Raw genomic sequence first — 114,990 nt, forward strand, 5'->3', positions numbered from 1 at the left:
TCACTTGGGAGGAAGTCCCATGCGTATCCTTGTACATATTGCATTGGTATTTTCATTTTCATCATATTTGCATAAAAAAAAAGGGAAAGTGTTGAAGTATTGTTCAGGTGGTTCATCGCTCCGGTCAAGGCAAGGACTCGAGCATGGGAGTGAGGTTCCGCAGCGACGCCACGAGGTCGCTCGCGTTTTTTGTCACTGGGAGCAACGTGATCGGAGCGACTCGTCTAAGTCGCTCGCGTTTTCTGTCTCCGAAGCTCGAGAATCGCTCTCGGAGCGACATCTCGCAGCGATCACGTGAGGTCGCTCGCGTTTTCTGTCGCTGGGAGCGACGTGACGCAGCGACCACGTGAGGTCGCTCGTGTTTACTGCTACACGGAGCGACCCATCAGAGCGACCACTCCAGGTCGCTCCCGAGCCGGTCCAGGAAAGTCCCTCTTCGATTTTGTCTGGTTTAATTTGAGTTAACCAGCCCTAAACCTAACCGGACGACCCTAGAACTACCCATACCCACGACCCTCATCTCTTTCACTCTCCCTTCCTCTCACAAACTCTCATACTCTCTAAAACAAACCCCACACCAAATCTCCTAGTTTTTGTTTCTAAATCTAAGCTTTCGCCCCAACAGTCTGTTCCTCACCACCCATTCCCCATTTCCTTCCATCCAAAGCAAGGTATTGTGTTTTTAATTTCAAATTCGTAGGTCCATGAACCCTAGAATTTAAAAATCGAAATTTGGTCATATTCTTGCTTGATTGTAGTAAAATAGAATAGGGAAAGCTTATATATCAAGTTGGGTTGTTGAATTGATGGTGGAACTGAGCTTAATTTGAACATTGGCAAAATTAGGGTTCATGGATTTGAGGCTTTTCGAAATTGATCCTATTTGAGTGTGTTAGTGGGTGAGTTAGTATGTTAAGGTGTTGAAAGGTTTGATTAGAGAACCCTATCATTCTAGAATTACTTTGATTATTGAATTTTACTTGTCTTGTAATTTTCACATGATGAAAAGATTGAGAATTGTGGTTCTTTACGTTCCTTCTTGAAGTTTACATTTGCAAAGTCAATCGACTTATCCCTTTCCAAGTTTTGTATTTCTCAGGTACAATGGTTAAGAAAACTAAGGGAAAGTCGGATGTTGAGAGGCAGGAACCTGAAAGTCAAGAGTCTTCGCTGAGAGGAAAGGCTTTAGCCTCGGAACGAGCTGGTTCTGGGACACAAAAGACTTCTCGACAGAAAACCGTGGCTGCAAAGAAGGCAAAGGAGCAAGAGAAGAGGGCAGGAAAGAGTATAGCAGTTGCCACAGATGAGGAGAGTGGTGATGAAAGTGCAGATGAGCAGGCTCCTACAAAGAGGGCCAAGATGTCCAAAGGGAAAGAGGTTGCTGAGGATAGAGACAAGGCGAAAACGCCATCTGAGGAAGAGCTGTATCACCATTTGTTGAATGGGGTAACTTGGACTCTGGCCAGATTCGCTGACCTTGATTTGCTGAAGGAGGTGGGTCTCTATTCTGATATTGAGGCAATGCTGGGGCACCTGAAGATGCCCAAACTCCTCACCATGGCCTACCCCACCTACCGGGATGTCTCCTGTCAGTTATTGTCTTCCCTTGAGGTCACTTACCATGACGATCCGCACGTGAGGCAAGGATGGGGCAAAATAATGTTCAAGGTCAATGGGAGAGAGTACAACATGAACTTCAAAGACATTGGGAGAGTCATGGGTTTCCAAGACTTGGCAGACTACTCCCTTCCCAAGTGTGAAAACCTCCCCACTCAGCTTTGGAAGTTAATCACTGGAAACAAACACTCTACTGGGGATGACAAGAACTCACATATCCGGCACCCATCTATACGCTACCTCCATAGGATGCTCGTCCATGCATTCTACCCACGGAAGCAAGCTGGTAGTGTCACCGCGGAAGACATGCAACTATTCTGCCCGGCTATCCGCCCCTATACCCCACCTGGAACGTTGCCCCTTCCAAGCAACGATATCTATGCTTCCTTCGGGATGGTCAGTTTCTTCGTGAATCATCTCGAGCACTACAGAGACTGGGCATGGTACACAACTGATTCGCAACCAAAGGTTGGGATAGGCGGGATGATCACGCCACTGCTCCAATTTCTGAATGTTCCTTTGGGAAAGGACGCAGCAGGGCCTAAGTTCATCGATGGCACTTACTTGAAGATTGCCACCTATTTCAGTGAGATATATGGGAAGGACTACGTCTACCACTACTACTTGCAGGGCAAGCCGGTCGAAGTGGTTCTTCCAAACCAGAGACTGACGAGCTTAGAGAGACCTGGAGCTATCAGCTTCAACTTATCCCAAGAAGACTTTCTTGGAGAACACGGGTCTCTCGGTCCCATTGCTGCACCAAGGAAAAGGAGTGTTCTGACGAGACACAACTTCACAGGACCTCCTAGGGAAGAATCTGTACCCATCTATGGACCTCCACGCTACTACTTCAAGCCAAATGATGGAGTCCTCCCCCCTGGTGCGCTTCGTGATGCTCATGACCACATTAGCCGACTTCAGCGATGGAACAAGGCACAAGACAGAACAATCGAAAAGCTGAAGGACAAGTGCAAGGCGCTGAGCAAGATGGTGAAGAAGCAATCAAAGACATCAGCCAAGTTCATGAAGAAGGTGGCCGATGTCTTGACCAGAGGAGGAATAGCTGGATGTAGCTCAGCGGACTTCGCCTTCGCGAACACATCAGTCACCCAGCCCCCACCTCATCCCACTGATCTTGGTTTCCCACTCACTGATAGACAGCTCCAGCGACAACGGAGGAACCCACCCACTCAGCCTTCCGCCTCTGGAAACAAGTCTCCATCCCTAGCCTCTTCAGAAAGTGAAGCTGAGATTGAAGAAGTTCAGAGCCAACAATGGTATGGAGACCACAGCTCATGACATGGAGGTTACTACACCATGTTCCCACCGGACGACGATGATGCTGGGGTATCTGCCCCCACTTACTATCCTTGAAGGTATTTCTCTACTTTCACTTGTATATACCATTTCGTTTTTGCATATTAGTTTTCTCTTTTTGGGTATCTCCCTCTCCTTGACAACACAGAGACTGTGTCATTTCAGTTTGGAGAAGGTACCAAGTATTTGATCATGTTTGCTTTGATGTTGTTTCATGAGTCTTGCATTGCATATCTATTTGCATATAAAAAAAAAATCATTTAGTTTGCATCATTTGCATTTCTAGGTGAGTCTAGAGCATATAGGTTGCATTCACTTGCTGGGAGCAATGATTTTAAATGCCTTGTAAAGAACACTACTTTACACCTGAGTAGCTTATGCACCTCTCAAAAGGACTTGTATGCTTCGAGCCTTGAAAACTCTTCCTGAAACTTGTTGATTGCTGAAACTCAGTCTTTGAAGCCAACTACAACCTTATTTGAACTGAACGAACTTAATGCATCTTGCTCATGGTCCCTTGTGTACTGAATTATGGATATACACACTTGAGTTGTCACATCCTTTATGCCAATCTTTTTTACAACCTCTAGTGGTAGACCTCTCCCCAAAATCCCTTCCTCTGTTTAAGCCTTCAATGATTGATGAGTGAGGCCTTTTTCGGAAAGTCTTACATGCACATAATGTTGAGAGTATCGGGAACGACAATGCTTGATCTTCATTCTTGCTAGATTAGGCACATTATTGTCTAGCCATAGGATGGGGGTGAGTGTTGTGATGTTTGATTTGGGAGTATGAGAAAGTTTAAGGAAAAGAGTGAACTCTTGTGTTTAATTGACTAGTCTTTATGGGATAAGTAGAGAAACTTCTAGCTCGATTTGTGAAAAGTCTTGGCCCCCAAACAAAAAAAAAAAAAAAAAAAAAAAGAAAGAAAAAGGAAGAAAAGAATAAAAAAATAAAAAAAATAAAGAAAAAGGGGCTAGCAAAGTTGTTTAGAGCTAAGATTTGTTTAGAAGTTAAGAAAATCCTTTATAGATTTCAAAGAAAAAGAGTTTTATGTGCAAAGTGTTCTTGGGATCTTTTGGTGAGAGATGGGAGTTGGGTTTGACGTTATGAAGTGATTGTGTAACTTGTATGTTTGGGAAATGGGTAGAACAATGGAGATTGAGCATTGTATGCATGAGTTGGTCCCTTTCTTAGATATATTATATGCAATGTCAAGGCTACTTGTTTTGAGAGTAAACTACTTTAAAAGATCATGGATTTTGAACCTCTTGACCCACTTGAATAAAAGCCTTCCCTTACTCAACCAAATGATTTGGACCAATTGACCATTTGCAAGAATTCACTTGATGTTTTATGCTTAATGAATGTGAGAGTTGATTGATTTGAATGTGTGGATGCTTGATGATGAGTATAAGGGCAAAAAGAGTTGAGATAGGCCTAGAGAAGCTAGAGTGTAATAAGAGAGTGTGCTCATGTTAGATTATATGTTGAATCGAGTGCTAGTTGTGTTTCTTTTGGCTATGAGCTCCCACCTTCAAATCTCTCTCCCTATGAGTTCTAGAAAGTTCACTTGTGGACAAGTAAAAGAACAAGTTTGGGGGAGTTGATATCTTGCATATTTCCATTGTCTTATCCATTCACCCATGTGCATTTTGATCATATAGACTAGGATTTAGCCATGTTTAGGTTGCATTTTGCATACATGAGTCCTTATCAGGTATTGGAGTACCATATGGAGTTCTTGGAGACATTTGGGTGCATTTGGAGCTCAAAAAAGGTGATAAAGGTGATCATTGGACGAGCAATGCATGGGAGCGACCTCACCGGAGCGACACCGTGAAGTCGCTGTGACACCCTTTCAGAGCGACTTGACCGGAGCGACACAGCGAGGTCGCTCGCGTCTCCATCACCCGGAGCGACGTAACCGGAGCGACACAGCGAGGTCGCTCGCGTCTCCATCACCCGGAGCGACGTGACCGGAGCGACACAGCGAGGTCGCTCGCGAAGAGCGACCCAGAGCGACGTCTCGCAGCGACCCCTCCAGATCACTCCCGAAGCCTGGAGCGACCTCCCGAAGCGACTACTGGAGGTCGCTGCGTGCCTTCTGTTTGCTCGAATTCATTTCTACTCAAGGGCCTTTTGGTCATTTCATTATGCACGTTTTTACTTCTGAAAACCTATGTTTTAAGTACTTTTGGCAGCCACCAGATAGATTATCTTTTGTTCTAAGAAAAACCTTTGGAAATTTCATCTCTTGTATCATCTTTGTTCATCTAGTTATTGCAATTCTGTGTTTTCCAATTCGTTGTTGTATCCCTCTATATGATTAATCTGAAATCCAAAATGGGTTTAAAAGGAATCATGAAGAGTAGTGAGTAATCACCATTTGAATTCATGGGTTAGGAAGATTAAGAGTGATTAGGTTAGAGCTAGGATGCTTTAGACTAGATCATTCCAAAACCTTGCTAGTAGAGTATTCATAATGCATCTTCTGAGTTAGCTTCTCAAAAGTTGATCTTTAGGCATTTCTCACCCAAAAGGTGTTCGATGAAATGCCTGAAACAACTCTTCTAACTTTTTAGCATATTTTGCCAAAGACATTTGTTGTTAGAAATGCTAAGATAGCCCTAGACCTGTTAGTAATGATTGCTTCCATATTATTCAACCGAAGACATTTGTTGTTTGAAATGTGTTAGTAAATGAACATTCATCTAGACATAGAGTTTGTTTGGAATCGTGTCTAAGCTTAAGGTTGATAGTTTGATTGTTCGTTTGTCATCCTTAGTTTGAAACTTGATCACCCAAGGTCTAATTCCTATGCCCATGAGTTTTCATTTCCTTAGTTAAGAAAGTCAACGCATTTACCGTTTTTATTATTCTGAAACTGCATTAGTAATAATCATTAGTTTAGAAAACCTTTAAAATCATCGGTTGCACTTAGATTAAGTGAGTACTTGCATTCTCAGTGCTTGAAATCCCTTGGAATTGGTTCGACAATCATTTATACTACAACATTTTTCTTAGGAGCCTTGAAAACTCCTAACATCACCTATTGTAGCGATGGATGGTAGTGATTCACACGAACTGGGATAGAACCGTGGATCTCAAAATTCTGTCCAGAGAAACATACGCTTAAAGTATTAAAACAGATAGCTTGAATATTGATTAAACAAATATGGTATATAGTATTCCATAGAAAGTCAAATTGTCAATACCTTTTCCTGGGTACTATGTTCTAGGCGGAGAAAGGTGGCGGGGACAACGACCGATTAAGCAACAACAACACTGGAGGCTGACATCTTCGAATGTTGGCTAAAAGCTGCGACAGTTCAATTTAGGAGTAATTTAATAAGAGATATGAGTCTCAAGGTTTGTTTGAGGAATTACATATACTGAGACGGATCGTTTCAGAGGTGAAACGGTACCATAACTGATCGTTGGAGATATAGAGAGGTGAAGATGAAAAGTTTCAGAATTTTTTTTGATAAGCTAAAAGGGTAACGCTTCGGTTTATCGATGGAGACAAAGTACTATAAAAATCCTAGATACATACAAAAGAGATTTAGCCCACTTATAAGTTTTATTGGGGCAGAATGCGGATTTTACTAAATAAGTTTCGAAAAAGTTACACATGAGTATTGAAACATTACAGTTATGTGTGGGATCCATTATAAGAAATCCTTCATAAATATATATTAGTTTCGGTAATCAATGTACAAAGTATCCTTTAGTTTAGAGGTATAAATGTTGGTGTTTATATCACAGTAACTCGGGTTCGAGCCCACAAACTTGATATTTTCACACTTTTTAAAAGTGGAGCCTATTTTCCTGCTGACGTGTCGCATCAGGAGTGATGAAACTGGCTCATTATAATTATAATGTAGATTTAAAAGTCCATATTATCACCCAAATCATGTACTAAATTTATATTGACAGACATGCTATTGTTTGTTACTCTTTTATTATTCTAGTAAATATTGAGTAAATTTATTAATTATCTTTTTAATTACCATAATTTTGCTATTATTATTTTTATTAACATAAATGGTGGAAAAAAAAATATTAGAAGTGGGTAGTGATTGTTTTGGGACCCCCATGGTGTGCGAATTTTTATTCAAGCAATAATTATATCTAAGCAACCCAAAAATGAACAATTCTGTTGCGTCGATGTAAATACAATTCACTTCTAAATATGGAAAGTTTCCCTCTCCATATCTAGTAATTGGTTCCTCACATTATTTATTCAACATCATCATTATATGATATGTTATTCAAGGGAATGTCTACTTTTGTGTCACGCTGGACCAAACGTATGGAATGAGCATCAAACCATGATAGAGTCCACCTCCACGTATGTTGATGGAGATGATTCTACACTAGTTACGGTAATGATGCATTATCAAGAATTTCATCTAAAGATCATTTAATTTGAAGGATGCAAGACATGTTCAATGCGAGATCCACCACGCATCAGGGGCGAAGCCAGGAAATTTTTCTGTGTGTGCACTATTAATATTAAAATAAATATATTAAATAATTTTTAAAAATATTATTTAAAATTAAAATAAGATATAATATGAAAATAAATGTAATAAAATATTGATATTAATACATTATAAATTAATCATTGCTTGAAGTAAGGTATGACTTCTTAGTTTGTGATATTTTCAAGCAATTGTTTGGTAAATCAAAAAGAGATACACTTAAAATGATCTCACATTCGTTTGGATAGGGTGGTTTCCACTAATTTCATTGCATAAAAACATTTTTTCATGACTTGCACCAGTAACAGGTAAATTCAAAACCAATTTCAAAAGTTTACAAATTAAAAGATATGTAATTAAATAACTAAATTATTTTTTCTTTGTCGATAAAAAAAAAATTATCTAAAGTCAAATTAGTCATTGTTTAAAATTTTAGGACTTTTGTGTAAAATTCAAATACCATTCGAATAATTACAGATCCTAGTGGAAACAAATCAAAATATTTTTTAAAAGAAATTTTGGAAATAAAAATATATTTTTAAATTTTTTTGCATGTCACGTTAATAGTTACTAGTTACTATTAGTTAGAGATTTATGATTTTAGCAAAAGAAATTGAAAACTATAATTGAGCTTTAAAAGTTTCTTTTATTTTTTGTGAGGTAAGCTATTCTTTTTTTTGGAATTTAGTTTGTTTTGTTTTCCATTTGCCCTTAATCTAAATTCTAATGGGTGCACAATTATAAATTCTAATGGGTGCACATATAAAATTACTTAGCATTTACACTTTTTTTTAAAAAAAATATGAATGCATGTGCACCCCTTCCCTATCATGTGGCTTCGCCCCTGCAGGCCCGTCCCTTGCATAAGGCTCATCAAGCACATGCTTTAGGCCACAATCAAATAAATAGTTTTAGAGGCCACGCTTTAGTGATCTTTTAGTGTAGTGGTTTCATATTGTTTGCTAATAATACTCGTGACATACGAGAGTTCAACTCCTATCATGCACTTTTTTAAAAACACATACGTATCTTTTCACTACTTTTTCTGCCAGTTGTCATATAATATACTAGGTGTTTTCCTGAACCATGTGCAGTAAATTTTTTTTTAAATCTAACTTATATTTAAAAATAAATTTTATTAAATATTATAGATTTTACTATTTTCTTACTAATATTTAATATATATTTGATATATATTAAATCAATTTGTATAAAACTAATAAAAATAATATAACATTGTATAATTATCAAAATTTTAGCCTAAAAATATTTATAAAAATTTTAGGTATATAAAAAACTAATGATCTTACGATTAGATATTTAAATTTTTTAAAAATTGTATAAATTTTTGAAAGCTTTATTAATACAAATTGTATAATTATACAAAAATAATAATATTTTGAAATTTAAAATGTTATATATGAATATATTTATTTTATAGATGACGTATGAGCTATTACCAAATTTAAAAAAAGTTTACCAAAAAGAAATATCAATATTAAATGTAATATATGAATTATTATCATATTCTAATAAATTTGCCAAAAATATAAATCAACATTAAATGAAATTGTCCATGTCGTATTTTTCCGGAAGCCATGTCATATTTTTTTTTGTGAAATTGATTGTAGAGAAGACATTTGGCAAAATCACTTCGCAAATATAGTCTAGGGGATTTTTGAAAGCTTTAGTAATACAAATTATATAATTATACAAAATAATAATATTTCGAAATTTGAAATGTTATATATGAATATATTTATTTTATAGATGATGTATGAGCTATTACCATATTTTAAAAAAATTACCAAAAATAAATATCAATATTAAATGTAATATATGAATTATTACCATATTCTAATAAGTTTGCAAAAAATGTAAATCAACATTAAATGAAAGTGTCCATGTCATATTTTTCCGGAAGTCATGTCATCAATTTCAGTAGACATGTCATATTTGTTTTGTGAAATTGATTGTAGATAGAACATGTGGCAAAATCACTTCGCAAATATAATCTAGGGGATTGCTTAACAAAATTATTATGCTGTTGACAAAAAAAAACAGTATGACTCTCTTAGATTATTTTCATTCCTTAATAATTTTATATATCATATGTTTCATTTATTTTAAATTAAATTCTTAATCTTGTTTTATTATACTACTGCTTAAATTAGTATAGCTTTATAACTTTAACTGCCATAATTATATTTTTCCTACTATATTTAAATTAAAATATTATTATCTTGCTAAATATTGATTCATCGTTGAAAACATATTTTAAATATTACATAATATATAGCTCTAATACTATTCAGTTACAAAAAAAAAAAATCATTCTGATATATAATTATTTGATACTAATATTTCTAAGGCCACGTTATGTTAATTTGCTTTAAGACACCAAATTAATAGGGACGGCACTGCGCCCCTGCCACGCCTAAAGATTACTGAAACCACCATAGATGTATATCAGTAGTGAAGTTATACAATTTTTTTCTCTTGAGTATATAACTATCTAGTAATGTTAAGAGAATGAGCAAAAAATAAGATTTACACCATAAACAAGAGGGTCCGTTAAACATGAGTTAACCAAATCTTCCATTATACATTAACAAACTCTAGCATGTAAACAAAATTTTCAAAAGTCATGAGGTTCGGCTGACCCTCTCCTCCTTGCCTAACCCTGCCAAGGTTAGTAATACTTATAGTTTGGCTACCAACTCTTGTATTAATGATAAATTACGGGACAAATCGGAAAAACAAAACATCTCATGTATAAGATTATAAAATGGTTATCTTATAATAATTCTTTCAAGGGAGATGAGAAAAGAACTCACTGAATGAGATATGTCTTGTTCAAGAGCCACCTCTCTAACTCTCTAAGCCACAAAGTTAGGTAAGTAACTTTCTTATTTGGCAAGCATAACATATCCGAGTACTCGATAAGTGTTTGAGAGTGAGTTCCAATCTCATTCCCTTAGAACACCCCACACACCATCACGACTACCATATATGACATTTTAAAATGGTTCTGTTCTTTTTATGAACAATTTAATTTATTATATAAAGTAACTAAATTATAATGTCCAAGCAAACAATGTTTGAATAAAGAGAGAAACTAGGTCCCTAAATCGCAGCCAATTCTCTCTCAGGCACGAGTTCCAAGAAAGGTCTCCCACTTTCTGCTTATTCCTTTTACCCGCGGGCTACTTTCCTGTTTGAGTATAGATCTACTGCTAAAAGGATAATCTTTTCAAATTGTTCCCTTTTTTTGAAATAATCCATCGGTTCTTCGCACGGTCTGGTCTCTTATCCTCCGGGTTCTCCCCCGACCCGGGTCGGAGGGTCCGCCTTCACCGCTCCTTCCCGCCGGAAGCCACCGCAACAGACCATGGCGACAATCCCTGTAACTCTCTACGGTGAATGGATACAATTGCTGCTAGTGACCGTTGGATAAGTAGGAAGGTGTTCTTCGTTTTGTCTGGAGTCAGACCGCTCTGTTCTTACAACTCTCTCCTCGTGAAGGAAAATCGTTTGGCTAATCTTCTTTTAGAATGCATCGTCGACTGTCCTCATCGGAGAAAGGGAAAGCCATAGCCCTTGAGCATATCCCTGCTCCTCGAACTGGAAGAGTCCGTGTCGCTGAACCCGACGCACCAATCAACACTCAAAAGCACTCCCTCACACTAATTGGTCGTGTGACCAACCCTTCGGTCCAGAAGGTCTGGGCTCTAATTCCATTCTTTACAGATCACTGGAAAGCGGATATTCCCCCTGTTGGATCGGATTTGGGCATGGGGATGTTCCAGTTCCAGTTTGAACTTGAATCCGACCTGCTTACAGTTCTTGATAAGCGGCCTTACCACTATGCACGTTGGATGATCATTCTACAACGATGGGAACCCACAATCTCTCCTAGCTTCCCATCTATGATTCCTTTTTGGGTCAGAATTCAAGGATTCCCGATACATCTTTGGTTTGATGCGATTGCTCGAAGCATAGGAGAGGATTTGGGTACTTTTGAGACCTCAGATATTACTGATCAGGTTTTTCGCATGAGAGTTCATGTTAATGGGAGACTACCTTTGCTTAAATCCTCAGTGATTGAATACCCTAGTGGCGACAAAATTGTGGCTACTCTCCTCTATGAAAAACTGGAGAGACATTGTTTAAAATGTGGAAGACTTGACCACGAAGTCAGGGATTGTCTGGAGGCAAAACATGAAAAGAAAGCTATGGTAGCAGCGCAGGAGGACGCTCTGAGAAGCAAGGCTTCTGTTACTAACAAGGATCCCCCACCTAGAAGCATCAATAGGCCTGGAGGGCCTACTCGACATTCACCAAGAAGAGAGGCCCGATTCAACCCCTACTCTAGGAGGGCTCCAGACCACCAAACTCGGCGCTCTTACTCTAGAGATCCTCCACGCGATATGCCTCTCCACTCCCAGCACCATTCCCATTATCGCCAGGAGCAGCCTAGACGCTCCGGAACTTCTGTAGTCAACGAAGAAGAGAATTACTCTCGCCAACCTCGAGATGGTCACCTTTTGAAGCGCTACAAGTCTCCTCCTCGTAGAGATCAGAGGACTGCTAGTGGGGATTCCCAGTCAGCTTCATCAACATCACCTCGTCCTTGGAAGGATGAGAGAAGAGAATCACAGTGAAGAGTTTCCCAAAGAGAAACTATAAATAGCAGACACACTTCTCATGCTGCTGATTCTAGGGGGATTCCCCGAGATCGAGACATGTACTCCCCAGTGCGAGAGACTCTCGAGTCTACTAGGAAGGAGGTCCATGACGTTATGCTACAATATACGAACAGCACAGATCCGGCTGAGAGTGCTGCCCGGCGAGAACGGCTTAGACAAGCTGAAGCCCAGGGACGGCTCGATGCTTCTGCTGCAAGAATCCTTCAAGTGCGCCAGGAGCTTGAAGAGACGAGAACTGATCCGTCACCCACACCACCCACTAAATCGGCATCTCAGGACCGAGTTCCTCTAGCGTCCCGATTGGGCCCTCTGAACCAGAAACCCGACTCCTCATCTAGACTCCCCATTATGGACAGGCTGGGTCCACTACTAGATGAGATTACCGAACCCTCCTCGCAACCGCTTATTGAGGCAGCTCCAATCCCAAAAAGGAAGCCAGGAAGACCTCCAGGGAGCCGTAAGGCTAATGCAAGCCCGTCAGCTAAGCAGGTAGCCAGTGTGAAATTGAGGAAGTTGCACGCTAAGCCTCCAAAGTGTAAGCGGAAGTTAGGCACCAGTAATGACAAAGATGGACAGACCTCCAATGCTCCAAAGCCTCCCAGAGCTAAACGAGCCTCATCAAATCGCGGGATTCCGCAGGGGCGTGAAAACTCGAACTCGGATGATGCCCCCATCTGTAACTTGGTGTCACCAGCTATGCGGCGTAGGATGGATTTTCTAATCCAATCCAACCCCGTTCCTTAGCCATAGCCAGCTAAAACTGTCAGAAGTTGGGGAATCCCCGGACAGTTCGAAGACTCGGGGAGATATCCAAGAAGTTCGATCCGGATATTCTCTTCCTCTTGGAAACTAAAAACCTCAACGACGTTATTCTCAAGAAGCTAGATCATTTACCCTATGAGTGCAACCTTCTTGTTCCCCCTACTGGACACGGAGCCGGGGGACTCGCCTTATTTTGGAAGCAGGAGCTTAATCTCCAAGTTTTAAACTCGTCCCCAAATGTAATTGACACTGTCATTGAGTTTGAAGGAAAACGTTTTTACGCCTCGTTTATTTACGGTAATACAGACCGAACTCAGAGGAGAAATCTCTGGGACCAACTCCTCGACCTCTCGAATGCACGAGATGAAGCCTGGTTCATTACCGGGGACTTCAATGATATATTATGCAGTGACGAAAAAGATGGCGGTACTGACCGCCCTGATGGCTCCATCTCAGACTTCCGCACCTTCTTCTCTGAAGGAGATCTCTTTGATCTCCAACACACGGGGGACCCTCTTTCCTGGCGGGGAAATAGAGTCAATGGGGTAGTGAGATGCAGGTTGGCCCGGGCGGCATCAAACACGAAATGGGCAGATAACTTTCCCTTTGCTCGCTGCCAATATCTCGGATTCGAGGGTTCAGACCATAAACCTTTAATCTCCTTCTTCGATAAAGGCGGAAGACGCAAACGAGGAATGTTTCGCTATGACAGGAGATCATGCAAAAACGAAGAAGCAAAATCGATCATTACTGCGGCGCTAACTGATTGCTCTGAGGCCTCGGTCTCAGAAAAACTGGCACACACTAGAGGTGCTATTTCGCTATGGAACCGGACTAAACAGAGAAACAGCAAGCTGGGGATCGAGAAGAAGAAGCTGGAACTCAATGAGGCGCTGTCAGAGCCGATTGAGGATACTGTAAAAATCCAGGATATTAATAAACAGCTTACTGCAGCATACCTTGCTGAGGAAGACTACTGGAGACAGCGCAGCCGACTCCTCTGGCTAAAACTTGGCGACCGTAATACTGGATACTTCCATGCCATTACCAAATCCAGGAAGCGGGCCAACGCCTTCTCGGTCCTTGAAGATGCTGACGGCAAGAGGGTGGTCAAAGAGGAAGAAATCTTTGAGGTTATAGGCGCATACTTTGACAAACTCTTCACCTCCAGCCCGGGCGAAAGGGCTCAGACAGTGATGCGGGCTCTACAGCCCATTGTGACGGCTGATGGTAACTCCCTTCTAACCTGTAAGCCCACTGAACTGGAGATCAGGGAAGCAGCTCTCTCTATCCATGCCGACAAAGCACCCGGGCCGGATGGCTTCTCAGCTGGGTTCTTCCACACCCATTGGGACACACTAGGGCCTGACATCGTCAGGGAGGTTCAGGGTTTTTTTGAGGGCGCGCCCCTACCAGAAGGAATAAATCACACTCACATCCGTCTCATTCCAAAAATCTCCAACCCGCAGAAAGTCTCTGATTACCGGCCTATCGCCTTGTGCAATGTGTACTACAAAATCTACTCCAAGATCATCACGAGAAGACTCCAACCGATGATGGGGAAGCTGATTTTCGAGAATCAGTCGGCCTTTGTTCCTGGTCGTGCGATTGGGGATAACGTTCTCATTACTCATGAAGTCATCCATTATCTCAAGACATCTCAGGCGGAACAGCGAGTTGCCATGGCCGTGAAGACGGATATGAGCAAGGCGTATGATCGTCTTGAGTGGGAGTTCATCGCGCTAGTGCTTGCTCGGTTGGGATTCCACCGCAGCCTCATCAATTTGATCCTACAGTGTATCTCGTCGGTTACATACTCCTTCCTCATTAACGGCTTGCCTAGAGGGAAGGTAGTACCGAGTAGAGGAATCCATCAAGGCGATCCTCTTTCTCCCTACATATTTATTATGTATAGTGAGGTTCTCTCGGGATTATGTAATCGAGCCCAAGAAGAAGGGTTAATACAAGGTATTCAAGTCTCTCGAGGCTGTCCAAGTATTAATCATCTTCTTTTTGCGGATGATACAATGTTCTTCCTCAATGCTAACGAGGAAAACTGTGAAGCACTGGTGAACATTCTACACAGCTATGAAGAGGCATCTGGCCAAGCCATCAACAAGGAGAAATCAGCGATAACATTCTCCAAGCGAGCACCGAATGCCATCAAGAATCCTATCAAAGAGGCGCTGCAAATCCACAAGGAGGGTGGAGTGGGAAAATATCTTGGGCTCCCGGAACAATTCTGACGTAAGAAACGGGACATATTTTCCTCCATAATTGACCGCATTCATCAAAAAGCTCGCGGGTGGTCTACAAAGTTTCTATCCTCCGCTGGGAAACTTGTTATGTTACAAAGTGTCCTCTCAGCTGTTCCTTCCTACCCTATGTCCTATTTTAAGCTACTGGTTTCTCTCTGTAAACGGATTCAATCCGTTGTCACCCGATTCTGGTGGGATAGTAATAGTGAAACCAAGAAGATGGCATGGGTTTCTTTGGACCGTATGGCGAAACCCAAAGCGATAGGCGGGCTGGGTATGAAGGACTTTCAGCAGTACAATGATTCTCTTTTGGCAAAGACTGGCTGAAGACTTCTTAACAACCCCTCATGCCTCCTCGCCAAAATATTGAAAGGGAAATACTACCCTGACAGCGATTTCTTGATGGCGGGAACATCATCCTCCATCTCCCACGGCTTGAGGAGCATTCTTGCTGGACGGGAGCTTCTTATGAAAAACTTGGGCTGGATTGTGGGGGACGGCCAATCTATCAACGTCTGGGATGACCCATGGCTAAGTCTCAGCAAACAAGAGAGACCAATGGGACCACCAATGGAAGCCAGCGCCACACTTTCAGTCTCAGACTTGTTACTACCAGGGACGAGTGAGTGGGATGTTGACCGCATTCGCCTCGTTCTACCTGAGTATGAAACTAAGATTCGCAGCATCACTCTCAGCATAACGGGGACTCCCGACAAACTCGTCTGGCTAGGGACTAAAGATGGAATTTACACTGCAAAGTTAGGATATTATGCAGTGTCCGTTGAACTGGAAAATGGAAACCCGCAGGATGCAGACTTCGATTGGAAGAAGAACGTTTGGAACCTTGACTGCGCCCCAAAAGTTAAACATTTTGCATGGAAGCTTCTAAAGAGAGCAATACCTGTGGGAGAGCACCTGCAAGAGAGACACCTAGACGTTGATCCAAAGTGTAAGAGGTGCGAGCACAATGAATCTATTCTTCATCTTCTCTTCCACTGTCAGTACGCACAGGAGGTGTGGCAGCTAGCACCCTTCACTACTGAAATGGAATACAAAGGAATAATAGATTTAATGTCAAGTTGGCCTTCAATCTGTGCACAAAAATGCTTACCTCCTTCTGGTGTTACTTCTGGAGTGTTATTTCCTTGGATCCTGTGGTCAATTTGGAAATCTAGAAACCGGTTTGTGTTTGAAGTAGTCTTCATCTCCCCTAAGGAAACTCTCTCCACCGCTATTAAGCTCGCCCGCGAATGGTGCTCGGACAGTAAGGCTGATCCAACTCGCCCAAGCGCTCGGATCAACAAACAGATGGCGCAAGGAGAAACCAGCGTAACGGCGGTGCGCTCAGATGCTGCGTGGATGGCCTCTTCAAACTTAGCAGGGTTAGGCTGGACGATACTGTCTGAGAGTGGTCATGAGTACAAGAAGCGTGCAGAGTTCATACCTTCTCCGCTGCTAGCGGAAGGACTTGCGATGAGAGAAGCCATACAATCATGCCGCCGGAGTGATCTACAAGACATCAGACTGGAGTCGGATTCGGCGCAGCTTATCCAGTGTGTTAACTCGAGGACGGTGGTTACAGAGCTTCATAGCATTGTGTCGGATATTTTAGCTTTTGCATCTGATTTCCGTTCAGTCACATTTCTCTGGATTCCCCGAGAAAAGAACATGGCTGCTGATAGCTTAGCCAAGATGGCCTTAAATGCGTTAGACAATGTTTTGATTGTGGATGCTATTAATGCTCCCAACTAACTTTCTTTCATCAATTTAAATGTGTTTCAAAAAAAAAAGCAAACAATGTTTTTTCTATAAAAAAAAAAGCAAACAAAGTTTTTTTTTTGTCACGAAGTGTGCTAAGATGAATGAGGGATAAAATCAAGGGGGATTTACCAAATATGACTCAAAACTTGATTTTGATTGCAAAAGTATACCCAAACTTGAATCAAATGCAAAAGTAACCCAAAAGTCTTGAGAAATTACAGCCAACCCTTTGTGAACAAACAAAAAGACAGAACTCATGTTTACGAATATAACCCCGCTAAGTCTTCTGAGATTCTGTTAAGTCTTCTAGACAACGTCCACGAAAGTCGTCTGGTATAGTTGATCTTAAAAATAATTTATAAATTTTGTAAAAAATATTTTGATAAGCGAAAAATCAAAATCATGTAATTATAAATAGTTTTAAGTGATATAAATTAAGATATAAAAAAATTGAATTGTTTTCAACATAGATGAGTGAAAGTAGTGAATCATGATATTATTTGGTTTAGGGTTTGACAACATATGTTGTAGTATTGTATGTATTCTTAGGGTTAGATTTTGGAAAGCTTAAATGCTTTTTTTGAAAAATTAAAGTTTTACCTACATGTGATTATTATGTGATTATTTCTGTGTATGGTAAACACTTTTTAAGTTTAATTTGATTTTATGAAGTGTTTAGTTAGTTAATTTAGGGGTTATGTTTAGGGTCTAGACGACTAACATGTAAGTCGTCTGGCGATTAGAAGACTTCTCTGAAAGTGTTCTAACTCCCGCTAAAAATATTTTAGTTTCCCGCTAAAAATTTTGAAGTCTTCTGGGCGACTTACAAGTAAGTCGTCTAGTAAGTCTTCTGATCGAAAATATTTAACCTTATTGAAATTTTTTGTCTCCATATATAAAGAAAAATTTACACATTCTCTCTCCTCTTCTCAAATGGCTGCAACAAAATGGTATGTTCCTCATTCTAAAACTCTCCAACCTCTCTCTAATCTCTTTGAACTTATAAACACCAAACTTTATTGTTTTTGTCTCATGTCTTTCTCATTAGTTTATCTTGTTTTGCAGGTTTTTCATCACATGGTTCTCATCTTCTACTCATTTAAAGGTAGATTTATTAATTTTAGATATGTATTTTTGTGTGTTCTATAAAGGTAGATCTATCTAATCTTCTACTCATTTTCTCTGTTTTTAAGCTTTTTGAACGTTTTTTGATATGCAGATTTTTCAGATCTGGATTTGGATATGCAAGGTTTTCAGATCTGGAAGACTTCAGGGTTAGAAGACGGCCAGACGACTTCCAGGAAGTTTTCCACACGACTTCCAGGAAGTCTTCCAGACGACTTCCAGACGACTTCCAGGGAGTCTTCTGGCGGAGTCTTCTCCCATATCTCTCTTTCATAATAAATCTGAGTGTTTTGGTAAGTTTTTATGTATGATTTTCTTCATTTAGTAACCTCATGTTGCATAAAGTTCATGCTTTTTTCCCAAACTAAAACTCTCCAAACACCTCTAATCTCTTTGACTTGAAAACACTAAACTTTATATGAATTTTTTATTTTTGTCTCATGTCTTTCTCACTAATCTATCTTTTTGTTAGCTTTTAATCAGATGGTTCTCATCTTCCACTTGGATATGTACTTTGTGTGTTCTATAAAAGTATGTCTATATAATTTTCAACTTATTTTCTCTGTTTAAGCTATTTGAACGTTTTTTGATATGATATGCAGGTTTTTTAGATCTGGGTTTGATATACATGTTTTTCAGATCTGGATCAGATTTTGGAAGACCTATGGGAAGTCTTCTCGGAAGTCTTCTAAAATATAATGCGCTATCCAGACGACTTCAAAGAAGTCTTCCAGACGACTTCCAGGAAGTCTTCTGACAGAGTCTTCTTCCATATCAAGTGGAGTCTAAGCTTGTCTGTGTAGAGGAATGATTTATAATAGTTTTGTTTGTGGTATGTTTTGTGATTTGCATGTGTACTCCTTTTGTTGTGACTCTTTTTGTAAATTTGAAAAGATATTAATGAAAACGGTTGGTAAATATGTTCATTTTCCACAATATTATCTTGCAAAAATTACTTGACATAATTAAAGTTATTGATACAACTTCAATAGTAAAACACAATAACACAAAAAATTAATCAAATTTATTACAACTAAGGAGAAGAATTCTCAAGAAAACTTAGTCAAATTCACAAAAGATAAAAGATTACATAAGTTCAAAGCTAGAACACTTTCATTAGATACATAAATAAAAAGTATATCTTATGATCTGAGAAGACACATTAAACCATGTTACTTGATATTCTTGAAGTTACTTAATACTTTTGAAAATTAAATAAACATATCTTAAAGTTACTTAACAAATTTACAAAAACTAACGTAGAAGAGTCTTCTCAATTAGCTAAAAACTTTACTAAGCATGAATGTTGCTAACCTCATAAATATCACCAATTAAGTTATCAATCTCATTCAGCAGCCTCAATATTGACTAATATACATGAATTAACAAAAAAAATTAAAAAGTCTTTATAGTTTTAGAGAAAATGAAAGTTTATTAAACATTGACGCAAACAACTTCCACGGAGGTCGTCTGGTAGATTTTTAGGAAGTCGTCCATTTAGGTTAGTTTTGCAATTGATTTTTAACCTAGACGACTTACATGGAAGTCGTTCATCTTTGTTTGTTAAAAAAAAACCCGAGACGAACATGTAAGTCGTCTAGGAAAAACGGGTTAGTTTTGCATTTTACCAGATTGTGTCAGAAATTTGACTTTTTCTGGACGACTTACACTTAAGTCGTCCAGTAGAAAATTAAAAAAACAATATTTTGTTATACCTAGACGACTTATATGGAAGTCGTCTCAGGTTAGTTTTGCAATTGAAAAATAAAACAAAAAAAATTATTTTTTTCTAGACGACTTACACGGAAGTCGTCCGTCCGACGACTTACATGGAAGTCGTCCAAGATAAGCAAGGTTTGACCAGAATCTCGGAATAAAATCATGGATGACTTCAATGTAAGTCGTCGGACGGACAACTTCCGTGTAAGTCGTCTAGGAAAAAATAATTTTTTTTGTTTTATTTTTCAATTGCAAAACTAACCTGAGACGACTTCCATGTAAATCGTATAGGTATAACGAAATATTGATTTTTTAATTTTTCGGTCAAATGCAAAACAAACCCGTTTATCGTCTCGAATTTTTTTTTAACAAACAAAGATGGACGACTTCCATGTAAGTCTTCTATAAAACACATTTAAAAGTCAATTGCAAAACTAACCTCTGCATTGACCAGAAGGCTTCCATGTAAGTCGTCTACAGCCAGACGACTTACAGGTAAGTCGTCTGGACGAACAGATCTGGGAAAAAAGCTGATTTCATAGTTTCAACCAGTGAGATAACTTATTTAGCACACATAAGTCTTCTCCAAACACCCAGAATCTCAAACAAAAGTGACTCACCAAGAATCGTAAGCTTTAATTGCTCTATGAACCATAAAAAAATTTAGAATCAAAATCTTGAGTTTTTTTGGATGAATATGGAGAGAGTGAAAGAGATGTTGTTTTTAGTTCATAAGAATTGAGAAATAAAAAGTGTAAATCGATTTTTAGGTGCATTAAGAGCTTCAAATTGATTGTTCATGGTGGTTGGTGTATTGATGACAATGTCAACATTGTGAATACTTGAGGAAGATGAAGGTTATAGAGTAAAATATGCATTTTCAAAAAAAAAAAGTGATGATATTTTCGTGAATAATCTGAACTTTAGGGATAAAAGAGACAAGTCAAAGTTCCAAAAAAACATGGGCTAGTTTTGTGTTTGACTTCAAATTTTGAGTCATATTTGCAAAAACCCAAAAATCAATCAAAATAATAGAAACAGAGAACAAAACATCGTGAATATAATCACTAAAATTGCATATATAGATTGCGTTATGAGCGTTGTCCAAAAAAAAAAAAGATTGCGTTATGAGTTTCTAAGGAGCTGAGCAGCTGTACCAACAAGGATGAATCCGAAAGCATTTTGACGGTGAATAAGTTTTGAAAAAAAAAATTCTATAAAAATACCAAGTTGTTAATATATATAACTGTACTTAACAAAAAATACAATACTGAAAGATTCTTGATTATGACAATGGATTTAAGCATATTAGTTTATTCCTGTATCCCCTTTATATTAACTGAAAAGTCACTTAAGAGATTTCTGCTGGCGTATCGCTGATAGGTGAACTTTCAAATTAATTGTTATAATTTGGTTAATTTGGTTGGTTGATGGTTTTTATTTTTTTATTTATTTAATTAAAGTTTTTAAAAGGAAACTAATCATATAATTACCTAATCTAATATATGTTTCCAAACATACAAGTAAACATCTTAAATATAGATGAACTAGGTGATTTTCCCGTGCTCATGCACGGATATAAACATTTATAAAATAAATATATAATTGATTGTTATTTATTTTTAATTTTAATTAATTTATAATTTGTATACATAATTTATTTTTAATTCTAAATTAATTTATAATTTGTATTTATAATTTATATTGATAATATTATATTACTTTAATTAGACATATGATTTTAGATATGTTATATCTATTCGGTTTTGTTATTTTTTACAGTTGATTTAGTTATCATTTAGGTATATTAGATTGCATAAATTTCTCTAAATTTCACTATAATTATTTTTTATTTTAAATATATTAAAATTGTGATTTTTCTTATTTGCATTTACGTTGGTTGTTGTCTTAGATATGTAAATATATTTAAGAAAGATTATGTATAAGTTAAGATATATTGTGCTTAGAATGAAATATAAAATAAACTAAAGTGTTTGATTCCAAATTACATAAATTAATATAACGATAATATTCTACATTCTCATGCATATATATAAATTTTACGAAAGAACTAAATTATAACAGTTGGTTAAATTTCTATTTTCATTTGTTAATATGTTTTGAGTCATCCTATAATTTACATTTATAAAATAAATTATTATTATAAAATTAGATATATATATATATACTAATTGTAGTTAAATCTATAATTTTGTAAGTTGGATTAATCGAGTCACTCATATTGTGAGTATATTGAATTACATTTATTCTTTCAAATTAAAACTGAAGTATAATTATTTTTTACTATAATTAAGTAAAATCAAATTAATTTTATGTATCATTTAAATGTGCATGTAGTTTCATAATATTTATCAAGTTATATGTAGATTTGTTTTTAAAAATATTAGAAATAAAACGATGATCAATATGAAGTTACATACATAAGTAACTAATACATTTGGAAGCTCATGAACACATATTAATATTTAAAATATTTTACAAATTCTAAATAATTTTATGCCTTATATTTATTAAACGGTAAACTGAAATTAATTTTAAATAATCAATTGTTTTGGTATTTTAATTATAGTCATATTAAGTTCCACGAAAATAAAAGCATAAAATTTTAAAGCAAATTTAATATTATGAAAACAAATAATTTTAATAATGATAAAATATAATATATCAACCTTGTTAAAGTATATAGTGTTGTGTTATTTTAAAATATTTTGTAACTATTTGATTAAAAGATTTTATTGTTAATTTTTTTTTAATATCTCTTAAAAATAAACATTTAAAAAAAAATGTGTGATTGTATTTTAAAAATCATATTATATAAGTAAAATATAATTTATTAATTTTTTCTGTAATTGAAAGATATTATAGTCAACTAAATATTAGAAAAAGAAATAAAACATTTCAATAATACTAATTATAAACTATTTTTTGTCAATTAATCATATATCATTTTATGTTAGGGAAAATTACATATTTAACACTTTCATGCTACCACTTTTCATTTATACCACCACTAAAGGGACATTTTCAAAAATATATTCTTCGTTAAGCGGCAAAAGACACTTATGCCCTTGTTCTTTATATATATAATAAATAAATATTTAAATAAATAAAAATGTGAAAAATAAAAAATAGTTTTTTTAATTTTTTTCTGAATTATACTATTTCGAAATTCAAACTCTAAACCCTAAACCTCAACTCTAAACCCTAAACCATCAATCCTAAACCCTATTTTTTTTAAATACGAACCCTAAACCCTAAACCGTCAATCGTAAACCCTATTTTTTTCTTAAATAAACCCTAAACCCCCAAACATCAACTCTAATCTCTAAACTCCGAAACATCAACTCTGAACCCTAAACCCTAAACCTTCAACTCTAAACCGTAAAACATCAACTTTAAACCCTAAACCATAAATCTTCAACTCTAAACCCTAAAACATTAACTCTAAACCCTAAACCCTAAACTTCAACTCTAAACCCTAAATCATCAACACTAAACCCTAAACTATCAACACTAAACCCTAAACCCTAAAAAGTAAACTCTAAACCGTAAACCCTAAAAATTAACCCTAAACCCTAAAACATCAACTCTAAACCCTAAACCTTAAACCTTCAACTCTAAACCCTAAGCCTTAAATCCTAAACCCGAAACCCTAAAACCCTAGAGTTGATGTTTTTACAGTTTAGATTTGAAGATTTAGGGTTTAGGGTTTACGTTTAGGATTTAGAGTTGATGTTTTAGGATTTAGATTTGAAGGTTTAGGGTTTAGAGTTCGAATTTCAGAAAAATATAAGGTTTAGGGTTTAGGGTTTTGATTTTGAATTTTAGAAAAATATAAGGTTTAGGGTTTAGGGTTTACGCTTAGGGTTTAAAGATGATGTTTTAGGGTTTTGATTTGAAGGTTTAGGGTTTAGGGTTTAAAGTTGATGTTTCAGAGTTTAGGTTTTAGAGTTGATGTTTCATGGTTTAGGGTTTAGAGTTGATGATTTAGGGTTTAAAGTTGATGTTTTAAGTTTAGATTTAAGGTTTAGGGTTTACGTTTAGGATTTAGAGTTGATGTTTTAGGGTTTAGATTTGAAGTTTTAGGGTTTAGGGTTTAGAGTTGATGTTTTGGGGTTTAGGGTTTAGAGTTGATGTTTCATTGTTTAGGGTTTAGAGTTGATGATTTAGGGTTTAGAGTTGATGTTTTAAGTTTAGATTAGTTAACCATATGTTTTTGTTTTGTCAAAAGTAATCAAAAGGTTATAAATGTCTTTTACCCTTCATTAAAAATGAGGGTAAAAGTGGTTCGTGTAAACATGAAAAGTGGTACTTTGAAAATGGTATTTTTAATAATTTCCCTATATGTTACTTAATTATTTTATGTAATCATCTAAGAAAATAGATAAATATATAAAAATTATTTCTATTACTTTGAAAATATATACTTTTGTATTGTTTAAAATTATGTTTTAAAATAAATAATATTTATTTTTCTAATATCAAGATTATGTGTGTGAATGTTGTTTTATGAAATCACTATATATGCAAATATATATATTTTAATCTAAGAAAATATAGATATAAAGAAATGTTTTATTACTTCAAAAATATATTTTATGTTATTGAAAAATATTTTTTAAATGGAATATTTCTATTTTGTGAACTTTCCTTTATAGTGAAATCATATTTTATATACATATATTTTCGTTTTTAAATTTGTTTTACACCTTTATAAATGTTTCCTTTTTTATTATATATGTTATTTTGAAAATTTTAAAAAGGGAAATATATAAAAAATTCAATAATAATATTTAAATATAATATTTTTAATTCATTAAGGATATCAGTGTAATCAACCATCGTGAGAGTTAACGTGAGCGCGACACATAAGAAATTGGCTTCTCAAATAATATTATAGAGATTAATATAATTTATTTATAGAAACAATTAAATATCATATATTACATTATATAAATTGATAATATACTTTTAAATATAATTCACATGCTTTTCCTAGAGTTAATACTCTATTAATATAATATACATTTGATTATAATAAAATTGGCATGTTTGTTTTGAATAGTAAAAAAATGAATGAGACATAAGTAAAAAAACATGAGGGAAGAATAATAAAATATGTTTGTTGTGTTCTTGGTTCTTTTATATTCTTTTGTATTTAGTTTTATTTGTCGAGATGCATATATTTTTGTATTACTATAAATGTGAACTAATTAGGTTTAAGCGTTTTTAAAACATAGTGATAAATTGAGTAAGAAAAATCAATAAAAATGACATGTTATACAATTGTTAAAGTTAAAGATAGAAAATATAATGTAAATTGCAAGTAGGATAAATTATTTAAAAATAATGAGATGTATATTTTGCGGTATAATAAACTTTTAAAATGTACAATAATAGAATTTTAACAAATTTTATACAATAAAAATATTTTATTTTGATATAATATATATGTACAATAATAAAACTTTAAAATAACAACATTTCATTATTTAAAATTTTAAAAAAGATTTTTTGTTATTTAAAATTAGAAAATTAGAAAATTACGCAACATTTCGTTATTTAAAATGTACAATAATAAAACTTTAAAAAACAACATTTCGTTATTTAAAATTTTGTAAAATATTTTTTCTTATTAATTAATCAGATTTAATTATAATATGTATGTTTTAAAAGAAGAAATGGTTTGTTTAACCCTTTCAAGTTTTATGTTAAACACTAAATAAAAAATGTGTGAGAAATTGTGATTTGTGATTTGACAAAATTATGAGAGAAATTGCTTAGACTACCATTTTCCTAATACATGTTTTCATGTTTATATTAACCAAATTTATCATTGGTTTTAAAGAGATAAATCATACTATATATTAATTGAGAAGTCACTTAAGTGATTTTTTTTAAGTATTTTTCGTATGTTAAGTTTTAAAAATAGTTATAATTTGATTGGTTGTTGACGTTTATTAGTCATTTATTTTAATCAGATCTAAAAATAAAAGGTAACTATAGAACTAACTAATATAAATTACCAAATAACACAAGTAATATTACAAATAATGATTTATGGTAACTAATTGTAGAATTGGAGAACTAATATATATGTTTTATCAATTTCTTTTTATTTATCAATTATTTATATATAGTTAAATAGAAACTTTAACTTTTTTTAATTGAAAGAAATTTAGTGGGTATATATTCTTATATAAAAGAGTTAGATTTGTAGGTAAAGAATTATTAGAACTTTTTATGTTTTATAAAGTCCACAAAAAACGTTTACAAAATATCTTTATGATAAAAGCATCTGATCATTGTATTGATCCTACACAAAAAAAATTCTCTTTTTTATTTCTTGAAAGCTAGAGTATTCCTGGTTATTTCACGTGTTAAAATAAAATATAAAGTAATTCTACAACCAATTATCTTATTTAATTATAACATTGCTTTTATGTGAGAGAAATATTTATAATGACTAAGGTTTACGTTGTTGAACTATTTTAAATCTCATAGATCTTCCAAAAATATATACTGAAATTTTTGATTATCTAACTATTTAAAATTAAAAATTAAAAATTTTACTTTTAATTATTATTCAAAAATTATAACAATGTAAACATAATATATATTTCTTCATATAATATAATTACCCGCAAAATTGCGGTCAAACACCTAGTAGACTATTGTTTCTAAAATTCAAATTATTAAAAAAATTAATAAGCTGGGATTCTCTACAAGTACGAAATAAGACACGAGTGTTCATTATCTCTAATTTTGTTTCATTAATGTCCTCTTTCACCGACTACACAAGGCAATTCAAAAAGGAAATATGATTATCAGTATAAGTGTAGAGATTTGAACATCACGCAGTTGAGCTTTGCCGATGATTTAATTTTCACAGCTGGGTAAATTGCAATTTTAATAGTATTGTGTCTATTCTACAAGATTTTGAAAAATAGGTTTAGCTATTAACATGAGCAAAGCAAAGACAGATCGATCTAAAGAAGATCATTGCTTACTCCTCAGTAGCCCATATGAATCTGGTGACTATTGGTATGTTTAGTCGGACGGCAGCCGTTAGGTCACCTATTTTGAGTTATGGACACACAAAGCCAAAACATGTGTGTCGGGCGTGCGACCCATCAACCTACTAGCAATGGGGGAGAGCAGTAGGTCAAAATGAAAGAATAAATAAGCACGAGGAAATGCTAGGCTGATCAAAAGAAGAAGGATTAGCGAAAAGTATATCTAACTTTCTTCTCCAAAGAATTGACAGAAACCATGAAATTCTAATTGATCAGCTTCCAATCTTGTATTTGGGGTTATCTCTAACTACCAAGAGCATGATTTTTTTTTCTCAAAGGGCAGGACTCTTTTTTTTTTCTCAAAGGGCATGACTCTTGTGGACTATGAACCTTCAATTTTTTTGTTTGTTTTGATAAAGTTTTATCGGCTATTTGGTTGGTCTCCAGACTAACGCTCTTAGCGCAATAGAGCTCTTAGCACAATAAAGTGGACTAACCTATCATCTTTTATCTCATGGGCAGGTCAATTACAACTCATTCAATGAGTAATCGTAAATATCACTAACCTACGTTGTTCTGACTTTCTCTGGCCAAGGTCTCCCCATACTACAATGGAAACAAAAGTAGTGTGGATAAGTATAGATGTATAGTAGATAAGCGAGAAGGTGGCATGAGGATAAAAAAATAGTTCAAGGACCCATCTAAAGAATTGCATGTATAAAAAAAATAGTGCGTTATTGCTTTTTGTGTTTTTTGGTAAACTGCGTTATTCAACTGTTTGTGTGATTGGTGACACTTGCTCAATTAGGCACTTCCCGCACCATGGTTACCAATCACTACCAAAGTCTCACTAAAAGTTTTTTTACTTGGTGACACTTGCTCAATTATTTCATATTTCATATGTAACCGAAACCAGGCCCAACGGGCTTACAGAAAACTTATAAACTACTAAAAGACTTAACAGAAAAATGATGGACAACCTAACTGGTACTGACCCTGCTAAAAAGGAGAAAACCAGGTGCCAAGAGGGGTTAATGATGAAACTGAGGACGAATTCAAGCGAGTTGATCTTGAAAGGGGAACAAGTCTAAGTTTGATAGTGTCTTTGATTTCGGTAATGAGAGTGTCTGATGTTCTCTGGACAGAGGAATGAAGTCGAGCGTTACGTTCCCTCCAGATAGCGTACATTGACGCTTGATAGAGGAGTCGAACTATCAGAGTGACGTGAGGCTCTGAAGAGGGTCTGGTCATCCACATCACGATCGCGTCATAGGTATTAGGGGCCTGGAGGTTCGCTCGAGTAAGAAAATGGTTCCATATAGTGAAGCTATATATGCAGATGAAGAACAGATGCTCCCGAGATTCTTCATGGGTAGAGCAAAGCACACACGATGCAGGAACATCAAGACACCAACGCCTCATATTCCAAAAGTTAATGTAGAGGCTATTTGAAAATTCTGGATATCTATGGATTGTTTGGTCTAGACACTACCTCTTTCGTTATTCTTCTTTTTGAAAACATCACAAGAATTTTAGTGGATAAAAATGTCCACCTTACCTCGTCACTTTGATTCTTACCAAGCATATAGGACTTGTATTTCTCGTGATGGAACAGAATAGGCGAAGTCTAGGGACGATATGATCTGTTTTTTTTTCTTAATTTTTATCATATATTTATCATATTAGATTTGCATTGGCCTATTATTATATGAAAATATGCGTAAATAATACATTTACAAATTAATATATATATATTATATAAATTGACAATTTATATTTTACCATTTAAATAAATATAATTTCATATTTATGAAAATATGTCAATTCATTAATCTAGTAAATTTGATGGAATAACCCGTAAATATTTATCGTATTAGATTTGCGTTAAACTATTATTATATGAAATATGCATATACTAATATATTTACATATTAATTTATATTTTATTTATATATTATATAAATTGACAATTTATATTACACCATTTAAATAAATATATTTTCATATTTATGAAAAATATGTTAATACCTTAATCTAGTAAATTTGACGGAATAGCCCGCAAAAGCTTTATTATTTTTCCATTATAGTTATGAGGAATTTGCCAAATATGACTCAAAACATGATTTTAAATAGGCCTGGGCATTCGGGGTCCCAATCGGGTTTCGGTTTTGTCCAATCGGGTCTCGGTTTTTCGGTTTTATCAAAATCAGCCCCATTCGGATTATATAAAAATTCGGTTCGGGACCGGTTCGGTTTTATCGGGTTCGGATCGGGGTTAGTAAATCTTCAAAGAACCGGTACAACCCGGTGTACTTTCGGGTTTTGGGTTCCAACCGGTTCTTCGGTTTTAAAGTACTTGATTTATACCTATTTTGTAACCAAAACATAAGTAAAATCGGTTCTTCGGGTTTAAAGTACTTGATTTGTACCTATTTTGTAACTAAAACATAAGTAAAATCGATTCAGAAATAAGAAAAAAACATCAAACATGATCATTCAAAGTCAAATGAAAGGTATACGTTGTTATTGATAGAAAGAAAACCAATAAATGAAATCATAAAACGAAAAATTAAGTTATCATGAAATGAAAAAATTATTCAATGAAAATAAAACCAAAATCTAAAAATTTCAAGCCTCAACCGCCACTTTCAACCATCAACCTTCAAGTAGTAGATAGTTATTGTAGATGTTTAATAATATCTTAGTGTATTTTGGCTACATATCAGGAATTGAGATCATGTTTGGTACAAGTTCTTTTTTGGCATTTTGAATGTTTCGGGTTCTATCGGATATCCATTTAATTTCGGGTTCGGTTCGGATAATACCCATAACCCGAAATACCATAAAACAAGATCCATTCGGTATATATGTCGGGTTCGGATCGGTTCGGATTCATTTTCATCGGATCGGGTTCGGTTCGGATTTTTGGGTTCGGTTTATTTGCCCAGCCCTAATTTTAAATGCAAAAGTATATCCAAACTTGAATCAATTACAAAAGTAATCCAAAGTCTTGTGAAATTACAACAGCCCCTTATACCATCTATGCTAGAGCATTATCAAAAAAGTATATTTGTACATCAATCTACATATACCAAAAGAGTGTTGAAACGCTTTAACATGTATAAAACAGCTCCTTTTAGCACCTGATAGTCATTAAATCACTTAATGTCGAAAATGATCCATTTCGACCATCTGAGGAAAATGAAGAAATATTTGGTCCTGAAATTTCATATTTAAGTGCAACTGGAACTCTCATGTATCTTTTAAATTGCACAAGACCTGATATATCATTGCTGTCAATCTTTTGGCAAGATTTAGTTCGTCTCCTTCTCGAAGACATTGGAATGAAATTAAATATGATATTTCGATATCTCCAAGGGACTATTGATTTAGGTTTATTTTATCCTAAAAACTCTAAAGGTCAAATGATTGGTTACGCAAATGCATGCTATTTTTCAGATCCACATAAAGTACGATCATAGACGGGATACGTTTTTCACAATCGGAAGCACCGCTGTATCCTGGCGTTCTCAGAAACAGACACTTGTGGCTACTTCTTCAAATCATTCTGAAATTATTGTACTCCATGAAACAAGTAGAGAATGTGTATGGCTGAGATCAATAAATCGACATATCCGGTCAAGTAGTAGGATTAGTGAAGATACAGTCCCAACAATTTTATATGAAGATAATGCGGTTTGTGTTGCTCAAACAAAAGAAGGATATATAAAAAGTGATAGAAGGAGACATATACTTCCTAAGTTTTTTTCATACACTCAGGAGTTCGAGAAGAATAAAGAAATTGAATTAATGTATGTCCGCTCATGTGACAATGCTGCTGATTTCTTCACAAAATCACTTCATACCTCGGTGTTCAAGAAGCATGTCTATAATATAGGAATGTTGCACTTACAAGACCTATAAAACTGTTCAATCGAGGAGAGCATACGCAGTTGTACTTGTTATACCTTGATATGGTTTTTCCTAAAAAAAATTTTAAAGAGGCAACAAGGACGTTAAGCCAGAGAAAATAACGACACCGATCAATAAGAAAGAGAAAGTGTTACAAACGTCAAATAACACAGCAATACGAAGAGGAGGAGAGGAGAGGCGACTCAATTGTTGAGTTTGTAAACAAATGTAGGATCTGCTGTCACTATTTACACTAACTTCTACTTTTTTATCTCTATATAAACGAATGAAGTTATATCATTGTAACTCGCATCTTACATCTTTTTTTTCTCTCTATATTAAACTCTCTCACTCGTATATTTATCATATATCAGTATTATTTTTTTCCTGCGGTATAAAATTTTGTCTCTATTAAAAATTTTCCGATGTAATAAAATTATAAGTATTTTTACAACAAAAATCAGATTAATATGTTCGGACTACTAAAGTTGTTAATGAAGCAATAAACAAAAAGAATATGTTAAAAAGAGAAGTAAAGTATAAAAACTAAAAATCAAAATACGTTGGCGACTTTATAGCACCGCCGATGACTATACACTTTAGAGCATTGACTTTGAAGCAAAGCCTACCTGTATAGTATATCAAAACACAGCATTAATCAGTCTCTCTCTCTCTCTCTCTCTCTCCCCAAATCAAAACAAAACAACGTTAAATCCCAAATCCTTCCTTGGTTGAAACCTCGTAAAGGCAAAACCTCTATCCTTTCTCCTCACCGAGATTCGTCCTCTCGCTTCATGGGTCTGTTCTCCAATCTTCGAGGACCCAGAATCGGAGCTGCCCACGACGAATTGCCTCTAGCAAATGGCTCTTCTTCTTCTTCGTCGTCTCACTCTTCATCAATCAGGCGAAAGCTGTCGAATTTATTACCAATCTGCGTGGCTCTGGTAGTCATCGCCGAGATCGGGTTTCTGGGTCGGCTCGATAAGGTCGCTTTGGTCGATACGTTGACCGATTTCTTCACTCAGTCTCCGTCGCTCTCTCAGCCTCCTCCGCCGAGTAGATCCGAGAGGAAGATCGATGTGGTGGGGACGGAGAAGATCTGCGAGGAGTGGTTGACGAGAGAAGACTCGGTGACTTACTCGAGGGACTTTGGTAAAAATCCAATCTTTATCTCCGGTGGTGCCAAGGTAATCTCCATTGGAAGATTGATTGATTAGTCAACATGAATTAAAAGGAATAACGCAAAAAAAAAAAAAACAAAAAAAAAAATTGAGGCTTTGATTGATCATAGAGAGTAATTTGTGAATTGTGGAGTGAGAATGAATGGTTTGTTCCCATCTCTTATGGATGGATTCATTTACATGTTTGTCTCTCTTTTTATAAATGTTAAGATGCTACTTCTTGTTGATGGGTCAATTTGTAGGACTTTCAATCTTGCTCTGTCGATTGTACATTTGAAGCTAGCGCAGGTAAGACACCAGATGCTACGTTTGGATTTGGTCATAAACCTGAAACTCTTGGCATAATCCGTTCCATGGAATCAGCTCAGTACTATCCTGATAATGATCTCTCACAGGCACGACGGTGGGTAAGCACAATCTTTAACGTTTTCTTCACGACATTTTTTTGTGTACAAGATGTTGTTATAAATGGGCTGACTTTTTTTTTTTATATATATTCTTTGTTTCATCAGGAGAGGTTATGATGTTGTGATGACCACTAGTCTTTCATCAGATGTTCCTGTTGGGTACTTTTCATGGGCGGAGTATGATATTATGGCTCCAGTACAGCCTAAGACCGAGAGGGCTATTGCAGCTGCTTTTATTTCCAACTGTGGCGCTCGTAATTTTCGGTTGCAAGCACTTGAAGCCCTGATGAGGACTAGAATCAAGATTGATTCTTATGGTGGTTGTCATCGAAACAGGGATGGAAAAGGTAACATAGAGATTAGGAACACTGCATGATCAACGAGCTATCATTTTGATGTCTTTTGGTTTTGTGAAATTCATATAGTTGACAAGGTTGAAGCACTCAAACGCTACAAGTTCAGTTTGGCTTTTGAGAACACCAATGAGGAGGATTATGTCACTGAGAAGTTCTTCCAATCTCTAGTTGCTGGTATGTTTTAGATTCACTGTCTTTCTCTATGAGCATATCTTAGAAACTCTTCTTTGGTGAGCAACTTGTTCAACGTTTACTCTTCAGGATCTGTCCCTGTGGTTGTTGGTGCTCCGAATATAGAAGACTTTGCTCCTGCTTCCGGCTCAATCCTTCAAATCAAGAGTATGGAAGATGTGGAGCCAGTTGCAAAGAGAATGAAGTATCTCGCAGATAACCCTGCTGCTTATAATCACACACTAAGGTCCATTTCTTTGCCCTCAATGATTGTATCTGTGTGTAAATAACTTCTTCTTGAAAGCTTTCATGTTTGTGTTTTGATTTAGATGGAAGTACGAAGGTCCTTCAGATTCTTTCAAAGCACTTGTTGATATGGCTGCTGTGCATTCTTCTTGCCGTCTCTGCATTTTTCTGGCTACGAGGATCCAAGAACAAGAAGAGAAAAGCCCTAGTTTCAAGAAACGGCCTTGCAAGTGCACCAGGGGAGGATCAGACACAGTTTATCATGTTTTTGTTAGAGAAAGAGGCCGTTTTGAGATGGAATCCATCTTTCTGAGGTAAGAAAGCTTTACCTAACTTCCCCACCAAATAAAAAAACACATGATGTGATTATGTTTTGACTGAAATATACCAATACAGGGGTAAGAATCTGACTCTGGAAGCTTTGGAATCTGCGGTTGTGGCCAAGTTCAAGTCATTAAAACATGAGCCGGTGTGGAAGAAGGAAAGGCCTGAAAGCTTAAAAGGAGATAACGAGCTTAGAGTACACAAGATTTACCCGCTTGGCCTCACGCAGCGACAAGCTTTGTACAACTTCAAATTCGAGGGAAACTCGAGTCTAAGCACTCACGTTCAACACATCCCTTGTGCTAAGTTTGAGGTTGTCTTCGTGTAGTTTCATTCTCAAAGATCTATTTCTCGTCCTTAGTTTTGAAGGCATTTCTCTCTGTGTTAAAATCGCAAAAGTGCAAGAAACCGATTAGAAAAGACAACGTCATTTAAGTTATGACACTGGTTTGTTTTAGGCAAGAGATTTCTCTGTGTAAATCATTCGGACATTGCAGATGATTTGTTGTTGCTTTCTTGGTGCATAGATGTTTGAAGTTTTAGATGAATTTGATAGTTTTTTTTATCTCTTTAGAGTTGGTTGATTAACCTTTTAATATTTTTCATAGGTTTATGTTTAAAAAAACCACTTCTCATTAGGAAAATTGTCAATTTGTATCCCATCAATAAAAATGTAAAATACTATGCAAATCTCTCTTATTAGAATAAATAATAGAAACACTTTAAACTTTTGTTTGGCAACATAAATATCAGTTAAAGAAATAGCGTTGTTTGAAAACATGAATAACAATATATTAAAGATAAAAAGCAATGAGATTATGTTATCAATAAAAAGTGAAAATTCATTATATTATGAAAACTATATATATGGGCAAGTTTTAAAAATATACGAAAATGATTTGCCCAATCTAATTACCTAAAAACATCTTTGTCTAAAATAATCATAAAAACAATTTAAATTTTACATACATATTTCAAATCAAAATATTAATTTAAAATTAATTTATATCAAAAATTGATTTTACTAAAATGTTTTTATAACCATTATAAAAATGTTTTAAATATATTTAAGAAAAATACAATACAAAGCAATTTCAAACACCAACGTAAATTATGATTTTATATTTAATATTAAGTTTTAAAAATATAATATACATGATTATTTATATGATAATACGTATAAAATACTATTAATTATATAATTACTTATATGATGGTAGGTAAAAACACACGATTAATTATATAATGACACATATATGATATCTGATAGTGACATGAAAAATAAATAACAACATATTTTTGCAATATTATATCTTCTATCTTATTAAAGTAGAAGTATCTTTGGGAATGTTTGGAAACAAGAATAACATAATTAAAGAGAAATATAGTGTTGTTTGAAAATATGAATAGCAATATATTAAAAAAACAATTAATGGGCTTATGTTATTAAAAAAAAATTGAAGACCATTATATTTTTATAAATTATCTGTTAAGACCAGATTTAAAATATACGAAAAATGACTCATTCTAATTACTTTTTTTGTGCAACTGGTCCAATATAATTAACAAAAAACATATTTTGTCTAAATTAATCATTAAACAAAATTCAAAACAAAAATTGATTCAAAAATATACATGTATTCAAAAATTGATTTTGGCTAATTTATTTTCCAATAACCTTTATAAAATTGTTTTCAATATATATAAAAATACAATACAAAAGAACTAATAGATTGAGTAAACATTATTTATTTTCCAATGACCTTTATAAAATTGTTTTCAATATATATAAAAAATACAATACAAAAGAACTAATAGATTGAGTAAACATTATTTCTAATTTTCTTATGGACCACCGAAATAGAATTAGGTATACAATACTAGAAATAGCTATAATATTTGGGTTACAATATCAAATAAACGATGAAACAAAAAAATAATATTTGTATTACAAATACAATAATAGTCAAACAATAATATATAACGGGACCATAATTTTTAAACTCCAACAATTACCAATTAGTTATAAATTTATAATGTTCTTACAAATTAAAGCAAACACCCGTGTAGACGCACGGATCAAGATCTAGTACTGTATTAACACATGATCCAATTATATATTTATGAGTGATTTGTTTCTTAAAAAAAATATTATTAATTACCATATATTTTGACCAATAATTATTAGGAGAAATATCCTAACAAAAGCATAAAATTATATTTACATAACGTATAAAATAGTTGACAAAAAAAACATAACGTATAAAATATATGCAATACCTTTTTATTCGCTACTTGAATATTTAAGACTATTTTATAATTATAAAAACAAACGGATAAACTTTAAGCAACACTATGCATCTAGACTCTATGATTTTTAGAGAATCAGAAAAAAGAATTTACAAAAGAAAAAAGACGGAACAAAAAATATGTGAGGTAATTATTTCCAAATTTCAAAACTTAGAAATATTATTCGATAAAAAATTAAAATAGTAGAGTAAATATTAGGGGTGGGCGTTCGGGTACCCGCGGGTCTATTCGGGTTTCGGGTTTTCAGAGTCAAAGATTTCAGCCTCATTCGGGTATTTCTAAGTTTTGGTTCGGGTTCAGTTCGGATCTTTGCGGGTTCGGTTCGGGTTCGGATAACCCACTAAAACTATTTTAAAATTTTGAAATTCATTATATACTTAAATTTCTCAAAATCTATAAACAAAATAATATATTACATACAAATTTGAATAACATATGTCAAAATACCTAAACTTAACATATATTTGATTTGGTTTGAATATTTGGATAGATAATCAATAGATATTTCAAGTATTTTTGGTGTTTTGAGTATATTTGAACTATTTTAGACATTTACTTTTGACTATTTATATATATTTTCAAGTATTTTGGATAATTAAAAATATCTTATATATTCTGGATGTTTTTAATAGACATTAAATCTAAAATATATTTATATAGAGGTTATAGAAATCTATTTCGGATACATTCGAGTACCCGAAATATTTCGGTTCGGGTAGGGTTCGGTTCGGGTTCTTTAGATACCAAAATTTTAAATCCGTTCGGTTATTTAATCAATTTCGATTCAGGTTCGGTACTACTTTTTTCGGGTCGGGTCGGTTCGGTTATTCGGATTCGGATTTTTTGCCCAGCCCTAGTAAATATCGTTAAAAAAAAAATCAAAACAAATATTTGAGTATCTTAATTAGTTTAGAAACCGAATAAAAACTATAACGAACTCAGTTAGTTTTTTTTCGCGCAATCTCCGACTCATATACTATTAAACAAACCAAGGAGAACCTCATTATTCACCTGATTGAAGTTTTTTTATCAAACGAAACTCTCCTCTTGGATTTTCAAATTATGAGTAGAAATCAGAATCTTCAAGAGATCGCAAACCGTGTATGATTTTTATTCTTTATCTGTAAATCCTTTAATATTCATCTTACATTGTAATTTGTATCATGGTTCCCTCAGTTTATTTCTCTATCATGTATGAACTCTTATATATCAATATTAATAATACAATCAGGTTGACGTCCGAAAAAACTACTATGCAAATATTGTAATAAATGGAGAGACGTATGATCCAATTATATTATTAATTACCTTATATTTTGACCAATACCTATTAGGAAAAGTATCCTAACAAAAGCATAAAGTTATATTTACATAATGTATAAAATATATGCAATACCTTTTTATTCACTACTTGAATATTTAAGACGATTTTATAATTTTAAAAACAAAGGGATAAACTTTAAGCAACACTATGCACACTGCATCTAGACTCTATGATTTTTAGAGAATCTGAAAAAAATACAAAAAAAGAAGACGGAACAAAAAGAGGATCTGAGGTAACATTTTCAAATACTAAAATCAGAAATATTATTCGATAAAAAAAAACTAAAGTAGTAGAGTAAATATCGTAAAAAATCAAAACAAATATTTGAGAATCTTATGTAGAAACCGAATAAAAACTACAACCCAACACAACAACTATATTAGTTAGTTTCTTTCGCACAATCTACGACTCATATTTAAACAAACCAAAGAGAACCTCATTATTCACTTGATTGAAGCTTTTTTGTCAAACGAAACTCTCCTCTTGGATTTTCAAATTATGAGTAGAAATCAGAATTTTCTAGAGAAGACCGCAAACCATGTATGTGTTTTTTATATATTTTTTTCTCTGCAAATCCTTCAATATTCATGACCCTTCTCATTAGTTCTTTTCAAACTTTGTTTCAGATCAAGGACGAAATCGAAAGATGTATTAAAAAATATATGAATTTGGAACAAACCATTACGTATATACATGAAAAATACCATATTCATCATGTTATCACTAGCGCAAGTAAGTAAACAATCAAATTTGATCTCAATTTCCCAATCTTTTCCTCCTGTAAAATTTTGTTTTTGTTAGCAGTTTGGGAACGTCTTCAAGAAGGTAATCCAGATTTCTTCGAAGAATACTACAAACGATGCGAAGTTGCTCGTCAAATAGCTGCATTCAACGACTTGCTTGCTCAACAAGTAGACCTAATGCACAAACTTAGAGAAATTGAGCTTAGTAACGTTGCACCAGGTAACTAATAATAGTTAGAACACTATTATGTTTCTCGTTAAGTTTATTACTCAAATCGTTTTATGAAAGACCTGATTTGTGTGTCTTTTTGTAGTAACACAACTTCAGCAACCTATTGATCAATTTCATCATCATAATGATCAAGTTAATCATCACCATCATCATCACCATCAAGATCATATTTATGATCAGTGGATTGCATCTAATGATTTTGCTTATATAGAGAACTCAGTCTCTTCTCTCATTGACGCGTCATGGATTGCTGCACCACCACAATCAAATATTTTTAATTACGGTACTGATTTTCAAGATATGATGAGTATAGAGCAATTCACTAGAGAATTAGATCAACAACAACAAATATTGCAACTAAAATCTCAGCAACCAGAACATCTAACAGATCAACAAGTAGAATATTGTCCTCAGAAGCATGATTATACGACATTACCTGTGCAACAAGTGCCTGCTCAATCTCTGGCTTCTTTGAACAGTCTTGATTTTGGTAAACTAGCTTTTTAAAAAATCCTTTCACTCACATACACATACTACTAAATATGGTTTCTTTGTTTTTTTCTCTTGAAGCAGGTGATGGATTAACCAACAACCACGGCTCAACAGCAACAACAGGGAGTGATGCAACAAAAGAAATTCGCAAAAATAATCAGTAATGGTCTAAATGACCTTTTCTTGTTTCCTTTTTCTTCTTTTGGTCTGTTCCTTTACTTCAGAACACTTATATGAAATAAAGGGAGCTGACAATAAAGTGTAGATAGATATTACGGGAATGCATATTTTTTCTAGCGTTTGTGGGAAGAATTAAAGAAATAATCCACAAGATTTCTGCAAGATATTTTTTTAAAAAGAATTAGTGTAATATTAGCAGCAAAATTGAGAGAGAATGGCCAACTTTACCAACGGTGGTGTTTTTTTTTTTTTTTTTTTTGAAACACACCAACGGTGGTGTTACAAAATATGTTTTCTACTAGAAAACGGATGTAAAAGAAAACCAGAATACAGCTGGTTTTAAATTAAATGGGTAAATTTGGTCTAATCTTGTGGTACAGTTTTAGTTCCAGACTAGTATTTAACAATAACGAAATTCCTACATCGGAAGAAACATATTGTGTTTTAATGTATATAAAAGTTACAATTCACGATTACTAGACTTCGAGCTTAGTAACGTTAGCTTGGATCCATGGAGACATAAAGGTGACGAAACAATTGGGTCGGGGGTTTGGTTTGGTTAGAGGAGGATTATCTACTGGCTAAGAAAGGAGTTCAGCGCCTGAAATTGAGCTTAGGCTTGCATGCTAGGCCTCTTTTAGTATCGTAGAGCGGATGGATTATTGGACACTGGTAGTCTGAACCAACTATGACCCGGTTCCAATTGGACCATCAAAGGTTTTTCTAATCTTAATTTATGGCAGTGGGGAAGCAAATTGCTTATTTACATTTATTTCTATCCAAAACAAAATCTTAAGAAGTTTCTTGTCTTTGTGAGACGATCAGAAGAATTCATCAAATCTAGTCTTTAGTTTTTGTTATTGTTTTCTTCTGTTCGGTAGGTTATAATTTTTCTGAGTTGTTGGATTTCAAGAGTGAGGTTGGGAACAATGAATAGCGTTGCTTCTTGGTTCCTTAGCGTTCTTGCTCATGGACTATTATGATAGTCGAGGGGTGGATTAATCTTATCGTATATTCACAATGGCGAGTCTTCTGTTTATAAAGGATGATGAAGGAATTATATTTTCCTAATGAATATGAAAAAACTTATTTTGACCTTACTCCCCATCAAAAACTTATTTTGACCTCAAGCATCCAGAGACCAACAACATCACAAAATCATTGATGGTCACCAAATTCAAAAAGAAGTTCTTAGCAATCAGCGATCACAATATGAGCTGTTAGGTTACAAGAGTGACGCTGGGACAAGGGCAGTGCTTCTTGGTTCCTTAACGACCGAAGATGTTTTGCGAATTTCAGAAAACAATGGTTACAACATGGAAGACAGAAGTTCAGAACAAGGGTTTTCAGTGTTCTGTTCCTTTTTTGATAAGCTTGTGGTTTCTTGAGATACAACTGGTCTTATATATGTGGTAAATCTTCTGCTTAAAGGAGTTTGATACAGATGTGTTAATGGCTGCATATGAACCCATTCTCATCTAGTAAACTCCCATCCAACGCTTTGTTATTGTTGTTCCACATGTCTGTAGTCTCATGTGTGTTTCCCCTCTGAGCCAAAGTGCGTATCCTCTGGGAGATGGTTTAAGTGTGATGCCAGCTTCACTATCAGGAATTATTCAAATGCATGATATCATTGGAACAATCACTCTCTACTTTCAAAGTCCATTAATGACTGGGGTCGTTTAGGGACCTCTGCTTGAGTTTGTGTGTGCTTCAAAAACAAATTGAGCGGACAATGTGATGCAGAGTTATCATGAGAGCAATGTCCAATAAACATACTATCTCCATGGAGGTACAAGATTAGCCAAATGTTTGGTCTTAGTGACTCAAGGGTGAAACGCTGTCGTAGGAAGTTTAATCAAAATGATTTCAAGTTACTTAATCCCACATCGGAAGAAATAAGTTTTCCCTCGTTATATATATAAGTTTAGCTCACAACCACTGTACGTCGAGCTTAGTAACGCAGGCTTGTGATCCAAGTGGAGTCAACAAGATGATGGGACACTGGACCGATCTCTTTGGGCCGGGTTCGGGTTAGGCTATCTACTTGCTTGCCCATTCCAAGTTGGGAGTTGAGGGTTCGGATTCAAGCGAAGGCTTGGGGTTCGACCTCTCTTAGAGCGGAGGAGACTGCGTGAGGCTGGTTTCACAGAGCAGCGTCACCTCCCGCTTTCAACGGTGGAAGGATCACGAGCCGGTGCCTTCTGAGCCCACTATGACCCAAAAAGCCGGCTCCAATCGGACCATCATCTTTTTACTTTTGAAATGACTGTTCTTCATGTGAGAATCTTAATTCCCGTTGATGCCTTGGGACATTTCATTTTTTGAGGTTATTCCTTCATATAAACATTTGTTTATTATGTAAGAAAGCATACTTCTTCGAATTGATTGTTTGAACTATGAATTCATCTGTTTTATCGTATAAAAACATGTTTGAACCAATGTAAACTTCTGTGTCACGAAAAGCTGAAAAGGAACATAATCTAATCAAATATTTATTCAGTATTTATCTAATACATTTGCAAGATCGGTGAGATTTGATTATTGGTTAGAATCTAGCTTTCGGATACCGATTATCACCCATTACAAACTGAACGATGCAAAGAGTCCTTGTGGAAATTGTTGTGTTGCTTGCCTGGGAGACCATAGAAAAGGACTCTGCTGTTATGATGGCTCATCACATAATCACCGTCATCCTCACTGTCTCCTCTTACTTTGTGGGGGTAATCAGATTTTGATTTTTCTATTTACATTTTATCGAAAGGACTTGTTGAGATTGGATCCTAATTATATTATACTTAGATGGAATTGCTTAGGTAACAGGAAGCTTGTGTTAAGTGAACGAACTCAAGCCTGTTTCTGTATTTCATAAGGGCTATACCTTGCTCTATAAAATTTTCAGTATTTGCTTACTTGTTGCTGGCTTTGTGCCTAGGTGGTTTTACCTTTTGAATGGGAAGTGAAAAAAAAATCTGAACATATTAGATCAAAAGGGATCTGTAGAACAACTGATATTATTCATATGCAAACATTCTTTTGAATCGGATCAATTTTTTTTTTTTTTTTGGGGAAGAATCGGATCAATCATCCTCGCCATTCATGACATGAAATTTTTTGGATATGACATCAGCGAAAGATACATTAATGTACTTTGGCTTCAAAAGGGAATGTAGAAACAACATATATTTGATCAAAAAAAAAAAAAAAAAAAAAAGAAACAACATATATTGGTGGTATCTCATCATTTGTGCGATGATCACAAGACAGCTTCAAAACAGAAGAAAAGTTGGAGAAGACATATAAGATCAGGTAACCCGTCAAATATCTAATATATTAAAAGAGGAGTAGTTTTGCAAGTTATTTACAATGGCAGGCCACTGAAATTATTATTTAATCTACCTTTTAGGATTCTTTGTTTTTTCCTCTTTAATTAATGCATTTCCAAAATCAAATTCTAGCTAAAAAAATCATGGAAACAATAATTAATAAATCTAACTTTTAGTATTATTTGTATTTTCCTATTTTATTATATATATATATGTGTTTGGGAATAATTAATTATATATATATCATAATTAAATACATACATTATATCGTAACTATTTTACTAATTCCATATAAACATAATAATTAATTACATATTAGTTAATTTACCTTTTAGATTTTTTTCTTATTAATTATCTACCTAGCTTTAAATAATTAATGAACAATATTGTTTTAAAATCTATATAATTATATTTTTATTATATATAAGTAATAACTAAAATAAAAGTCACATAAAAAGAACCATTTATATAATATATAGATTAATATATAAATATATTATGTTACATATATTTTCATATAAATAATAGTCCAATGTAAATTTAGTATGATAAATGTTGAAATTAGAAAATATATAGCACCATATATTTAAAAAAAATAAAAGTACATTTGATCCATAAAAAAATACATTTGTACCGGATATACGGATCATATTCTAAAAATATGGATGATACAATTGATGGTTTATAGATAAAATAAAATTATAAAATATAAAATTATTGTGTTTAGAAATGTCATATTAAAAAATTATTTAAACGGATAAATTTTAAAATATAGATTATCGCTTATACAAATAAATATTTTAAAAAAAAATAAAAATAAACATCCGTGCGGGTACGCTGGTCAAACTCTAGTTTTGTTTTTAAGATGAAAGTTATGCTTATAAGATATTTTAGTGATTGTCAGAAATATGTTACATAAAACTATCACACCTTGGACTATGTTGTTGTGTCTTTGGATGGCAAAAATGGTGTGCACATATTCAAATAGCACTTTTAGCATCGTGGTTATTGACGAAGTAAAGAGAACAAATTCTTTCCAATGTTGGATAAAGAAAAGGATAATAAAAAAGTACTAATCGCGCCAGGTAGGGGTCGAACCTACGGCCTTCTGCTTAGGAAACAGACGCTCTATCCACTGAGGTACAGGCGCTTGCTTGGTTCCTTATACAACAAATATAATATATAAAATGAGCTAGTACCATGTAGTATGTGTGGTTTAAAAATAATTTCAGAAAAAGGAATTAAATAAAACTTTAAAAATAGAAGATAATCTTCTATTACATTGTACGTTCTAGCAAGTATTAATGAAAAATGTACGATGTTCTAAATAAGAGTTTGTAAAATAGGCACTGACAAAATTGTTATATAGACAAAAATAGCACTAAATCAAGTTTATGTTTCCAAACTAGCACTTAAGGTCAAAAGTCACAAAAATAACACTTAATGTTTTATCAAAAGTCACAAATTTAGGGTTTAAAGTTAAAGGGTGGGGTTTAGGATTTAGGGTTTAGGGTTTAGGGTTTAGGGTTTAGGGTTTAGAGTTTAGGGTTTAGGGTTTAGATTTTAGGGTTTAGGGTTTAGAGTTTAGGGTTTAGGGTTTAGAGTTTAGGGTTTAGGGTTTATGGTTTAGGGTTTAGGGTTTAGAGTTGAGAAATGAGGTTTTGGGGATAAGATTTCAAATTTTGAAAAATAAAAAAAATTAAAATTTTCAAAGAATAAACTTAGAAATGTGCTATTTTGGTCATTTTAGTTTTTGAGTGCTATTTTTGTGATATAAATTTAGAAAGGTGCTATTTTGGAAATTTGCCCTATTACTTAACCAAAAATAAAATAAAATGTTATATTATGGTTTTATTTTTTTATTTTTTGTCAGTGTATCCATCTAAACTAGATCAAGTGGAGAGCAGATGAACCGAAAGCATCTCCATCTGTCTGGGATGGGTTAGTCTGATCTATAGTTATATTACGGTTTTATGATTGGCCGGTGTTTAAGACAAACCGGGTTTCCGAACCAAGTATCGTATAATTAGAGACGTGACACAACATTACACGACGGTGGGTGGGCTTATTAAGACAGCCAAAGTGGCTGTGGGGTCACTCTTATTTGGATTTTCGAATCAAACCATTTCAATCAATCATCATCTTCTTTTCTAACCTCAAAATCAAATGGAGATCAAGCCAGGTTTGTCCGCTCTTGTCACCGGTGGTGCCTCCGGGATCGGTTAGTTTTCATCTCCTTCGATTCCCCCTAGTTGGTAGTGACACGTGTGAGGTGGTGATTGAATAGTTCAAAATATATGTGTAGGTCGAGCTCTCTGCTTGGCTCTTGCAGAGAAAGGAGTTTTTGTAAGTGTGGTTGATTTCTCTGAGGACAAAGGCAAAGAGACTACCTCTCTTGTTCAAAAGGCCAGTGCTCGGTTCCATCCTTCTCTAAACTCTCCTTCTGCTATCTTTATCAAATGTGACGTCACCAATAGAGGTAGTAAGCTTATGTCCTTTGAGCTAAAAGAATTTTACTATTGTGTTCAGTGTTTGTATTGAGTCTATTGAAAAATGAGAGCAGGTGATCTCGTTTCTGCTTTTGACAAGCACTTGGCCACATTTGGAACACTGGACATCTGCATTAACAATGCTGGGATTGCCAATCCTGTACAATTTGATAAAGATGACACTGATGGATCTAAATCATGGAGACGCACCATTAATGTTGATCTTGTTGGAGTTGTTGAATGCACACAACTTGCTGTAAATCTTCCCTAGACCTCTTTTTATTCTTACAATCTTCAATCAATAATCTTTTTATTGCTTTTGTTGTGTAGATCAAAGCTATGAAAGCCAAGAAAAAGGGTGGAGTTATCATTAACATGGGCTCAGCTGCGGGTCTTTATCCATCGCCCTTAGATCCTATCTACTCTGCTTCCAAAGGTTTTGTCCTTTTACTTGTCTGTTTGTTGTTTCTTTTCATATGAATAGTTTTTTTTTTTTTTTAATTCCATTATATTTTACATTTATACAGGCGGTGTCGTGTTATTCACTAGATCATTAGCATATTTCAAGCGTCAAGGGATCCGCATCAATGTGCTTTGCCCTGAAGTAAGAAGAATCACTCTAACAAATCTCTCAAAATCTTTGGTTATTTATGCTCTGTTTGGCTGTTTAAATTGTATAATATGCAGCATATGATTAACATAAGAAGTGTCAATGCTATGGAAGTTTGTATTATTCGTTTTCTCTCATCAAATATCTGAGTTTTACTTCAGAAACATATGCCGTCGATGTTACAACCAAAGTAGATGAGTTTTGCCTAAAGCGTTGGTTCTGCGCTTCTATTGTGCAGTTTATCCAGACAGAGTTAGCTGGAGCTATTGGTGATTCCTTCCTTCACTCACTAGGCGGTTACATGTCTATGGACATGTTGATTAAAGGTGTGTGTGTGCATATCTGATTATACTTCAGACTTATATATATTAGAGATCGGTATGGTTGATTGGTTAAGTAAAATGTGGACTAGTGCAGAAAGAATTGGAACACAATAATGCTATTTCATGGATTGTCTAAGCTTTACCTTATATGAATAGGCTTTGGTTCATATGAGCGACCATGCATTGGAAGTTGTTCCGTTACAAGTCTGTCTGAGATCAATATAATACTGATATTCATGAATGTGGCATCTTTGTTATCTCTAAGGTGCTTTTGAGCTTATAACCGATGAGAGTAAAGCCGGCGCATGTCTATGGATTACCAACCGCAGGGGTTTGGAGTATTGGCCGACTCCAATGGAACAGGCAAAGTACTTGGTTGGTTCAACTTCCACCAAAAGAACTTCCTTTAAACTAACTTCAAATATCAAACTTCCTCAGAGCTTCGAGAAGATGTAAGTTAAAATATATTTATATCTACTCTTAGACTACACATACTGATGTGTCTCACTCTCTCTCCTTCAGAATTGTACATGACTTGTCTCATAATTTCCGCAACGCTACCCGCATAGTACGGGCACCACTACAGTTACCCATTGGACCGCACCAAGTTCTTCTGAAAATCATCTATGCTGGTGTCAACGCAAGTGATGTAAGATCTTTTTTTCCTATCCAAGATTTTGTATTGTATAGCTTATCGCAGTGCACATAACACAGAGTTTAGGTGTATTAACCGATATATCTGGATGACTCTCCTCTTAACTGTTTCTAATATTCTCTTTGTTGTAAACCCATGAGCAGGTAAACTTCAGCTCAGGTCGTTACTTTAGTGGTGGCTCCCCCAAGCTTCCTTTTGATGCTGGATTTGAGGTAATATTTTTTATTAAGTTCAGTTTCTACAGCCTTTTGTTTACATCAAAAACTCCTAAACTGTTTCACTTTGTCAGGGAGTGGGACTAATTGCAGCAGTGGGAGAATCTGTTAAGAATCTGCAAGTTGGGACTCCAGCTGCCGTTATGACATTTGGAGCATATTCTGAATACATGATAGTATGAGAGTGTTCCTAACCCATTTGAGCACAACATTTATGGGATTCTTCTTCACTGGTAATGTGATCCTGTCTTTTGGTGATTTAGGTTTCTTCTAAGCACGTGCTTCCTGTTCCAAGGCCAGATCCAGAAGTTGTCGCCATGCTTACCTCAGGATTAACTGCTTTGATCGCCCTTGAAAAGGTCTTTACCTCAGGATTAACTACTGAGGAGCTTTACTATCTATCTGCTTGTTATATATTTGTTATCTAGTATCATTCAAAACATATGGGGATATGCAGTCTGAAAATTTCATTGTCTTGTGGGATTCACAGGCAGGACAAATGAAGTCAGGTGAAACAGTCCTTGTGACTGCTGCTGCAGGAGGGACTGGACAATTCGCAGTCCAGGTACTAAAAAATCTCTAGTTGATTCATTGATAGTTTATGTTATGTAATTGTCCAAACTATTAACCAGTAACCATATCATATGTTGTTTTAATTATTAACCATAACATTCATCATTTCCCTTTCATCTGTGGAAGTATTAAATATAGATTTTGTGAGATTCTCTATGCAGCTTGCAAAGTTAGCAGGAAATAAAGTGATTGCTACTTGCGGGGGATCAGAGAAGGCCAAGCTATTGAAAGAGCTTGGGGTGGATCGAGTCATAGATTATAAAGCAGAGGATATCAAGACGGTAGAAACTCTAGTTTATATTATGTTATTAGTCTAGAGAATTAATATTCATAACTTTCACAGGTCTTGAAAAAGGAGTTTCCAAAGGGAGTGGATATCATATATGAATCTGTAGGTGGTCGAATGTTTGATCTGTGCTTAAATGCTCTTGCTGTTTACGGACGGCTCATTGTGATTGGAATGATCTCTCAGGTTCTGTTTTATTAACAATTATGTCTGTACATCAGTTTTATTTATTTATTTTAAATTAGTATAGATATAACTTGATATCTCTTCTCAGTATCAAGGTGAGAAGGGGTGGCAACCTGCAAACTATCCGGGGCTCTGCGAGAAGATTCTTGCAAAAAGCCAAACCGTGGTATGTTGAGATTCTCTTGAGTCTCTGCTACAATATTGATTTAAGAAACTCATACTGGTTTACTTGAATTGATTTTGTTCTAACTGAATATTGTTTTCAGGCGGGTTTCTTTCTGGTGCAATATAGTCAGCTCTGGAAACAAAACCTTGACAAGTTGTTCCATCTCTACTCTCTCGGAAAGCTCAAGGTAATAACTAAGCTTAAGTGTGTTACCTTAAACCACACGTTACATTTAGTTTTGTTCACCAAAGTTAATAACTCGCGTTTTTGTTGTTGTCACCTTTGGTAGGTTAGGATTGATCAGAAAAAGTTTATAGGTCTAAACGCTGTTGCAGATGCTGTTGAGTATCTGCATTCCGGTAAAAGCACTGGAAAGGTAATATAATAAATCCTTTTTCAAAGCTTAGAAACTTAAGTTTTCATGAACATGGAAACATACCAGTTTTACAGTAACATGAGGTTTTCTTACTTTTTTAGTTATGTTCCAAATTTTGCGCAGGTTGTCGTTTGCATCGATCCCACGTTTGAGCAGACAATATCTAGGCTGTGAACAAAAACATGGACAATTCGAAATCCAGCTTTGAGAATCAGTGAAAGAATCCATAAGATTGGAGTTTTTTTAAGTAACTAAGAAGGTTGTTTAGCTTTACATTTCATTGACCAAGTGTGGGAATAAGTTGTTTAATCTCATGTAGACTACGGTTAATAAGCTTTTCACGATTTTCTTTGAACGAAGCTCATCATACTAAAACCATTATATATTCCTTTCGAAGTTCGTAACCATCGTGATCCTCCATTATATTTTCCTCGTCGTCATTCTTTCTCATGCAACAATGGAACAACATGTGAATCCATCGTGTATTCTATGCCAAGCACCATTGGAAACTAGAGACCACTTGTTCTTTAAATGTGACTTCTCTATGTAAATATGGAAAGTAGTAGCAAAATTGATTCTTAAGTAATAATATAAGACAAACTGGAATGAAATCGATCCTTTCAGGACCTTTAAGTAAGACACCATTATTTGTTTTGAGCTGTGTGTTTCAATCGATTATGCATATTAACTTGAAAGAAAGAAACTCTCATCGACAAAAATACGAGGCATAGGCTGCTTTGAGTAATGAGAATTAATAGGAGATGACGGCTAAGACTAAGAAGATGGACTTCAATTCTGGTTTGGCATAATATCTGTTTCATTTTTTTGATCGAGTGCTAACAAGTTTCATTTTTTTTATTTTGAAACACTTGGTTTGAAACACGTCCTAACACGTTTCATATTAGATAGTTTTCTAGAGAAGAAAAGTAAGAAAAAAGTACATATTTGCATTCACTTCTGGCGGACTAATGTTTTCATCTGTAGTGACAAAGAAATGTCAATAATGTTGTCACTCATGTCATTTCCCCTCACACAAATCCAACGGCCACAACACAATAATTATCAGAGAATTAATAGGAGATGACGGCTAAGAAGATGGACTTCAATTCTGGTTTGGCATAATATTTGACATCAGTGGTGATTTCATCACCTATGTAGGCATTTACAAGGCATTTACAATCTATATATGCCGAGAATATCAGCAGCTTAGCCATCTCTCTCTCTCTCTCTCTCTGGGAATGAAAATGAAAACATCAGCTGCGTCAGTAATAGTTTCAGTAGCTATAGCTGTTGTATTGTGGTGGACATGCGGAACTCTAGAGTGGGTTTGGTTTAAACCAAAGATGCTTGAAAGTTACCTAAGAAGACAGGGTATTCCCGGTACTCCTTACACCCCACTTGTCGGAGATATAAAAAAGGACCATAGCACGTTAATGAAGGCAAAGTCCAAACCCATCAAAGTAACTGATGATATCATCCCACGTGTATTGCCTTTTCCTTCGCACATGCTCAAGACTTACGGTATGTGTCTTGGTTCCTATCTGTTAAGATCTTAATATAGATACCGAGAACAAGAAAACTGATGCTGAAGTGTATCCAGTATTAAACCTTTTGTCAAAGACAAGAACGTGTATCCCGTATACACAAAAGATTTTAGGACTCGAAAAATCGGAAATGAAATTATTATTATTTTTTTTTTTTTTTTTTTTTTGAATAATATGTAAAATTTATTCAGAAAAAGTTATGTTTTACAGACTAAGCTACTTGAAATTTGAGATTTTGAGGTTTTTGAAAAGAAACAGAGCATAATGTTTTCCAAAGCTTCTATCGTGTGGCAAACCAAGCCTGAAGAATAGTTACGTAACGTCGAGCCCTCCTTGAACCCAACAAGAGACACTGGTTTCGAATCTGTCTATCAATAGTCTCGGCAAAATATCCAAACCCAAAAAGCCGAACTGAACACGATCTAAAAATTTTGGTATCTAAAAATTTAAGCCCGAGAGATTCGAAGATGGTGTCTCAAAGGCAACAAAGAGCCAAGTCTCCTTCTTTCCCTTTGCTTGGGGACCAAGGATCTGCATTGGCCAAAATTTTGCTTTATTGGAGGCAAAGATGGCAATGGCATTAATTCTACAGAGATTCTCCTTCGAGCTTTCTCCTACCTATGTCCATGCTCCTTACACAGTCTTCACCCTCCACCCACAGTATGGTGCTCATCTTATTCTCCGCAAGCTATAGTTCCATACCAGAAAAAGAATAAAACACTGGAAGTGATCCCAGTATTTAAAGTCAACTTTTTTTTAACCAATATCTTATCCAAACCAGAGCAGAAAAAGTAGAACTCAAACTCAAAGGCTCTACTCACCAGATCTTTCCTGGCTGTTAAATAATGTTCCATTCCATTTATAACTTGATGATAATATCAACCATTTCTGCATTCACCAGAGATATCTGTATTAGTAAATGTTTTTACATAATTGCTTCTCAAGTTTTTTTTTTTCCGCTAAGATATCTTCAATAGTTCGCTATTTTGGATCAAATGTTCAATAGTACTCTATTTTTTTTCTCTAAATGCTAAATCATGTGCGGAAGCTGTTAATGAAATAGTTGAGGCCATTGAGAGCGTCCACGTAGGATTTAAAACAATCAATCAAAATAAAATACGACATTTATTTTTTTTAAAATTTTAATATTTCAAAAGAAAAATTAAAATAAAACAAAATCTTTGTCTTTTACACTAGAATGCCCTGAGTAATTATTGAACCTAAATTTAGGTATGCTTTGTCTTTTCATAATTTAATTAATCGTTTCCTAAATTAATCCTAAACTAAAAAATAACTAATTATATTTTAATGCCACTGAGAAACTACCTAATTCTACTATTTAGCATTTATTATCTTTTATCAAATTAAACAACCATAAAACATACCTAAATTTAAAAATAATTATTTTATAATATATAAATGAAATATAAATTAATATATAAATATATTACTTTAAGTATACTTTTATAAAAAAAAATAGACCAAATGTTGAAGAGTATAAAATATATAACACAAGATTTTAAATAGTATATAAAACAGTTTTACTATACAGTATCATAAAATTCTGATCCATAAAAAATAAAAATACATTTGTGTGAATGCATGGATCATATTTGAAAAATAAGGATAATGCAGTTGACAGTTTACAAGACAAAACAAAATTACTCAATATAAACTATAAATTATTATGTTTAAAATTTCATATTAAACAACTATTTAATGCAGGTAAATTATAAAAATATACATTATTACTTATACAAATAAATATTTATTTATTAGAAAATGAAAATAAATATTAGCGCATGTGTGTGGGTCAAAGTCTAATTACTATTAAGGCTTCAACATGTAACCATTAAAATAATATAAAGAATAAAATAAAAGGAACAAAGAGAAATGTCTATTACTTACGTTCCTCTCCGAATTTGATAAAGAATAAATATAGTCTATTATTCCTTAAATGTAAATGAATGTTAAGGAATTATAAATAACAAATTTTTTTTTATATACAGTGTAAATTGTAAGTAATGACAACGAATTCACTATTCTCACTCATTCATTTGGTTACCATATAGAACCTAAATATATAAGTTAAACTAAAGAAATAAATATTAACATTTGAAAACTTACTTAAAAAATGGCAAATATTATAGTAAAATGGTGGGAAATATATATTTTAGGTGTAATAAATCCAAAATACATTTTATAGAAAAATAAAATGGTAAATTAATGTTAAAATAGTTAAAGTAACAAAAAATATTTATAAACATTCACAGTGTATAAAACAAGAGACCTATATTTCCAAAATATATATTTCAAAATAAAACGAAATTACTATTACATATATAAGTTAAAATACCAAAATAAATATTAACATTTGACACCGTACTTAATTATTATAGTAAAATGGAAAATCAAAGCAGAATAGTAATATTAACCAAAATACATATTTTTAGGTATATAATCCAAATTACATTTTATACTAAAATAAAATGGTAAATTAGTGTTAAAATATTTAAATTAAGAAAAACAAAAACATCTAAAAAAATCACAATGTATAGGAGAAGAAAATTATATTTCCCAAAAATATATATTTTAGTATAGAACTAAATTAATTTTACATATATAAGTTAAACTAACAAAATAAATATTAAAATTTGACAACTTACTTAAAAATGGTAACTATTATAATAAAATGGAAAATCCAAAGCAAAATAGTAATATTAACCAAAAATACATATTCGTGGTATAATAATCCAACGCACATTTTAAAATAAAATAAATGGTAAATTACTGTTAAAATAGTTAAAGTAACAATACATCTACGAAAATTCTCAAAGTATAAAATAAGTAATTTTCTAATTTTTCTAATATCATTAATAATTAATATAAAAAAAAAACTAATAAAGAAAAATCATTAAAAACATTGAATTTATGGATGAAAAGAACTATTTCTTTTCCAAAGAAAATATAAATATGAATACAATAATATACTGACACAGGTGAATGCTAATTAGATAAATATTATATTAATATATAATATAACAATAAAACATATACAAACCATGTTCTTGTGCTGATTCCGTGTGTTTGTGAATGTTTCATCCTTCAAATGAGTTTTTCTCTATATAGGAAAAAGTCGGCTATATCTCTCTTTTGTCTTTGACGACCTGTCTTTTTCCAACCGCCTCTCTTCTCGCTATTTGGCCGGATACACTTATATGATGGGTCTTATCAAAAATCTAATGTATCGGATAAATTGTCAATGTGGATCATGTGAGAAGGAGGATAGGGAATCAATTATTCACAGTCCGTTTGAATGTCTTTATGCACAGAAAACTTGGGCTTTATCTAGGGTCTTCTATATTAGACACAAAGTGTCGTACATCCGATGTTAGAATGAATCTTTAGTAATATATAAGATAGACAGACCACTCCACTTATTACCAATTGGTTTTACGTTTGAAGCCCATCTAACTTAACATCCTACAACCTAGGCCTTTTTCAAATATCTTCAATATTCTCTAACTTGGATTATTTAGTTTGAACACTTCCAAAAGGCATTTTCATCGAGATTTTTCCTTGGATATTATCCATGAAAAAGTAGGAATGAAAAAATATTTTAGAAAGATTACTCCATCAAGAGATCCTACAAATGGCGGGAATATAAGATATTATTGGGAAGATGTTCAATTAGTGGAGGGGACAAAATGAATATACAAAAGAGTCTGTTCAACATCGTAATTTGGTTTATAATGGTTGGTGTAATGTTAATGGGGTTTGGAAACCATTAGATTTTTACAGGAAAAGGTTTAATTGGTAGTACAAATGGAGTGGAAAATACAATGATGAGTGGTAGGAATATTTGAAGTAGTCTCTCTTCCCTGCGTGTAGAGGTTAAAGCTTTGCTTTTAGGTAATACTCTGAAAAATGTAATGTGATTTTTGCCACAATTCTGACCTTCAAATTTAGTCCAAAAAAAAAAAAATCTGACCTAGTGAAGAAGATGATATGCACCAATAGAATGACATGCGTTCACAACACTTGGGAGTTTTCGATATGTGAGGCTTTTTTTCAAGACCTTTTGATATCAGCTTATACTTAGTGCAAAAAAAATAAAAAATTATTGGCACGTATTGCTCGAAGTTTTCTAATAGCAATATTCATAATAATTTTACACTACCAATTTGGTTAGATGAATCGTTTTAGGAATTCTATTTTATTTTGGTTTTTTATTGTAAAGAAGAATGAAAGAAATATTTGAATGCCAAAAAAATAGAAACACAAAACAAATTTATTTTCTTAGATTAAATTGCGGCAAGTCTTGTCACAAGGATAAGGACAGTCTATGAATTTGGCTCCTCCTCTTTCGAAAAACCAATCTCCCACAGCAACTGCAATCCTCTGTTTCAGTATATGGAACAAACATCATTAATAATTGGGCTTAAATCAAAACAAAATTATCACAGATAGTATAATGGAAATAACATGATTAAATCTAGCATGGAATTTGTATTTGATGCCAGTCTAAAAAATTAGATCAAAACAAAAGTTCAAAAAGAATGGCTGCTAAAGGTGTTAGTTTGGATGTTTTCCCATCTTTTCAATGGATTGTTTTGGCGGATTATATTGTAGTTCACGAATCATGATCTGTAGTAAAAACCAATAGTATTGCCTACCTTGTTCTTAACCGAAGGAGAGTTTTTGGAATACCATGTGTCATGGCTCTCTGTTTGACAATGAGAAAAGCACGAGTTAAGAAACACTCCGTTCTTACGTTGCTCTTTGAATCCACCGAGCAAATTCACCATATGAGTCCTGAACTCTGTATTACATATTTCGAAAGCACTAGCTCAGTTGGTTTTATTAAAAAGCCATAACATTATTGGCTCATGTTTCACCTTGAAAGAACTTGATCTGGGATGCATTGCACTTGGCGATGTTAAATGTACAGTCAGCCCAACTTCCAGTTGGATCTGCAGATTTAGAAGTTAAACTCTCTTGGATCTGCAGGAATACATTGTATCAAAAGATACATTTTGACGTTTGTAGATAGAGCTGAGGATTAAAGAAGATGATAAACTAACCTGCCACGAATCGTATGCAGCATTTAGAATAAACAATGGAGTCTTGACTTGGTTTATTAGGTTTTGTGGGAAAAAACACTGTAAATATTGAAGCATGAGTACACTTTCTTATGAGATCTAGTTCATTTGGTTTTTTACTATAAAGATAGCTAGAAGATGTAAGATACCGAAGTTGGATTAAGACGATTTAAACAGTCATTAGGGAGATTGTTTGTAATACTCTGTAGAAACATTACACAATTGTCATATTAGTATACTCGAGACATGTAACACATTGTAAATCTTATGTGCTCGTACCTGAAATTCTATTACATCAGTGTATAACTGTCTCAGAGATCGATCTCCAGAGACATCGGTGCTTCAGTTACATAAATTACAAAACAATTCAATATATATATATAGATACCAAATTTTTATTAAAAGAAGTTGGCTAGAAAATCACTCACGCATCAACGAAAAAGCCAGCATCACTCAGACATTTTACCCTGGTGGAAGAAAAGAGTGAACTCTTAAAGTCATCACATTGGAATATTGCTGCAAGGCCTCCGGCAGAACATCCAGAGAGCAGACCCTAATGTGACATATATAAAGTCGATATTACACGACATATGCATACACGAAAACAACAACTATGGTTTACCTGCTTTGCATGTTCCATTCCATTCACCAACAAATCTGTCATAACAGAAGTCCATATTGGCTTTCCTCTAAACTGAAGTTTTGCATCCTAATACGTAGAAAAAAGTAACATATAGCAATCATAGTACACAAACAGTAATCCCTCAAACTTATGTTTTAGACTTGGCTAACCTTATTTTCATTGTCTCCCATAAAGGATCCACCGTCACAGTACCTAACTTTTACTCTGTTCCAGTTATAAAAGTCTGCAAACAAACATTTAATTTGTATTAGCAACCTAAACAGAAATAGACATCACACATAGTGATTTCAACACTAACCTGGATTTTCGGAGGCTTTGTCACTTAGAATTCCTGTAAAAGGTATCTTTTTCTCCATATGCTTGGACGATCCGTGACTAGTTCTTTTGCTGTATTCACAACTTTCAGTGTCACTACACCATCCGCCTCCCTATCAAAACATCACACGAAATCATGTACGACTAATATTATTAACATCTATTAGGAGAGACTTATCTTTGTGATGCAACAAACCTCCAAATGAACGAGCCAATTCTTTGCTCCTGAACCAGACCCGGGATGAAAATGATAACCGGCAGGACTCCCATCTAGACACACTGCAATAATAAAAAAAATGCTAATCGAATGATATGATGAATCAATGTTCGAAAAAGTGAGTAGCAAGAAACATATTATCAAAGGATATGGTTCAATGAATCAGATCGTGTTATAGAAGATGTTACCTGCTGATCTCAGAGCAGCATTTTTAATGAGAGTGAGTCCTACCATTGTAACCTTTGCTTTGGAATTGACATCATTTTCGGTCTGATACACATTTGTCCCATTAAAATCTGTGAACTTCTCCATTTTATCATACTCCATCACCCCATTAACAGGGAGGATTAAGATGACACCAAACAGAGTCAGACTCCATAAAAGTTTCTTCATTTCAAAGGAGACACAAGGTGGTTCATACTTGATCAGAAACCTTGGTTTTATATGGAAAAGTATATGAGAATAAGAGGGACTTTAGAAGAGAGAGAGAGCATTAATTACCACACCTTTTTTTATTATTAAGAGATAACGCAAAATTACGAGACTAAGGAGATTTAACAGGCTTGTTATGCTGCATTTGACCAGATCGAGATATTGAAAAGGTTAAACATTTGTCTATCTTATCTATATATATATCTTATTAAAGTTAAAGTACATTTAAGAGTGTTTGGGTATATGAATAGTAGAATTAATAAAAGCTGTTTTGTTTGGATGCATAGATAGAGTTAATACTTTAAATTTTTAACTTAAAAATTCGACATGTGTTTTTTAAAATAAAGACAAACTTCCAAATTAACAAAACGTAACTTTCAAGTTAAAAATGCGGCATATATTTCAAAAAAATATACACAAAATCTAAACTTAACAAAACATAATTCGAACACATTAACTCCACATATATGGAGCTTACAAACTAACATATTTTCCAAGAATCCTAATTACTTGATTCCCTCATTTCACACTTTCCTTATCCAATTTTCAAATAATAAATTATCAAAACCATTTTAAGTATGACAACCGAATATTATCCTTTTGCGCTAACTAATTTACTTACTTAGGCAACTAATATAAATCTTAGCTTGATTGACTCCACAAAAACCGTGCTATTAAATTAAAAAAAAATACTCCCTTTAGATTACGTATAATCCACTATTTATATCAACCTTCTCCTCATATTCTTCATACTCACCGTAGCAAAGAAAAAAAAAACTAAAATATCTAACAAGCAAAGTAGTTTGGTTTTGTCGAAGTCAAACCCTTCGAAGACACTTGGCGAGTACATGTGAAGTGTCTTCACTCATGGAAGATAAACAACAACTTTGGTGAATCTCTCGAATGCGTTTTCGTGGATGAACATGTAAGTTTGATTTATATATAGATATATATATATATTGCCTCTTATACGTAATACTCTATCGATTTGTTGTTACAAAATATATAATACACATGATTTTTAACCATATTGAATTGATATATTCTTCGTGTATCTTTTTCATAAAAAATAATTATATACATAAAATAGAATATTTATTTTTCATTAAGCTGTAAATTTGTTAAAATCTAAATAAAATATTGTTTGCTCTCAACATGTCAAAATTACACAATACAGTGACGAAATACAAAGTTTAAACAGTAAACTTTAATAATACAAATTCGTTCAACTAAATTAAGGTCTTGAAATGTTTATATATATCATAAAAAATATAGACCCGCCCAGTCGGGTAGGTTAAGATCTAGGATACTTTACAATTGGTAGAGAAATAAGTAATGCTATGGAATGAAGCACACACGGCAACGAAGCATAATGATTCTTAACTCCAACTCACACAATCTAGAGAGGAGGAAACACATATATAGTACACACCTCAGAGAAGGAAAATGATGTTTTATAGATCGATCTTGGAATGATAAGAATGTTTTTTCTGGACAAGGATGGTACATTACACTTGAAGATTTTTGAGGGACCGATGGAGACAAGAAACTCAAGACAAAGTCGTTCACCTTTACATGCCGAACATGAAGCTTTCATCTGGGTGATGGAATGTAAGAAATATCTCCGTCAATTTTCATGTGACTTTTGCGATTGACTATTCCAAAGTCCATTTTATAGAAAAATAAAATGGTAAATTAATGTTAAAATAGTTAAAGTAACAAAAATAAAAATATCTAAAAACATTCACAATATATAAAATAAGAGACCTACATTTACAAAATATATATTTCAAAATGAAACAAAATTACTACTTCCTCTGTTTCAGAATAATACATGTTTTAGGATTTTCCACTTATTAATAAAACATAGTTATTAATGCATAGTTTTTGTAATTTTATATTTCCTGTATTTCTAAACCACTAAGACTTCAAAAAATGCAATTAATGTTCTTGAAATCCACAATTTTTCATTATTGGTTGACAAAAATTGCATTAAAAATATAAAAATACATCTTTTTGAAACAAAAATTTTTTCTAGAATATTTAACTTTTTGAAAAAGAGGGAGTATTACATATATAAGTTAAACTACAAAAATACATATTAACATTTGACAACTTACTTAACTATTATAGTAAAATGAAAAATCAAGCAAAATAGTAACATTAACCAAAATACATATTTTTAGGTATAAAATACAAAGCAAACTTAGACATTATGCATATGGAGTAATCTTTTTTGTCATTCAAATAGAAAGATATCTAAAAATTGTAATAAAAATATTCATAACAGTATAGTAGTATACGCATGGAACAATATATATAATTTTTTAAAAACAATTATGTCTAATAAACAGTATAAATATTTTTATAAACACACTTATACATTTTCATATACAAAAGGATCTAAATATTAGTTATTTGAAGAGTATATTGTATTAAATTTTAAATAAGAAAATAATAAATCATACTTTGAATATAATTTCATCGAAAAAAATATAAACCATTTATATTTTATTATTTTAAAATTAAGATAAAATAAAAACTAACTATTAATATAATCTTGAGCATAGCACAAATCGAAAAAATCAAGTATAGAGTAAAAGTCACTATAATGGTGCACCAGATCTTACACCAAATATAAAAAGATGAATAATATTACTGCAAATACAGAATAACACTATATATTTACTCTATTCTTACAATGAAACTTTTTCTTTATAAAATAACTCTTCGCATTTTATATTTCTCATTTTCTACCAAATATATAGTATAACTTTAACAATAATATCCTTTTCTTCATCATCAGATTTTCATAATAGTATTTATTAAATTTTGTTTGGCAATTTTGTGCCGCCCATCACCCAATTGGAGTTTGTCTTCTAAATTTGATATAACAACTGTTTTACCTCGTGTTTTCTCTTCGTCTTCATCGATTACCATCGTCTTCTTTCTCTTCGTCGACCGCGATTCTAAATCATGGGGTTGCTTCGACTTCGTCACCTTCCTCATCTTCTTCGTTGTTCAAGCCATTTTTGATGGGTTTTTGTTTAGCCATTGATAATTTCTCAGATTTGAGAGAAAATTTGATTCACCATAAGGTTGTGAGAATTGCCGGTACAACAACATTTATACATATTATATACAGTGTGTCGTAGCCATTTAAGTAAAATAAATAGACAGTGAAATGTTAAATACAGTGAAACTACCAGTATTGGAAAATTATCATTTTGGCATCGCCATGGAGAGAATCGACACGTGGCAACACGAGACTAGTCTGGATCAATTCTTTGGAGCCAAGATACAGCCGTACAATTCAAGAAAAAAAATTGCTGGTTATATAATATAATTTCCCTAAAAATAAAAGGGATCTAAGCCAATGTTTGCCAATGTTTTATTAAGTTTGGTCCCAGCGAAACAGTATTAAAGGTCTATTAATTAAATTTATTCTTGGAGCTTAGAAGATAACATTTTGATTATGTAACAACTTCATGTGACCAAATGACTTTTAATCAACGTTCAATTTTCAAAACAAAATTAATCAGTGGGCAAGTCTAACACGTTTAATATAATACATTCACTTGTACCAGAAAGATGTTTTCCGTAGCTGTAGCGATAAAGAAATGTGAAAAATGTTGACCGTCATGCCTTTATCCCCACACAAATCTAAATTTGCTTCGTAGCATAAAGTGTGTATGACATAAGTGGTGATGTCATCACCAACATGGAATTTTACAATCTATATATGGTTGAGAATAAAAGCGGGTTAGTCCATATCTCTCTCATTCTCTTTCTCTTTCTCTCTCTTTCTCTTTATTTTCTGGAAACGAATATGCAAACATCAGCTGCGCCAGTAATAGTTTCATTAGCTATATCTGTTGTGCTGTTGTGGATATGGAGAACTCTAAAGTGGGTTTGGTTTAAACCAAAGATGCTTGAAAGTTACCTTAGAAGACAGGGAATTGCCGGTACTCCTTACACGCCACTTGTCGGAGACATGAGAAGGGACAATAGCATGTCAAAGGAGGCAAGGTCCAAACCCATCAAACTTACGGATGATATCATCTCACGTGTATTGCCTTTCTCCTCGCACATGCTCAAGACTTACGGTATGTTTCTTGATTCCTATCTGTTAAGAACTTAATAGAGATACCGAAAACAAGAAAACTATTCCTGCAAAGTACGAGGGCCTGTTCAACATTTTTAGGGATTCTAGAGGAAAAGGATAAAATTAAATCCTTAAATTTTAAATTTTCAAGTGCTTTACCAAATTTTGACCAAAGAGTACTTTACTAAATTTTCTTCTAATAAAAGAATGCTTTACTAAATTTGGTATAAAAATATAAATATATTAAAATTGGGGTATGGGGGGGGGGGACAAGGGATTGGTTCCGGAGAGTACATGGTCTACAGGGAAGGTGTCATGTTTTGTATCTCTATATGTCTGGAACAGGAAGAACTTTCTTTTCATGGCGTGGAACTATACCATCCATAACCATTACGGATCCTGAGCAAATCAAGGAAGTTTTCAATAAAGTTTATGATTTCCCAAAGCCACATACATTTCCTTTGACCAACCTTATAATCAGTGGACTCTTTAGTTATGATGGGGATAAATGGGCAAAACACAGAAGAATCATCAACCCTGCTTTCCACCTTGAGAAGATCAAGGTTTGGCTTTATTTTTTCAAGTCTGGAGTTACGTTTTATGTATTGTATCTGACTCAAAACGTGACTTCTGTTTCTATGAAATAGAATATGGTACCTGTGTTCCACCAGAGCTGCAACGAGGTTGTTGGCAAATGGGACAAGATGGTTTCAGACAAAGGGTCATCCTGTGAGGTGGACGTTTGGCCTGGGCTCATGAGTATAACAGAAGATGTGATCTCTCGTACTGCTTTTGGAAGCAGCTACAAAGAAGGACAGAGGATCTTTGAGCTCCAAACAGAACTAGCACAGCTCATCATACAAGCTTTTCGAAAATCTTACATCCCTGGATATAGGTAACGAAAACCTCAATCTACTGGCTTGAATCTTGGACTTAGAACCAGTGCAATCTATTTGGAAACATGACTAATGTTGTTCTTTTTTGTGAAGATATCTCCCAACAAAGGACAATAGAAGGATAAAAGCAGCAGCCAAAGAAACCCATGATATACTAAGAGGGCTCGTTAATAAAAGGCTAAGGGCAAGAGAGGCTGGAGAAGCACCAAACGAAGATTTGTTAGGTATACTTCTTGAATCAAATTTAGGACAAGCAAAAGGAAATGGAATGAGCATTGACGATGTGATAGAAGAGTGCAAGTTGTTCTACTTTGCCGGGCAAGAGACAACTTCAGTACTTCTAGTTTGGACAATGATTCTGCTAAGCCAACACCAAGACTGGCAGGCTCGTGCACGAGAGGAAGTGAAGCAAGTTTTTGATGATAAAGAGCCCAATACAGAAGGCCTTAACCATCTCAAAATTGTAAGTCTAAACCAAAACCTTCAAGTATATACTCTGGTTGTGTTTTCATGTTTTTTTTTTTGCTGAATGTTTTGATCTCTTTCAGATGACAATGATAATTAATGAGGTCATCAGGCTATATCCTCCAGTAACTCAGCTGAGCCGAACGATTCACAAAGAGATGAAGCTAGGAGACCTGACACTACCTGGTGGTGTTCAGATCAATCTACCTATTATGCTAGTCCAACGTGAAACCCAGCTATGGGGGAACGATGCAGCAGAGTTTAAGCCCGAGAGATTCGAAGATGGTGTCTCAAAGGCAACAAAGAACCAAGTCTCCTTCTTTCCCTTTGCTTGGGGACCAAGGATCTGTATTGGCCAAAATTTTGCTTTATTGGAGGCAAAGATGGCAATGGCATTGATTCTACAGAGATTCTCCTTTGAGCTTTCTCCTACCTATGTCCATGCTCCTTACACTGTCTTCACCCTCCACCCACAGTATGGTGCTCATCTTATCCTCCACAAGCTTTAGTTCCATACCAAAAGAGAATTAAACACTGGAAGTGATCCCAGTATTTAAAGTTAATATGTTTCAAGCATATCTTATCCAAACCAGAGCAGTAAAAGTAGAACTCACACTCAGAGGCTCTACTCACCGGATCTCTCTGGCTGTTAAATAATGTAACATTCTATTTATAACATGGTAATAATATCAACCATTTCTGCATTCACCAGAGATATCTATATTTGTAAAAGTTTTTACATAATCGCTTCTCACGTAACTAGTTTTTTCGGCTAAGAACATCTTCAATAGTATTATATTTTCTCTAAACGCTAAAAATATAGTAAAAGTTACTATAATGGTATACCAAATCTTACACCAAATATAGAAGAATGAATTTATGAGCAAATATAGAATAATACTATTTATTTACTTTATTTTTAGAGAGAAATTTTTTCTTTACAAAATAACTCTTCATCTTTTATATGTTCTCATTTTCTACCAAATAGAATTATATATTATAACTTTCACATTTAAATACTCTGTTTAGTATATTATTTATTTTTAATTATATATTGTAATAAATTTTAATTTTTAAATAGTCATTTAGTTATATAAATAGTGTAATTATGGTAATATATTGCTATAAAATAAAATGAAAAGGTAAATTTTAAATATTTTAAAATTTATGGATTGTATAAAAATTAAGAAATAAATAGAAAAATATATTAGAGTAGAAAATAGAAGTAATCATTGGAGAACTTTTTTAGAATACTCTATTTTTAGGGTAAAAAATATAGGCATCTATTGAAAATGGTTTCTACTCATGAATAGATTATATTACTCTGTTACATTCAGTTAACCTGCTCTCTATGGAGTATATATCACATTCCATTAAATCTCGATATATCCTTGCATCTTAACCTGCTCTCTATGGAGTATATATACCACATCCCTTATATATTAATCTTGGAGCATTACAACATATTTGCGTAGCCACGTGTCAACACAAGAATGATTCTTAGAATTTTTAGAAAATAAATTGGTCCACATAAATATATATTATACTTTTTATTAAACTTTTTTTTTTACAACATAAGAGACTAGAAGCAACTTTTTATTAAACTAACTATCAAATTTATTAATAATGTAAAAATAATATTCTTTATTTCCTTAAATAAAAGCTACGGAATCACCTAGTATGATTAACATATATATGATAATTAATGATTATGAATAATATATATTTGATAACAATTTTGAATTATCTCCCTTTTTTCTTAATTTTCTATTATTAAAAGAAATTAAACAATCACATTAAGCATATAATAAAAAAAATAATTTTTTTTATATGTTATATTTTGAATTTTTTTAAAATGGCTATAAATTACTAAAAATAGTAAAAGTCTCACATTGAAAATTTTATGATCAATGGTTTAATTTTTTTTTGTTCAAGCAATATACAAATGATCATAAATCGTATGAATATGAAGTCTCATTATTAGATACTATATAAGAATATAAAAATATGTTAATTTTAAAATTTGCAGTGAAAAGTTTATTGAGATGTTAATATTTTAATTTTAAAATTTTGTTTCGGAAAATCTCACATTAAAAGTTTTGTGATTAACGGTTTAAATTTTTGTTACAACAAATATACAAATGTTAATAAAATCATATGAGTAGGAAATGTCAATAATAAATATTTATATTAAAATGATTGTTTTGATTTATTTACCAAATAAATGTTTGTAAATTAACAAAAGGTATTGGTTTTGATTTATGTGCTTACTCTAATGTATATCCTTTTATGTATACAAATTATTTTTTAAATAGGTGGTTTCTAATATGTTATTTGATTCTGGCAATCCAAAAACACTTTTCTTCAAATCGAAGTGATTTTTAATAATGGAAGCACTATGTATTTTATTTCATTCAGATAAAATAATTTTGTCTTGATTTTTATTCCTAAAAAACTTTTAATGAAATATCATGACAAAATTTCAATCACCTTCTTTTGAGTTTGTTCGAAGAATGAGAGATTTGATCTTTCGTCTAATATTTGTTTCTCCCTAATACGCTATCTAGATATTATAATTGTATGAGTAAAATATTTAAGCTACTTATTATAAATTTTCTGGTTTATCATTTAATAAATCAAACAGTTCTTAAGTAATTAACCTCAAAAGTGTAGGTTAATAAAATAAGTAATTTATTTTGTTGTTTTATAATTAGATGATTTTTAGACCGAACTGGTATATATACTAGACAACTTTATATTTTGAGTCTGCACTTATATTTTATAACACCTTGATATATTAGATTTGAACACTAACCTATAAATAAAGTTTGCCGGTAATTTTCTTCAAAATTTTTATTCTTGGATATGTATCTGGAATGAAACTAATTTTTACAGATATCCATCTTTTTAAATTGACATTTATGTAATTTACCGAATTCATAGAATAAGTTATAAAAAGAAACTAAACGCATATCAATGAAACAAAAACGAGAATGAAAATACAATTTTATGGAGGCAAAAAATGAAATCACTTATGGAGAGTCAATAGTAAACAAATCGAGAGTAGAAAACCTAATCTTCTTTCGTCATTTTACAATTGATGTTGCCTATCTGATTTTTGTGATTTGTGTCAGACGTAAAACTTAATTTGCTTGTGTGCATATGAAGTCTTAAAAATAATTAAAATGAGTTGTAATGTGTTAACTCTTCAGCAACGATGATATATTTAAGATACCAACATTTGTAATCATCATTTTACAATCGATAGTGTTGCAAAATGTGAAAATTATTCAATAAACAAACATTATTATAAAAACTGACTCCGCAAATGTGTGCGGATTATCGTCTAATTTCAATTAAATCTGGATATATCTTTGCAGTAGTGTGAAACTTTGAAGGTCAGTTACAAAGGGTTACAATCATGTATGACTTTAAAATCTTACCAAAAAAGTATGATTTTAAAACTCAGAAAAATAACTACTCTGCGCATGTAGACGACCCTTTTGGAGCATAACGATATTTATAATTCGTAGACAAATAATTTGTAGCAATACTTTTTGACTTGTCTATCAGTCGAGACCAGAGAGAGACGTACATGCTTCACTATCTTTCATAAAATCCAGAAGAATTGAATACTATAAATGTATACAACAAACAAGATTTGGTTGCTTTGAAGGTACTCCCAGTATCTGCCCATATAAGAGCATCATTAATGCAGTTTCTAAGATGAGTTTTTAAACAAAAGAAGGCATTTAAGTAAATCAAAAAGAAAAGAAATAAGGATAACCGATCCTTAATTAAGCGTTTTTGAAACCAATCGCAAAGGGGACTCTTATTACACGTGTCAGCTTTTGTGATTTTTTTTTCCTTTCTTCCCCCAAATCGATTTGCGATGGCCGACGAAGATTTCCAGTCTCGCGTCGAGAGGATCTTCGGATCTCTCGCCTTCTCCCGCTCCACGTCTTCTACTACCTCCACGTTTTCCGCAGCGGCGTCTTCTGTGCCGCCGCTGCGGAAAACGCAATCGGGCTAGGTGTGGTCTCTCTCCGGCGCAGAAGTGGAGAAGAGGGAGTGGAAGCGAGAGCAGCTCGCTTCGTACGATAGGGAAGAGATGCCTTGTGCGTCATCGTTCGACGAGATTCTGAGGCAGCAGAGGATCTCGAGCACTGATCGGAAGGAGGGTGAGGAAGGTGGTGACGAGGATTTTGGTGATGAGGATGATGATTGGAGCATCAGAGCATCCATGGGCCTTGACCGTACTCTCGATGATGAGGTATAATCAATTCTTTTTTAAATTGTTTTGGTTAGGTAACGATTGTGCAAGTTAGAAAACACTTGAGTAAAACTAGGGAACAATTGAATTCATATGTATTCATATCATTAGCCTGGAAGATCGTTAGGTTTTGTAGTACGTGAACTTTCAACACAATGATCTTGATATGAACCTTTGTTCACACATGAAGAATTAAAAGATTTAGACTAAGGTTCGTATCAGTTTAAATTAATTTTAATCTCTAAGAGAGATTTAGCTTAGTGTTAAGAGAAATGGTAGCCTAAATTTTCTAGTTCTTTTGCAAATTAAAAGGTTCGTATCAGTTTCCAATTGAAGGTTCTTGAATTTTCAATTTTTATTGTTAACAGTCGTAGGCTTAGTAGGAGAACATCTCGTTTTCTTTGATACTGAGCATTGTTTCTATACCTTTTGCTGTGAAACAATTTTTTTCTTAATTCATAAACCATTGAAACAATTCTTCACGGCTTGAAATTTTTGCTTCTTGACGCAGGACGAAGAAGATGAGTATGATAAGATCGCACTAGGGAAAGAGGATGGTGGTAAAGGCGTGTCTATGGAAGATGCCATTTCGAGACCTTGTGGTGTGCGGATTCGGGACCCTCGTGCTAACCATGCTGCTGTAAAAATGAGGTTGAAGGAAGATGAACTCGAGGCCAACAAGTAAGGTTTTCTTGTTTATGTTCTTCTTATTGAGTAAGTGATTTTTTTCGATTCTTCTAAAAATTTTAATTTTTTTTTAAGAACTCTTAATTAAGAAATTCTCATTGGACCACTCAAAATGAAAGTTTCTTAACTAGAGTTCTTAAGTCTATTTAAGTACATTTATATAATTAAATAATCATTAAGAAATTCAAGTGGGTTTCATGGGATAATCATGCTCTAAGCTGTTGGAAACAAATAAATATAAACTTCCAAATATCTGCCCATATTAAGCTGTTGGAAACAAATAAAATATAAACCTCCAAAACCACCAATTTCATACTTTCTTTGCTGGCATTTTTCTTAAATTAAATCAAATAAAAATAAAAGAGAATAGAAGAACAGAAAAGGTTACGTGTCCAGTGTCAGTGCTACGTGTTGGTATGGGAAAATAAAGAAACATAGATCTTTGTCTCATTTAAAAAAATTATATAAATACCTCTCTATAATATAGTGAGTAATTTAATAATCTCACACCAAGTCACCAAGACAACCAACCACTCTCTTCCCTCTTTCGTTTTCGCTCTCACATTCCAAAATCCAAATTCCAAATGGAAACTGAAATCGTCTCAGAGTTCCTTCCTTTCGGTCGTATTTACAAAGACGGTCGCGTGGAGCGTCTCACCGGCACCGAAATCATCCCTCCTTCACTAGACGCAACAAACGACGTCGTCTCAAAGGACGTCGTATACTCCACGGGACATAACCTCTCCGCCCGCCTCTTCCTCCCTCACAAATCCACCGACAACAACAAGCTCCCTCTGCTAATCTACATCCACGGCGGCGCTTGGATCATCGAGTCACCTTTCTCCCCCCTCTACCACAACTACGTCGCGGAACTCGTCAAGTCCGCAAACTGCCTCGCCGTCTCGATCCAGTACCGCCGCGCGCCGGAGCACCCGATCCCGGCGGCGTACGAGGATTCCTGGTCGGCGATTCAGTGGGTCTTCTCCCACGCCGGTGGATCCGGTCCCGAGGAATGGATCAACGAGCACGCGGATTTCGGGAGAGTTTTCGTCGGCGGAGACAGCGCCGGAGCCAACATGTCTCACCACATGGCGATGAGAGCGGGTAGGGAGAAGCTTGATCCGAGGATCAAAGGTGTTGCGATTGTCCATCCAGCTTTCTGGGGGACGGATCCTGTCGACGAGCACGACGTGCAAGACGCTGAGACGAGAAGCGGGATCGCTGAGGTTTGGGAGAATATCGCTAGTCCGAACAGCGTGAACGGGACGGATGATCCGCTGTTTAACGTGGTTGGATCCGACTCGGATTTTTCCGGGTTGGGATGTGAGAAGGTTTTGGTTGCGGTGGCGGGGAAAGATGTGTTTGTGCGGCAAGGTTTGGGCTACGCGGCGAAGCTAAAGAAGAGTGGGTGGGGAGGAGATGTGGAGGTGGTTGTGGAAGAAGAGGAAGGACATGTGTTCCATCTGCAGAACCCTGACTCTGAGAGTGCTTTGAGATTCTTGGATAGGTTTATCGAGTTTATAACCGACGGTTCAAATGGTGATGATTTGTGAATGTTCTTTGATGATAATAGTATAATTACCTGTGTTGGATAAATTTTTAAATTTGTTTTACCTGTTTTAATTCGATTTGTTTTAGTCATTATGTTTGCAAGAAATAAATTGAATCAAAGATACTGCTTGAGGCTGCTCATATAATGCTGAGAATGTTTCGAATTCCTTCGAGGAGTTTTTTTGTGGAGTATATATCGGATTGCTTCTGTCCGAGGGTGCCCCTGCCCACCTAGGATTCCAGCTCACTAATTCGTGTAGCCAGTGTCCCGGTCTTTAAAACATATTGTTTCATTTAATTTGGTAAGTAATATTTGTAGGCTGATTTGCTTAATAAAGCTCATTCACCGTAAAAAGAAAAGTGATACCCGACAACCATATTAAACAAAAGTTTATATCATTTTTCGACAATCTTAATTTGAGTCTAGAAAATCACCATTTGTTGAAAAATACTCGGTAAGTTACGATAAATATTGTCGGAAATTTTCATCAGAAAATCATCTGAATGTACCGATGACTTTTTTGAGTAATCAACCTCCGATTAATTTCCGGCAGCTGAAAATATTTATTAAAAACAATTATTTTAATTAAATTATAACAAATATTAAAAATCTTCTAATATTTCATTGCATTAATAAATGTAAAAATTCAATAACAAAAAGATCAAAAAGAAAGAACGAATTTCCTATTAGCAATAAATTTGATAAAATTGGTGGTGTATGATGCAACGGTGGTGATAACGGATGAGAAGTGAGTGGAATGGAAGTAGTGGTAAATAGAGTTGTAGCGGTGGTCGTGCAAGGAGTTGTGGTGGCTGGATGCAAAGAAAGATGTGTGGCGGTGCAAGGAATTGCGGCAGCGGCGGTGAAGAAGTTGCGGTAGCAGCGGTGAAGGAGTTGCGGCAGTGGCAGTGCAAGGAGTTGGAGCAGAGGCCATGAAGGAGTTGCGGCATTGGCGGTGAAAGATGTGCGGACAGTGGTGGTGCAAGGATTTGCGGCAGTTGCGGTGGAACCAGGAATTTCACAGAGGTTTTTTTGCACAAGAAAGTAGATCTAAAAAGAAAAAAGAGAAAGATTGGGAAGAAGGAAAAAAAATATATGAAATTAAAGAGAGTGCTGGCAACTCTTTTCCACCATTCATTTGATATATAGATAAAATTAAAGACGATTAATGAAAAAAATAGTTTTATGCTAAAATAGTAAAACACAACCATTTTGTGCAGAATCTTTTTTTTCCATTACACGTTTCAGTCTGATCAAATTAAAACAAAAAATTATATATTGTCAATTGCAAAACTGTAAATATAGTTAGATTGATAAATCTATTTAATCACTAAACCAAAAAAAAAACTATTTATATGTATGTTTGTTTTTAAGATTGGAGTCTATAATTCAATTATTTTAAAGCTTATTTTTTTAAAAAAAAATCAGTTGTAAATTAAATTAATTTTTACATAAAATTTTGAATGAACAAGATAAAAGACTATTTTGATCATATCTAACGTTTAATTAACTTTTATTTGTGTAGCTTGCTTTCTTGAGTATAATTTTTCAGTTATGGAATTTAAATAATATCAGTACAAATAATTTTAGTTCGTTCATAATAAATAAAATAAAACAAAAATTTTATTTACCTACCATAATATATTTGTGTAACTGGTTCATTGTATATTTAAGGTATATTTAAATTCATATGAAACCAAAACTTAATTTAAAATTATAGAAAACAACATAACTTCCATTAGTACACTTTAATATAGACTCAAATTTTTGTAAAATGAAACAACATGAAAACCATTTAAAGTGCTCATAGTATATCAATACCACAACTTTTTGACATAGAGACAACTTTTTTTTTTGGACAACATAAACAAGTATTGTAAACAAGAAAAATATATCTTATTACATATAATCTCTCCTGACCTAAAACTTTATAAAAGACAAAAAATCATTATCATACACATTTCTTGCAAATGAAATCCTAAAATAAAAACAAAAAAATATACAAAAAATAATAATCTAGATCACAAATAAAGTATATCCCGTCCGTAGGGTGGACCGATCCTAGTTTATGATATAATTTCAAATTATTCATGTTTATTTTTCTTTTCACAAGCCAATCTCCTTAATCTGAATATAAGTATAAACCTTATCATTTTCAGGCATCAAAATGTAACGACCCAAACGTCCACGACTAATGGGCCATCCACGCATGCTTTCTCGGCCCGTGGACTCCATTCCGTTCCAACGGTTAGTGAGTAAATTTTTCAAGGTTCTAAATCATTATTTACTAACCCTGCAATTACCACATAACTTTTCTCCGTACTTTGGCCTCACTCGCACGGTATCGCAAATCACTTTCCGATAGGTCAACCATCCTTTCACTACTCCAGACCAAGCACACTTAACTCTGAATTTCTAAACGGATGTATGACGGAAAAGATAAGTCAACTTTAGTGACATATGTAGTTAAATAAATTATCTTAATCCTTTCCATATATCACAACTTAGAATGTTACACAAAAATTTAAAATAGCTTAAGCCGGAATAGCAGAAAGAAACCGAAAATGAAACTAGCTAATTAGTGTGGAAAGTATAAATAAAAAGATACAAGGAAAGTTAAAAATTCTTCTTGGTTTTAACTTCGCCTTAGAATTATTTTAAAAGATTATCTCATTTTTAAGACCGAATTTCATTCATTTGAGGTGGTCTAATATAGAACGATTAGCAGAACAGTTTGTGATAGAACACCCGAAATAAATGCAATAACAGAGAATTAAAAACAACAAAAGATACTAGTAGATAGTATCAAAAGCTCGAATAGAACATCCTAAAAAAGACAAAGTAGATTTTGTAGAGAGCCCTAGCTGATGAAAATCTCCCGAGGAGTCGGCATTCTAAATTGGTAAAGGGGATAAACCTTGCTACTTTAAAACCGTAAAGCTTCAAAGACAAGGGATATGGAGTGAATGGTCACACGAAGAATGCGGAAGGCCTCCGATATTCCAACTCAATGTCCTAGGATATGATGCCCCTAAAAGACAATGAGGTTGATTCCCTAGATATGACGCATCAGGACGAATTGGTTTGATCCCTTGGATATGACATACCAAGACGGATCTAAAAGATCAATAGATATTACAAACTATTGAAAGAAAAGTGAAAATCACTTTTAAAGTTCCAAAAATAATAACTCAAATGTTTATTTTATTATTCATGAGAATAAGCTCTATAGATAGAGAATTACATCAGAAAAACGTTCATAATAATTGCTCAACATGCAAAGCATCCAGGAAAGTTAAATTCAAATCTAAAGCGCATGTGAGAGAGAATAATAGACATGATTAAATGATCTCTTTGCTAAAAGACGAAAATTGATCTTCTTTAATTATTTTTGGGCTGCATCCACTTTGTTGGGCTTCTATGATATACCAAGATTATAGAACAACTCAGTTTGTAGCTTGATTCATCATGGTTTGGTCAGTGTTCTTCATTCAATGTCTGCAGGTCCGAAACGTGTAAGCTGGAGATAGCCTGTTTTGTAAATTGAATAACTCCTTTGTCTGAATTCTTTTTGACATGATTCTTCTTCAAGGACCTTTGTAATTGAGCTGCCCATATTCTCTAGGTGGTTTCATGAGTTTATTCCTTGTGGTTGAGAAGATATGCTTCGAAAACTGAACATATGTCCTGATGCTTCCCATGATCATATCACTAGCATTAAAAGTGATAACAAAATGGAGCCAAATAGAATCACCGGCCAGTAAACACGAGCATCATCGTAACATCAATTACGTCCAACTACATTATCTGTAAATTGTTTTCCATTAAACCTGAAAGGAGGATAAAGACAAAACCTTAATCAGAATATAAGGGATAAATGAAAATCTATAAGTTAGAAACCTGATCATTGTAAGCTATGCTTTTATTCACATTAGCAATTTGAGAAGAGTGCAACATTATCCAAAGTTTGATTCTAAGTGATGAATTTTTATCCATTCAAATTAATGCACTAAAAAAGCTCCTCGCAGAAATATTTGTTTCCAATAACAAAACCATCGGTCTGCAATAAAAAGAACTTACTCTAAAACACCAATTTGATGAAACATACCGCATATGAAAAAGAGCTTGAGGAAAAACGAGAATTCACTGTAAAGAAACTCCGCCACCACCAAACTCCAAAAAAAAACCGACAAACCATTCAAACTAAAAAAACGTGGTAGACAACCAACACGACGAACCAACAAACAAAGAAATATAATGTAACACCATCTTCTGTTGATCGAAATGATCGAGAGCTTTGACATCACTGCAAGATGAAGACGGCCGACTCTGAAATTCTAAATCTCATATAATCCTATACCGGAAACAAAACCTACGATTTTGACTATCAAGATAAAAAGACCAAAGGATCCATGTAACAACAAAGAATAATAAGGAAAGAGAAGAGAAAAGACCAGCTCCGATGTCATCAAAGTCATTAGACTATGTACAATGGAAGTGTTGAATAAAAGATTTAACAGTTGAATCGTTATACTGAGGATGTTGAAAAATAAAATTTGATGATGTGGATTAATTGGTGTTGAAAAGATTCAACATGTTGAATAAGAAGAAAGTGGAGGCCACCGACGACACATGTCACTTTCTAAAGATTTTTGATATTTTGATATTTTCTTAATTATTTAAAATAAATTAATCTTATTATAAATTAAATAATTTATTTTTATTTCTTATACTATAATTTATTATTTTAAATTATATATATAAATAGAGACTGGTTTATTTAATTTAGATATATTTAAAAAAATTATTAATTAATAAAATATAATGTTGAATTTTATTCAACAAAACCATTGTAGTGGATACAAGTTTAACGTGTGTTGAATGATAATGTGAAAGAAAGAGAAGATGACATAGAGTGCTAAAAGATGAAGTGGAAGGTGTTAAATCTTGACACTATTGTACATAGTCTTAAACTTAGTCTCGAACCGCATATCTCATTTATGATATTAAAAATTATCTTAAAAATATCACACAAAATTGAAATCATAAAATAGTACTACCTTTGTTCCCGAAAGTAAAATTTTCTAAAGTGTTAACGCTTATTAAGAATTCAATAAATGTTTATAATTTATTTTTTCTTTTACTTTATTATACACTTTCCAACAGTTTTTCACCAATGAAATTTAATCAATTCAAATATTTTCATTTAATGTTTCTTAAAAGCATAAAAAGTACCTTAAACATATAGAAAATTTATCTTTGTGGAACAAGTAAAAAATCTAAAACATCTTACTTTCAGGAACGGAGAGGTATTTACTAAACAACGGAATAAACTATCTTTTACCAAATAATAATTTTAATATAGAAAAATCAAAAATAAAATAAATATTTAAAACAAAAAGTTTTTTTCCAACAAATCAAACTTTATTAATGATGTATGATGTAATCGTTACAAAGCACATTGGTTAACCAAAGCACATTGGTTAAACAAAAAAATTTATCCTAAATCTTAGACTCTTTTTGTTTCGTTAAATGGTTTAAATCTTAGATTCTAAATCCTAATAACTAAAAAAAATTAAAAAAAAATATGTATATATGTGTTTGCTTTTAACGAATACTATTTTGTGATTTTTCATCTTTCAGTGTTACTTGAAAAATAATTATTTCAATATAATTTGAGGGGGTAATATTTATTTTAAAATTGAAAAAGTATTTTAATTATATTTATTTAGAAGTAAAAATAGCGTGGAAAAATACAAAACAGAAGGCACATATCCTCCTCTAGACGTACACGTCCAAATTATAGTTCCGCAGTAAAAGATTTGGATAAAGTACTCTTGCCGACACAAAGCAATCCTTGTCGGAAAAGATATTTCGGTAAGCATGCTCCGAAGAATCACCTCTTCCTCCTCGCTCTCTTCGCCCCCTCTCTTCTTCCACTTATTTCGCCAGACTCCTCGCTCTAACTTTTCGCTGTCATCTTCACGGACAGCCGTCAGCGTCTCCAACCGCCACCACCTACACCGGCTAACCGCTCCTTACACTACTCTTCGTAGTATTTGTTCACACTCTTCATCCGATCTCGTCTCCGAGTATCCTCCGTTCGTCAGGATCTACAAAGACGGTGGCGTCGAGCGTCTTTCCGGCACCGAGACCGTCCCAGCGTCTCTAACTCCACAAAACGGTGTCGTCTCGAAGGACGTCGTGTACTCACAAAAGCATAGCCTCTCCGCTCGACTCTTTCTTCCTCATAAAGCAAGAGAACTCGCCGACGGTAGCAAGCTCCCGTTACTTATCTACATCCACGGCGGAGCATGGATCGTCGAGTCTCCTTTTTCTCCCATTTACCACAGTTTCCTGACGGAGGTTGTGAAAGCCGCGAATTGCTTAGCGGTGTCGGTTCAGTACCGCCGTGCGCCGGAGCATCCGATCCCGGCGGCGCATGAGGATTCATGGTCCGCGATTCAGTGGGTCTTCTCACATTCAGATGGGTCTGGTCCTGTAGATTGGATCAACGAATATGCAGATTTCAACAGAGTTTTTCTCGCCGGAGATAGCGCCGGAGCTAATATGTCGCACCACATGGCCATGAGAGCTGGGGAGGAGAAGCTTGATCCGAGAATCAAAGGGGTTGCAATTGTTCATCCAGCTTTCTGGGGGACGGATCCTGTCGACGAGCACGATGTGCAAGGCGTAGAGACGAGAAGAGGAATTTCTGAGGTTTGGGAGAAGATCGCCAGTCCGAATAGCGTGAATGGAACCGACGATCCGCTGTTTAATGTAGTTGGATCCGACTCGGATCTTTCCGGGTTGGGATGTGAGAAGGTTTTGGTTGCGGTGGCCGGGAAAGATGTGTTTGTGCGACAAGGGTTGGGTTACGCGGCGAAGCTGAAGAAGAGTGGGTGGAGAGGGGATGTGGAGGTGGTTATGGAAGAAGAGGAAGATCATTGCTTTCATCTCTTAGACCCTGATTCTGAAAATGCTCCCAAATTCATGAAGAAGTTTGTCGACTTTATCACCTGTTGAAGAGTATAGCTTAAACTCTGTTCTTGACTTCAGTCTGATGAGAATAAACTTAATGTCTTCGTTTTTTATTAACCCATAATGTCTAAACCAATGTTTTTAAACCCGACCGGGATACTGAACCGGACGACTTACCGGGTTGCTGGGTCACTGGGTCGACCGCGGATGAACCGCGGATGAACCGCGGGTTAATAAATAAATAAATTTTATTATATAATAATATATCAGCTATGTAAATAAAAATATAAAAAGTTTAATATTTTGTAAATGTTTTTTAAGAAAGTAAAATTATAGTTTGGATATGTATATATTTTTATGTTTAAAACACATTTAGAAAATACTTAATTTTAGTTTCTATATTTTTATTTACATAGCTGATATATTATTATATAATAAAAATAGTTTAAACTATTTAAAATTTTCTCTAACAAGGTAAGGTGTATAACATCTAAAAAAATCAAGACATAAAATTTATAAATATTTAAATGTGTAATGTGAATAATAAATTAAACTTTAAATACAAAATAAACCAAAAGTAAAAGATCATTGTAATAAATTGTCAATAACGAAAATAAACTAACACCAAATCACATCAACTAATTTTGGTTCTCTCTACCATCGTTCATTTCATTTTCTTCAGGTGGCATAGTGAAATCTTCATCAAAATCTAAAAATTACAAATATAAAATTAAAAATGAAAAACCTAACCTTTTTTTTTAATCATCACTTAATTTCTTAATTGGAAATTTATAATATAAAACATAATCTAAAAACATAATTAAAAACTAAAAAAATAAGTTAAAGTTATTTATTGGTTCAACCGGTGGTTCAACCGGTATCGGGTTCCGGGTTTTACTGGGTTTTTACGGGTTTTTGCGGGTTTCTAAATATTGGGTTTTTCACAAAACCCAAACCGGATTTTTTCTGGGTCACCGGATTTACCGGTTCAACCGCGGGTCCGGGTCGGATTTCAAAACACTGGTCTAAACTGTTTAATCTTAAATAAGTAATAATCCAATCTTAACGCACTGTATTCACGAACTCTATACATAAAGATTGGTTAATAGAATCGTCACACATGTTTCAACATTTCTCCTTGTGAACTTTGCAACACACCATGCTTCACATTTCCTTCCGAGGCCTTCAGCCAAATCTACTCTCTCTTGCGGACAGCAGTCAATCTCTATTATTTGCAGAAAAGCTTAACATATTAGAGGTATATTTGTAATTCAATACCAAAGTCATTTACCTAACAAAAGATGAAGAAAAATAAAGTCATTCACCTAATTAATGAAAAACTAGATTTAACCCGCCCAGGTATATTTTTCGTTTTAATTTTCTTCCGAGAAACTTAATTTTTATATATATAAACACAAAAACTTGAAAGAATCGATCCGTACCAAAATAGATATCAGAATACTTATGTTTAATTTCAACTAAATCAACGTGTAGTAATTGCTAATAGTTATATTTAATTGTCAATTGAAAATATTTTTTATTAGAATATCCAAAATCACAAATAAATTAAAATATTCTTAAAGTTATTAAATATTTAAATCAGTGCATATAACCATCTAAAATATATATATCAAACATATTTGACAATATATAAACAGTTCATTAAAACCCATTAAAAATTGAATAACATTGGGCTTTTCCAATTGCACACATGGATGAATTATATGGAACATGTCATACATGGTCATATTCCTTATAAAGTATATTAACATATTTTTTTGGCGAAATATGTTACGGGGATTATAATCGAACATGTCATCATTTTTGTTACATGCTCAAATATATTATATAAACATGGATTTTAATTAGTTAAGATAAGAGTAGTGGATCCCTACAATATAGGAATAAAAAAGTGGTTTTGATTGGCTAAAAAAGGAGAGGTTATGATATACTATGTTGCATGGAAACTCGGTTGAAGGTCCATTTCACGTTTCGGAAACGTTTCGGAATCGGAATCTCTCAGAAACTCGCGGAAACACATTGGAAACTCGTTTCTTAAAAATCTAAATTTGGAAACTTAGTGGAAACTTGCGTTTCTATTTTGGAAACTTGTGTTTATGTTCTGGAAACGCTAGAACTTTCCAATTGGTTATGACTTAGTGTTATGATTTTTATTTTAGTTAAACTATTTAATATTTAAATATTGGATTTTTGTTATTTTGAAAATTTTATATGATTTTGATGTTTAATGATGACTTATTTTATTTTCGTATGATTAAACAGAATTACTATTTGTTTATTTGTATTCTAAGATATACTAAACATAATAAAAATAAATGCAAATATTAATAAGTTACATATATATATATATATTTTTTTATAGACGTTTCTAAAACGTTTCCACAACAAAAAAAAATCAAAATTTACGTTTCCACATTTCGAAACGTTTCATTTCCGCGTATCCGTTTCCGTTTCCATTTCCATGCAACCTAGATGATATATAAGGTTTCGTATTACTTTTGTATTTTGTTGAATAATGCAGTTATTTTAAAAGTAAATTCAGTTTAGTCCAAAGCTCCATCCGGCTAGGCCAAACGAGAAAGGAAGCCACATTTATTAGGCTTGGAAAGAGAACCTAACAAGCCGAAGCAAAAAAGCGGGCCGAGAGGGAGGCTACACCAAGAACGTGGCTTCAGCACCTGCAAAGAAGAAAAGTAACAGCCTGCGAACAAGACCAAGGGACCTTCTTCGCACTGGGATGACCGAGACTCAAGCAAGACGCCACATCACCGGAACGAACCAACTGACCCAATTTGAACTCTCCGGATGATCCTTGCTCTGGTACAGAGAACCTGCACCAGACTACTTTGCGCTTCAAGATAAACCCCGCCTTGGAGAGAGGAGTAGAAACCCGAAGCGGAACTGATAGCTTCGACCACGAGCCAAAGTAAACCACGGCTGGCGAAGTGAAGCCGGCAAGACAAAGGAAGAGCAGCCACCGGAAGGAAAAGAGTACAGCCATAGACGACAGGACTCGGAACTTCAAACCCTAGCTGCACACGCCAAGACCATAGAAGCGTAGAGACCACACAGCCACTGCACCACTACGCACGTGCCGGCCAGAACCTAAACCGCCTTCCCTGAACGAGAATCACTCTTTTGACCAACGGCAAGACCCCAAGCCGCAGTGAAAGGAGGCCTCTTAACACCACTCCATGACGAAGGACAATCTTCGAATAATACACTGAGAAAAAGGAGGAGAGAGCCCGACGAAACTCCACGCGCCTCCAACCCGAAAGCTTCCGGAGAGATCTACAAATTAAAACTGAGAACCCTCCGAAGCCAAACCCAAAAATCCGACTCCGCCTACCCACGCCGTCACCGCCTCACCAGAACTACAGAGCGAAGACAGCCAGCCACGGATCCAAACCTCCCCGGAGCAGATCTAGAAACCCCGTGGCGGAGCTCTTTCCACAGCACTAAGTATCTCGACGGATGAGAGGGAAAGGGCAAAACGGAGCAAACAACAAAGAGGGAGAGGAGAGGAGTAAGCCTCCGACGACCACGCGCCCGAAGGACGGCCGTCGGAGCAGATCGGAGCAGCTTGGAGAAGAGAAAGGTTGTGGCTTTTTGTTTTAAGAGAGAGAAAACCTCCGGAAAACAATATATCAATAAAATTCAATGCCAAAAAACCTCCGGTATATTTTTTGTTTTACATTTTCTTTAGAAATTTAATTTTTATATTTGTGTTTTTGTTATAAAAAAAACTTGAATTTATTTGTATCGCAGGAATTTAAATAAGAGCAAAAGTTTATACCCGTAGAACTTTTAATACTGATAGAAAGATTATTATCAGAGAGAATGAAAGAGTGAAGGATGTGTAATCATATGTTTACAAATGATCGAAAACTCCGTATTTATAGAAGAAAAATTACTGTGCAAATAGTGACAGTGGGACCCACATCTTTAATTATTTCAACATTTTCGGCGTTGGAATGTATGACTTTCATAACACTCCCCCTTGGGGACCGGTGTCACTCTCCGTTCTCGCTTAACGTCTTTCTTGCCTCGTTAAAAACCTTTCCAGGAAAACCCAATGGGAAAAACCATAGTAAGGTAAAAAGAGTACAACTACGTAAGCTCCCCCTCGAATGAACAGTCATAGATCCTTCTGATGGCGCATCCCAATGTTATGGATGTGTTTTCTGAATACCGAGGTAGGGAGTGATTTTGTGAAGAGGTCGGCTGCATTGTCGCATGATCGAACATATCTTATTTCAATCTCTTTATTCTTCTCGAGCTCTTGTGTGTATGAGAAGAACTTCGGAGGTATATGTTTGGTTCTATTGCTTTTGATATATCCTTCCTTCGTTTGAGCAACACATGCCGCGTTATCTTCATATAGAATAGTTGGCTCCGCATTTTCGTCAATCCCACTGCTTGAACAGATGTGTCGGCTTATTGATCTTAGCCATACACATTCTCTACTTGCTTCATGGAGTGCAATGATCTCAGCGTGATTTGAAGAAGTAGCAACAAGTGTCTGCTTCTGAGAACGCCAAGATATGGCGGTGCCTCCAATTGTAAAAACATATCCTGTCTGGGATCGAGCTTTGTGTGGATCTGACAAATAACCTGCATCTGCAAAACCAATCATTTGACCTTTTGAACTTTTAGGATAAAACAAGCCTAAATCAGTTGTTCCTTGAAGGTAACGAAAGACATGTTTAATTCCATTCCAATGTCTTCGTGTAGGAGACGAACTGAATCTCGCTAAAAGATTAACAGCAAAGGATATGTCAGGTCGAGTACAATTTGCAAGATACATAAGAGCTCCAATTGCACTTAAGTATGGAGTTTCAGGACCAAGTATTTCTTCATTTTCCTCAGATGGTCGAAACGGATCATTTTCAACATTAAGTGATCTAACGACCATCGGGGTGCTAAGAGGAGTTGCTTTATCCATGTTAAAGCGTTTCAATACTCGTTTGGTATATGTAGACTGGTGTACAAATATACCCTTTTGAGAATGCTCAATTTGTAATCCTAGACAATATTTTGTCTGGCCGAGATCTTTCATCTCAAATTCTCCTTTCAGATAGTTTGATGCCTTTTGGATTTCGTTTTGAGTTCCAATAATATTAAGATCATCAACGTACACCGCGATTATCACAAATCCGGATGTTGTTTTCTTTATGAAAACACAAGGACATATAGGATCATTCGTGTATCCTTCTTTTGTTAAGTGTTCGCTGAGACGATTATACCACATTCGTCCAGATTGTTTTAACCCATATAATGATCTTTGCAATTTTATTGCACATAACTCTTTAGGTTTGGAACTTAACGTTTCTGGCATTTTAAATCCATCTGGGATTCTCATATAGATATCAGTATCTAATGATCCATATAAATATGCCGTAACGACATCCATGAGACGCATTTCTAAATTTTCATTGGCCGCTAGGCTCATCAGGAATCTAAATGTGATTGCGTCCATAACAGGAGAATAAGTTTCCTCATAATCAATTCCTGGCCTTTGAGAGAAACCTTGGGCTACGAGACGAGCTTTGTATCTTGTAATCTCGTTTTTCTCATTTCTTTTTCGGACAAACACCCATTTGTACCCAACTGGTTTTACATCTTTGGGTGTGAGCACAATAGGTCCGAATACATTTCGTTTGTTAAGCGAATCTAATTCGACTTGAATTGCATCTTTCCATTTTATCCAGTCATGTCTCTTTTGACATTCATATACAGACTTTGGTTCTGGATCTTCGTTTTCTTCATTTATTTCCTTTGCTAAAAGGTATGAGAAAACGTCATCAATATCATCCATCTCATTTCGTTTCCATATCTTTCCATTATGAATGTAATTGATAGAAATCTCGTGATTTCCTTCAGATTCAAGATGCTTTATATTGTCATTAGATTCACAATTTTCTTCGTCCAAAATATTTTCTGTTATTTTGGGAGTATCATGCTTTTCACATTCCTTACGTTTTCTAGGAAGTTTATCCTTTGAACCAATAGGTCTACCGCGCTTTAAACGTGTTCCTGATTCACGTGTATCAACTGCCGTTCCACCATTTTGTGGTATTTCAATACGAGCAGGAGTATTTGCAGCGGGTATATGTGATTTAGTTACCATTTTGGTATCAGCAAATGCATCAGGTAGCTGATTTGCTATATTTTGTAAATGCATGATACGTCGAACTTCTAGTTCTGACTGTTTCGTAGGAGGATCAAGGTGTAATAACGATGGTACACTCCATTTGATCTCTTTTCCTACTTGTTTATTGTCTCCCCCTAGAGTTGGGAATTCTTTCTCATTGAAATGACAATCGGCAAATCGTGCCGTAAACACATCACCAGTTTGTGGTTCTAGGTATCTTATTATTGATGGAGAATCATAGCCAATATATATTCCCAACCGTCTTTGCGGTCCCATCTTTGTACGTTGTGGTGGTGCTATTGGAATATAAACCGCACAACCAAAGATTTTTAGATGAGAGATATTTGGTTCTTTTCCAAATGCTAACTGTAATGGGGAATATCTATGGTATGCACTTGGTCTTATCCGAATTAGTGCTTCTGCATGCAAAATAGCATGTCCCCATACAGAGGTTGGGAGTTTTGATCTCATGATCAATGGCCTTGCAATTAGTTGCAGCCGTTTAATTAATGATTCTGCCAAACCATTTTGTGTATGAACATGAGCAACAGAATGCTCTACTTCAATCCCTGATACCATACAATAATCATTAAAAGCTTGGGATGTGAATTCACCAGCGTTATCTAATCTAACTCTTTTAATTGGATAATCTGAGAACTGTGCTCTTAATTTGATTATCTGAGTTAGAAATCTCGCAAATGCCATATTTCGAGATGATAACAAACAAACATGTGACCATCTACTCGATGCATCGATTAATACCATAAAGTAGTAGAATGGTCCACACGGTGGATGTATTGGTCCACAAATATCACCTTGGATTCTTTCCAAAAACTTTGGTGATTCTTTGTCAACTTTGGTTGGTGATGGTCTTATGATTAATTTCCCAAGAGCACACGCATCACATGTCATTTTATTACTTTGGTATATATCTTGGGTTTTTATTGAATGACCATGTGAGCTTTCAATGATTTTTCGCATCATTGTAGTGCCTGGATGACCAAGGCGATCATGCCATAATGTAACATCTTCTGGATTTCTTTTTATCACAAGATGTGATTCTATAGCATCAATATAAGTGTGATGCAATCCAGAAGGAAGTTCTGGAAATTTTTCCAGTACAAGGCCTTTGCCTGATTTTTCAGAAGTTATATACAAATACTTCTTTCCATTCTCAGTTGCAGACTGAGTGTTATACCCTTGACGGTATATATCTTTGAAACTCAACAAATTTCTCTTAGAATTTGGAGAATATAAGGCATTATCTATGGAAAACTTTGTTCCATTAGGCAACATAAAGTTCGCCTTGCCAATTCCTTCGATCAGGTCTGTAGGACCTGATATTGTGTTTATAGTCATTTTTACTGACTTTAAAGTAGAGAAATATCTCTTATCCTTCAGTATAGTGTGCGTTGTGCCACTATCTGGTATGCAAACTTCTCTACCAATTTGTTTAGTTGTTGTTCCATTTGCTTTCTTATCCATTTCTGTAACACACAGTTAATATCAATAAAGAAAATAAACTTTCATAAGTAAACATATTATGCATCAATAACAAGTACACAATAATTATACATTAGATATTTTGAAATACAACATTATTTTGAAAGTGAAATACATAATATTTTATGGCATCACTAGGCATTATTAAGCTTGATCAGTACAAGCACTTCAAATATTTTGATGAGTGGCCTCGTCGAAATCTCCCATAAAGTCAGAGGATTCGAGGTATGTCGATGTTGTACCCACAAGGTGTTCATTGAGATTTACTTCCTTTGCCTTGCCTTTAATAGATTCTTGGTACAATTGGCATAGATGCCGAGGAGTTCGACATACTTGAGACCAGTGTCCCTTCGATCCACATCTGTAACAGACGTTCTCATTTTTATGAGTAGGGTTTTCTTGGGTTTCTTTTCCTTTTACCCGATCAGATCGATTCCATGTGTTGGATCCCCTTCCTCTTGGGTTGTTACTCCTTTCATGGTTGCGGTTAAATCGATAACCACGACCACGACCAAAACCACGATTGTGACCACGGCCACGACCACGCCCACGATAGGAATAATTTCCTTTTTCCGGATTTTTTATATCCGTTGCATTTACCTCAGGAAATGCTTTGGTTCCCGTGGGTCGGGCATTGTGGTTTTTAATGAGGAGTTCATTATTTCTCTCCGCTATTATAAGCGCCACAGCGAGTTCAGAGAACCTCGTATACCCACAATTTCTATATTGTTCTTGTAGAACATAATGATTTTTGTGGAACGTTTGGTAAGTTTTCTCGAGCATTTCTGCTTCCGAGACAGGCTTACCGCAATAATCTAATTGCGCCGCTATTCTCAATATAGCGGAATTGTACGTTTCCACTTTTTCAAAATCTTGAAATCGTAGATTTTTCCACTCATCGAGTGCATGGGGGAGAGTAATTTTCTTTTGGTTATCAAACCTCTCCTTCAGAGCTTTCCAAAGATCTAAGGGATCTTTGGTTCTCGCATAATCATGCGTAAGATTTTCATCTAGATGCCTTCTCAGAAATATCACGGCCTTAGCCTTTTCATGAGAGGTTGATATATTGCCATCTTTTATTGTTCCGAGTATTTCCTCGGAATCTAGATGAAGCTCCATGTTTGTAACCCATGCCGTGTAGTTTGTCCCAGTTACTTCCAATGCCGGAAACTGAAGTTTCTCGATTTTTGCCATTTGTATTTCTAAAGAACATAAATAAAAATTATTAGAATTTTATTCATATTAAAAGGAACCGTTTACATTAATCATGCAAGCAATTACAAGGAGAAGCGATGTAAAGAAAAGTAAACCGATATTCATCCTAAATTCTCTTGGAGTAAATTCTCCAACGGATAAACCATAAATAGAAACACAAATAAAAATGGCACATAAAAACAAAAGTGCGCGAATCATCTTTCTTGAAATGAAAAATCGGAGGAGAGCGATTTGAATATATTTGAGAGAAGATGAAATGTTTTGGATGATGAAATGGAGTGAAAATGAGTTGTATTTATAGATGGAAAACACTGTTCATAACCGTTGGAGAAAGGGGAAATTTTGAAAAAAAATTCTTTGTGACCGTTGGGGTTAAATCGAGTGCACTAAAAATCAGTCTGAAAATATCGTATTAAACGGTCAATCAAATCTATAAAATTTCATAAAAGTAAAAATTATGGCAATGAAATATTTATGTTATGACAACAAATCATGCGACGGCTCAGCCGATCAATGCAGAGTAATAAATAAATTATACGGCGGCTCGGCCGACCAATTAATAATAAACAGAATATAAGGCGGCTCGGCCGACCAATAAATAATAAACAGAATATAAGGCGGCTCGGCCGACCAATAAATAATAAACAGAATATAAGGCGGCTCGGCCGACCAATAAATAATAAACAGAATATAAGGCGGCTCGGCCGACCAATAAATAAATTAAATTACTAGTAAATAATATAGGCGGTATTCCGACCATTATAACATAATATAAATAATAGTAGAGGCGGTATACCGACCATTATAACAGGGTATAAATGATACAAATAAATTTTACCGAATCGCAGAGTGATCGTGCTGATAACGTGTTATAAAAAGAACTTGAATTTATTTGTATCGCAGGAATTTAAATAAGGGCAAAAGTTTATACCCGTAGAACTTTTAATACGGATAGAAAGATTATTATCAGAGAGAATGAAAGAGTGAAGGATGTGTAATCATATGTTTACAAATGATCGAAAACTCCGTATTTATAGAAGAAAAATTACTGTGCAAATAGTGACAGTAGAACCCACATCTTTAATTATTTCAACATTTTCGGCGTTGGAATGTATGACTTTCATAACAGTTTTTAGTTATTTTTTTTGTTTTTCTTTATATAATATTTCTCTTCAATAATAAAATAGTTGTACCACACCTATATCAATAGATCATGTTCCTGTTTTAATAAAATAGATCGAAAAAAAGTATATGATTAATGCGTATCACCTTATATTAAATGTTTCTGGCCATATGAGACTTGTAGTCCAATTATAATTGCAATAGCAAAACCAGTAACACACTTTCGTTTCAAATACGTCCTCTATATTGACACATGCATGTTTACCAGTAACTGATGTAACCGAAAAAGAGTTTCGGAGAGCCATAAGTCCTCTTTTTGCTATGGGATCTTCCCCAAACATTGGCTTTCCAAGGGACAAATCCAAATTTAAGTAAATTTAATTTAATTTTTAAAAAGAAATTTTAATTTTGTTAATCACCACAATATATAACCTGCATATTAGTGCTAGTAACGATGCCATTATATTACGTGTTATCACCATTTGGACCATTGTTACTTTCACTACCTTCTCCAAAAAATCAAAGATGGAACCTCATCGTACCTCAGATCTTCTTCCATCCATCAGAATACACAAAGACAGCCGCGTCGAGCGACTTAGCGGCAACGACGTCATCCCAGCCTCACTAGACCCACAAAACGACGTCGTGACAAAAGACGTCGTGTACTCACCAGAACATAACCTCTCCATACGTCTCTTCCTCCCTCATAAATCGACAAAACTCGCCGCCGGTGAAAAACTACCTTTACTTATCTATTTCCACGGCGGAGCTTACATCATGGAGTCCCCTTTCTCCCCTGTTTACCATGACTACCTCGCAGAGGTCGTCAAAACCTCTAACTGCCTCGCCGTATCGGTTCAGTACCGCCGTGCACCGGAACATCCGATACCGGCGGCGTATGAAGATTCTTGGTCCGCAATTCGGTGGATATTTTCTCATTCTGATGGGTTCGGTGAAGAGGTTTGGATCAACGAACTCGCCGACTTCGGCAGAGTCTTTGTCGCCGGAGATAGCGCCGGAGCTAACATATCTCATCACATGGCGATAAGAGCAGGCAAAGAGAAGCTCAACCCTAGAATCAAAGGAGTTGCTATGGTGCATCCAGGTTTTTGGAGTAAAGATCCGGTCGACGAGAAAGACGTGCAAGATGAAAGAATCAGAAGCCAAGTGGCAGAAGTTTGGGAGCTAGCGAGTCCGAATAGTGTAGATGGCGTGGATGATCCGTGGTTGAACGTTGTCGGATCCGGGTCGGATATATCCGGATTGGGCTGTGAGAGGGTTTTGGTTGCAGTTGCTGGAAAAGATGTGTTTGGACGGCAAGGGTTGGGTTATGCGGCGAAGCTGGAGAAGAGTGGGTGGAGAGGAGAGTTGGAAGTGGTGGAGGAAGAAGAGGAAGGACATTGCTTCCATATCCATAACGCTAACTCTGAAAATGCTTTGAAGTTGATGAAGACATTTGTGGCGTTCATATCATCATCCTCTGTCGAAGAGTAGTAATATTTGTTTCTTGTTGCTCAAGTATGGAATTAAAAGATAATATTAAAATATTTGATGCCTCCCTTTGATTAAGTTTAGGTCCAATAAATTACATCAAGTTAGGTGATACTGATATCTTAATGCATACAAAATCTTATGAAACTAAAGAGATGTTAATAGAATATCATTATCGTGAAGCTCGTCTCAGGCATCAGCATGGCCTGTTCTTGAAGAAACTTATTCTGAGTTGAACACTTGCAACTTATTATTGACGTATTCCTTCCTGATTCAGAAATCTACAAGGACCGCTCTAAAAATCTCACAAAACATTCTCGAACATGTTAAAAAGTTGTTGTCTGCGAATTTGGATGCAATCGCGGTGCCAGTGTATGAATCTGTTTAGTCATGAAAACTTGGTGTTGAACTGCGCAGCCTATGTTGATGTCCTTTCTCGTGGTGAAAAATAAAAAGATGTTGGTCCCCGTTGAAACCAGCTTATTAGGTCATAGTGGGCTCAGAAGGCACCGGCCGGTAATCCTTCCACCGTCGAAAGCGGGAGGTGGACGCTGCTCTGTGAAACCAGCCTCACGCAGTCTCCTCCGCTCTAAGAGTACCCGAACAACAAGCCTTCGCTCGAGCCCGAACCCTCAACTCCCGACTTGGAATGGGCAGGCCAGTGAATAGCCACCCCAAACCCGGCCTAATGAGATCGGCCCAAGATTCCAACATCTTGTTGTCTTCACTTGGATTACAAGCCCGCGTTACCAAGCTCGACGTGCAGTAGTTGCGAATTAATCTTATATATACAATGGAGAAAAGTTTGTTTGTTCCGATGTGGGACTTTTAAAAACTAAAAACATCTCACTTCCAATGACGCCGTTTACTATTCTTCAGTTCACAGTCTACAATGGTTCAGTTTCTGATTCGTTTCTTTGCTAAATCAAGGTATGGTTTCTGATAAACTCGGTACTCATTGAGACGATTCCCTGATATGTTAGAAGTTCATTGGCTCTATGCACGGCCTCCACAGATCATTGCGAAATTTGGGAAGAACAATAGATACAGTTTTGTTTTTACAAAAACATTGAGCATAATCGTGAAGTTGATATAGTTTTGGGTTTTGTGAAGTTGATATCTGTTATTTGATTGCTTGCATAATGCCACTGAGTTTTCTATTAAGATTCTGCGACGAGACAGTAAGTTACAAACAAAATTTGGTGAGAACAATAGTTATAGGTACTTGCTATATTATTCAGTTTTGTATCTGTATTAAGTATTAACTTCCTATTTCATAATCGTGAGCTACTCTGTCTTTTAGGGGTAGCAAACCTTGAAGCTCATTCCCTTCCAAAATTTATCTCTTGTGCAGATAGATTATAATGTTACGTGCCTATTCCAAAGATCAGACCCTTAGGATACACTGCAGCCGCAGGAGAGGCTTATATGGTAGTTCTTTTTACTTAGTTGCATGATAAGATGTCTCGTTTGAGACATTGAAACCTGCAAATTAAGGGCAGGCATGATAATTCATATTTTTCTTTACGAATGTATTGATTAAGTCTTTGCATAATACTAATAGATAGAGAATGATTTTTCCAATGCGCACATTATAAAATAATAAATATATATTAAATAATTAAAAGTCAGTAACTATTAAATATATAATTAAATTGGTGCGAACATATAAATCAATTTTATTAATCCAAAAAATATTTTTTTTTTATATTTGATAGGATATGTTATTAAATTTAAATGATACTAATATAGATAATATATTTTAGTATATTTTTAATATTAATGTCTATTAAATTATGATTTCTACTCATATAGGTTTTTTGATTATTTGTATCTTTTATAAAAAAAAAACTAAATTACTGATAACAAAATTTTTATTGTGGAACTAATAATTTTAGTAATTTATAATTAAAAAAAAATAAGTTGTCAATGATTGTTCAAAACTTTTATCAAAAAAAATTGTTCAAAGTAAATTTTGAAACTAAAATATTGTATTTTATATGGTTTATAGTTTAATTTATAACGATATATATATTAATCTTAATAATTAATTAAATTAGACTTTTTTAATTATATAATTTTTGTAATCATTTGTATTTTGTCATAACAAAAATTTTAAACCATGGATCATAAAATTTGAATGTGAGACTTTTAACACTTTTAGTAATTTATAGCCGTTTGTAAAAATTCAAAATATAACATATACATAAAAATCTAAATTTTTATTATATGGTTATTGTGGTTATTTAATTTATTTAATAGTTTAAAATTAAACAAATATGATAGAAGATACACTATTTTTTATCAAATATTTATTATTCAAAATCATTAATTGCCATATATACTTTAGCCACATTAGGTAATTCTGTAAATTTTATTTAAGGAAATAATAAAGTACATTAATGATGAATTTATTGTTAGTTTAATAAAAAGCTTATTATATAATTAGATGGACCAACATATTTCTCTAATGATTCTAAAAATCATTTTAATGATAACATGTGGGTACAAAAAAAGTTGTAATGATTTTCAAATAATATATAGGGGATATGCATTGCAGTAAAAAAAAAAATCATTTTTCATTTATTTATTTTTAATTCCCCTCTTCTACCGATCGATCGAGCAAAAACCTTGAATAAAACCTCTTTCGCCGTCAGTCTTCACCGGAGAAAGTAGTAGCCATGCTCCTCCGATCATTAACTCGTTCCTCTTCCAATGCTTCCACCTCTCTCTTCTTCCGCCTTTTCCCTCGCTCCTACTTCTCTCGCTCATCTCCAGCGACCGCCCGCAGCATTCGCCGGCTATCAGATGCTGGAACGGGAAGCGAGCTTTTTCTACGCCGTGGTTTAAGGCTGCTCCCCGCCGCCGCGAGTGGCTGTCTCAGTGGGCAGTTCTCTCGCGCCGTCTCTACACAAACCGCACCTTCTTATCCCGGTAGAATGATCGAACTGTGATTTTATCTGTTTTTGTTTATATAGAAAAAAATTAGATCTTTTGTGACATGTTGTGTGTTTAGTTGATGATGATGTTACTGTCTTTTTTTTTTTGTCAGAATTCACAACATATCTGCCTTTAGCTTATATGCTCTCCAATTTAGGATAGATCTGAATTTTTCCTTCTCATTTATTGTAAACCGCCGTTTTGATGGAATGTAGGTCAGGATGAGGCTGAGAAGCTTGGATTTGAGAAAGCTCGGGAAGAGTTCATCTCAGAGTGCAAATCTAAGGCTGTTCTCTTCAGACACAAGAAGACCGGTTGCGAGGTCATGTCTGTTTCTAACGATGATGAGAACAAAGTCTTTGGCGTCGTTTTCAGGACTCCTCCGTAAGTGTACTAGTACACATGAATCTGTCTTGCTATACTAGTTTATCTTTAGTATATGTGATTTGAAAGTTCTGGTCTGTTCTTCTGTCTATCTAGGGTGGTTTCTTTAGTGTTCTGTAAGATATTTGTATACAGTTCTTGGTTCTTGGTTAATTTCAAATTTTCACCTAATCCAAATTGATCTTGTTGATTACTAATCACCACAAGTCGCATCTTACGTGTTAAATCCTTTGTGAAAGTCATTTGATTCCCTCTTTGTTTGTTTGTTTGTACCCATGCAAGGTTCTGTGGATAATGGTTTGGTTTCTTGATGCAGGAAGGATTCCACTGGCATTCCTCACATACTGGAACATAGCGTATTATGCGGTTCAAGAAAGTACCCTCTTAAAGAGCCTTTTGTGGAATTATTGAAGGGGAGCTTGTATACTTTCCTAAATGCATTCACATATCCTGATAGGACTTGCTACCCTGTTGCTTCCACAAACACAAAGGTAGTATAATACACAAATTCTCTTTTTTTTTCTGATCACATTTCAATGATTTCATCGCTATCTATGCTAGGATTTCTACAATCTCGTCGATGTATACTTGGACGCTGTGTTCTTCCCCAAGTGCGTGGACGACGTGCACACCTTTCAGCAGGAGGGTTGGCACTATGAGCTTAACCATCCTTCTGAAGACATTTCTTACAAAGGTTCTCTATCTCTTGAGAGTTTTAAGCTTTGGTTTTTTTGGCAACTATTTTGTTAAAACTTGCTCTCTTTGTTAATTTTTCTACATATCAGGGGTTGTTTTTAATGAGATGAAAGGTGTCTATTCACAGCCTGATAATATACTAGGGCGGATTACTCAACAGGCAAGTTTTGAATTTAACCATTTCTTCTAACAATCTATTTCTAAGATGAATTTTCTGTAAAGGATTGGAGTGAATGTGTAGTGTATGAATATTTACCAGATTAAATGTGTGTCAATTGTGTATATATATATTTGATAATTTGTTGGTTTCTCACGATGGTCATCACTCATCACTTTGATGTGAAGTCAGAGTAATTATAACTGAAGTTTCTTCACTATTTCCTGCTCAATTCTTTGTTATGTAATTTGTTTTGGTTCAGTGGTTCTTATGGAATTGTAAACTTATTTTATCTTATGTTCCCTTTAAACAGGCATTATGCCCAGAAAATACATACGGTGTTGACAGTGGAGGTGATCCAAAAGACATCCCGAAGCTTACATTTGATAAATTTAAGGTTGGTAAATTCCTTCATTTGCTTTAGTTAAACAGTGAGTAATATGATATGTATGACTTGCAATGCATATTATATTATTCTTCTTATGGTCAAACCTCTAGGAGTTCCACTGTCAGTATTATCACCCAAGCAATGCCAGAATATGGTTCTACGGAGATGATGATCCAGTTCAACGCCTCAAAGTCCTGAGTGGTAAAGAGCCGTATCTTATATTGTATTTTCAGTACGAGATTATCCTTTTCTTGATTTATGTTACAGTAAATGATCTCTGTGTTCCTAATTTGTGCAGAATACTTGGACATGTTTGATGCAAGCCCAGCTCGAGATAGCTCAAAGGTTGAACCACAGAAGCTATTCTCTGGGCCTCGCAGAATCGTCGAAAAATACCCTGCTGGTGGAGATGGTGACCTTAAAAAGAAGCACATGGTGTGCCTCAACTGGCTACTCTCTGAGAAGCCACTGGACTTGCAAACTCAGCTCGCGCTTGGGTTCTTAGATCACCTAATGCTTGGCACTCCTGCTTCGCCATTGAGAAAAATCTTGTTGGAGAGCGGTTTAGGAGAAGCTCTTGTCAACAGTGGGGTGGAAGACGAACTTCTCCAGCCCCAGTTCAGTGTTGGTTTGAAAGGTGTTTCCGATGATAAGGTCCAAAAGGTTGAAGAGCTGATCATGAGTACTCTGAGAAAATTGGCAGATGAGGGGTTTGACACTGATGCTGTTGAGGCCTCCATGAACACCATTGAGTTTTCTATGAGAGAAAACAATACAGGATCATCCCCTCGTGGTTTATCACTTATGCTCCAATCAATTGTGAGTTTATGTGCCTTTTTCTTATGTTTCTCTGTATCGTTTCTTATTTTAGTGTTGTGTTGTTTAGGGGAAATGGATATACGACATGGATCCTTTTGAGCCATTAAAGTATGAGGAACCATTGAAGACCTTGAAAGCTAGAATAGCTGAGGAAGGATCCAAGGCTGTCTTTTCCCCGCTGATAGAGAAGTTCATTTTGAACAACCCTCACTGTGTTACCATCGAGATGCAGCCTGATCCAGAAAAGGCTTCTCAAGAGGAAGTGGAGGAGAAAAATATTCTGCAGAAAGTTAAAGCAAGTATGACAGACGAGGAGCTTGCAGAACTAGCGCGTGCCACAGAGGAGTTGAGATTGAAGCAAGAGACTCCTGACTCTCCCGAAGCACTGAAATGCGTTCCAAGTTTAAATTTGAGTGACATTCCAAAGAAACCTACATATGTTCCCACTGAGGTGATTATTATCACTACTAGCTTTCCAATCTTTTTCAGCTTGATTCTGATATGATGTTTTTTAGGTTGGAGATGTTAATGGCGTGAAGGTCTTGCGGCATGATCTTTTTACAAATGATATACTATACACTGAAGTAGTCTTTGATATGGGCGCACTGAGGCATGAGCTTCTTCCGCTAGTACCCCTCTTCTGGTAACTTGTTGACCTCTACCTCTTATGATCAAACCTTTTCGTGCTGCTTTTGTGATTTTCACTTCACTTTTCCAGAATTGCTAATAGTGAAAATGTTTAAAGAAGTACTGCCCTTATGATCAAACTTGTTTATGCTGCTTGTCTGACAGTCAATCTTTACTGGAGATGGGCACGCAAGATATGAGTTTTGTACAGCTTAATCAGTTGATTGGAAGGAAAACTGGAGGGATAACAGTTTATCCCTTTACATCCTCTGTGTGGGGCAGTGATGTTCCATGTAGCAAAATTATTGTCCGTGGAAAATCCATGGTTGGACGGGCTGAAGACCTTTTTAACCTGGTAATTGTTTTTAACATCTTTAACTTATCACATGTAGCTTGAGATTTTCCTTTGTTGAGATGCGTAATATAGAGTTTTCTAGCTGATTCAGGTGTATTTTTCTTTGGTCATCAAGAGATATAGTGCAAGTTTTTATTTTCTGCCTCATGTCCTCTAAATATGGACATGAATTTTCGCATATTATGTCTCCCGGTGCTCGTCCCATTTGCAGAGCAGTGTCTGGTGTTATTTTTTGTGTGTTCAACATAGAGTATAGGGAGCTAGACTAGACAATCACTCACTACTTGAAAACTGCTATTCTTAGTTTCACCACTGAATAGCCACTGTAGCCAGTCGCAATTTTAGCGCTGAATTTTAGAAAATAATCCCAACTTTCGATCTTTTAAATGATGAAAGACTGTAGACAATAAATGGAAGAGCCATGCATGCATATACACAATATAAGTTGTAGTTTGGCACTTAAGCTTCATTTGCTTTTTGTTTTGCTGCAGATGAACTGTGTGCTGCAAGAGGTTCGATTTACAGATAAACAGCGGTTTAAACAATTCATCTCCCAGAGTAGAGCACGGATGGAGGTAACGTAGATCTTTCCTCCTTTTGCATTCTGAACAGAACACGGTGGTGCTAATACAACACTAACTCGTGTTCTTTATAGAACCGATTGAGGGGAAGTGGTCAAGGAATCGCTGCTGCGAGGATGGATGCAATGTTGAACGCTGCTGGATGGATGTCTGAACAGATGAATGGTCTCAGGTTGGAATTTTGAAAACTCTTTTCTTAATATGTTTTTTTTAATCTGCTTCTGAAACTCGTAAAGCCTAATAGACTTTTTACTTTTCTCTTTTCTTTAGTTACATTGAGTTTCTACACACTCTGGAACAGAAGGTGGATCAAGACTGGGAAGGGATCTCATCCTCACTTGAAGAAATCAGAACATCTCTCCTTTCTAAAAACGGCTGCATAGTTAATATGACTGCTGATGGGAAGTCCCTCACAAGCACGGAGAAATTTGTTGGGAAGTTCCTTGACTCACTCCCTGAAAAGCCTTCTGGTGGACAAGTTACTTGGGATGCACGGGTTCCTTTGAGAAATGAAGCTATTGTAATACCAACTCAGGTAAACAAAATGAAAACCCTTCTGCATATTCTGTATCCTTTGGTGTGTTTTCTTATATACGCCTACTCGAACAGGTGAACTATGTGGGAAAAGCAGGTAATATATACAGCAGTGGCTACAAGCTTGATGGGAGTTCATATGTTATATCAAAGCATATTGGTAACACATGGTTATGGGACCGTGTTCGTGTAAGTGGTGGTGCATATGGAGGTTTCTGTGATTTTGATTCACATTCAGGTCAACTCCTTTCCTTTTCCTTATTTCTTCACTAATTGGAGAGATTTTTCGTCTTCTTCAGACCTGACCTTTGGATTTTGTCTTGTTCAGGAGTGTTTTCGTTCCTGTCTTACCGTGATCCCAACTTACTGAAGACACTAGACATATATGATGGAACTGGAGACTTCTTACGTGGCCTTGACGTCGATGAAGACACCCTTACTAAAGCAGTTATTGGGACAATTGGGGACGTTGATTCGTACCAGCTCCCTGATGCCAAAGGTTATAGCAGGTATGGTGTTTAACTCTGCAGATTCTCTGGTCTTTTTTTAAAAACTTAAGTAATGGGTTATGAATATAATTTCCCTTCTCTGTCACCAGTTTGTTGAGGCATTTGCTTAATGTAACTGACGAAGAGAGGCAAATAAGGCGTGCAGAGATATTATCAACAAGGTTTATATAATTCTCTCGTTTTTGCACTTTCTTGAACAGAATACAAAACTGACTTCTTGCTTTTTTTTTAATCTCACAGTTTGAAGGACTTCAAGGAATTTGCAGAGGCGGTAGACTCTGTTAGAGATAAAGGTGTTGCAGTGGCCGTGGCATCACAAGAAGACATTGATGCAGCAAACAAAGAACGCTCAGATTTTTTCGAAGTGAAGAAAGCTCTATGAGTCTGAGAGACCCGCTTAAAAAGAGTAGGAAGAAGTTTTCTTGGATTCATGGAACGAGGCATCATATCTCTAAGCTCACCTTCTTAGGTTCTACTTCACTATGCTCACAAAGCTGTATGCGAACATCATGATCTATCATAGTGGAATGAAAGCATTTTTACCTTTCACTTTATGACATTTACCATTTTACTAAACCACAGGGTTGGCTACTGTTGCATTCGAGGATGTTTTTTTGTACCTTTTAGATTTTGAGCCAAGCCTTGTTTAGTTCACATGTGGTCCAAAATGATGAGCAAACTGTGTCATTGCTTGTTTAAAAAAAAATGGCTCTCAAAAAAAAAAAAGAGATGAATCTGTAACTCACCATGTGTGCTCTTCTTAGTTTCATGCTCCTCATGCATTTCATGCTTCCTACTTGGAGTGTTTCTTAATGAATTTTTCTGAACTAAAATATTAATGTAAGTACACAGATTGAAGAGAGAATGACATAAAAAAAAATGTTTTGTGTAACAAATGACATAAATTTCTCATATACTAAACTTTTCTGATACTTTTTAAAAAACCTGTGACATTTGTTTTTAGTTTAATCTTTTTCTAATTCAGTTGATTAGATTTAAAATACAGTATTTCATTTATTAAAGTTCCAAGTAAGCAATTTTTGAGTTTGAAGTGCTCTTAAACAGTTTAAGTGAAATTAAAACTTGAGGCATCAAGAATCTCTGGGAGACTAGGTTGATTGTTTGTAGTTTTTGTTTTAGTTTTTAGTTTTTGCTTTTGTAAAAACTATTTTTTATCCAATCAAGTTTTAGATTTTAGTTTTTGATTTTGTAAAAACCATTTCACTTGCAAATCAAGTTTTTTAACAAATAGATTCCCTAAAATTTAGGGAAACTAGTTTTTCAAAATTTTAACCAATTTGTGAAGAAAAGTCAAAAAACAACTTTTGTGGGTTTTCAATATAAAAACGAATTTTTTTATTTTGTATAAAATACTATATTTTAATTAATTAATATTAAGTAAATAATATTTTCATAAAGATAAAATTTCCATACAATTTTTTTATCATTTAACATTAATGTAAAATAATTTATGTGTTCCATATATGTAAATAAATATAGAAAATTATAGTATTAGTTGTAACCAATTAATTATTAATATCTATAAATAAATTATTGAATAATTTTATTATACATACTAAACGACAACTAAAAATTATAAAATTTAAAATATTTTATTAATAAAATATATTATATTAATTTGAAAAATAGCCATTCAAGTTCTAAAAAATGAAAAATATTTCATGTAATAAAATTTATAAATTGTTTCAAAATTTTAAAATATTTAATTTTTATAATTTATAGATATTTTATTAAATATATTTAAGTATAACACTTAAAAACAAAATAATTTAAAACCTGGTAATGTTTTTATTTTAAATAACAACCACTATATTTTGATAAATTTTAATGGTAATTGTTTTTAAAATTATTATTTTAAAACAATGTATTGTTTATTTTATAAAAAAAACTAAGAATACAACAAAACCAAAATATAAAACCCAAAAACTGAAACTAAAAATTAATGGAAACAATCATCACCTCGGATACATGAACTGAAGTACTTAAGTACCATCATTTGTTACAGACCAAGGACCCATAACATACTTCTACCTTCTTTTCTACTTATCCGAAGCTGGTCTATACCCCAAAAAACACACCAAAAGAACACCATCAGGACATACATACCAAGAGCCTTTTCCATAGAACAAAAAAAAGAAGAGGGCTAAAGTTTCTCACAATCGAAGCATCTCTCTTATACCACCACCACCACTGTGTTTGAAAAACATCAAATATTATAGTAATCATATATAGACTTTCGATTCCGATCTGTAACATTGAAATAATAGCATCCTGGATACAAATATTCTCTGGTATTAGTTTTTATTTGAAAAAGAACATTCCATTCTGCCAAACAAAATATTGTTATTAGAAAAAAATTATTTGAAAATTGTTAATCATAAATTATAACCCTGATTTTTTTTTTGAATTTACTGAATTACTATTAGTTTTAAACTATTGGAAATTGTTAGTCATAGACAATAATATATTTATAGTCAAATTTGAGTTTATTTTCTTATATGTGAAATCCTGATAAAATTTTGAAACATAGTGAATAAATGTATAAACGACATTTATGTATACCATAAATAAATGCTCTATTTTTCACCCTAAGTAAATAGGCTCGTCAGCACAAACAACATTTGTAACGGTCAATAATTATTACACATTTATTATTTTTTCACTAACCAAATTTATCCAAAATGGTCCCTATTTGGCTTAAGGGGTAAAAAAACAAAGCATGACATTTATGTGTAAAATTCTTAAACCCCATTTTGGACATATATGTGTAGATTCCGTGTAAGAGCTGTATCATTAGATGTTTTTTTGTTGTTCTCATTTAATAATACTACTGTTTGGATAATTACATTTATTAGTTGTGTCTCCAAGTGTTACTTGAAAGCCACTGAATGCTTTAGGGTCCCCCACGGCTTAAGTTAATTAGGATTCTAATTTGAATTTAGGATCTAGTCTAGGTATATAGCGCTATCCAAATGTGTGCGAATCATAACTAATGGCTTTTACGTAACTGATTAGAGCTTATTATCGAAAATGTGTATCAGTAAAACTTGAGAGGAACGACAATACCACTGAAATAAAAATCAGCACCATATTAGATCCTGAAGGAGAGTACTATAATCTTAGATTTTACATGTTTACCTTTCTTTTCTTTTTTTTTCTTTTCTTGCCATCGACTTTTACGGATTCATATAGACTCTGTAAACCAAACTGCGTGATCTGCATCCATGTGGATAACGTAACACGGTTGCATCCTAGCTCTACGGGCTAGACTATCCGCCATTGCAGTATGCGTCCTTGGAACATGGATAATTTTTGATCGGATGAAACTCTCTTTCAGGGTCTTGATATCTTCCAAATAATTTGCAAAAGCTGGACATTTTTCTGGTTCCGAAACCATCTTCACCAATTGAGAACAATCCGTTGCAAACGTAACCTGAAATTGACGTAGGTTTCTCATACATTCCATTGCCCAGAGTAGCGCTTCCATCTCCACATGAAGAGGAGAAAGGCTAGCCCGAACATTCCTTGCCCCCAACAGACCATCAAATCCTTCTAGCGTACTAAGCCATCCCTGTCCGGAGAAAATATCACCCTCTTTCCAAGAACCATCTGTGAAACACCATCTTCCAGGAATTGTCGGCAGGGACGTGACCACAACTTGTGGTACTATTCTCGGCTCTTTTAAAACCTAGGCCTCCGCTCAAAGTGTAGATTCTGTTTCTGCCAATTTGAGCGTATCCATGGGATCAGTGTCCAAATTACTAAAAACTTTGTTATTACGGCCTTTCCATATGTACCATAAAATCCACGCAAACTGATGGTCCTCCATTTGTGGTAGAACTCTCCAGAAGAGATGATCCATATTTGTGAAAAGAGACTTTGTTGGAAAAATATATGGGTTCGATGGTATCTTCGAGAGAGCCCAAACCTGAATTGCTGGAGGACATTAAAAAAAAAACATGATTTATTGATTCCTCCTGAGCTCCACACCTGGCACAACAAATATCTCCTTGAATCCCTCTCCCTTGTAAATTCTTCTTAACTGCTATACATCCTGTCACGAGCTGCCATAGGAAGTGCTTTAACTTTGGTGGGCACCGTATTTTCTAACAAAAAGCTTTCAATGCGTCAACTGTGGGGCCAATCAAAAGTGGTGGTCGTGCCCTATCTGGGTATATCCGTTCTACCTGATATCCAGATTTAACTGTATATTTCCCATTTTTGGTAAAATGCCATCCATCCCTGTCTGTGCTCTAAGTTCTACTCAGTGGTAGGCTTTCTATAAGTTTTGCATCCTGTGGTTCCACCAAAGCCCGAATTGCCTGTGAATTCCAAGTACGCGAAGTGGAATCAATGAGGGAATCCACTGTAAGGTCCGGGTATAAGTTATGTTGATTTTTATTGGCTGCTCTCGGGCGAGTGGTTGGAAGCCATGGATCATTCCATACAGATATAGAAGAACCAGTTTCCACCCTTTTGATTAGTCATTTGCTTACCAAAGATCTAGCAGATATAATACTTCGCCATCCATATGAACGGATCGGTTCCAGGGGTGAAGCATTCCTGTAATACCGACCTTTAAAAACTCGGGCAAATAAAGTATTTGGCTTCTCTATGAGACGCCAAAGCTGTTTACCAAGCATCGTTGTATTAAAATCAGTGATGTCTTTAAACCCCAACCCTCCTTCCTATTTATCAACACATACTTTGTCCCATGATTTCCAGTGCAAGCCTCTGGTGCTTGCCCCTGGACTCCACCAGAATTGTGCTACCGCATTCGTCAGTTTTTTCGCAGTTGCCTTAGGTAAGCGATAGCATGACATCACATGATTTGGTAATGCCGTGACCACTGATTTAATGATCACCTCCTTTCCCCCCTTTGTAAAAAACCGAAAGGCCCATCCGGTAACTCTGGAATTTAGCCGATCCTGGACAAAGCTAAACACTTGTATCTTGGATCCCCCCCCCCCCAAGTCTTCTGGTAAACCAAGATAAGAGCCCATTCCTCCTAAATTCTGAATACCCAGAATATCCCTTAATTCCTGTCTGATCGATTCCTCAATCTTGTAGCCAAATTGAATCGATGACTTATCGAAATTTATGAGTTGACCTGATACTTGCTCATATTTCTTTAAAATCCTAAGAATGGTTTGACATTCTTCTTTTTGAGCTTTACAAAAAAAAAGACTATCATCCGCAAAAAGCAAATGAGATATTGATGGACATGCTCTGGCAACCTTCATTCCCGTCAACTGATTCCCTGCCTTTGCCTTTTTTATGTTTGCGATTAAAGCCTCAGTGCAGAGAATACATAAGTAGGGAGATAAAGGGTCCCCCTGACGTAAACCTCTATGTGGGACAATGAGACCACGTGGTTGACCGTTTAATAGAACCCGATATTGAACTGAGGATATACATTCCATCATTAATTTGATCCAATGAGGGTCAAAACCCATTTTCCGGAGTAATGCCTTAATAAAATCTCATTCCACTCTATCATACGCCTTGCTCATATCCGTTTTAATCGCCATATACTTTCCTTGACAGGCTTTATTAGCTCGCAATCCGTGAAACATTTCCTGTGCTATAAGCATATTATCCGAAATCAATCTTCCTGCCACAAATGCCGATTGAGTTTCTGAAATGAGTATGGGAAGATATAATTTCAATCTCTGACACAACACCTTCGAAATAATTTTATACCCTACATTACAAAGACTGATTGGTCTTAATTCCGTCATCCTTGTAGGCCTCTCAGTTTTTGGGATCATGCATATATTAGTAATATTTAGTTTAGCATCCATTTCTCTGGAAACCAAAAAGTCATTCACCAATTCCATCAAATCTTTCTTAATAATGTTCCGGGAATGTTGAAAGAATAGAGCTGTCATGCTATCCGGCCCAAGTGCCTTTTCTGGGTGCATTATAAAAAGAGTTTCCTTAACTTCCTCCTCTGTAGCTAATCTCAACAATCGTTGATTCATTTGAGGGATGATAGTCGGTGTGATTTCCATCAGGAAGTTATCAAACTCCGATGGTGAAGAAGAGGTGAATAGATCTTCAAAATAATTAATTGCCACATTTTCCACCCCATTATCCTCTGTGATCCAATTCCCATCCACATCATGTAAACCAACAATTCTATTACGGATCCGTCGTTGCTTTGTTAAAGCATGATAGAATTTTGTGTTGAGATCCCCAGATGAATACCACATATTTCTGCTTTTCTGATGCCAGTAATCCTCTTCATCCCTGTAAGCTTCTTGTAATTTCCTAGATACTTCCATTATGTCCTCTTGAGTCCTGGTGTTATCTGTTTGTACCTCCTCAAGTGCTTGATGTAACTCATTTATTTTTTCCTTTCCATAAGGTGGATTATTTTTCCGCCACTTAGCAATTTCATGTCGACAATTACTAATTTTTTCCACTATACCTTTCGCTGTGCCATCGGTTCTTTCTCCCCCTAGAGTCCGACCATCCCATTATGATTGATTCCATGAAACCCTCTCGTCCAATCCATCTCTTATCAAACCTGAATTGTCCTTTCCTCCAGGGAACTTTGTCTTCTAAATAAGCCACCACTGGACGATGATCAGATGCCACCATTTTTAAATATTCTGTATAAGATCATGGAAATAAAGTGTGTCATTCTTCATTTGCCAAAGCACGATCTACACGGCATCTAACCATCACTGCCCCTTTTCCCTTTCCTCTTCTCCCTTGCAATGACATCTTATTTTCCCGCGCCGGGAATTCCAGTAAACCACTGTTTCTGATCATATTATTAAAAGGAATAAATGAATCAGCATTCCTTAAAGATCCTCCGTCTTTTTCATGGTTACCAGTAATCTCATTGAGATCACCAATAATGAACCAAGATTCAGACCGTGAGAGTCCATATCGAGTTAACCGCTCTCATACTTGTTCTCTCTGTTGTTAGACTGGGTCTCCATACACAAAAGTTATATAAGCCGTTTTTTCCAAGACCACAGCTTCCACATCTATCATCCGGTTACTAGAATATAGTACCCTAACCTGATAATTATTATTGTAAAAAAGCGCTAATCCACCTCTTCTCCCCACTGAATCCACTGTGACTAAATTATCAAATCCAAAAAGAGCTTAAAATTTTTGGACAAACTTTGTCTCTTGCTTTGTTTCTGATAAAAATAGAAAATCTGGTTTATGCTTATGCCTTATCTCCTGTAAATAATTTATTGTTCATTTGCTTCCCATTCCGCTACGTTTCCAACTTACATGTTTACCTTTCTTTTTGTAAAATCTAAGTACTTCCTTTATTTTTCAAAGTTTTTTTTTTGTGTGTGTACGCATATTAATAAAAATTGGTTGTAAGTATATTATTTTATATAATTTACTATTTTCAATAGTTTTAATAAATAGAAATTTAAAAATTATAATTGATTTTAAAATTTAAAATTTCTTATTTTTAACTAATAAAATATATGAAAATAATTTATTCTGTTTTGTAGAACAGCTTTTTTTGTTTTTGTAAAACATTCCAGAAAACCGAGAGAGTAGTAAATAGTTATGCATTTTTGAAATTTTATGTCACAAATATCATGTAGTAATTGACTTTTGTGTAAGAAACTGATATCCTATAAAATATAGCTAAGCTAAAAGTTATAATTCTAGTAATTTAAGAAAAACAAAAAAAACTTTACACATTTTCCACAAGGAATTTTGTGTCACTGCTCACCGGAAAGCGACGACGTTTGGTCGTTGCTTAAAAAGGAAGCTAAAAAGGGCAAAAAGGACGCGCCGTTTTAGAATCCCGACGGCGTCTGGGTAGGAAAGCGAAGGTCCGTAACGGTGCCGTTACCTGCTTCCCCGTGAACGGAACAGTGAGAGAGACCCCACTCAAAACGGGCAAACACAACCGCCAGCCAAGGAAACGAAATTAAATCTCAGCCGTTGAAAGAATCGACGGCTCCAGACCATTTCTTCATCATCTTCCCCCACATAAACCCTTTCCCCTGTTTTTAATCCTTTTTTAATTTAACCAGAAAAACCTCATAAAACTTTTACAAGTGTCCATAGAGAGAGAGAGAGAAGAATGAACGAGATGAGCGAGAGAGATTCTAAAGAGACTAGCTTTGAAGGATCAAGCATCAAGAGGATGAGACTCGAACTCGATGGTGATGACTCAGCTGTTTCACGCTCACAGGAGCGAACGGTTTCTTCTTCTCTGGCTTATTCTGCTTCAGATTCTGAAGATGAAGATCATCGGAGCTCAAGCGTCAGCTCCGGCTGTTCTAGCAGCGAAATCGCCAGAGATACTGGTCTGCCATTTTTAGATCTCGAGGTCAGATACAGAACTCGTGTTTTTTTTTTTTTTTTTTTTGATTGAAGAACTCGTGTTTTTTTAAATTCGTCTGTCCTATTTATTTTTGATTTTCTTCCATTTTTGAAACAAAATAAATACTTTTTTTCTCCAAACAATAAAGATCTTCTTCTTCTTACGTTTTGCTTTCACCAACAATTAATTAATTTAATTGTTTTTTTATTTGTTTCCGTTGAAAGGCGCAGCAGCAAATCTCCGAAACCGAAGTATCGTCATTAATCACCATCAATTTCAGGTAACGTTACAAAAGCCTCTCACTTTCTTCATCGTTTCCACTATAAATTCATCCTCTCTCACCCTTCTTAGTTCCTGAGCAGAGCACAAGGAAGTCCATCGAGCGAGATTCTGGGAGAAATGGACTCGGCCACGACGACGACCAAGACGGAGAGGAGAGTTGGGCAAAAGCAAGAGAAGAAGGCAAAAGCACCGACGCAGGCTGAGCTTGACGACTTCTTCTCCGCGGCGGAGAGAGGCCAGCAGAAACGATTCACGGACAAGTTAGTTTTTTTTATTTATTTATCAAGAACCCACGGGCGCATTTTAGCAATGATCCTTAAAAAAACGTGCGCTTTTTGATAACACAGGTACAACTATGATATCGTTAATGATACGCCGCTTGAAGGTCGCTACGAGTGGGTTAGTCTCAAGCCGTAAAAGGCTAAGAAGAAGAAGATGCTTTAGTTACACGACGTCGTAGGTACTCTGTGAGTTTTGTCACAGATAGAGAGAATCGTAGCTTAGGATCGTTTTATTTCGTTATTGTACAGTCAGTCTTATTTTAGTTTCCTTATTTATCTTCTTCTTATGTTCGTCGTACCACGAGAAGCAAAAAAAAAGACGCAGCTTTCTTTTTCAACTGATGGATTTTTTTCGAAATTTATCATTTTTAATGCCTAACTATCAAAATTATAACTGTTGAAGTTTTCTCAAAACTTGAAGTTGATTGTCTGCATCAAATTAGTTCAAAAAACTTGAATTTGAATGTCCAGTTTATTCTCCATCCATATTTAGCAAATTAAAGTAATATTCTTTTAATTTTTGAAAGAGGTAGTGAAAATATTTATTGTGTCAGTAAAGCTGGACCTTTTTGTCAGTTATGTAGAGTTGGTGGTGACTATGCACATTATTAGCATTTCATGTTTTTTGTAGCTTATTATTTGAATTCAGAAAGCTATTTATTGTTTTGTTTCTCATTTTCGATGGATTGTTTTCAGAATTTGTTTCCTTCCGGTTTGTGCTGTGTGATTGTTTGTATTGTAACGTGTTGTTTGCCCTAGTGAATGTAATAATGATTTTAAGAGGAAAAGTTTTTTTTGGACAAATAATTTTGAAAGTGTATATATACAGTTGGTTTGTACTTGTTTTCGTATAGTTAAAGAGTTAATATTCCTGGTAAAAGTATTTTTGTAAAATGAATGATATTGAATACTTGTAGTGGGATCCACTACGATGGTAAAAGAGTGAGGAGTGATGGTAAAAGAGGATCTCATCATTACCTGATTCCGTTGGGATTATATTCCTTTTCTCTCTTCTTGCAGCAGACAACGGCGCGTGGCTGCACATGCTTTCTGTTATTTTAGTTTTTCATTTTTATTCCATTTTCGAGGAACCGCCTGTTATTTTTACTTTAAAAGCACGATTTTTCCCCAGGATGAAAATTCTTCAACTCATAGAAATTTAATTAATACGGTGAAGGAAAAAGAAGGAATTGTTGAACCGTTCAATTTAAACGTCACCATACAGTTAACCTCTTCCAACAAGCCACATGAAGTTTTCCTTAAGCCACATGAAGTTTGCTGCGCTGAGGATACTTCCGTCAATGTACTCGCAAAATATTGAAATGTATGATGTTACCATGCCAGTTATTTATTTTTTTCCAATTTTAGTAAAAAAAAAATTGCAGAAACTAATACTACTTTTGTTCAACAGAAAGGACCAATAAATTTATAACGAAGATAGAAAAATATAACATGAATACTTTTGGAAAAAGAAAACGAGTTATGTTTTCAGACCCCAAAAGTGAAATAATTCCTACTCGATTTTCTTACCAAGATTATATTTTCACATAAAAGGTTCAGTTAATAAAAATTCAACTTTAATATTTATTTTTTTTGGTATGCGACTTGTAATGAAATATAAACCCCTTTTCAAAAAAAAATGTAATGAAATATAGACCAAATAATGGGTAAGGATGAACGAGTCTTTGTATCGACTCACATCAATTCATAATTTAATTTGTTCTTCTCTATCGTTTTGCATTAAAAAGATAACCGGCAGCAATAAATTGGGTGAAAAAAATTACTGACAAGTAACTGGAGAAGTGTGTGGCCTTAAATTTAAATTTTACTTGTGGGAGAGGTATTACAAGAATGCATGCAAATAACTTGGATCTTGTAAAACTTTTAAAATAGGGGTTATTTTTGAAATAACCAAAAAAAAAACTAAAATTAGTTTTGGGAATTGGAATCAGTATACATAAGAAAAGGAAAAATTAACTTCATACCCATAGCAACACTTTGGCTACGATATGTTATATATTGTTGTATAAAGTGCCAAAAATAACTTTTTCTGGACGCGTAGACAACAACGAATGTCTTTATCCTGTAAATTGAAAAATTGTCTCTGTCTCTCTCTCCATTCCTACTTCTTTTCTTCCATACTTCTATCTTTCCTCCTCCTCTCCTCCTGCTCGTCACCTCTCCATTTTCTTCATTTTCTCATTCATCAATATAGTAACTATCATCAATTGCCATACTATTCTAAATGAAATATAGTATATTTTAGACTTTCAAAGTTAGGGTTTAGGTAGCTCCGTTATGGGCGATGGTTTGGTTTTACAATTTTGGTTTAGGGTTTGGGTTAAGGGTTTACGGTTTGGGTTTAAGGTTTAGAGTTTGGGTTTAGGGCGGTTTTGGGTTTAGGGTTTGGGTTTAGGGTCTATGGTTTGGGTTTAGGGTTTAGCCCTTCAAGGTTAGGGTTTAGGTAGCTTCGTTATGGGCGATGGTTTGGTTTTACAATTTGAGTTTAATTAGGGTTTGGGTTAAGGGTTTATGGTTTGGGTTTAGGGTTTAAAATTTGGGTTTACGGGGGTTTAGGGTTTAGGTAGCTCCGTTTGGGTCTATGGTTTGGGTTAAGAATTTGTGTTTAGGGTTTGGGTTTACGGTTTAGAGTTTTGGTTTAGGGTTTAGGTAGCTCTGTTATGGTTTACGGTTTGGGTTTAGGGTATACGGTTTGGATTTGGGTTTAGGGTTTAAGGGTCTACCGTTTGGGTTTAGAGTTTAGAGTTTGGGTTTAGGGTTTAGTGTTTAGAGTTTGGGTTTAGGTAGCGGGTTTAGGGTTTATTTGGTTGTATTTCATTATGTTGGTAACCAACATCAATTGCCATACTCTTCTAAATGAAATATAGTATAGTAAAAAAGAAATTATTCGTGTGATTATTGTAAAAGTGTAGTATAATACAATATTTCTTCTTCTTTTTTGTTTTTCATTCTTCATCATCATCTTTATTCTTTTCTTCTCTCAGCTTTTTCTTTTAGAGTACTATACATCTTCACAACTGTTATATCCCACGTGTAATGTTTTTTGTGATAAAACATTTGCAATCTGGGAAGAGATAAGTATAGTTGTCTTTTGAGACTATATTACATTTTATATAGTATAGTATATCAAGTGCATTGGAGTCATTTGCACGCACACGCGCTTCGGAGGCTATTACGGACAATTTTAGGTGAACTTGTCACATTGATTGGTTTTTACTGTAGAATGACTATATTCTTCATTTTAGTGTTCCTTATGAATATTCAACAAATTGTCCCAATTAGTTTTTAAGAGAGAGAGTAGAAAGAGATATGAAGAAAGAAGGGGAGAAAGAATGAGATTTTAGTCATTTTGTGAATTTTGGTTTTTTTCTTAGCTGCTAGATGCAATTTCCATTTAAAATATATTGTGAAACTTATTTTTTCTTTACATCAGATCCGATGTTGAACATTTTTCCTCACGCAAGTTACCTCATATATTTTTCACTTCTAACAATACATAATACTCTGAAAATCTGAATCTGAATGTAGGTTTCTCATAAACGTTTTCAATATATTTTATACACTCCCTTCTTATTTGCATGATTGATGTTTTAAATTTTATTTTGTATTTGAAAAATAGATGTTTTAGAAAGTAATTAATGCATTTATTATTAAAATTAAAATATAAATTAAGAGTAATCAATTTAGATTGATATTTTAGTTTTTAAAATTAAAATATAAAACTATGAGTGATGAAAATTTATTGGTAAAACTAAAAAGTAATAAACAAAATAGTGTACTTAACTTTTTAATATGTGTGAAAAAGTTAAAATATCAATCTTTCATATATAAAGAGGATAAAGTTTAATGTATCAACCTAACTTACTAATTTACATGTTCCTTCTAAATTATAAAGGTTTTAGATGTTTTATAACAAAAAGAATTTGTTGTCATGTTCACAATCCTTCAAAATACAGTATATATTACTTCTCTTACTATGAATATTAGTTACAGTTTATTAAAGATATTGCAAATAAATATAATATGTTTTGTAAGCCAATTAAACCAGAATAACTTTGAATAAAGAGTTGATTGAGAAGTGAGACGAGACAGCCTTTTTGGTACAAAAGCAAGCAATCACAACCAGTAAGTATTGTCAACAAGTTTGTTAGCTTCGTCTCTGGTCGACAAGGGGTCCTCCAGATGATATGCTTTCCCAAAGTCACTGTGTAGTCATAGTTTCAAGTACCTTTCCGGATGAGCTTTGTGGCTGAGCTAACAGAACATTGTAATTTAGCAAATTCGAAAAGCTAATAGCCCTGACGGACGCAGTCTTCTAAGATGTCACTCGAGATTATCATCAAAGTTGATGCTCACAATGCTCTCATGCCCAGTTAAGAAGTACGTCCTCAGAAATCCGAGTTGCTCTGGCATGTTTATGCGGGTACGAACATTATTTCATGCAGACTACAATGGACAAACGGTAAACCAGCATCCTAACCGACTGAGTGAAGCAAATCCAATTAATTGGTTTAACTGTTTGATTATTTTATCATTATTTAGCTAAGTTCAGTCAATAACAAAGAGGAAGACTTGGTCTTCTGACTTGTAGGAGAACAACCTCAACTCTCTCAAGTTTAGTTTCCTCAACATCATGTACTCATTTGTTTCCTGTTTTGTAGAAACTATTATTCCAATTTCTCTATTTAAATTAATGAAAGAAAATAAAACGTATTCTAAACTACCCAAAGAAAAAAAAATAGGGAGTACGTGTTTGAACAAAACTCTCTCTCCTCTCTCTGTTCTCTCTTTCATACCTTTCACAGAGAGATTAAGATGAGAGTAGGTGACTTTGTTTGACCGCCGGTTCGTTACGGTGATCGACTTCCCGTCCGTCAGGACCTTTTCCGACAGCCGTCAGCTTCGTCAGGGATGGTTGGTCGGCTTTCGACTCTGGGGATTATCCTTTCTCAGGATGTAGTCGCCGGCTTTTGACTCTGGCGAGCCACCTTCTTCTCTGGTGGTTTCGGCCGGCTTGGCTCCGGGTTCATCCCAGATTAATTTTCAAGTTTCCTGATCTTCGCTGAGGTTTTTCGATTCATCCTGTCACCAATCCTCTTGTAATTGAAGACATGCAATTGAATCTCTTTTATAAAGCAAAGATCTATCCTTCTAGATCGACAATAGTCAATGGTCTTGGGATTAAGAGGTTCGTTTAAGCGGAGCTTGCCTTCAATTTCTGGTGGTTTGTGAGCTTCCGGTGAAGTTCTGTTATGTCGATGATGTGCAACCTTTCTTCTCGTTATTGGCGGTGTCTTTGACTCCGGGTTCCTGTTTCCGGTACGTTTCCGGTACGTTTCCGGTGGAATATGCCGATTAGAGACTCCGCTGATGACTTTCCGGCCGACGAAGTTTGGTGGCGCCTCAACCGTCGGGCACGTGTCCCTCACACTCTAAACTTGCAACGCGTGGATTAGGTCGAGCTGATCCATCTACTTCCCATTGGGTTTTTTTTTTGCTGGGCTTCATGGTCTTTTTATGTTTGCCCTTTCTATGGGCTTTGTGTTGTTTGTTTTATTTTGCCATTTCTATGGGTTTTGTGTTGTTTGTTTTATTTTGCCATTTTTATGGACCTGCTGTGTATATTGATCTTGTTTAATAAAATTATAGACGACAAAAAAAAAAAAAAACTACCCAAAGAAAAATTCAATGTGTTGTATTCATGGTTTTGATCAATATATGATATGTATTATATTGCTAAAAAAAAATGATGTCTTATAATTGGGATCCATCATGATTCCGACAGAGGTAAAGTCATCCCGGATTTTGTTCCTATACGGCCCAAAATATTTTCGCTGTCTAAAGCAAAAGATAAATTTAGGCCCATTAACAGAGAACTTTTTGAAAAAAAAAAATCCCCTGAACAATGAAGTTCATCCTCCACTCTCTAAGTTAATATTTGTGAGGAACTTAACATACTGATAATCAGTGGCTGAACGAGCATGGTAGGAGGTGGGTCATATGACCCATGTGGAATTATGAAGAATTTTTTTTATTTCTAGACTTTTTAAACAACTGTGATGAAATATTGAGAGATGAGCTTAGTGACCCTGTAATATATTGATGTTATGAAATTGACCCTGATTAAATTATTTCTAGACTTTTTAAACAACTGTGATGAAATATTAAGTCGAACTAAACCATATGCCTAAAACATATGATTGTTGAACTTCAGGGGCAACCTGCCATTAGCTATCGGAAAAATCTCCATGTCTCAGCCGTTTTCACCATGGCGGCAACACTTTATTTCCTAGCCTGTCTTAGAGGATTAACATGGATCGAAATGTCTTCCATTCTCTAATCTGATATTTTTTCATATCACCCATCTCATGCATTGGGCTATTAGGTCGTTGCATGGCATATATATACTCCTCCAAGCATGATTAGGCCTTTTTTCCCATATTTGCTTCAAGTAAAACCGTTTTTGAAAAGTACTTTGCTGCATATAGCTGGGTTAGAAGTGGTTCTAGAGCTTCACCAGTCGAATACACAACTGGATACGTTTCAAAAGAAAATATACTGTAATTTTTGACAAAAAGTAAAAATAATTATATAAAGCAATTGCTTGTTAAAATCATTTAACCTTTTTGTTTGAAACCTGTAGAATGATACACCGTGGAAAGTATATAAATCAACTATTTTACTGTTTTAAGCTCGAAACCAGGTTAGAAATAGCAATGTTAAAAAACTAAAGGATATAGGATTGAGTTTTAAGCCAGCAAGTGTATGTCCAATTTCAAAGAAATAGACACAGCTTTATGAACATACTCAATGATCGGCAGCAAATGAATATAAGTTGTTGAGAAAAAGGTCAAACATTGTCGGGTGAGAAGCTTTGACAGCAGCCTATCAACTGAGACTAAAGAGAAGCAAAGATTCAAAGCCAGTCAAATCCCCCAATCGCTGAAGCCAAGACCAAACAGTAACATATTCCAGAGAGCCTCTCAAAAGCCCAATGAACAAGCACCGTAGGATTGGTAGCCCCTCAAAACATAGTCTCCAACAATATTTATGATTGTTATTGTGTGGATGGCCCATAACCAAAAGATTAAGATTTGTAATTTTATATATGACGGTGTAATCTCCTATATAAGGAACCTCTATGTTATGAATAAAGATAGACTTTTCCATTACTTTTATAACACGTTATTAGCATGAAACTCTAAATCCCTAAGCTAATACCCAAATCGAAAAACCCTAAAACCCTAACCCTAGCCGGCGATCCGACGAACCCTAAACCCCGATCGCGTCTCTTGTTCCCGCATCTGTTCCAGCTCGCGTCCCCGATCATCTTCAGCCCAAGGCGTTCCTGATCCTAGCTCAGACGTTCGCGACCCGAGAGCAGCTCCAGCACGCGACCTCTTCCTCGTTCGCGACAGCATCAGACAGCTCGCGTCCCGTTCGTGTCCAGCTCGCGGCTCAACTCCTTTGGTGGTCCGATTCAAAAATCATCTAAGGTTAAAAGGTAATTCAAAACCTAAGAACCCATAATCGAACATGGATTGATTGATAAAGAATGAAACCCTAAAACCCTAATCTTTATGAATCAAAACCATAGGGTAATAGATCAAAAATCCTAATTCAGTAAATCGAAGCTCTAAAAGTTCGATACCCCAAACCCTAAGTCATGTTCCTACATGATTAAAACCCCAAATCGGTTTTTACAAGTTAAAATCCGATAAACCCTAACCCTATATCTATAAACCCTATCAGAATTAATTATAGTATAATTATCAAATCACATATTAAAACCCTAATCGAATATTTTGAAATCAAAACTGTTTTCGGTTTTGATCATTGAGGTTTTAAATCTGATTGAATCTGATGCTATGTTGCTAGAATTGTTTGACCGTTAAGTTGCTAGGTTTATTATTCTCATCCTGCTAGTTTAATAATTCAGATCTGTTTAAGTCTTGATTAAATCCGACTTGCTTATTTTTACTACTGCTTTAATCACAGTTAGGATTGATAGATTTATTTTCTTATCCTGCTTGGTTAATTGTTCATCTGATTTAAAATTGTTTAAACCGACCAACCTGTTAAAACATTGATTGAATCCGATAGGTTGCTAGCTTGCTTTGCTTATATAATCCGATAGGTTGATAGATTGATTGAGGTTTACTTGTTTAAAATCTGAATGATCTGATTGCATGATTCTTGAGGTTTATTATCATCTGCTAGGATTGATAGTTTTGTAATCTGATCTGTTTTAAATAGAAACCCTAAATAATCCGTATGATAGGTTATATTGATCTGATTTGAATGTCTTTGAGAATTGAGAATCCGTATGCTAGGTTGATAGATTCATGATAAAATCTAATGTCTTGAGGTTTAAGATTGTATGCTAAGTTCGATTAAATTGATTGATCTGATTATATATTTTTGAGGTTTGATAAATTCAGATACTAGATAAATTATTTACACATGGTTTATGCTAAATACCAATCAGCCTTGAAACTGATTCATTGAAATTCATGCTTGAAATCTATATTCTAGTATTGCTAAAATCAGCTTTGAAACTGATTGGGTGATTAATAAATCTTTTTACTAGTCTTACTAAAATCCATTGATTGTTAAACCCTAATTGCATGATTAATTGAATCCGTTTTTGGTAGTCTTGATAAACAATAATATTATGAGCACATAGAAATAGTATTGCTGAGACTTGCTAGAAATTGACTGATTGATTAATGCCTTTAAGATTGATAGTTTCGTTGTCCTCACAAGATTGAAATCCGAATTGATTGTTTTTAAGAGTAAGGCCGCATGAAAATTATACCTAAATATTGAGTGATATATGATTTGAAATGTCGAAAATCAACCTGGATTTTGCTGCCCTAAATCTCTCTGGAGATAATAATTTACGGTGGGCATTGGATACAAAGATTATCCTAAAGTCAAAAAAACTTGGTGAATGTATCATAGAAGACAATAATGCCAATGAGAAAGATTGATACATGACAATATTAATTATTAGCCATCATCTTATTAAGAGTCTCAAAGATCAATATCTAACTATAGAGAATCCTCTAGACCTTTGGACATAGTTAAAAATCGAGATATGATCACCAAAGAACGTTGTTATTACCAAAGGCCTTATTTGTTTGGAAGAATTTCAGAATCCAGGACTATAAGTCCGTGGATGAGTCTATTGCTAGTTGGGCAAAATAATGGATTACTGATGAGAAACAGTGAATTGAGACCTCCTGGATTAACCCCATTACTTGATACCAATAAGGCCGCAGAAGAAAAAAAAAAGGTAACCACGTCCAGAATGATAGACCACATGGTCATGGCCGTGGAGGGTGGAAAGGACGTGGCCATGGCCACTATAACACATTTGGCCGTGGGAATCACTATGGCAGAGGCCGTGGGTATCAACCCAATTTGAGTCATGGTCAAGGTAGTGGCCGTGGTATATCCTTTAAACCACAAAGCTCGACCAAATCAGTGTGCCATAGATATGGAATGGGGAACCAATGGGCTAAGATATGAAGGACTCCCAAACATTTTTGTGACCTCTATCAAAGAGAGTCTGAAAGGGAAGAATCATGAAACCCACTTGGTCTATAAAGATGGTGAAAATAATTTCGAACATGATCAAGATGATCTTATGGAATATGAGACTTATGATTGCCTAAAAGAATCAAGTTGACAATCTGATTTCGACATCAAACTTGTGTGATTGTTTTGCTTGTATGCTTTCTCTGATTTTTATCTCTTTGAATTTATTTCTATTACATTGTCTGCTTAGATTAAATGAATGAATGATTTTTCTATATGAGTACACTGAAAAACACCAATATAAGTACTAAAGCAGGTATCGCCAGTCGGAAAGAAGACTATTGGTAGGCTAATATATTATTGCCTAAGGGTATGCATCTAGAAATTAGTGATGTCTTATATTCACCCAGCTCTAAGAGCAAGAGCAGCCTATTGAGTTTTAAAGATATAAGAATGAATGGTTTCCATATTGAAACAATGAGCGAAGGAAACAAAGAGTTCCTTCAGATATATGTATAAAATCGCCCAATGTCATAATAAGTCCTAAATACTATACATGCATTCTCTACTGACCTAGACTATGCATAGATCAGTATGATAGAGGCTAAAAGCCTGCGAAAATATACACTTTATGGCACGACCGGATTGGCCATCCTGGTCCAAACATGATGCAAAAATTGATATTCAAAAGGCACACATTAAAAGATAAGAAGAGTTATCCCAAAGAATCTCACGTGTGTAGCATGTACACAAGGGAAACTCATTAGGCCATCACCAGTAAAACGGCTACGAGCCCCTTTTTCATAAATAAAGACTATATGTCTAGATAATACTGGTGAATACATGTCCCAAGCATTTAAATGATTATGGTATGTCCATGGGGGTAAGTGTGGACAATTCTGTGATACATGTTCATACCAAGAACGGCTTGGCCGAAATCTTTTAAAACGCAAATAGCTGATTGATAGACCATAACTTATGAGGTCAAAACTCCCATTCACAGCTTGGGCCACACGAAATTTACATGCACCTAAGTTAATACGCATCAGACCATTTAGTGAGCATAGATATCTCCTATCACAATTATTAACGGGTCAAGAGCCAGACATACCCCATCATAAGACATTTGGATGTGCTGTCTATGTACTAATTGCTCCACCACAGAGAACTAAGATGAGACCTCAAAAGGAGGATGGGGATATATGTTGGATATGATTCTCCCACAATAATAAAGTACTTTGAGCCAACTATGGGTGATTATATTTGAGGCTAGGTACACGGATTATTTTAAGACCAGGAGGAGAAAAATAATAAAGCTGGTAAAAGAATGGTAAAAGAAATAGAATGGAATCGACCTTCAATGTCTTGGCAAGATCCTCAGACTAAAGAATGTGAAATAGACGTCCAAAGATTATACATTTACAAAGCTAGCTAATCAAATGCCAGACACATTTGCTGACCCGAAAAAGAATGACTAAGTCATATATAAACCAGCTTGTAAAGCACCAACGAATTTGATGTCCAAGAGACACAGTCAAGTTGCTACAGAGTCTAGACAACGTATGAAACGTGGTAGACCAATAGGTTCCAAAAGATAAGAATCCTCGGAAACAAAAGAAAGGTGCAGAGAATGATAATCAAAATCCAAATTCGAGGTTACTAAGGAAACCATCCCAGACATGGAGATAAGGCCGGCCGGCTCTAAGGTACAGGTACCAAACAATGTAGCTTGGGACGCCAAGCTGCAAAGTATTAAAGGTCCTGATAATAATGAATCTCAATCGATTATATCATGTCTGGAACATAATGGAACCAATAAGGAATGTCGACATAAGATGATTTATTTGCATACAAGGTAGCGCTTGAATTTATGAATATAAGCGATGATCATGAACCCACGTCAATATAAGAGTGCGCACTCGTAGAACAGATTGGATTGAAT

The 114,990-nt window shown here is 34.7% G+C and overlaps 12 protein-coding genes and 1 non-coding gene across 15 annotated transcripts; 11 read left to right on the forward strand and 2 right to left on the reverse strand.

The window, feature by feature from the left end:
• The first annotated feature begins 10,975 nt into the window (after window positions 1-10,975).
• LOC106404357 lies at window positions 10,976-12,085 on the forward strand. The gene has a single exon (XM_013845077.2). The coding sequence runs from the start codon at window positions 10,976-10,978 to the stop codon at window positions 12,083-12,085; it is 1,110 nt and encodes a 369-aa protein (XP_013700531.2).
• A 19,230-nt stretch (window positions 12,086-31,315) lies between these two features.
• Window positions 31,316-33,958, forward strand: LOC106406562 (putative fucosyltransferase-like protein). Its single transcript, XM_013847254.3, has 7 exons — window positions 31,316-31,891; window positions 32,128-32,288; window positions 32,398-32,639; window positions 32,718-32,822; window positions 32,910-33,066; window positions 33,149-33,379; window positions 33,462-33,958. The coding sequence occupies exons 1-7, from the start codon at window positions 31,499-31,501 to the stop codon at window positions 33,715-33,717; spliced, it is 1,545 nt and encodes a 514-aa protein (XP_013702708.2). The 5' UTR covers window positions 31,316-31,498; the 3' UTR covers window positions 33,718-33,958.
• A 2,556-nt stretch (window positions 33,959-36,514) lies between these two features.
• Window positions 36,515-40,247, forward strand: LOC106404355 (protein hunchback). Its single transcript, XM_022704157.2, has 5 exons — window positions 36,515-37,563; window positions 37,650-37,755; window positions 37,828-37,986; window positions 38,081-38,488; window positions 38,569-40,247. The coding sequence occupies exons 1-5, from the start codon at window positions 37,522-37,524 to the stop codon at window positions 38,652-38,654; spliced, it is 801 nt and encodes a 266-aa protein (XP_022559878.2). The 5' UTR covers window positions 36,515-37,521; the 3' UTR covers window positions 38,655-40,247.
• Window positions 40,248-43,073: 2,826 nt separating this feature from the next.
• Window positions 43,074-43,146, reverse strand: TRNAR-CCU. Its single transcript has one exon. It is a non-coding gene; the product is annotated as a tRNA-Arg (tRNA).
• An 838-nt stretch (window positions 43,147-43,984) lies between these two features.
• LOC106406484 (prostaglandin reductase-3-like) lies at window positions 43,985-48,282 on the forward strand. Of its 2 annotated transcripts, XM_022705090.2 has the most exons (19): window positions 43,985-44,217; window positions 44,302-44,475; window positions 44,560-44,741; window positions 44,816-44,921; window positions 45,013-45,089; window positions 45,334-45,421; window positions 45,684-45,870; window positions 45,941-46,067; window positions 46,217-46,285; window positions 46,363-46,464; window positions 46,552-46,647; window positions 46,779-46,853; window positions 47,023-47,142; window positions 47,205-47,333; window positions 47,422-47,499; window positions 47,600-47,686; window positions 47,789-47,875; window positions 47,999-48,075; window positions 48,112-48,282. In XM_022705090.2, the coding sequence occupies exons 1-18, from the start codon at window positions 44,163-44,165 to the stop codon at window positions 48,047-48,049; spliced, it is 1,890 nt and encodes a 629-aa protein (XP_022560811.2). In that variant the 5' UTR covers window positions 43,985-44,162; the 3' UTR covers window positions 48,050-48,075; window positions 48,112-48,282. The 2 variants fall into 2 exon arrangements, with proteins under 2 accessions (XP_022560811.2, XP_013702614.2); XM_013847160.3 differs by having other exon boundaries at window positions 47,999-48,282.
• A 5,374-nt stretch (window positions 48,283-53,656) lies between these two features.
• LOC106406317 (pectin acetylesterase 2-like) lies at window positions 53,657-56,136 on the reverse strand. The gene is made up of 12 exons (XM_013846947.3): window positions 55,885-56,136; window positions 55,676-55,758; window positions 55,463-55,592; window positions 55,314-55,387; window positions 55,144-55,230; window positions 54,950-55,074; window positions 54,801-54,861; window positions 54,671-54,724; window positions 54,504-54,581; window positions 54,318-54,423; window positions 54,096-54,241; window positions 53,657-53,820 (listed from the first exon to the last, which is right to left on the reverse strand). The coding sequence occupies exons 1-12, from the start codon at window positions 56,087-56,089 to the stop codon at window positions 53,719-53,721; spliced, it is 1,251 nt and encodes a 416-aa protein (XP_013702401.2). The 5' UTR covers window positions 56,090-56,136; the 3' UTR covers window positions 53,657-53,718.
• A 3,744-nt stretch (window positions 56,137-59,880) lies between these two features.
• On the forward strand, window positions 59,881-62,298 carry LOC106406316 (cytochrome P450 72A15). The gene is made up of 5 exons (XM_013846946.3): window positions 59,881-60,234; window positions 60,579-60,796; window positions 60,881-61,128; window positions 61,223-61,592; window positions 61,678-62,298. The coding sequence occupies exons 1-5, from the start codon at window positions 59,958-59,960 to the stop codon at window positions 62,101-62,103; spliced, it is 1,539 nt and encodes a 512-aa protein (XP_013702400.2). The 5' UTR covers window positions 59,881-59,957; the 3' UTR covers window positions 62,104-62,298.
• A 2,883-nt stretch (window positions 62,299-65,181) lies between these two features.
• LOC125589215 lies at window positions 65,182-66,994 on the forward strand. Its single transcript, XM_048761685.1, has 2 exons — window positions 65,182-65,867; window positions 66,379-66,994. Exons 1-2 carry the CDS (start codon window positions 65,706-65,708, stop codon window positions 66,550-66,552), a joined length of 336 nt encoding a protein of 111 aa, XP_048617642.1. The 5' UTR covers window positions 65,182-65,705; the 3' UTR covers window positions 66,553-66,994.
• A 46-nt stretch (window positions 66,995-67,040) lies between these two features.
• Window positions 67,041-68,246, forward strand: LOC106402926 (probable carboxylesterase 5). The gene has a single exon (XM_013843750.2). It carries the CDS (start codon window positions 67,139-67,141, stop codon window positions 68,105-68,107), a length of 969 nt encoding a protein of 322 aa, XP_013699204.1. The 5' UTR covers window positions 67,041-67,138; the 3' UTR covers window positions 68,108-68,246.
• Window positions 68,247-73,896: 5,650 nt separating this feature from the next.
• LOC106403162 (probable carboxylesterase 4, mitochondrial) lies at window positions 73,897-75,204 on the forward strand. The gene has a single exon (XM_013844003.3). The coding sequence runs from the start codon at window positions 73,990-73,992 to the stop codon at window positions 75,130-75,132; it is 1,143 nt and encodes a 380-aa protein (XP_013699457.1). The 5' UTR covers window positions 73,897-73,989; the 3' UTR covers window positions 75,133-75,204.
• Window positions 75,205-85,428: 10,224 nt separating this feature from the next.
• Window positions 85,429-86,647, forward strand: LOC106346137 (probable carboxylesterase 3). The gene has a single exon (XM_013785391.3). It carries the CDS (start codon window positions 85,628-85,630, stop codon window positions 86,594-86,596), a length of 969 nt encoding a protein of 322 aa, XP_013640845.2. The 5' UTR covers window positions 85,429-85,627; the 3' UTR covers window positions 86,597-86,647.
• A 2,532-nt stretch (window positions 86,648-89,179) lies between these two features.
• Window positions 89,180-95,326, forward strand: LOC106402370 (presequence protease 2, chloroplastic/mitochondrial). The gene is made up of 18 exons (XM_022704992.2): window positions 89,180-89,527; window positions 89,749-89,917; window positions 90,234-90,408; window positions 90,479-90,611; window positions 90,703-90,773; window positions 91,084-91,167; window positions 91,269-91,359; window positions 91,457-91,977; window positions 92,045-92,428; window positions 92,493-92,620; window positions 92,770-92,959; window positions 93,451-93,534; window positions 93,615-93,712; window positions 93,811-94,075; window positions 94,150-94,312; window positions 94,403-94,583; window positions 94,673-94,744; window positions 94,824-95,326. The coding sequence occupies exons 1-18, from the start codon at window positions 89,275-89,277 to the stop codon at window positions 94,963-94,965; spliced, it is 3,204 nt and encodes a 1,067-aa protein (XP_022560713.2). The 5' UTR covers window positions 89,180-89,274; the 3' UTR covers window positions 94,966-95,326.
• Window positions 95,327-102,344: 7,018 nt separating this feature from the next.
• LOC106424414 (cyclin-dependent kinase inhibitor 7) lies at window positions 102,345-103,822 on the forward strand. 2 transcript variants are annotated; one of them, XM_013865169.3, is made up of 4 exons: window positions 102,345-102,927; window positions 103,155-103,201; window positions 103,284-103,463; window positions 103,551-103,822. In XM_013865169.3, the coding sequence occupies exons 1-4, from the start codon at window positions 102,679-102,681 to the stop codon at window positions 103,618-103,620; spliced, it is 546 nt and encodes a 181-aa protein (XP_013720623.1). In that variant the 5' UTR covers window positions 102,345-102,678; the 3' UTR covers window positions 103,621-103,822. The 2 variants fall into 2 exon arrangements, with proteins under 2 accessions (XP_013720623.1, XP_013720622.1); XM_013865168.3 differs by having other exon boundaries at window positions 102,372-102,927; window positions 103,146-103,201.
• The last annotated feature ends 11,168 nt before the right edge of the window (window positions 103,823-114,990 follow it).

This window comes from Brassica napus, chromosome C6 (assembly GCF_020379485.1).
Source record: "Brassica napus cultivar Da-Ae chromosome C6, Da-Ae, whole genome shotgun sequence".
Classification (NCBI taxonomy): Eukaryota; Viridiplantae; Streptophyta; class Magnoliopsida; order Brassicales; family Brassicaceae; genus Brassica; species Brassica napus.

Coding starts and splice junctions, on each gene's coding strand:
- LOC106404357 (XM_013845077.2), top strand. CDS start 10,976: ATGCATCGTCGACTGTCCTCATCGGAGAAAGGGAAAGCCATAGCCCTT.
- LOC106406562 (XM_013847254.3), top strand. CDS start 31,499: ATGGGTCTGTTCTCCAATCTTCGAGGACCCAGAATCGGAGCTGCCCAC. Junction 31,892..32,127: donor TTATCTCCGGTGGTGCCAAG/GTAATCTCCATT, acceptor GTCAATTTGTAG/GACTTTCAATCTTGCTCTGT. Junction 33,380..33,461: donor ATGGAATCCATCTTTCTGAG/GTAAGAAAGCTT, acceptor ATACCAATACAG/GGGTAAGAATCTGACTCTGG.
- LOC106404355 (XM_022704157.2), top strand. CDS start 37,522: ATGAGTAGAAATCAGAATTTTCTAGAGAAGACCGCAAACCAT. Junction 37,564..37,649: donor TAGAGAAGACCGCAAACCAT/GTATGTGTTTTT, acceptor ACTTTGTTTCAG/ATCAAGGACGAAATCGAAAG. Junction 37,756..37,827: donor TCATGTTATCACTAGCGCAA/GTAAGTAAACAA, acceptor TTTTGTTAGCAG/TTTGGGAACGTCTTCAAGAA.
- LOC106406484 (XM_013847160.3), top strand. CDS start 44,163: ATGGAGATCAAGCCAGGTTTGTCCGCTCTTGTCACCGGTGGTGCCTCC. Junction 44,742..44,815: donor TTGAATGCACACAACTTGCT/GTAAATCTTCCC, acceptor TTTGTTGTGTAG/ATCAAAGCTATGAAAGCCAA. Junction 46,465..46,551: donor CATATTCTGAATACATGATA/GTATGAGAGTGT, acceptor TTGGTGATTTAG/GTTTCTTCTAAGCACGTGCT.
- LOC106406317 (XM_013846947.3), bottom strand. CDS start 56,089: ATGAAGAAACTTTTATGGAGTCTGACTCTGTTTGGTGTCATCTTAATC. Junction 55,759..55,884: donor TGCTGCTCTGAGATCAGCAG/GTAACATCTTCT, acceptor TTATTATTGCAG/TGTGTCTAGATGGGAGTCCT. Junction 54,424..54,503: donor CTGCATACGATTCGTGGCAG/GTTAGTTTATCA, acceptor GTATTCCTGCAG/ATCCAAGAGAGTTTAACTTC.
- LOC106406316 (XM_013846946.3), top strand. CDS start 59,958: ATGCAAACATCAGCTGCGCCAGTAATAGTTTCATTAGCTATATCTGTT. Junction 60,797..60,880: donor TCCACCTTGAGAAGATCAAG/GTTTGGCTTTAT, acceptor TCTATGAAATAG/AATATGGTACCTGTGTTCCA. Junction 61,593..61,677: donor GCCTTAACCATCTCAAAATT/GTAAGTCTAAAC, acceptor GATCTCTTTCAG/ATGACAATGATAATTAATGA.
- LOC125589215 (XM_048761685.1), top strand. CDS start 65,706: ATGCCTTGTGCGTCATCGTTCGACGAGATTCTGAGGCAGCAGAGGATC. Junction 65,868..66,378: donor ACCGTACTCTCGATGATGAG/GTATAATCAATT, acceptor TTCTTGACGCAG/GACGAAGAAGATGAGTATGA.
- LOC106402926 (XM_013843750.2), top strand. CDS start 67,139: ATGGAAACTGAAATCGTCTCAGAGTTCCTTCCTTTCGGTCGTATTTAC.
- LOC106403162 (XM_013844003.3), top strand. CDS start 73,990: ATGCTCCGAAGAATCACCTCTTCCTCCTCGCTCTCTTCGCCCCCTCTC.
- LOC106346137 (XM_013785391.3), top strand. CDS start 85,628: ATGGAACCTCATCGTACCTCAGATCTTCTTCCATCCATCAGAATACAC.
- LOC106402370 (XM_022704992.2), top strand. CDS start 89,275: ATGCTCCTCCGATCATTAACTCGTTCCTCTTCCAATGCTTCCACCTCT. Junction 90,409..90,478: donor TTGCTTCCACAAACACAAAG/GTAGTATAATAC, acceptor TATCTATGCTAG/GATTTCTACAATCTCGTCGA. Junction 94,076..94,149: donor CTATTGTAATACCAACTCAG/GTAAACAAAATG, acceptor CTACTCGAACAG/GTGAACTATGTGGGAAAAGC.
- LOC106424414 (XM_013865168.3), top strand. CDS start 102,679: ATGAACGAGATGAGCGAGAGAGATTCTAAAGAGACTAGCTTTGAAGGA. Junction 102,928..103,145: donor TGCCATTTTTAGATCTCGAG/GTCAGATACAGA, acceptor TTCCGTTGAAAG/GCGCAGCAGCAAATCTCCGA. Junction 103,202..103,283: donor TTAATCACCATCAATTTCAG/GTAACGTTACAA, acceptor GTTCCTGAGCAG/AGCACAAGGAAGTCCATCGA.